This window comes from Cydia splendana, chromosome 24 (genome assembly GCF_910591565.1).
Source record: "Cydia splendana chromosome 24, ilCydSple1.2, whole genome shotgun sequence".
Lineage (NCBI taxonomy): Eukaryota > Metazoa > Arthropoda > Insecta > Lepidoptera > Tortricidae > Cydia > Cydia splendana.
The window spans coordinates 3,869,289-4,013,467 of record NC_085983.1 but is presented as its reverse complement, the minus strand read 5'-3'; the positions used below and the strand labels follow the sequence as shown (position 1 = coordinate 4,013,467).

General features: G+C 39.2%; 6 protein-coding genes and 1 non-coding gene across 8 annotated transcripts; 3 read left to right on the top strand and 4 right to left on the bottom strand.

Annotated features, from left to right (window-relative positions):
* Nucleotides 1-4,112: 4,112 nt before the first annotated feature.
* On the bottom strand, nt 4,113-16,418 carry LOC134802099 (uncharacterized). Its single transcript, XM_063774692.1, has 6 exons — nt 16,349-16,418; nt 15,695-15,831; nt 14,599-14,668; nt 8,813-9,105; nt 7,712-7,846; nt 4,113-4,268 (listed from the first exon to the last, which is right to left on the bottom strand). Exons 1-6 carry the CDS (start codon nt 16,374-16,376, stop codon nt 4,113-4,115), a joined length of 819 nt encoding a protein of 272 aa, XP_063630762.1. The 5' UTR covers nt 16,377-16,418.
* On the bottom strand, nt 11,163-11,235 carry Trnad-guc (transfer RNA aspartic acid (anticodon GUC)). The gene has a single exon. It is a non-coding gene; the product is annotated as a tRNA-Asp (tRNA).
* Nucleotides 16,419-26,485: 10,067 nt separating the features above from the next.
* Nucleotides 26,486-45,856, top strand: LOC134802444 (uncharacterized). The gene is made up of 5 exons (XM_063775110.1): nt 26,486-26,572; nt 27,244-27,376; nt 39,814-39,915; nt 42,554-42,720; nt 45,505-45,856. Exons 1-5 carry the CDS (start codon nt 26,545-26,547, stop codon nt 45,765-45,767), a joined length of 693 nt encoding a protein of 230 aa, XP_063631180.1. The 5' UTR covers nt 26,486-26,544; the 3' UTR covers nt 45,768-45,856.
* A 6,133-nt stretch (nt 45,857-51,989) lies between these two features.
* Nucleotides 51,990-90,357, bottom strand: LOC134802311 (uncharacterized). Of its 2 annotated transcripts, XM_063774899.1 has the most exons (16): nt 90,225-90,357; nt 89,329-89,418; nt 88,858-88,980; nt 86,571-86,667; nt 85,559-85,642; nt 75,683-75,806; nt 72,686-72,812; nt 67,802-67,957; nt 66,155-66,312; nt 64,610-64,763; nt 58,453-58,562; nt 57,101-57,213; nt 56,510-56,641; nt 54,854-55,075; nt 53,261-53,808; nt 51,990-53,135 (listed from the first exon to the last, which is right to left on the bottom strand). In XM_063774899.1, the coding sequence occupies exons 1-16, from the start codon at nt 90,249-90,251 to the stop codon at nt 52,005-52,007; spliced, it is 3,396 nt and encodes a 1,131-aa protein (XP_063630969.1). In that variant the 5' UTR covers nt 90,252-90,357; the 3' UTR covers nt 51,990-52,004. The 2 variants fall into 2 exon arrangements, with proteins under 2 accessions (XP_063630969.1, XP_063630970.1); XM_063774900.1 differs by lacking the exons at nt 72,686-72,812; nt 75,683-75,806; nt 85,559-85,642; ... (2 more) ...; nt 89,329-89,418; nt 90,225-90,357 and adding an exon at nt 68,674-68,764.
* On the top strand, nt 78,303-84,707 carry LOC134802242 (uncharacterized). Its single transcript, XM_063774829.1, has 5 exons — nt 78,303-78,414; nt 80,254-80,353; nt 81,658-81,970; nt 83,054-83,232; nt 84,598-84,707. Exons 1-5 carry the CDS (start codon nt 78,372-78,374, stop codon nt 84,686-84,688), a joined length of 726 nt encoding a protein of 241 aa, XP_063630899.1. The 5' UTR covers nt 78,303-78,371; the 3' UTR covers nt 84,689-84,707.
* A 1,063-nt stretch (nt 90,358-91,420) lies between the features above and the next one.
* LOC134802204 (zinc finger protein 26-like) lies at nt 91,421-104,134 on the top strand. Its single transcript, XM_063774799.1, has 2 exons — nt 91,421-91,697; nt 101,860-104,134. Exons 1-2 carry the CDS (start codon nt 91,479-91,481, stop codon nt 102,613-102,615), a joined length of 975 nt encoding a protein of 324 aa, XP_063630869.1. The 5' UTR covers nt 91,421-91,478; the 3' UTR covers nt 102,616-104,134.
* A 4,626-nt stretch (nt 104,135-108,760) lies between these two features.
* On the bottom strand, nt 108,761-121,840 carry LOC134802504 (4-hydroxybenzoate polyprenyltransferase, mitochondrial). Its single transcript, XM_063775184.1, has 6 exons — nt 121,498-121,840; nt 115,382-115,557; nt 114,648-114,795; nt 113,957-114,150; nt 113,271-113,459; nt 108,761-109,135 (listed from the first exon to the last, which is right to left on the bottom strand). The coding sequence occupies exons 1-6, from the start codon at nt 121,790-121,792 to the stop codon at nt 108,953-108,955; spliced, it is 1,185 nt and encodes a 394-aa protein (XP_063631254.1). The 5' UTR covers nt 121,793-121,840; the 3' UTR covers nt 108,761-108,952.
* Between the last annotated feature and the right edge of the window lie 22,339 nt (nt 121,841-144,179).

Below are 144,179 nucleotides of genomic sequence, written 5' to 3'. Positions count from 1 at the left end.
TAACTCAGCACCATACGCTGTAGATACGGCATACAATTCCCTTTCTTCTGCCAAACTCCGCTTTTAGCTCCTGATAGTTACTTGAGGTTACTAAAAAACCCGCCGTGGGTTCCGTACTTTTTAGTATTTTTTTTGTTAGCCTAGTTTAGTGTCCCTCTGCCTCCGGGATCCTTTTCTCCACTCAACCCTATCGTTTGTACTTTCCCGCCAACCCGGATAAAATGTGTCCAAGTCGTCCCGCCATCTCCTCCGGTCTGCCTGAACCCTGGCCTGCGCCATCAATGAATTAGTATTTAAAGCGGTATCCAGACGGGTCTGATCAAATCGGTCGATTTGATCTGAAATGAAATTGGCTTCAATCTCCAATTTTAGATTTATGGTGATTAAAGCCCTCTAAATTGAATAAAAAATAAGTTCAAAAACTAAAACCCGACTACTGCAAATCGCGCTCTAAAAAGTATGAAACAAGATAGAATTCTTATCTGAAATTATCATATAGGAAAATTATAAGTGTTACCATTTTTTTATATATTTACAGAGATATTCAAAGGATCGCCGTGGACGTATGCCACGATTATAAACTTTAAGGTAAAGTGGCATACGACCACGGCTATCCTCTGAATCTCTGTAAATATATAAAAAAATGATAACTCTTATAATTTTCCTATATGATAATTTCAGATAAGAATTCTATCTTGTTTCATACTTTTTAGAGCGCGATTTGCAGTAGTCGGGTTTTAGTTTTTGAAGTTATTTTTTATTTAATTAATTTTGGGGTCAGGATTTCGTTACTTACAATAATATTTGAAGTCACCTTCGGCGCCTGGCTTTGGAACGCGTACAGCGAGCCTCGTACGTCGGGCTACGCCCGACTCTTTTAGTATGAGGACGCCTTCGGCGCCCGGCTTTGGAAGGCGTACATCGTGCCTCGTACGTCGGGCTACGCCCGACACTTTTAGTATGAGGGCGCCGAAGGCGCCCGGCTTTGGAACGCGTACATCGTGCTTCGTACGGCGGGCTATGCCCGACTCTTTTAGTATGAGGGCGCCGAAGGCGCCCGGCTTTGGAACGCGTACATCGTGCTTCGTACGTCGGGCTACGCCCGACTCTTTTAGTATGAGGGCGCCGAAGGCGCCCGGCTTTGGAACGCGTACATCGTGCTTCGTACGTCGGGCTACGGCCGACTCTTTTAGTATGAGGGCGCCTTCGGCGCCCGGCTTTGGAACGCGTACATCGTGCCTCGTACGTCGGGCTACGCCCGACCCTTTTAGTATGAGGGCGCCGAAGGCGCCCGGCTTTGGAACGCGTACATCGTGCTTCGTACGTCGGGCTACGCCCGACTCTTTTAGTATGAGGGCGCCGAAGGCGCCCGGCTTTGGAACGCGTACAGCGAGCCTCGTACGTCGGGCTACGCCCGACTCGTTTAGTATGAGGGCGCCGAAGGCGCCCGGCTTTGGAACGCGTACATCAGGCCTCGTACGTTGGGCTACGCCTGACTCTTTTAGTATGAGGGTGCCGAAGGCGCTCGGCTTTGGACCGCGTACAACGCGCCACGTACATCGGGCTACGCCTGACCCTTTTAGTGTCGCCTTTTGGACCGAGTCCGGTGCGTCACATAGGTACGTTTCAGTATGCTTCGCCTGACCACTGCGAATTTTAACGAGGTGAATATACTAAGATTACTAAGCAACTTTTACCATGGGACCTAACCTGATCTCGTAAAAAAATTTGCTGATCTGGACTTCTATACCTATTCACGTTATAAAATATTGCAGGTCATTTTAAAAAACACCATGTATATAGCGGCCAAACAAATATCTTTTGAAAAATCCTTCTTGTATCGCCGTAGTCGCGTAACACGCGGATAGATAGAAACCAGAGCGATTGCAGATTCGTAGTTCGAATTACCTACCAGATAAATTAATGTTTTATCGGGTGCATGCAAGCAAAGCCGGGTGCAAAAGCTAACAATATGTATATATTTGAAATGTGCTAATTGAGCTCTTTCAAATGATATACAACACGTCATCATTACTTATTTTTATTTTTTTGGTTCGTGACTTTATGACCTCTAGAGGACGCCGTGTTCATTTTTTGGGACGTCATATAGCCTATAACCAGCGGACGATTAAGACGATTCGAATGACACGTCGTTTGTCAAATTTCAATGAGTACTTTAGAAGTTATGAGGGAACAGATGAACATACATACATACATACATACATACATACATACATACATACATACATACATACATACATACATACATACCCACAAACATACCGGTCAAAATCATAACCCTCCTTTTGCGTTGCCGTAGTCGGGTAAAAAATGCCCAGAACGAAAATACTGTAGGGCTACCGCCAATACCGAAAATCGTCAATTGCGGGCATTTTTCTCTGTCACTCTAATTACGCCGTCATTGGAGTAAAAGAGTAAGATCCCCGCAATTTGCGAATTTCGGTTTTCGCGGTAGCCCCTCTGGCGTCACAAATTGGTATTTTTGCGTCCGCACCTCATTTTATCGGTAATATCGGTCATTATCGGCGGTTGAATTCTGCGAGCCAAATTGGCGTTTGCGTACGCACGTCCTGATTCTATCGGGCAATTTAATCAGATTGGCGAAAAATTGACTAATCTGGATACGCCTTAAATTTTTGGTTTTGTGTGTACAAAATATAGATAAATAATAATAAATAATAATATATATTCATATAAAAATAAAGTACTGGATATCTATGTATATGTATAGCATACACACAAGCACTCCTGTAAAGCCTCCTCCACACTCGTGCGCGAATCGCGGCGCAAAGCCGCGAACGTGAGTGTGGAGTCCTGAACGCAGACCTGCGAAATCGACTCCACACTCGCGTTCGCGGCTTCGCCCGCGATTCACGCGCATAGTCTGGAGGGGGCTTAACAGTCACACCTTTTAGGTACACACACACATACACACACACACACACACACACACACACACACGCACGCACGCACACACACACGCACACACAGTCGCGCCAAACGCCTTCCGACCAGAGGGATCCGGCTGAAAATCAGGGCTGGATAATACCACCAATCTAGCAAAACCTGAGACTGGTGCCCATTGCCTATGTACCAAAAGAAAGGCTGTCCTGCACTTGTAAAACTTGTTAGTATTAATAATTGTCTATTGTAAGCTATAATGTACTTATAGGTGAACCAGGATCTATTGAGGGTGCGCCATGTTACGGAAATTTGTTGGTACTAATTTCTAGCAATGGCAACAATTTTAATAATAGACAACATCTACCCTCTATGATAGTTGTCAATATTGACAATGTAAACATTGCTTTGTCTAGTTTCGTGTGAATTATTATTAGACTGCAATAATCATGCCGAAAGTTTTAGATTTTACAGAGAAAAAAGTTGTATATAGTGTATATAGTTATTTATTAAAAAAAAAAACGTGCGGGAGAGAAATTTCTTCCATTAGAAAACATAACGAAATTACCACCTGAATTGACGGGTAAGTTTCAAACTTATGGACAAATGTCACTATAGTCAGGTCGTCACGATTTGGTTGATGTCTTGTAATAATTTGATTTGTGTATTAGGTGTATCGCATGCATCGGTATCACGGATTGCTAGCGAAGGGCGTAAGGGCGGAATTAAACGACCAAACCTAAAAAAAAGAAAACAAAAAAAGAAAATAGATTTGGATGATTTTGATTTATGTGTCGTACGTCGTAAAATTCACGAATTTTATAGCGTAAAAACCGAAAAAATATCCAAACATCAAACTTCGCACTTATTAAAGTTGTCGGAATAAAATAAAAATCATCTGCCAATTTCCATTGTCCCCACTATACAAATTGTTGCTATATAAAATTCAAAACTAGCGCCCTCTTGACAATACTCCCAAAGTTCTGGTTTACTATATACTGTAAGATTTCGTTTTTTTGGCAATAAACATTTTTTTATTTATTTATTTATTTAAGTTAGAATAAATTTATAAAAATAAATAAATAGGTACGTGCCTATTTCTACCATTTTTTTTACAGTTATAACATTGAACTGTATTGACATCTGTTAAAGTTCAAATTTAAACAAAATATGTTTTATACTAGTACTTTTTAGTCTAGTACTAGACCGTCAGATTTATTTATTATTATTTCGATTCTTTTTATAATACTCCTCCCGCATTTTTGCCTTATACGCTTCTTCTTCGTCGTGTTTTCTGTCTTCTTCATTCTGTCTGGCGTCTTCTGGTCCGTGTCTACGCCCTGGACCTAGAATACCACGGACCATATAATCAAAATCAAAATCAAAAATATACTTTATTCATGTAGGCCTAGCAACAAGCTCTTATGAATCGTAATTAATCTTAATCTAATTATCAGAGCAATTTATTGATGTTAATATTATTCCATAATAAAATTGGATTATTATACATATCAAATTTAACACTAAGAATTTCACAAAAGGATCGTCAAACATTAAAAAGATTGTATAAAAAAAAACTAGTCTAGAATTTCTAGAATAAAATCTAAATGTCAAAAAAAAAGCATAAGTAACAAAAGAAGTAGATAGTATTACATCGGAATATCCATTTCCTCATCAATAATCAAATGTACCTAATAAATAAATAATCATTTCGAATAACAATTAATCCCACGTTGTAATATCATTCATGTAGTCTTGTGTGGTATAATAAGCTTTAGAAATAAGTTTACGCTTTACATAATTCTTAAATTTATTAATAGATAATTCAGTAATATGGTTTGGAAGTTTATTATAAAATCTTACACAATTACCCATGAATGATTTTTTAATTTTATGGAGCCGAGTGAAGGGCACTGCGAGCTTATGTTTATTTCTAGTATTAATATTATGAATTTCACAATTTTTCCTAAAATTTACAATATTTTTATGTACATACAGAATATTCTCATAAATGTATTGACAGTGCACTGTCATTATGTCAATTTCCTTAAATTTATCTCTAAGTGAGTCTCTATGGTTCATTTTGTATATTGCTCGAATAGCCCTCTTCTGCAGAACAAAAATGGTATTTATCTCTGAAGCACCGCCCCACAGTAAAATACCATATGCCATAATGCTATGGAAGTAACTAAAATATACTAATCGAGCTGTTTTCACGTCAGTTAACTGACGGATTTTGCTCACTGCAAAAGCTGCAGAGCTCAGTCTATTCGAAAGAGTAGCAATATGGGGACCCCACTGGAGTTTAGAATCTAAAGTTATACCAAGAAAAACTGTACTATCAACTAATTCCAATTCCTCATCCTTCACAATGACACTTGTTTGCACATGCCTTACGTTACTACTAGTGACAAACTTAATACATTTAGTCTTTTTCTCATTTAACAATAAATTATTAACATTGAACCAATTTACTACTTTTGAAATGGCATTGTTTACATCATTGTAAGCTTGTTGCTGTCGTTTGACTTTGAAAATAAGTGAGGTGTCGTCTGCAAACAATACTATATCATGGTGGGTCTTAACAAGGAATGGCAAGTCATTTATGTAGATAAGGAACAGGAAAGGCCCCAATATTGACCCCTGTGGTACACCCATAGAGACCAATGACCCAGGTGATCGCTGTCCATTCACATCGACCCTTTGTATTCTACCATTTAAGTAGGACTTAAGTAAATTCAGTGCCGATCCTCTAACTCCGTAATAATGAAGTTTCCTGATTAATGTTTCATGACAAACACAGTCGAAGGCCTTAGATAAATCACAGAAGATACCTAAAGCATCTCGTGACTCCTCCCAGGCATCGAAAATATGCTTAATTAGCTCAACACCGGCATCGGTTGTTGAGCGACCCCGTGTAAAACCAAACTGCTTATTATGCATCAAATTATTAACGTTAAAATGTCGTACTAATTGAGAAAGAACTAATTTTTCAAAAATCTTGCTAAATGTTGGTAGCACAGATATCGGTCTAAAGTTAGTGGGGTCAGAGCTGCTACCAGATTTAAATAAAGGAATTACTTTACTATGTTTCATTAGATCAGGAAACTCGCCGCAATCAACACTGTTATAAGTAAGTAAACGACGTTAGATGTCGACTACGAAATAACGCGCGTTTTGGTAAGAGAACATGTATGGAGTTACCACTCCTTCTTTACTTATATTACTCTATGACAACACGCATCGTCAAAATTAAAAGGAAATCGGTCATTACATAAAAAAAAACATATTATTATTATAAGCCAAGACGCGAGTTGGCACAGTGGCTGATAACGTGATAACAGCCACTGGGTAGAAAGCGGCGCACACCTCTCGACACCCCTGAGCCGCTCACACTGATGTTGCTCCTGCTCGTCTTTACGACGACAGTTTCAGGGGCCCATCTAGTCAGCGGCAACGGCAAGTCACCGCCTGCCTCGATAACTTGTGAAAACATTGTCATGGCAGGTGTCCGGACGTCTTTGCAATATCCCAGTCTCATTGTCCACCCAAACTTCAATCTATAGACCTGTATACTGTTCACATTTTCTACAATAGTCCCAATGCCTGCTGAGACCGCTTCATGGGTATCTATTGTTGCGCCTGTGAACGGGTTCCAGCAGGCGTTCTACATGACATTAAAGCTCTCCAAAGGGCCTCTACGTGTTGGATCTATATCCGCACGCAAGCCTATCAAACGACCGGGATTTATAGGCCGTCCCAAAATACCAGCGGCGTTCCCGCGCTGAATAGCCAACGATATACGCTGGGCCCTGGGCCAGATCCGAACCAGACCTAGGATCGCAACTCCTATCCCGCAAGCGTTTACCCAGGACCCTCACAAAACCCTTTGCCTCGGAACACCAAGGTCCAGCCGTCAACAGCGAAAATAATAATCGTTTTGGTACCAAAACTGATGTAAGGAGTGGGCACTTTATGTATATTTTTCTCTATGCTTTAGGAAAAAAGTTATTAGAGCTAGACCAAAAAGCTTAGAGCATTTAGTAACTGGAGATGTCATCGCTGTCATTTTCTTTACGAAACAGTCTGCCGATTTTTGCGGGGGAGGGGACGTCAAATGTATTGCTATTTCTACATGAATTGTAGGTACCTACACACGCATAGTCTGGAGGGGACTTTACGTACAAATAGTCATGTCAGTCTATACAAAAGTTTGCACAATTGTGCAAGTTTTTCGGCAGAGGGGTAAGCTCTCAATGGCCACTCCAGTTATTAAATGCTCTAAGCCAAGAAGAGTCTGCAGATATTTTGACAGGACACGCAGTGCCAGTGTTATTTTAAACGTCATATATAATATCATAGAAGTTTGACGTTTAAAATAACACGTGCACTGCGTGTGCTGTCAAAATCTCTGCAGACTTTTCGTGGTTTAACTCTAGGGATGCGAGGGGGACTCTTTTTACAAGCTTTTATTTAGTTTCACCTGACCGTTGTCTGTCTGTCGGTCTGTAATCAAATCTTGCAAGTTAAATTTGATCCACTTCCCGGTTTCCGATTGAGCTGAAATTTTGCATGCATGTATAAATCAGATGACAATGCAATATTATGGTACCATCGAGCTGATCTGATGATGGAGACAGGAGGTGGCCATAGGAACTCCGTGATGAAACAACACAACCTAATTGTGTTAGGGGTTTTTAGAATTGTCTCGATGAGTATTAGTTGTCTCTCGTACAGTCAGTGATAAAAGCTTGTACCAATAATGAAATTTTTGGCAAAAACTTATTACAGAATACTGGCCTTCTCGTGGCGCCACCCTTTCTGTCGTGTACCCCGTCCACACGGCCCAATGGGCCTGGCCGACCGGCAACATGTGCGGCTTGAATCGCGCCACCTCATTCTCTGCCGTGTAAGTCGTTAGTAACTGAAAGCATACAGAAATATAACGTCGGCCTAAATCGCAAACCTCGTAACTCCTCCGGGGGAGTTACGGGGTTTGCGACTATAAGTAAGTTCTCCAAGGTAGCAATTACTAATTTCCTTGAAATGGAGTTACGAGGTTTGCGACTTAGGCCGACGATAAGCAAAGGAAGAGTGGTAACTGCGTAGTCCATAATACATCAGTGTTCGGTACTTTTGTATATGTACGCACAAATACTACGTATTTACTTTTCATTATTTTTAAATCGGTTAATACTTTAATCGACTAGCATATTCCAAAACGGGATAAGCCTGCAACGAAACGCTTTTATGAAAACGCGCAACACTGGAAGCTCGAGTGTTGCCATATTCACATTCCTAACGATATCAAAATCGAAACGCCGTCGCTGACTGCTCGCTCCGTAAGCTTGAGCCATATAAAACCAAAATCAAAGATCAAAGTGTTCAGCACAAATAGAAGAAGTCTAACGACGCCAGCCTATGAGATTACTACATTCATCATCGAAGGTGCAGGGGCCCTTGGAGCGGTCTCCACGTCATCCACCAGGTCAGTCCCACATTCTGGATTATGCTAGTCTAGATATCAAGTTACTAAACAATCAGTTTTATTACCAAAACGCGAGTTATTTCGTAGTCGACATCTAGCGTCAAGTAGCGGAGTTTATCAGTGCTACTTGACAATAGGTGTCGCGACGAACTGTGCGCTGGTAGCGGTAAGAGCGTGCGACTTTCAAGTTTCAATCCGGAGGTCGCGGGTTCAAACCCCGACTCGTACCAATGAGTTTTTCCGAACAAGTACGAAATATTATTTGATATTTACCAGTCGCTTTTCGGTGAAGGAAAACATCGCGAGGAAAGCGGACTAATCCCAATAAGGCCTAGTTTACCCTCTGGGTTGGAAGGTCAGATGGCAGTCGCTTTCGTAATAAACTAGTGCCAACTTCGTTACCTTTACAAGATGTTCAATTTCGGTCTCCTTCTTCGTAATATATTCCAAAGCAAACATATAAATGTGCGGCTTATAATCTTGGTAAGTTTTCTTTTGGCCCGACGCCCATTTTTGGTCATACAGTTTGGGCTTGAAGGGCGTATTGACCCCCGGCTCCACGACCCCGCTCTGGGGGCCTAGTTGGGGGATGGCGCCCGCCTGCTCTGGACGCAGCCAGGTGAACTGTCCCTCTACTACACGCTTCATCCGCCGGTACATGTCCACCTGATGTCGATGCAACTCGAGAATACGACCTGGACATTGCAAATGTTTCTTTTCATTTCTTTCCCTTCCTAAGTTAGGTAGAGTTGGACCAAGTGCTCGAGTGGTGACCACGGACTAGTAGTATACCCTATAATGGACACGGAACCAGTAATGGGACAAAAAAACACAATTCCTCTAAAATAAGTATATAAAAGTAGTTTATAAACACTGAATATATTTTTATCATAAATAAGAGTCCTAGAGCTGATTATGTTTGAATTTTTATTAAATTCGGTTATTTTTTAAGAAATGTGCGTCAACCCAAAAGTTGTCGTGCCACTGAAAAAAAATATCACTAAAAATTCTTAACAACTTCGCTAAGAGAGGTGAGTTAATTTATTAAATTTTAATTAATTAATACTTGATGAAAACTAGAATGTGTTTTGTTAATTGCATTTACCATGAGATAAGGTATACAACACACTATGTTGTGACTCCACAGATGTAAAAAAATAGTGGTATTTGGCCCAATCCCATTATAGGAGCTGTAAAACTGCATACCTCCTATGATGGGACAATTGACATAATGATGCTTGCCATGCCATAATTTCATGTTTTAAACAATACAGAAGTAAAATGTAGTTACGAAATATGTCAACCAGGAGGTATTCTCGGACTTAGGATAAATTAATATCGTTTTTCCAAACTTTTATTTAACTTGCCTTGTTAGTTAGTGTGGGTCAAATCTTGGTAGCTGAATTTGACCTACTTTTCGATTTCCGATTCAGTTGAAATTTTGTGTAAGTACGTAATTAAGTATGCAAATCGGATGATAATGCAACATTATGATAACATGGACTTGATCTGATGAGACAGGAGGTGGCCATGGGAACTTTATCGCAATAAACCCTAACTAATTGTGTTTGGGTATATTAGAATTGTCTCGATGAATCTAATACAATAATAATTGGCTGTGGAAAGAAAAATACATTCAGCGATAAAAGCTTATACCAAAAATTGATTTTTTTGCCATAACTTATTCCCCATTTCAATATTTTATACTGATAGAGCAATGTCCATTATAGGGGGCCCATTACTGGATCCACGTCCATTACCGGGGGCCCATTACTGGAGCTTTGGTGTCCATGACTGGAGAAAAAAAGCATAGTTTTAATTTGTTAATTATGTGGAAAGTCATTGCAGTATCTTTGATACAACACGCCTAAAACATGAAAGACGGATAGGACTTTCATCTTTTAACACGCTAAGCGGAAGACCATTTACATGTACAAGGGAAATATCATAAATACTCCAAATTTCCTCTTAAATGTCCCATGACTGGTGCTGTTACTATAGTTTATTTTTTTTAGCATTAGAAATAAGGTAAACAATCTTGATGAGTCTTTTAATTGAAAAACACATTTTAAAAATAAGTTACGGCAAATATGTAACAATTATGAATCTAATACGATCATTTATAAATATTTTTCTGCTTTCATAATTAATAAGTAGTTATTGATTTTTAAAAAGCGTTTTTAATTAAAAGACTTGTCAAGATCGCTTACCTTCTTACAAGTTCTTTCTAATGCTAAAAAAACGAAGTATAGCAAGCGCAGCGTAGGACGTCCACCCACAAGATGGACAGACGACCTTGTTAAGGCCGCCGGAGGACGCTGGATGCGGGTCGCTTCCAACCGGTACGAATGGAGGTCCAAGGGGGAGGCCTATGTTCAGCAGTGGACGTCTTATGGCTGAGCTGATGATAATGATGATGATTTCCCTTCCTAAGTTAGGTAGAGTTGGACCAAGAAAAGTCTGCAGCGATTTTGGTGCAAGTGTTATTTATACGTCATAATTTCATAGAAGATTGACGTTTAAAATAACACTTGCACTGCGTGGGCTGTCAAAATCGCTGTAGACTTTTCTTGATCTAACTTCTATTTCATGATATGAATATAAAAACACAAAACAATAAAAAACCTGCCAAGTGCGTGTCGGACTCGCCCACCGAGGGTTCCGTACTTTTTAGTATTTTAATATTTAACAAGCAGAAACGTCTGTGAACGATGCTATTAAGCTTAGAATAAATTTAAAAGTGGAAAATTACTGTCTTGGGTGACACTTGAACTCACGGCCTCTGGATCGACACTCCAGCGCTCTGCCATCTGAGCCACCAAGACCTCATCCATAGCCAGCAAATCTTTACACCATATTATAGGTCAAGGGGACCCTTAACGACATCTACCGCAAGAGTGTTACACTTCTTAAACGACTACCGGAGTTCCAATAAGTCATATTGGAAATTCACCAGTTACGATGTGCTACCCATACTAATTTTAATTAGGGCGAGCGAAGCGAGCCCTATCACTATTCGACAAACTATGCATTCTTGTGGTACACTTTACGGAAAAACTATCGCACTTATAGGTTTGAAATTTAACATAGTAATTTAATTTCATGTCTAAATGTGTTATCAAACATAAAAATATCATTTTATAAACCTTAAAAAATAAAATAAAGGAATAACACTTTGTATTACTACTAGCGCCATCTATTAGAAAAATTAATAATTAAAATTCGTGCTAATGTACTATGGTGCTAACAAAGATGAATACAAAAAACTGGTCAAGTGGGAGTCGGATTCGCGTTTTAAGGGTTCCGTACATCACACAATTTATAACAATTTTTTTTTGTACGTGCAACGACGTGAGTTAAACGTCTTGAAAAACCTGAATTGGTCAGATCAAAAACCAGATGTAACATGAAGTGTTACGGAGCGGTGGGCTATATCTCTGCAACTATGCAAAGTAGCTTGGATAGGAAGATTACATCCCGAACAATAGTACAACTGTCCAAATGCGAAGACTGAAGGCCGAGCTCCGCGTAGAGCTGAAAGCTCGGAGCGTCCGACGGGTTCGCGCTTCCCACAACTTCCGCAAGTGTTTTAAAAGCGAAGGCCGAAGAGAGGTAATACCTATAGTGCTTTCTTAAACACGTAACAATAGTAACCAAACCCATCAGTAGTACAAGTACCATTACGGCTGTGTGCCAGATACAGCCTAGTCGCATTTTTTTTGTCTTCAGTCCGACTCAGGCTCGATCATAAAGGCACGCCTCATCGGGACACTTCGGGCCTTCGTTCTTATGCGGCTATCGGCCTAGTGCCTTCGTAATAGCTGTCTACACCACGTTTCACGTGAGCCATTGCGGCTGTGTCCCTAAAAAAGCCTAATCGCATTTTAGTTCTTAAATCCGACTCACGCTTGACTCTAGATTTTTAATAGGTTTTCCTGTCATCTTTAGGTAAAGAACTATTTTGTGTATTCTTTTCAAAATTTTAGACCCTGTAGTTTCGGAGAGAGAGTAGGGGGAGAATAGTCATTTTTTATCTATTTTCTTGAATAACTTCTAAACTTTTTATCCTAAATTTATAATATATTTGAGATTCTCACAATGAGCCCTTTCGTTTGATATGTAACACGATATAGTTTGCAAAACTTTGTTTTTTAATTTTCTCATTTACCCCCCAAAAGTAGTCCCTATGTTTAAAATTCATTTGTTGACGTTACATGTCCGTCTTTGGGTCACAGACTTACATATGTGTAACAAATTTCAACTTTAATTGATCCTGTAGTTTCGGAGCAAATAGGCTGTGACAGACGGACGGACAGACAGACGCACGAGTGATCCTATAAGGGTTCCGTTTTTTCCTTCTGAGGTACGGAACCCTAAAAAGGGTTAAAATTTTGGATTCTGACCCATCTCGCTTCGGTCGGTTTGATTCCCAATTTTGCAATTAAGTTTCTGTGAATACTGGAACATTCAATCTTGCTGTATATTCACTGCGGAGGTCAATTTACTCGTATGTTCTGTTCTGTGACGCCGATGAATTGATCAGTCATGTTGCGTTTGCAAACTTAAATCGGATATTTTAAGTTCGAGAAAGTTTTAGTGTTACTATTGCTTGAAACTGCCAAAATTATAAATAAAGATAAGCATATTAGGCCGTCTGTATCGGCCCTAAATCACTCAGATTTAGGGCCGATACAGACGGACTACAACCCGACTGCAACTTGTATGGAAGCTGCACGCCGACTGCACACCTATTGCAACGTCGGCGTGCAGTTCAACAAAATGACTCAGAACCCTGGCAGTACCTAGCGGAACTCAGGTTTGGTGCAACACGTTTTTAATGGACAAAGTAAAAGCTGTAACAGACAGGCGTACGGGACAGCGACCGGGGTTCAATTATTAGGTATATTTCTTTCTTGCTCTCACTTATAGCTGCGTCCTTAACGGACTTATTACGTACCCACTCGATCGAACATGGAACAAGCCTCGGACTGGATCAAAGTCGCGGTCCGGTACGTTTAGATAGAAAAACTCCGCGAGCCCTTACAAAGCTCTGCTTTTTGCTAGTTTAATTTTTAATTTTTTAGTATTTGTTGTTAATAGTGGCAACAGAAATACATCATCTGTGAAAATTTCAACTGTCTACATATGGATATAGCCTGCATGGTGACAGACAGACGGACAGTGGAGTCTTAGTAATAGGGTCCCGTTTTTACCCTTCGGGTACGGAACCCTAAAAACATAAAAACACATTATAAAAAATAAAAAACCTAACCTAGGGTGCCGCCGGCAGCGGGGCTTGGCCCCAGCTGCCGGTGGTCAGGGCTGAAGAGTGAGGAACCGACGTACTATACGCGCCGTGTCCAAAATTACCGCCTTCTGCATCTGACACTTGATCCAACCACCCAGCGAGAGTCTCTCTAGGTGTTGGTCGAGACTCTTCGCTATGAGACCGTTCGCTGAAACGACTATCGGAACAATCTTGGGGCCTACCGGGAAACGCGAAAATCTAAATTTGGTTATCTGCGTCTTTATCGCTCGAATATGCAAGAGTGAGATTCTGTTTACGTCTATATATAAATGTGGGGGAGAGGGGTCCCTTTGTTTGACAAAGTTTTAGGTCATAATTTATTGTTTGTCATATTATCCTAAAACTGAAACCGTTATCTTTTCAGGATTTTCTCAAGGTTATCCTATAGACAGGTTAGGTTTGGTTTGTTTTATGGAATTCCTGAAAAGTTACGCGGCTCTGAACAAAAAAATGATTAACTCACATTTATAGACGGGTCTATCGCGAATTTATTTTATTACCTTTATTTACCGACGTTTCGACACAGGTTTCACTGGTCCTGGTCGCAGCTAGCTGATGTCCCAGCAAAATGTCAAAACAGAGATTTGTGCAACTACCCGACGAAAAGTGTATGAAAAAGTTTGATTCTATAAATGTGAGTTAATATGTGATCAACTGATCAAAACGCGAAAGTTTCAAAAAGATTATGACTAACGAAAATGCGGATAAGCAATAGATTATTTATTTATTTAATATACATGTATAACCAACAGCTATAACTATGCTAATAAGAACATCAATAGTGACACAGAGCCAATTATAGGATCTCACATATAGCAATTATGATTTAAAACTTAAACAATGGAGACCTGTGGGGAGACCCTATAAAAGCTGGACTTACCCATAGTCATGCCTATAGAGTGTCGTAGGTCATCTGCGGCTACCCATTGGATTTGCTCGGTCTGATATACCTACAATGGAAATTTATCGTTGAGTATACATACGACTAGGCACCGTTAAATGGGGTGAGTTGGGACAAATCCGAAGTTCAAACCTCAATAAGAGTTTATTTTTATATGTGCCACGTTGATTTATACACTTAAAAAGTGTTCCGGTAGTATGAACTTTAGTTTTTCAATGATAATCTGTCGTTTCATTTCATAGTTTCGACGATAGACACGAAATAGTAGGAAATCCCAGCTCACCCCGTAGTCGGGGTTAGGGGGGATAGGAATTGAGTGAGATGGGACAATTGCTAGAATTGACACAATATTACAATAGCTTGACTTTTCAATAGATTAAAGTATTTACGTAACAATGTGATAATACTCTGGTCTAAAAATACCATCTCATCCCCCCTACCATCCCTCCTCACCCCATTCATACCGCTCGTAAACCCTACTCACCCCAATATAACGCTTTTCTTGAAAACGATGTGCGATGGATACTTTTTGGCACAGAATAAATAATAGTACTGTGCTAGGTACAGAAGGTTCACTCTCTAACAAAACGCGTCTGTTACAACAGATACGACCGTAAGGTGGTGCAAGCGCGAGCAGGTGTCCGTTCCGTAGCGGTGCGCGGCAACTACTACTGCTAGACACCAGAATTGGTGTAGGCCGCATGTACTTTTAGCGACGCGACGAAATCGGGGATTAAGCCACGCCTGCTTTTGGTACGATTTCAACTAGAAATGCAACGGATAGTTGTTTGGCCGGATACCGGATGTTCGGCCTGACCATCGACCGAATATTCGGTATCCGGCCGGCGGAAATACCTACATTTCCGGTGCGTACTTATTGTGCAGGCTTTTTAAAAATCAGTAACTATTACTTATGAAAGCAGAAAAATATAAATGATCGTATTAGATTCATAATTGTTACATATTTGCCGTGACTTATTTTTAAAACGTGTTTTTCAATAAAAAGACACATCAAAGATTGATTACCTTTTTTCTAATGCTAAAAAAACGAACTATAATAACTGTAGGTACATACACTGCCTCTGATTTCGGCTATACATTCCCTCGCCCACATAACTATCTCTTTCTTCCAGTGTGCAGTGAATTGCATATACGTGTCTTCGTCCCCATTTGCTTTCGGGTCCCACTGTTGAGACCACACCGCGCGCACCACTAGAATTAGATTAAAAAACGATTCTGTATGCCGCGGTATGCGATATGTACTTTTAGCTACCTGTATCAAAGCGACGAAATCACGGAGTGAGCCACGCCTGCCTAGGGTGGGATTAGGGCCAATACGTGCCTAATGTCAAAAATTTTAATGGCCATATGTACTAACGTTGTACAATACGCATACGAAATAGTTATACGAAATAGTTACAAGTCCGGGAAAGAGGAAATTCGAGTCCGGAAAAGAGGCCAAAAAACGAGTGGCGAAAAATTAAAACACGACCGAAGGGAGTGTTTTAAATCGACACGAGTTGCGAATTACCTACTCGTATTCGCACGTGTATCGTACAACGTGTTACAGTACATACGGCCCTTGAAACTTTCGACATACGCACGGAAAGTGCTCTTTCCCGCACTAGTGCTAGTAGTGCTACGAGTAGTTAAGGCCAAGCTAATATGTACTAAAGGCGAATTTAGGGTGCGTATTTTGCCAACCGGACTTCAATATTCTAAAACTTACTCAATAATATAAAAACAAGCGTAGTCATTTGGTTGGTGTTATACTACGAATAATGAAAAATCTCTTCATAACATTTCTAAAATAATTACGCATTTAATTACAAATTTATTGTTATAAATCTTAACAAGATCGTAAAACTTTAGGTATATAGGTAACATAGGTACAGTCAGCAGCAGAAGTTGCTAAGCGGGCGAGGTGTTCAAAATTACCTTGACACGCTCTTATTCTCTTAACAATAAAGTCGCGTCAAGATCATGTTGAACACCTCGCCCGCTGAAATGCATTGAACCGCATGAAAACCACTCGTATTTGCATCAGATTAATTTTCCATTCTTGCTTGTGGATAAAGTGCAACTTTCTCATAAATTTTTGAAGTATAAAGAGAGCCTTTCCGAGCTGGTGTGGTGAAAAAAACTTATAGCTGGTTTGTTAGTGCACACCGTTGTATGGGGACCTTGCACTTTGAGTTGAGACTATGCGCTAACACTTGGTACAGTTGATTGTTAGCTGGTCTTGAGCAGATACAGACCGGGAGACGTCGAGAGCCACCTCTCATTTAGTAGGGGGGAGGGGGGAAGTTCGACGCTGCGGCGCTTCACTTGGAGCAACATTTCTCTAAAACTATACCTATTAGGGCATGTATATAGGGCATATATCATTATCGGATAAATTAAGGAGGAGGAATCTATTTTTAGAACAAACACAATGCTCATTCTAACAAAAAAAAAGAATGAAGTAGAAAAGACTAAAAAACGTATTTTTGATTTTTTTATAATCACCAATTTTTTTTTAACTGTAGGAGGTATCTGAAAACAAAAAATACAGTCGTAAAGCTACACTTATTACATTAAAAAAAATATATAGTTTATTATACAAATCTGTTGATAAATGGGAGATAAAAAATAATATTAAGCGTGGGTCAGGGTGATTTCAATGCAAAGTATTATTAAGGTGGGAAAGTTACTTATAATTTGTTCTACAATCGTTTTTTTTTTAAGTTTTTCGTAAATAACTCGTAAACGGTAGCCCACGGCAAAAAAAATCTGTTACGTAAATAATCTGTTTCAGATTTCTTATAAAATAAGTGCTACTGTTTTTTTGGAGAAAATAAATTCTAAGGTCCCCTTTTTTAGTCATTCGTAAATAACTCGTAAACGATGGCCAATATCAAAAAATATTTTATTACATGAATAATCTACATAAAATTTTCTACAAAAAATGTTATTCAAACTTTTTCGATAAGATCAATAATTAAAAAGGGGATTAGAACTTAGAATTTATTTTCTCTCTTTAATATCGTTTTTTAGTTTAATTTCTTTATTAGTAAAAAATATTTTACAGGTCACACAGGTACAATTCTTTTTCTTTTCGTGTCGAGGTTCCTTTTTTTTTATACGATGGATGCCCAGTAGGCAGCGGTGTTGACAGCCCTGGCTGTCGCGTCCCTCAGATCCAGCTCCGAGCAGTGATACGGGCATGCGGGGCACGCCAGTAGATGTGCCATGGTTTGCGTTGCTGTGTCGCAGGTACACTGGGTTGAGGGGCTTCGGAGCAATCCCCATTCGGCCATGTTTTGCCTACAGCGACCAACAGGGACAATTGAAATAAGATAATTATTTTACAATTCTAGATAAAAATAATACATTGGTCAAAGTTTATAAATCTCTAAATAATGAATAATGATCGTGCAATAATTGTTAATACAGTAAAATTTACATATTCTCTTTCATTAAAGTCATCAACAGAATAACATGCTTGGTCTAGAAACTCTAGAAGTAAACATTTGAGTTTTTTATTGAATATTGAGTCGCTTTCTGTAAATTTAATGTCATTAGGAATTGTATTATATAAGTATTTTTGGCCCGATAATACTGAGAGACTTTCGGGCCTTCGCGAGTCGTTGCGTAGGAGCGACTAGCATGGGCAATCTGCGGCTGTCTGCGTCGGTATGTTTCAAGGCTTGCCCTAACGTATTTGCATGCTTCTAATATATAAACGGCTGGTAGTGTTTTTAGAACAAAAACAATGCACTTTCTAACAAAAAAAAAAGAATAAAGTAGAAAAGACTAAAAAAACGTATTTTTGGTTTTTTTTATAATCACCAATTTTTTTTAAAAGTGTAGCAGGAATCTGAATACAAAAAATACAGTCGTAAAGCTACACTTATTACGTTAAAAAAATATATATTTTATTATACAAAACCTGTTGATAAATGGGAGATAAAAAATAATATTAAGCGTGGGTCAGGGTGATTTCAATGCAAAGTATTATTAAGGTGGGAAAGTTACTTATAATTTGTTCTACAATCGTTTTTTTTTTAAGTTTTTCGTAAATAACTCGTAAACGGTAGCCCACGGCAAAAAAAATCTGTTACGTAAATAATCTGTTTCAGATTTCTTATAAAATAAGTGCTACTGTTTTTTTGGAGAAAATAAATTCTAAGGTCCCCTTTTTTAGTCATTCGTAAATAACTCGTAAACGATGGCCAATATCAAAAAATATTTTATTACATGAATAATCTACATAAAATTTTCTACAAAAAATGTTATTCAAACTTTTTCGATAAGATCAATAATTAAAAAGGGGATTAGAACTTAGAATTTATTTTCTCTCTTTAATATCGTTTTTTAGTTTAGTTTCTTTATTAGTAAAAAATATTTTACAGGTCACACAGGTACAATTCTTTTTCTTTTCGTGTCGAGGTTCCTTTTTTTTTATACGATGGATGCCCAGTAGGCAGCGGTGTTGACAGCCCTGGCTGTCGCGTCCCTCAGATCCAGCTCCGAGCAGTGATACGGGCATGCGGGGCACGCCAGTAGATGTGCCATGGTTTGCGTTGCTGTGTCGCAGGTACACTGGGTTGAGGGGCTTCGGAGCAATCCCCATTCGGCCATGTTTTGCCTACAGCGACCAACAGGGACAATTGAAATAAGATAATTATTTTACAATTCTAGATAAAAATAATACATTGGTCAAAGTTTATAAATCTCTAAATAATGAATAATGATCGTGCAATAATTGTTAATACAGTAAAATTTACATATTCTCTTTCATTAAAGTCATCAACAGAATAACATGCTTGGTCTAGAAACTCTAGAAGTAAACATTTGAGTTTTTTATTGAATATTGAGTCGCTTTCTGTAAATTTAATGTCATTAGGAATTGTATTATATAAGTATTTTTGGCCCGATAATACTGAGAGACTTTCGGGCCTTCGCGAGTCGTTGCGTAGGAGCGACTAGCATGGGCAATCTGCGGCTGTCTGCGTCGGTATGTTTCAAGGCTTGCCCTAACGTATTTGCATGCTTCTAATATATAAACGGCTGGTAGTGTTTTTAGAACAAAAACAATGCACTTTCTAACAAAAAAAAAAGAATAAAGTAGAAAAGACTAAAAAAACGTATTTTTGGTTTTTTTTATAATCACCAATTTTTTTTAAAAGTGTAGCAGGAATCTGAATACAAAAAATACAGTCATAAAGCTACACTTATTACGTTAAAAAAATATATATTTTATTATACAAAACCTGTTGATAAATGGGAGATAAAAAATAATATTAAGCGTGGGTCAGAGTGATCTCAATAAAAAATATTATTAAGGTGGGAAAGTTACTTATAATTTGTTCTACAATCGTCCCACGGAAGCTTCCAGTGAAGAGGAAATTGATAATTTTTACAGTAATTTACACAAGGCTATCAATCTAGCGCATCAGAACTACATTATTACAGGAGATATGAATGCAAAAATAGGCCAGCCTAAAAATAACGAACGCTTAATTATGAAATAATACGGGTACGGCGTACGAAACCAAAGAGGGCAAAGACTAATCGACTTTGCTGCTGAAAATAAACTTACCATACTAAATACATGTTTTAAGAAAAAAAATAACCGCAGATGGACCTGGAGATCACCATGCGGCAAACACAAGAACGAAATCGATTATATTCTGTCAAATCAACCAGATTGGTGTGAAAACATCGAGGTTCTGTGTCTTAATTTTTCAACTGACCATAGACCCGTCAGAGCAACACTGAATTTGAAAAAACGAGAAAAAAGTCGGATTGGTTTCAAAAGTCATCAAAATGCCACATTGAAAGACGAACAAGAAGAAGCAAAATACATAGAGCACATAACATCGTATATACCAGACCTGCTTAATTAATATAAAAGCTTTGATGTACAAACTTACTACGACAAAATAATAAACGCTGTCACATCTAGTCTGAAATGTGCACGAGAAGCAGAGAATAATAATAATAAAAAAGCACACAAAATTTTAAGCGACCGTACATTAGCACTCATGAAAAGAAGGCAGAAATTACAACACAAAAAACATAAAACATGAACGGATAAAAACGAATTATCAGCGGTGTACAAGCTAACCAGTAAGTACATTAAAAACGACTACACTATTTATAGAGCAAAAACAATTGAGAAACATTTAAAAAAAGCAGGTAGCTCCAAGAAGGCTTTTAAAGATCTACGGACTAACAAAACATGGATAGACGGACTTCAAAGTACTTCTGGAAAAACCCAAAACAAACGCAACGAAATTGTCAACATAGCAACAGACTTCTACGAAAACCTTTACAGCGCACAGGTTAACGAAAGTGCTCCTCCCCCCGATAACTCAAACTACACAAGTGAACATACGCAGAGGAATATACCACCTTTCACCGAATATGAAGTCAAGCTAGCCATAAAACAATTAAAAAACGACAAAAGCCCTGGCGCAGACAACGTAACGAACGAGGCTCTGAAAACAGCTCAAACTCTACTGACTCCACCATTAACGCACCTATTCAACAGTATCCTAGCAACTGGTAACACACCATCACAGTGGTCAGAGTCTGATATTATTCTGATATATAAAAAAAGAGACCCTAAAAATATCGTAAACTATAGACCGATAAGCTTACTCCCGTGTATATGTCGCAGTCGGATCGTATAATCCGCCGATTACATTACGGCTAGCCGTTTTCAAAAACAGGGGCGTTTTGAAATGCGGCGGTTTAACGATTAGCCGGATTGAATGCGGCTGAATGAGAATCCGCCGGAATGTATTCGGCGCCATACGTTCTTCAACACGGCTAGCCGTAATGTAATACAGCGAGTCATTAGCCGCCGCTTTGACAGTTTTTAGTTCCCATTTTTAACACCCGTGGCGGTGCCTGACAAACGCTGGGGTGTCCATCAAATCTGGAGTTCGTCGGACTGTTTCTTTTCAAAAAACATTTCTTTCGCAACATAACTAGACGGAGCCCCGCTTCGCGGGGCTCCTATTTCTGAGCGGTTTGCCCTTCGGGCATCTGAAGCTACCTAACGAACCTAACCTACCTACCTATTGATTTAGTGAGACGTCCGTGAAAACATTACACTTTGGGGAAAAAAGCGTAGGTAGGTAAGTAGGTTAGGTTCGTTAGGTAGCTTCAGATGCCCGAAGGGCAAACCGCCCAGAAATAGGAGCCCCGCTTGCGGGGCTCCGTCTATTTAAGTTGTGAAGGAAATGTTTTGGAAAAGAAACACATGTAGTGCGGTGGGACCATGGTAAAAATAAATTAAATTGCAAACATTGTCAAACTCCGGTTACGTAGGCGACCGAAAGAACTGGTCACTCTACAATCTAAAATAGTAGTAAGATGCGGCTAAACGTTGGCCGCCTTATTGAAGAACGTATCGCAATGACAATCCGGCTAATCGTCGAACCGCCGCATTTCAAAACGCCCCTGTTTTTGATAACGGCTAGCCGTAATGTAATACGGCGGATTATACGACCTGACTACGACATATATATAAGCTATTTTCCTCTATTTTAAACCAAAGGATCGGTGTTACCCTAGAGACTAGAAAACCTATAGAGCAAGCGGGCTTTCGTAAAGGTTTCTCGACAGTTGACCATATTCACACACTGGAACTTATTATAGAAAAATACAACGAGAGGCAAAGAAACCTTTACGTCGCCTTCATAGACTACAAAAAGGCTTTTGATACCGTGTCTCATCCAAGCATTTGGGAATCTTTGAAAGAACAAGGGGTTGAAGAAACTTATATAAACACCATAAAGTATTCATCACAAGAACACGAGGCGAATAAAGCTTGAAAAAACAGGACCTGCTTTTACCATTCAAAGAGGAGTAAGGCAGGGCGACCCACTGTCCCCCAAGCTCTTCATTGCAATCTTAGAGTCAATCATACAAAAAGTAGATTGGAAAGGAAAGGGAATAATAGTCAACGGGAAATACCTCAGCCACCTACGTTTCGCAGACGATTTAGTCCTTCTGTCAGAATCTAGATTGCAACTTCAACACATGATTCAATCGCTGAACACCATCAGCAAACAAACTGGACTCGAGATGAATTTTACAAAAACAATGGTCATGACAAATAGCGACAAAATAGATATATCAGTTGATAACGAATTACTTGCTTACACGGATTACTACACTTACCTTGGCAAACAAATAGGCTTTTCAAGAGACTACAACGACTTGGAAATCGGTCGACGGATACAAAACACCTGGAATAAGTATTGGAGTCTCAAAGAAATATTCAAAAGCACGTTGCCGATAAATACAAAAACAAGAGTCTTCACGTCATGCCTACTACCTTGTTTAACATATGCTTGCCAAACTTGGAAATTTACCACAAGCTTAAAGAGAAAAGTAATATCTTGTCAAAGGGGAATAGAGCGCAGCATGTTAAACATAAAGAAAATGCAAAAAATACGCCATACAAAAATACGTGACGTAACAAAAGCTACTGACGCTCTAACCTTTGCTCGAAGGCAAAAATGGAAATGGGCGGGGCACGTAGCACGCCTGCAAGACGACAGGTGGACCAGAAGAGTAACTTCTTGGAAGGGCCCAATAGGAAAGCGTCGTAAGGCACGACCTCATACGAGATGGGAAGATGACGTCGTCAGAACCGCTGGACCTTCGTGGCTACAGGTGGCCCAAGACAGAGAGAGATGGAACCGTTTGGAGGAGGCCTATACCCAAACAGGGGTTCTTGCAACAGAACCATAGAAAGAAAAAAAAATAACTTATGTACCAAATACTTAGAATTAGCATTACTTTTAACACTTATCATTATTTTTATAAAGTTAGATTATTAATTATTATGTAGAATATAAAAAAAACATACTAAAAAATTAGGAAATTGTAACACTTAGGTTAAGATGAAAACTGTAATCTTCAAATGCAAGCAAGAAATAAAAGGTTTTTTTTTATTTTTTTATTATTATTTTTATCTAGAATTGTAAAATAATTATCTTATTTCGATTGTACCTGTTGGTCGCTGTAGGCAAAACATGGCCAAATGGGGATTGCTCCGTAGCCCCTCAACCCAGTGTACCTGCGACACAGCAACGCAAACCATGGCACATCTACTGGCGTGCCCCGCATGCCCGCATCACTGCTCGGAGCTGGATCTGAGGGACGCGACAGCCAGGGCTGTCAACACCGCTGCCTACTGGGCATCCATCGTATAAAAAAAAAAGGAACCTCGACACGAAAAGAAGAAGAATTGTACCTGTGTGACCTGTAAAATATTTTTTACCAATAAAGAAACTAAACTAAAAAACGATATTAAAGAGAGAAAATAAATTCTAAGTTCTAATCCCCTTTTTAATTATTGATCCTATCGAAAAAGTTTGAATAACATTTTTTGTAGAAAATTTTATGTAGATTATTCATGTAATAAAATATTTTTTGATATTGGCCATCGTTTACGAGTTATTTACGAATGACTAAAAAAGGGGACCTTAGAATTTATTTTCTCCAAAAAAAAAGTAGCACTTATTTTATAAGAAATCTGAAACAGATTATTTACGTAACAGATTTTTTTTGCTGTGGGCTACCGTTTACGAGTTATTTACGAAAAACTTAAAAAAAACGATTGTAGAACAAATTATAAGTAACTTTCCCACCTTAATAATTTTTTGCATTGAAATCACCCTGACCCACGCTTAGATATGAGCGCCGCGCCGGCGCGCCGCCGCCGCCGACAAAATTTACGCGCCGCCGCCGCCGACGCTGCGCTATCGGCGTGGCATCGGCGTGACCTTGTTAGATGCTACTACTTTCAGAATCAGATAATATATATTTTATCTAGTTTAGATCTTTAACGGCGCCAGTCTGAATAGCTTATAGAAATTCAAAAGGTATTTTAGGTCCATATAATTCTAAAATATCGATGGTAAATTCAAACTTTTCTGTTTGGTAACCGCGCTACTAGTGTTAGAGCAACGAAATGACTAATTTTGCCAGCTGGCTAGCTCATCCGTCATTCACCGCGAATTCAATTATTGCAAGCATGGTTTAAATGTCTTAAAAAGGTGTAAAAGGGGGTTAATTTCAGATATTAAGCGTTTTCACGCCCAAAGGTCCGGCCGTTGGCTTGGCACGGAAGGCATCGGAAACGGAATCAGGTCTCATTTTTAGCTTGGCCATTGTTCAAATTTCAAGCTTTGCTCTCTCGCAGACCAATCTTTGGCCTCGCATCGCTCGCATAGAAGTAAGCCGCTATCTGAACCTCCAAGTTTTCGGCCCTGTTTGGAGCGTAACTTTTGGCCTCGCTTTTAAAATGCTTGGTTCTTCTCCAATCTTAGCTCCACTGCAGCACGGCCTTTGGCCTCGCACGAATGCACCTACAGGAGAGCCCCAGAGGTCTTTAACACTATGGCCACGGTCTTTATCGGCCTTCGGTCTTGCTTACACTGGACCAATTCCAAGCCTTGCCCTCTTGCAGCTTGGCCTTCGGCCTCGCACAGAAGCGCGCCGTAATCGGCACTCCGCGCATTCGGCCGTCAGCCAAGCTCACACTTGGCGTTCGATTCTAAGCTGTATGCTTACCTGCAGCTCAGCCTCTGGCCTCGGATGGGAAGGCGTCGGAATCTGGTCTTCGGTGTTAGGTGGAGCTCGGCCTTGGGCCTCACTTTTTGACATAAACTGGTTTGTTGGGTCGATATTGGTTAATAACGGAGCTTGATTTTCCTCACTTCGATTCTTTGGACAGTCGACCAGATGTTTCCCTGATACAGTCAATCCGCTTCTTTTTACTTAGCACAATAGATAAGGGCCTCGCAAAGATCTTCCGGCCAGGGCCTCGCCAAGATTAAGACCGCCTCTGATGCCGCTCGATACCGTTTATACTATATAAAACTTTTTTCGTACCTTTATTCAATAAATTTTGCTTGCAATTGAAAAATGCACTTATTTTATAACTTTCTTACAGCAAAAACGTGTAAATTCGGTACAATTTTGGTTTGAATTCTTTTTTCATTAATCAAAGGTGTTTCAAGGCCACGCCGCCGATTCGCCGCCGCCGCCGACCGATTTTGACCGGCGCGCCGCCGCCGGCTAAATGCCTATCGGCGCTCATATCTACGGCCACGCTTAATATTATTTTTTATCTCCCATTTATCAACAGATTTGTATAATAAACTATTTTTTTTAATGTAATAAGTGTAGCTTTACGACTGTATTTTTTGTTTTCAGATACCTCCTACAGTTAAAAAAAAAATTGGTGATTATAAAAAAATCAAAAATACGTTTTTTAGTCTTTTCTACTTCATTCTTTTTTTTTGTTAGAATGTGCATTGTGTTTGTTCTACAAATAGATTCCTCATCCTTAATTTATCCGAAAATGATATATTACATGCCCTAATAGGTATAGTTTTAGAGAAATGTTGCTCCAAGTGAAGCGCCGCAGCGTCGGACTTCCCCCCCCCCCCCCCCCCACTAAATGACAGGTGGCTTTCGACGGCTCCCGGTCTGTATCTGCTCATGACCAGCTAAGAATCAACTGTGCCAAGTTTCAGCGCATAGTCACAAAATGCAAGGTGTCGTACACTAACAAACCAGCTATTACATGCCACTATAAGGAACAACTCCAATGGTTTTTCATATTTTACGTTTTTGTAACCCATGTAACGTTATGCCTAATAAATATGTTTTATCTCTATATAAAGAACAATACGCGTTTAAAATAACTAATTTATATTATTACCATTCAAATCGGACGTAAAAAAAACTACTATAAATCGAAAACAAGTACTAAAAAATTCTAATTAATTTGAAATTAAAGTTTTACGATTTTGTTTAAGGTTTGTAACAATAAATTTGTAATTAAATACGTAATTATTTTAGTAATGTTATGGAGAGATTTTTCATTATTCGTAGTATAACACCAACCAAATGACTACGCTTGTTTTTATAATATTGAGTAAGTTTTAGAATATTTAAGTCGGGTTGGTAAAATACGCACCCTAAATTCACATTTAGTACAAAGCCTCGCCTTAACTAGCTTTAAACCATAACAACACTGTAATGTACTTTTTAGGGTTCCGTACCCAAAGGGTAAAAACGGGACCCTATTACTAAGACTCCACTGTCCGTCTGTCTGTCTGTCACCAGGCTGTAACTCATGAACCGTGATAGCTAGACAGTTCAAAATTTTCACAGATGATGTATTTCTGTTACCGCTATAACAACAAATACTAAAAATAGAATAAAATAAATAATAATCCATAAAACAAAGGTAATTTTTTTGCCGTTTTTTTGCGTAATGGTACCATAAAGTAAGTATTACTTTATGACGAGATTCATGATTTATTCAATACACTATAAAGCGACATCTGTTGATTATTCCTAATCGTTGGCAACGACATATGTCTACTAACTTTCAATGAAGATGTATAGATGTCGTTAGGAGTTCTATGATTTGGATGTGACACAGCGCCATCTCGTGTCCATGATAGGCAATAGCGCATTTTCGGTGACGCCATCTGGTAACGATGCGCTTTTAGGCGGTCGCAATTTTAATGTATGGGTTGGCTTACTCTATCTATACCTACTTGTATATGTATTTTTGAAGTCTGTTTTAAATGTTTTTAGTGTTGTTGGTGGTCCGGTGCTCCGCAGTGGATAACGAATGGTGGGTGTACGAACACAACACTATCGAGGATGAGAGGCAAGTTGAACGCCTGGCTAGGCTGATGCGAGGTTACATGGAGCGAGCCGAAATACGGTATGTGGTATACTCATCAGGGCTGTTGCGAACATCCGCATCCGCATCCGCAACCGCGGAACTTCCGCATTATTTTCAACATCCGCATCCTCATAAAATCGATGCGGAGCTTATGCGGATACGGATGTCGAACAAGTCGGTACAGGAACGTCTTAGCGGCGGCGTAATTTCGTCATTACCTATAACGAAATCGTCTACATATGGTCTAGATCCAGAAAAGTCGGCCAAGTTACTGTTTATTAAATATAAGGAACCTATATTCTTGCTCAAATACTAAACGTTTCGTTTTTTTAAATAAAAAATACTAAAAATGTAATATTTGACGTTTTCTAAGTACCTAATCTTGACGTTCGCATCCGCATCCGCGGATGTGAGCCTTTAAACATCCGCATCCGCATTTGCATCCGCGGATGTCAAAAAATCTGCATCCGCAACATCCCTGATACTCATACAGATCTAGTGCATTTTTTTTCTCGACCAACATCTTGAAACGTGCTATTTTTAAAAGGTAAATAAGATTGCAAAGCTCCGGCTTGTTCAATAAAGCATAGCACGTTAGCACAGAAAATAAAATTAACTTAATTAGTAAAAATGTGGTGTCAAAAATTGCTTGCTGGAGGAACCTATTTTGGGAGATAAAAAGCGAACAAATTTATATTTAAGGAACTTTATTTATTACTAAAATCTTGCCTATGCAATGTTAGTGGCTTAATCTAAACTTATGACCTCTGTGTGAACCTCTAACTTGATTTGACGACACCTAATGGTAGAACATAGCTCAGTGGACGGCGGGGCCGCTTAATAGGTCCAGAATAAAGCTTCACACAGAATTCTACTTATTTAAGAACTAAATTATTGTAACTCTAAATTCGATGTACCAGGATTTTCAAAAGTCTTTATGCTACTTTAATGGTTGCTCATAGTTTTAAATTCACTCTACACTTTACAGCTGGTGCTGATGCCCTACAAAATTAAAACATGGAAAGGACCGACCTCAGGATGAAAACCTTCCTCAGACGCTGCGGGGTGTCAGGCTGGTTTCCCCGAGAAGGCTAGAAGCTGAGCGGAGATGTAGAGCTCAGGGGCCGCGCACGTGGTACCAAGACGACGTGGCAGAGGCAGATGGGATGCTTAATACCTCGATCCAGGAGGTCTCCCAAACAATATTCATAAATTGACTTCCAAGCTTTTGAAATGATGAAATAAATTTAATTTAAATTCAATTTAAATTCCCGGCTCCTGTAAACCGAGAAAAGGTTATATTAGCCGATGCCCTTTATGGCCGCTAGAGAAGAAACGAAACAATTGTAAATTTAGCTCACCGCACTGGAAGCTGCTAAGACTTCTGGCGGAGCGCTCCCTTCCCTCGAGCAGGAGTCACTCTGCAAAGAACCAAACCCTGGTTAAGAACAAACCCACAACGTTTCGCGCCATTGTGGAGTTGATCACCACGAAATTTAATTAGTACTCACTCAGTGGAGCTTCCGAAGGACTCAAGCTGTTTCCATCTTTCGGACCACCATGTTGAAAGTGTGGTCTTCCCATGAATTGTGCTCTTGCGAGCGAGTGTCCCCAGAGGGGTTCCCAAATCAAATGTGCAAATCATTCTCGAATGAACTCCTCCAATATGGAGGTCCCTGAGGGCCTAACAAAAGTAGGGTGGCAGGCCCTTGAAGACACAAATCCTTCGAAAATTCTGTCTGAATTGTTTAGACAATTTCACTCCTGAGCCTAAGAAATATATTTTTATCATTAAATCTAATATTGTTTCATTCCAGAGCCACTTTGTAAGTCTGTAATTTCTATGTTTTGTTTTATATTAAAATTATTTTTTACCTGAAAAAACATACCTAAATCATACAAAGTTTTCCTGGAGTGACAATATAAATATCTCAAGTTTTATTTATTTTTACTCGTATGACAACCCCGACAACAGATAAGCATCTAGAGGTGCATCTGAATGCAACAGATTATGCAAAGAAGTGCAATTAATATAGTTCGTTTCGGACACTGTTAAAAACGTTGAAATAAGAAAAAGTATTTTTCTTTTGATTATGAATCATCTCAATAATACTTAATATAAATTTAGAAAAATGTACTACGTTACAATACCCCCCTCCCCGATTTTAAGGTTCAACGTAGATGAACCGCTCGCTGTCCTCAGCGACTTGGATCCTAGAAATAAGTTTATTGGACCAAACCAACAACAAACCAAAGGCAAGAAAACTAACCTACTACACAAGCTATTCAAATTGAACAAAAACTTAACGCGGTTTCGAGATTTTGTCTCCCAGGAGTCTAAGGACTTTAAGATACATATATCATCAAAAAAAATAAATTTAATCTACCGTTTCCACAAACATGGATTAACCGAATCTAAAAACAATCGACCAAAAAGGAAAATCTCGAACCCACGTTAACATACGGAAGGTGAAAAAAAACTATGCGGCCTCTGCGCAACACATAGAAAAAACCTCCGTTATACCTTACAAACCAGTGAACAAACCGTTGGCCTTCTCAGTACAACGCGGTAAAAGCTTGTTGTGCTGAGAAAGCCAAATCCAACCGCCAGGACCGATATTCAGCATTCATCAATATAAACTCTTCTTGACCGGGCAAAATGATGAAGTCTAGGCAATAACCATCACCCGACTCCAACAACCATAAATCCAAACCGGAAAACAATCCAACAAAATCTAAGTTTCAAACCATCAAAGTTGCTAACTTAAGTTTCAATCTCTACCTATAAAAGTTTGTCCCCGACTGACTTGTCGGAGGAAACGAAACATCCAAAATCATGTTGCACAACACCCCCAAAAATATGGTATACCTAAACAAAACCGAGGTACGGCAACATGCGAAATAGTACTACTAAAAAAAATCGTTAGGTCTTACGCCTAACGACACGTGATTAAAAAAAAATACACTAAGTTAAAAACAAAAACAAACAAAGTACTATTTCGATGTTTGTCGGGTATGGTAAGTACCGGACAAAGCGCAACAATGCGTTACCATTTGGTCATATTAAAGATAGCTCCGATGTTGGGGTTGAGAGGTACTTAGCAGGTGAGTGGTTTGTCGTCCTTGGCGGCACGACGACTGGTACAAGACGAGGGATCGTGCGTCCAAGGATAACTCCCCTAAGCTCTAAAACCATACTAATTCCTATATCCCAATATAGCTCTGAGACTGAGCACAGCTTCGATCGCACCGCACATACATCACGCACTAACAGACTTAAACATTCATCGCCCATGCAAAAAATAATAACGAAACAGTTTTTCCCTGTTCGCCACGTTCCGAACAAAATTCGTGAATTAAATATTTACCGAATATTTAACACTACTAACGATCTCAACTGTTTTTTTCTTATGTTATGAGAGGTAGGTGATAGTGGTTGTCAACTCTGGCGGCAAGACGACAAGCCAAAGTGACTCGGGGTCTTGCGTCCAGAGATAACTTCCACCTCGAAACCTAACTTCCATTTCCTACTTAAAATCTTTAATATGCCACGACCCAATTGGGTGACCATCCAGCCTTTCAAGCTCATAAACCAAAGGAAATAAAACCTTTTTAACCCTGCACGGTTCATACTTAGGTGCGAGTTTTGACATAACAAACTTAGAGGCGTCACTTTGCGTGTAAGTACGCTTGTGAACAATATCCCCTACTGAAAACTTCGCCTCTCGGCGTCTCAAATTATAATATTTGGCATTTGTTGCATGTGCTTGCAGCATACGTAACCTAACCTGCTCAAAAATCTCTCTCATACAACCAAACTCGCCTGCATACTCCTCTCTAGGCATACCCACAGCATACTGTTTATCAGTATCTTTATAAAACGAGCCGTTAATGACGGGTTCCCTAGCGTGCACTAAAAAGAAAGGAGAATACCCGGTGGTCTCACTTACTGCACTGTTTATCGCAAACCTGATTTGGTGCAGCTTTTCGTCCCATGTACGGTGATTGTCCTTTACGTAAGACGCTACGGCGGTCATTACTACTTTATTATAACGCTCGACTAAATTTACCTGCGGAGTATAGCGCGGGCCATAAAAAATGTTAGGTACGTTGTAGCGTTTCAATAACTGCTTAAACTCTGATCCCGTGAATTGCGTTCCATTGTCTGCAATCACGGTTTCAGGAACGCCATGCTCCAAAATGACATGGTTTTCAAAATGCTTCGCCACCAAAACGCTAGTAGCGCGGCGAAGTGGAAATAGCAGTGTGTGTTTCGAAAAGCAACACGTAACAACAAATAAAAATGTATAACCTGCGCGAGAGCGCGGCAGTGGACCGACAAGATCTATGCTAACTACCAACCATGGTCGTCGACATACCTTTGGCTGTCCCATGAGGCCTGCAGTCGGTTTTTGCGAATGCTTGTACGCTGCACAGACATCGCACGCTTTTACGAACTCGACTACATCCTTGTACATACCAGGCCAAAAGTAGGTCAACGCCAACCGGCGATGAGTTTTAAAAACACCTAAATGCGCAGCGGTTGCTTCGCAATGATTTTGCTGCAAAACTCTCTTACGATCACACTTCTTCACCACTTCCTTCCAATCGAACTCTCGCAACAGATTGTACTTTGACTTAGAAAGTCTAAAAAGTTTCCCGTCCTTTAAACAAAAATTTGGAAAATTCGCGGGAAAAGATCTACAACCATTGAAGATCTTATCATACCACTCATCTGGCTCAGCGTCATCATTCGTCACGTTTATTGCGTCTACTTGCATAAGTCTTGATAGTGCGTCAGGCACAACGTTAAGCGATCCCTTTCTGTGCTCAATCTCAAAGTCGAATTGAGACAGTCTGCAACCCCAACGAGCTAACCTCCCTGACGGGTTTTCAAGATTCATGAACCATTTGAGTGACGCGTGATCCGTGATCACTTTAAACTTACGTGAGCCTAAATACGCCTGAAATTTCTCCACTGAAAATATAACCGCAAGAGCCTCCCTTTCCGTGGCGCTGTAATTGCGCTCACTTTTGTTTAGGGCGCGGCTAACGTATGCGATCGGATGCTCAACACCCTCGATGGTCTGAGAAAGCATTCCACCAATTCCGTACGAAGAGGCATCACAATGTACAGAAAATTCTTTTTTAAAATCCGGTACCGCCAAAATGGGTGCCGTCACTAGAGCGTTCTTCAAAATTTTAAATGCTTCCTCTGCTTCTGCAGACCATTCGAAAGGTGGCGCCTTCTTGCCCTGTGACGTAAGTTTATTCAAAGGAGCGGCTATAGATGCGAAATTTCGGATAAACCGTCGATACCAAGAACACGTTCCTAAGAATGCCCTTACGTCACGTGCGTTCGTCGGTGTGGGGAAGTTTAGAACGGCAGAAACCTTATCAGGATCAGTACGCAACCCGAACTCGTCCACGACGTAACCGAGGTATTTTATGGACTGCCTGAAAAACTTAGATTTCTCGAAATTAATTGTTAAATTCGCATTTTCTAACTTCGCCAACACACGATTTAACAAAAGCAAGTGCGTCTGAAAATCTGATGAGCAAATAACGATGTCATCGATGTAACAAAATGCTAAACCGGTTTCGATGTCTCCTGTCAAATTGTGATCAATAAGGCTGTCCATCAGCCTCTGCTGACGCGCTGACGCGCCGCAGAGACCAAAAGGCATGACCTTGAACTTAAACATTCCACGACCGGGCACGCAAAAACTTGTTTTCTCCTGTGAGGTTTCAGCTAACGGGATTTGCCAGAAAGAGGAACTTAAATCGATCGATGTCAGGTATTTCGCTTCCTTCAAACTATCCAAAATCTGGGGTATATACGGAATGGAATACGAATCTCCCTTTGTGACCGCATTTAACTTCCTACAATCTAAACAAAATCGCCAATCACCGTTAGGCTTCCTAACTAACAGAGCCGGGTTATTCCACGGACTCTCACAGGGTGTAACTACGTCCAATTTTAACATGCGGTCTAACTCGGAGGCTAAAGCAGCGCGTTTTTCCGGCGACAACGGGTACTGTTTCGTTTTGATGGGCGTGGCATCGCCAGTCTCGATGACATGCTCGGTTAAGCTGGTTCTGCCAAGCCCCTTCTCCTCGAACGAAATGTTTTTAAATTTCCCTACGACGGTATCCGCGAGTTCCCTCTCGGCCGCAGTTAAATGCTCGTAAGACCGAATCGTGTGTACCTGTTCTGCACTTAAACCGTTGCAACTAAAATATTTTTCAGGTGGAGTCATGTGTTCCGCATTTCTTAAACATTCAGGCAATAAATCAAAAGCTTTCCAAAAATCATACCCTAAAATCACGTAATTTACGATCGAGGGTACTACTACAAACTTTATGACTTTCGTAGTATTTTCAAACGTAACCGGGACAAAAATGTACCCAATCGACTCGCAATTTACTCCATTTGCGACCCTACACGAACTAGAGTACGCTTCCTGAAATGTAAAACCAAATTTGACAAAATCTAAATGTGCATTGTTCCCTAAAACTGACAATGCTGAACCGCTATCGGCCAATCCATAAATCTCGAAATCATTCGCCTTAAATTTCAAATACGGCCTAATATCATCTTTATTTGGGGCAAACAGAATCGTAGCAATCGAACTAGCATTTTTATTTTGTTCAATCGATTTAAAGTTTAATCGATTCGATTGACACTTGCTACGATTCAACCTTAGGCGTTTTTTTGACTGTGGTTGCATTGGTTTCTGAACGCTACCCTTTTGACAGATTTCACATTCCGATCGAATTGTATTTGCTTTTCCACAACCAAAACAGCTATACGAATTTAATTTAGGCTTTTCCTTACACAATTTAAAGTTATGATCCGGTTTTCCGCATTTGTAACACACTCCACGATGTGGTTTCGAAAACTTCGCGTCCGAAAACCTTGGTTGCTGTTTCCGCTGTGAAAAGGAACTATCCGACTTGGTCGCGAAGCCTGAGCTTTGTTTTACAGCGACGGCATTCACCTGAGGTTGCTTGGCACTGGAGCCTTTATAAACGTGATCACGACAAAGTGTATGCTCGCTGACCTTGGGCGGTTCTACAAATAACTTCGCCCTTTGCTGTGAAAACTCAACCTTGCGACAATAAACCTTCAGTTCGGCGACCGACTTAATATCCACCAATGCCAACTGCTGAGTAAAATGTGGGCGAATGTTGTGCAACAAGATGTCCAGCTTCGCCTCCTCCGGTAAGTCTGATTTTAATCTTGCAAACATTCCTGACATTACCGCAAAATATAAATGGATGGGTTCGTTTTCCCCCTGTGTTCTAGCTTGAATTTCCTGTCTCAGCCTAAAATCATAGTCACCGGGGACAAACTCATCTAATAAAAGTGACTTTAAATCCTGCCAACTTGAAACTGAACCCTTGACACCTCTGAACCACAACAACGCCGAGTCTACAAATAAATGTGGTGCCGCCCTAAATAGTTTGGCATCTGAAACCCCAACAAGCCGGAGCTTTGCAATCTTATTTACCTTTTAAAAATAGCACGTTTCACATGGCCCCACGTTGGGCGCCATGTGAAACGTGCTATTTTTAAAAGGTAAATAAGATTGCAAAGCTCCGGCTTGTTCAATAAAGCATAGCACGTTAGCACAGAAAATAAAATTAACTTAATTAGTAAAAATGTGGTGTCAAAAATTGCTTGCTGGAGGAACCTATTTTGGGAGATAAAAAGCGAACAAATTTATATTTAAGGAACTTTATTTATTACTAAAATCTTGCCTATGCAATGTTAGTGGCTTAATCTAAACTTATGACCTCTGTGTGAACCTCTAACTTGATTTGACGACACCTAATGGTAGAACATAGCTCAGTGGACGGCGGGGCCGCTTAATAGGTCCAGAATAAAGCTTCACACAGAATTCTACTTATTTAAGAACTAAATTATTGTAACTCTAAATTCGATGTACCAGGATTTTCAAAAGTCTTTATGCTACTTTAATGGTTGCTCATAGTTTTAAATTCACTCTACACTTTACAGCTGGTGCTGATGCCCTACAAAATTAAAACATGGAAAGGACCGACCTCAGGATGAAAACCTTCCTCAGACGCTGCGGGGTGTCAGGCTGGTTTCCCCGAGAAGGCTAGAAGCTGAGCGGAGATGTAGAGCTCAGGGGCCGCGCACGTGGTACCAAGACGACGTGGCAGAGGCAGATGGGATGCTTAATACCTCGATCCAGGAGGTCTCCCAAACAATATTCATAAATTGACTTCCAAGCTTTTGAAATGATGAAATAAATTTAATTTAAATTCAATTTAAATTCCCGGCTCCTGTAAACCGAGAAAAGGTTATATTAGCCGATGCCCTTTATGGCCGCTAGAGAAGAAACGAAACAATTGTAAATTTAGCTCACCGCACTGGAAGCTGCTAAGACTTCTGGCGGAGCGCTCCCTTCCTTCGAGCAGGAGTCACTCTGCAAAGAACCAAACCCTGGTTAAGAACAAACCCACAACGTTTCGCGCCATTGTGGAGTTGATCACCACGAAATTTAATTAGTACTCACTCAGTGGAGCTTCCGAAGGACTCAAGCTGTTTCCATCTTTCGGACCACCATGTTGAAAGTGTGGTCTTCCCATGAATTGTGCTCTTGCGAGCGAGTGTCCCCAGAGGGGTTCCCAAATCAAATGTGCAAATCATTCTCGAATGAACTCCTCCAATATGGAGGTCCCTGAGGGCCTAACAAAAGTAGGGTGGCAGTCCCTTGAAGACACAAATCCTTCGAAAATTCTGTCTGAATTGTTTAGACAATTTCACTCCTGAGCCTAAGAAATATATTTTTATCATTAAATCTAATATTGTTTCATTCCAGAGCCACTTTGTAAGTCTGTAATTTCTATGTTTTGTTTTATATTAAAATTATTTTTTACCTGAAAAAACATACCTAAATCATACAAAGTTTTCCTGGAGTGACAATATAAATATCTCAAGTTTTATTTATTTTTACTCGTATGACAACCCCGACAACAGATAAGCATCTAGAGGTGCATCTGAATGCAACAGATTATGCAAAGAAGTGCAATTAATATAGTTCGTTTCGGACACTGTTAAAAACGTTGAAATAAGAAAAAGTATTTTTCTTTTGATTATGAATCATCTCAATAATACTTAATATAAATTTAGAAAAATGTACTACGTTACAATCTTGAGAGACTCTCGCTAGGTGGTTGGATCAAGGGTCAGATGCAGGCGGTGATCATGGACACGGCGCGGATAGTCCGCCGGTTCCTCTCTCTGCGGCCCTGACCACCGGTAGCTTGGGCCTTGCCCCGCTGCTGGCGGCACCCTAGGTTAGGTTTTTTTATAATGTGTTTATATGTATTTTTTATTGTTTTGTAAGTGTTTTTATATTTTACTTTTATATTCATATTATAAATAACCTAATTTAAGACGAAAAATAAATAAAGAGAATAAGAATAATTTCATTTATTCATGGCCAACTGGAAAATAATTGGCGTCAATCTCATCTAGCGTCCACACGTACACAATTTAATCACCAATTTTAGAACCATAAACAAACGTAAACTGAAATAAAAGGCCTCTAGTGCCTAGTAGTAATAGTAGTGGTCTAGTGTGTAGTAATTAGGGATCGGAAACTCGGGAGCTATTATACCTAAACTCCGGGCTCAGTACCTACGCCGCGTCGATGTTGACTAGTATGGAGGCGGACTCAATTTAATTTTACTAATAAATTGCCCGGGATTTCCCGAAATACCGAAAATTAGAATAACAGCCATACAAATGTATGAAAGTATTTAAATAGACTATTTTAGTTGGTCCTATGATCAAAATTTTATGTAATTCATGTGTTTTTCATTTAACTGACAGTACAGTATTAGTTGACATCAAACTAAAGTTGTATTGTTACTTTTAGTAAAAATAATGGTACAAAGGCTTCGTTTTTAATTTAATTATAATAATTTACGTAATTTTGAAATACTTAATACAAATTGCTATTACGAGATTGGAAAAACAGGATTTGTCCATAATAGAAGCGTTTGAAATTTTTGACGAAGTAAGATTAGCCATAGAATGGACGATGAACAACAAAATTCATTCATGAACTAAACCAGCTTATCAATAGAAATCCAGATTTTGATGTACTCAGAGAAATATGCGAAAAGATGAATCAGGAAAGTGACATTTATATTTATAAATATGCAACACTCACGTCGGTAGATGTAGAAAGATCCTTTTCACCTCAGCAGCTCGAACAAGGGTACTTTGCTTCTTAAAAACAGTGAGCAAAATGCGATTTTGCTCACTAAGTCATTTTGTCTCACTCAGTGAGCAAAATCGCATTTTGCTCACCGAGTGAGGCCAAATGAGTGAGCAAAATCGCATTTTGCTCACTGAGTGAGACAAAATGTCATTCAAGTGATCTTTATAGTCAAATGTCATTTCAACATGCGGGGTCTAATACAAGTTCGATATACTTGGGTTCTATTATCTCTGTCCCTCTAGGTATGTTCTCACTGCTTAGGGTGAAAAATTTTGTGTACTAACACGAGATCAAAGTTATTTACATCTCGTGCGCTTTTGAATCCCTTACTACGCTCAAGATTCTAAATTAGATTCACTCGCTACGCTCGTGAATCTATTATAGAATCTTTCGCTTGCACGGGACTCAAAATAAGCACTCGAAGAAATATCAAACTTTGATCTCTTGTTGTACAAATAACTATTTCCATGTTTAAATGAATACTTACGGAATCTAGAAATAGATTTACTATGGCTAATCTTGAAAAAATAATTATAATTTACTAGAATTCGAAACAAACTTCACATGTGTCAAATGCATTGAATGTTACAGATTCCTTAAATCTTGAGCCCACCCCTGGCCCTAGTAATTAGGTCGCACTTAAAGTGTTTTTCGTTTCTTTACAACTCCTCTGATACTATCGGGATCAAGCAAATTAAAGTCGTAGCTATTATTTCGTGACCTTAACTTAATGTAAAATTTTGCCAAATGTTAGTGCTTAAGAGTGTTAAAAATAGGGCTGGTACCGCGACCATCGTAAATTGTAAATTATTAGCATTTGTCACACTTGTATTCGAATGAATACAGATATTAAAAATTAAATTGAAATCAAAATTACTTAAAATAAACGTCAAACTTAAAATTAAAATTTAAGTTATAATTAATAACGCAGTAGATCTCTACTGCGTTTTTATTTTTTATTTTTTTCGCGGTATCTACGCCCCGAATAGTGGTTTTGGCCCCTCTCTCGGCCGAAGTGCAGAATCTTCGGAATGACTTAAAAACCGGGCAAGTGCGAGTCGGACTCGCGCACGAAGGGTTCCGTACCATAATGAAAAAAAAAATGGAAAAAAATGCAAAAAAAAAAACGGTCACCCATCCAAGTACTGACCACGCCCGACGTTGCTTAACTTTGGTCAAAAATCACGTTTGTTGTATGGGAGCCCCATTTAAATCTTTATTTTATTCTGTTTTTAGTATTTGTTGTTATAGCGGCAACAGAAATACATCATCTGTGAAAATTTTGAACTGTCTAGCTATCACGGTTCGTGAGATACAGCCTGGTGACAGACAGACGGACGGACGGACGGACGGACGGACGGACGGATGGACGGACGGACGGACGGACGGACGGACAGCGAAGTCTTAGTAATAGGGTCCCGTTTTCCTTTTGGGTACGGAACCCTAAAAATGGTATGACTTCTGAGAACTGAGATCTAAGAATACTTCAAAATATATTTATTTCAAGAAATACAGAAATTTCAATAAAAGCTTCTTTAATGATTAACTAATTAATATGGAATTTATATGAAACATTAACACAATGATGACGTCACAGCGGTTTTATATTCCTATCCGATTTATTAAATAGAACTTGTGTTTAAAAATAACTGCTATCTATGTTATTCTATTAATTATTTAGTGCTTTATATCATGCGTGGTGTGAAATAATTTATTTTTCGGAAAGGCTTACTTTGCACTTCAAAAACTGATAGCAAAGTTGCATTTTATGTGAGGCAAAGTAATCAAATGCAAATTTTTAGTTGATTTCTTATGTTTGCTGGTAGAATTTACTTTTAAATGATGATTTTGTATGATAAATATTTAATAACATTCATTTGGATATGATCTGGTTTGATTTTGTTTGATATTTTACGTTTCATATTTGCTTCGGGTTGGTGTGGTGAAAATTGTTGTGTTTCACTCGGGGCACAGAATAAATAATAGTATACTAGGTACAGAAGACACTCTCTAACAAAACGCGTCTGTTACGATCAGGACAGATATGGCCGCTAGGTGGCGACAGCGCCACGCGCGGCTTATGGCTAGCCAACAAAATTGGTGTGGAACGGATGTACTTTCAGCTACCTGTAGCAAAGCGACGAAATCGCGGAGTGAGCCACGCCTGCTCGGGGGCAAATTTTATTTAACCCGTGCTTTGAAAATTTATTACAGATGGACAGAAATACTGCCGATAAAAACGGAAATAGAAGAGACGAGCCAGGACCAGAAGAGAGCGTTCGAGAAAGGGTACATCATGGCGGATATTGTGGAGACGTAAGCAAAGTTGGACCAAGATAACTTTGCAACGATTTTGATAGCACACGCAGTGCAAGTGTTATTTTAAACGTCAACGCATATGATGCATGAAATTAATCCCAAGTTCGAGACCGATAATACAGGTAGGTACGGTACGTGGCACCGGCCGGATCCAGTACATGATGTACGTCCAAAACGCCTACATCAAAGCGTACCATCTGACGCATATGCTGCATGAAGTTGATCTCAAGATCGGGACCGACAATACAGGTAGGTACGGTACCTGATACCAGTGTTGGCCGAAAGTTAATGCAAATTGAAAATGTTGGCCATTGACCATTATAAATTGAATCGTAAACTGTAATCGTCCGTTACGGTTTAAGGTTCAATTTATAATGGTTAATGGCCAACATTTTCAATTTGGATTAACTTTCGGCCAACACTGCCTGATACCGGCCGGATCCAGTAGATGATGTACGTCCAAAACGCCTACATCAAAGCGTACCATCTGACGCATGAGTTATTTTAAACGTCAAACTTCTATGACATTTATAAATAAATAAATAAATAAATATTATAGGACATTTATACACAAATTGACTAAGCCCCACGGTAAGCTCAAGAAGGCTTGTTTTGTGGGTACTCAGACAACGATATATATAATATATAAATACTTAAATACATAGAAAACAACCATGACTCAGGAACAAATATCTGTATCATCATACAAATAAATGCCCTTACCAGGATTCGAACCCGGGATCATCGGCTTCATAGGCAGGGTCACTACCCACTAGGCCAGACCGGTCGTCAAAATAACATTATGACGTATAAATAACACTTGGACTGCGTGTGCTATCAAAATCGTTGCAGACTGATCTTGGTCTAACTCAAAGATATATGTAACTCCGTATAAGATGAATAAAGTCTAAGGAAAAAACCGGGCAAGTGCGAGTCGGACTCGCGCACGAAGGGTTCCGTACCATAATGCAAAAAAAAAAAAAAAAAAAAAAAAACGGTCACCCATCCAAGTACTGACCACTCCCGACGTTGCTTAACTTTGGTCAAAAATCACGTTTGTTGTATGGGAGCCCCATTTAAATCTTTATTTTATTCTGTTTTTAGTATTTGTTGTTATAGCGGCAACAGAAATACATCATCTGTGAAAATTTCAACTGTCTAGCAATCACGGTTCGTGAGATACAGCCTGGTGACAGACGGACGGACGGACGGACGGACGGACGGACGGACGGACGGACGGACGGACGGACGGACGGACGGACGGACGGACAGTGAAGTCTTAGTAATAGGGTCCCGTTTTACCCTTTGGGTACGGAACCCTAAAAAAGCGTATCGGAAATCAATAAAAGTCATTCTCGAATAGATGGCGCCACACCTTTGGCCTATGGCTTGGCTAGATGACGTTGACGACACCGTTTCATATTTAAATGTTTTAACACGTATCAGTGAAAGAGCACGGGTCAAAGTCATATGGCGTTCTCAACAAAAAAAAAACATTTATACATAATTTTTTTTTTATATTTTTATACATTTTAATTTTTAGGTAGTTTTAATACTTTTAATCGTGTGTAAATTTACTGTGACTATAAAGTTTACTATGACAGTAACCCTAGCTCTTTACATTCTCTTTGGCTCTCATGGGGGGGGGGATTGACGAGTCGTAAGTGGCACTTATAATTTCTTCGAGCAACACCGGCTTCCGACACATCGGAAGGGAGGGGCCCAAGCGATATCTCACCGTACAAATTTTTCGCGGGGGGAAAGGTGCACACAGTCGCACTTCTCACACACTTACATACAAAATCCAATCTGTAATGACGACATAAATACATAGAAAATGACACACGTCAAAGACAAATCTTGCAAACCTCGATCTCTTTTTGTGTACGGACGAGTGACAAGTGTCACAACACGCACGCTAACACATTTTCGTTGAAGTATGTTATTGTATTCTGAGAGATGAGAAGTCGGATTTGTCGCTCGACCGATCCGCAATTTGTACAGAGCGAGCAAAATCGATAAATCCAACAATTACATGAGACTAAAATATAATAATTGTGTTTGAATGTAATTAAACGTATGATATGTAAAAAAAAATATTACATGTGAAATGTAACACTTTCTTTTTGTAAATTTGATGTCCCCGACCTGTTTTTATAACAAAAAACCGAGCAAACAGGCATTTTTGTGCAGCAGTGTTCACGCGCGCGTCTGGACTCGGTCTAGTGAAAAATCCAAGTGCAACTAGTTTTATTACCCGCGCTAGATTAGATTGACGCGCTAATCTTGTACCTCGGCAGAGGGGAAATAGTGCGAATGCCGCCTCCCTTCCGTGTTGCTCGAAGTATAATTTAGACGACATCGAAAATCCTTTCTAACCCGAGTTTCTAACACTTCTCGCAGGTGTAAGACATACCTTATTACTATAACTCTATAAGGTCCCGTTTTCGGTCCTCTCTATAAATTGCACGCCTTCAATTGTTTATACATCCCCTTTGCTGCCCAACCCCTGTCACACCCACTGCTGAACAGCTGCCAGGCGCCCGGATTAATTAATAATGACACTAACTAGACTCTAGTTATTTCCGAATTGCGAACCTATTTCCGTAGCTAGCTCTTAGACCATACGCTTTAGTTACAGGAAAGCTTTAGTATTCACCCACAAGCAAATAAAAAAGGGGCGCTATTTAGAAACCGAGCGGATCCGGTACATGATGTACGTCCAAAACGCCTACATCAAATCGTACCATCTGACGCATATGATGCATGAAATTAATCCCAAGTTCGAGACCGATAATACAGGTAGGTACGGTACCTGATACCGGCCGGATCCAGTACATGATAAATAAAATAAAAAATAAATAAATATTATAGGGACATTCTTACACAAATTGACTAAGCTATTAAATAAGTACTTAAATACATAGAAAACAACCATGACTCAGGAACAAATATCTGTATCATCATACAAATAAATGCCCTTACCGGGATTCGAACCCGGGACCATCGGCTTCATTGGCATGTACGTCCAAAACGCCTACATCAAAGCGTACCATCTCACGCATATGCTGCATGAAGTTGATCCCAAGTTCGTGACCGATAATACAGGTAGGTGCGGTACGTGGTACCGGCCGGATCCAGTACACGATGAACGTCCAAAACGCCTACATCAAAGCGTACCATCTCACGCATATGCTGCATGAAGTTGATCCAGTACACGATGAACGTCCAAAACGCCTACATCAAAGCGTACCATCTCACGCATATGCTGCATGAAGTTGATCCAGTACACGATGAACGTCCAAAACGCCTACATCAAAGCGTACCATCTCACGCATATGCTGCATGAAGTTGATCCAGTACACGATGAACGTCCAAAACGCCTACATCAAAGCGTACCATCTCACGCATATGCTGCATGAAGTTGATCCCAAGTTCGTGACCGATAATACAGGTAGGTGCGGTACGTGGTACCGGCCGGATCCTGTCCACGATGAACGTCCAAAACGCCTACATCAAATCGTACCATCTGACGCATGTGATGCATGAAGTTGATCCCAAGTTCGTGACCGATAATACAGGTAGGTGCGGTACGTGGTACTACCGGCCGGATCCAGTACATGACGTACGTCCAAAACGCCTACACCAAATCATACCATCTGACGCATATGCAGCATGAAGTTGATCCCAAGTTCGAGACCGATAATACAGGTAGGTGCGTTACGTGGTACCGGCCGGATCCAGTACACGATGAACGTCCAAAACGCCTACATCAAATCGTACCATCTGACGCATATGCAGCATGAAGTTGATCCCAAGTTCGTGACGGATAATACAGGTAGGTGCGGTACGTGGTACTACCGGCCGGATCCAGTACATGACGTACGTCCAAAACGCCTACACCAAATCGTACCATCTGACGCATATGCTGCATGAAGTTGATCCCAAGTTCGAGACCGATAATACAGGTAGGTGCGTTACGTGGTACCGGCCGGATCCAGTACACGATGAACGTCCAAAACGCCTACATCAAATCGTACCATCTGACGCATATACTGCATGAAGTTGATCCCAAGTTCGTGACCGATAATACAGGTAGGTGCGGTACGTGGTACCGGCCGGATCCTGTACACGATGAACGTCCAAAACGCCTACATCAAATCGTACCATCTGACGCATATGCTGCATGAAGTTGATCCCAAGTTCGAGACCGATAATACAGGTAGGTGTGGTACGTGGTACCGGCCAGATCCTATACATGATGTAAGTACGTACAAAACGCGTACATACGATAACTACTGTGAATAAAAATTCCCAGTAGTTACCACCAAACCGAGTTGGTGGTAACTACTGGGAATTAATTTTCCCAGTAGTTACCAGTGATAAAAGGTGGGGAAAAAAATCCCAGTACTTACCACTGGTAATAACTTGGTGGTAACTAGTGGGAATAACCCTTTACGAGTGAGTGATTTAAATGAACTGTATCATTTGACTGAACTCATTCACTCTTCAACTCAGTGCAGATTCAACTCGCTCATTTCGCTCAGTAACTCATCTATCTCAGTGTTCCTTGCTCGCTCTTTCCCACTCATGATTCGAAATATTCGAATGAGCCGGCCGAGCGTGTGAGACGATGCGAATAGGTTTCGGAGCGGTTCGGAAGAATTCGGAGGGTGTCGGGAAAACATGGCGGGATCGTATCGCGTGATTCTCCATCTTGGTCGCACTTATGGCTGTGTGTATCTGATTGATTGACATCTCTCTCTACTCACTCGTGAACAATATAGCTTAAGCGCCCTCCAGACTATGCGCGTGAATCGCGGGCGAAGCCGCGAACGCGAGTGTGGCGTCGATTTCGCAGATTGTTCACGCCTTCGCGCCTTGTTCACCGTTTTTTGTCGGTATTTCGGCCCGCGTCAAAGGAGACGCGAAGCGCGAACTTGCAAGACTCCACATTACACAATATTTTGGCTCCTCTGTGTCAAGATAAATATTAATTATATTATGATATATTATATTAAGCAGCTATATTTTACGGTTTTACAATAAAACAAAATGGAAAAACTGCTAAATCACGTATGATGCCATAGATAACTAACAGTTAAACTCGATCAGCTGATGCTTTTCCGCCATATTGCCGCAAACCAAACTGCGAAATCGCCGTGAAGCGTGCGAGTGTGGAGTCATACGTCAACTTCGCGATAAGTTCGCTCCGCGACGTCGCGCCGCGATTCACGCACATAGTCTGGAGGGGGCTTTACAGATCCACTGAGCGAAATGAACGACATGAGTGATACATATCACCGCGAGCGAAAGATATGAATCAATTTTTTCAACTCAGTTGTTTTAGTACCTAAAGTACTGATAGCAGTTTTTTCTATCTGATATATCTAATGCAGAAGTTATAATTTTACTTACTTCGGTTAACATAATTTATAATTTATGAACCTCCAGATCTTTTTTGTTGTATCTTTTGTTGCAGTACATCTTTTGTATTGTATTTTTGGTTTGACTGTTTGGTTTTCTAAATAAATTAAAAAAAAGCTCAGTGAAGCGTTTTGCACATCTCTTCCATTTCGTTCCCAGGTCAAATATCCAAATTTAACCTAAACGACGAATTCCACGACAATACGCCATCTCACTACAATACCTCCGGTTTCTACTACACGAAAGAGTTGGAGGACATCAGACAGGCCCGGGTGAGAGAGAGAAGGAAGAAGGTGGTCGATGAGAAGCGAATCCGGCAGGCGGAGATCGAACGGGGGTCTATTAGCACAAGGCGCTTCTCTAAGACCACTACGGATTGGTGGCCTGTAGCCTATGGCTGGGATATTGACTATTACTGGTAACCCTATGGTGGCTAGGTTAACCATGACTTGTGGGTATAAATATATATGTTATTTTAATATATATGTTAATTGTGGGTATAAATATATATTCGGAATGTTTGTTTCATTTGTTATTTTCCCTTTTTATATTTTAACCCCCTTATTCATAAGCGTTTACTAAAGATAATAAACGTTTGTCCCTTTCCGACGAATTGGTATGATGGAGAGGGACAAACGATTATTATCGGCTTGTCAACTTTAGTAAGCGTCTATGAATAAGCCCCCATTCGCACGAGAGCTTTTTCAACGCGCGTTAAAAAAGCGCTTGAATCTGTCAGCACTTTAAATTTGATTTAACGACCAAGTCGAAAATCTAACAACGCTTGATAAAAAGCGCCACCGCTGTCGTGTGAATAAATACACATGTATCCATTTATGTCATTCAAACGCTTTTTTAACGCGCGTTGTAAAAGCGCCCGTGGGAATGGGAGTTAAGGGGGTAAATAAATAAAGTCATTTAATGTCGCAAAAAAAAACTGCTACAGCAACGAACAAAAGACCGGCCAAGTGCGAGTCGGACTCGCGCACCAAGGGTTCCGTACCATTATGCAAAAAACTACAAAAATCACGTTTGTTGTATGGGAGCCCTACTTAAATATTTATTTTGTTTTGTTTTTAGTATTTGTTGTTATAGCGGCAACAGAAATACATCAACTGTGAAAATTTCAACTGTCTAGCTGTCACGGTTCTCGAGTTACAGCCTGGTGATAGACAGATGGACAGCGGAGTCTTAGTAATAGGGTCCAGTTTTTACCCTTTGGGTACGGGACCCTAAAAAAGACAGTAAAAACACTTAGCAACCGCGTTGAGAAAGCATCGCGTGCTTGTGAGGCCTAAAGATCATTAATATCAAATTTCTATGAAAATTTGACTTTTATTATGACCCTCCCTCACTTTAGTCTTTCCAAATCGGAGCAAAGTTCACTTATAGTACGTTTTTTTAGCATTAGAAAAAAGGTAAACAATCTTGACGTGTCTTTTTATTGAAAACACTTTTGAAAAATAAGTCACGGCAAATATGTAACAATTATTAATCATATACGATTATTTACATTATTTTGCTTTCATAATAGTCTTTTTCTAATGCAAAAATACGAACTATAGACGGACTATACAAAAATATTTGCAATAAAACAATTTTTAAGTTAATAAACAATATTTATTTGAAAATTAACAACTTATCTAGTAAACTTCATGTCAAACAGACAGAAGAAAAACTACGAACTACGGTACGCGCTCGGTATTCCGGCGTTCGCTAATCCGGCACACTCAGTAATCCGGCAATGAGTAATAACCCGTAAAATCGGATTACTGTGAACTTTGTAAAAAAGCATTTACTTAATTGAGTGGTTAACAACCACATAAAAGAGAACACACTGGTGAAAAGCCTTACACCTACGAAAGTGTTAGAAAGTATTTTCGACGATTCAAAGAGTTCATATTTTCTATATAAGGATGGTATTCCATCTGTCCAATATCTTGGTCCAATCTGTATTTACGTCTCACATTTTGCTTAATGAGAGAGTGAGACACAATGCACGTAGGACAACTAAATTGGACAGGAATACCACCCTAAAGTTTTTATTTCCTATACAGATATAATAATCCATAGGGAGAAAATTTCAGGTGCCGCGCCTTCTGTACTAGTATTAAAAATAATAATTTCCATATACTTATGTACACCAAAATGCGTGCTGGGGGAAGTAAAGGCGATGATCGCGCTCGACGTTGCACAAATATCAATACACAAATCTTTACTCTTGTTGAGACATCTTCACTTTTTTTATGACTAGCGACTCGCCTCGGCTTCGCACGGGTGACAGTAAACCTTAAAAAATTATAAAAAAGCCTTCCTTAAGAATCGCTCTATTGATAGGTGAAAACCGCATGAAAATCCGTTCGGTAGTTTTCGAGTTTATCGCGAACATACGTCATAAACAGACAGACGCGGCGGGGGACTTTTGTTTTATAAGGTGTAGTGATTTAGAAGGCGAACGAGCAGGCGAATCGCCCGACGGTAAGCAATAACCGTCGGCCATGGCACCTGTGACACCAGGGGGGTTGCAAACACGGGCACAGGCCACGCCATGCGTTGTAGCCGCTTTTTTTTCCCTCACCACACACTTCACGCTTAGCCAGTAGTGTTACAGATGGGCCATTTTATATAAAGTTGTCCCCTACACTTTTTTTTTTCAAAATTGGGATTTTTTATGTTATTTCTACTCAACATCAAGCTCTTTTGATCCTAATAGGAGAAAAAAAGTGTCCCAAGATTTCCATACATTCTTCGATCTTTCCATTCCGAAACCGCGAAAAATGGCAACGGAATGGGAAAAAACCTTGGGACACTTTTTTTCTCCTATTAGGATAGAAAGAGCTCGTTATTCTGAGTAGAAATAACATAAATATCACAATTTTGAAAAAAGTGTAGGGGACAACTTTAAATAAAATGGCTCAGATATGATACAGATCAGCCGGTGTCAAAAGTGACGTTTTCAGGGTTCCGTACCTCAAAAGGAAAAAACGGAACCCTTATAGGATCACTCGTGCGTCTGTCTGTCTGTCCGTCTGTCACAGCCTATTTTCTCGGAAACTACTGGACCAATTAAGTTGAAATTTGGTACACATATGTATATTAGTGACCCAAAGATGGACATGTAACGTAAACATATGAATTTTAAACATGGGGGTCACTTTTGGGGGGTAAATAAGAAAGTTAATCGTGTTATATATCAAATGAAGGAGCTCATTTTGAGAATTTCAAATATATAATTTTTTTTATAATATTAAAATACATAGGTTAGAAGTTATTAAAGAAAATAGCCAAAAAATTACCATTCCCACCCCCCCTATATCTCCGAAACTACTGGGTCTAAATTAAAAAAAATATATACACAAAATAGTTCTTTACCTATAGATGACAGGAAAACCTATTAGAATTGTGCAGTCAAGCGTGAGTCGGACTTAATGTACGGAACCCTCGGAACGCGAGTCCTACTCGCACTTGGCCGGTTTTTTGGTTGAAGTAATATTTTGATACTGACAGATCAATATCATATCGGAAACAGATCGAATAACTAAAACTCGATGAGCCTGTTAAATAAAAAATTTAATACTAAAGAGGCTATTAAACGATCCAAAAAAACAAATAAACTTAACTAATGACTTCTTATACTTTTTTAAATTTAAGGTTAATTAAGGTTTTAAATAAATCAATGGAAAATATTATGCTAGGCAGATATTAAAAAATGACTTACCAATAAAAAAAAACAGAATAAAAAAGGTAAACAATCTTGACGTGTCTTTTTATTGAAAACACTTTTGAAAAATAAGTCACGGCAAATATGTAACAATTATTAATCATATACGATTATTTACATTCTTTTGCTTTCATAAGTAATAGTTACTGATTTTTAAAAAGCGTTTTTTAATTAAAAGACATGTCAAGATCGCTTACCTTCTTTCTAATATATTATAGTTTAATACAACTGTTTAATATAAGTGCAGAATTCAATTACATTGTATATTAGGTAAACAGTTATTGGCAAATTAATACAACTGTTTAATATAAGTGCAGAATTCAATTACATTGTATATTAGGTAAACAGTTATTGGCAAATATTTGCACTACTAACCTAGAATTCGTTATTACATATCAGGGATGTTGCGAATATTCGCATCCGCATCCGCGGAACTTCCGCATTATTTTCAACATCCGCATCTGCATCCGCATCCGCATAAAATAGATGCGGAGCTTATGCGGATGTGGATGTCGAACAAGTCGGTACAGTAACGTCTTAGCGGCGGCGTAAGTGCTAGGTAATTTCGTCATTATCCATAACGAAATCATCTAGATCCAGAAAAGTCGGCCAAGTTACTGTTTATTAAATATAACGCACCTATATTCTTGTTCAAATACTAATCGTTTCTTTTTTTTTAATAAAAATTACTAAAAATGTAATATTTGATGTTTTTTAAGTACCTCATCTTGACATCCGCATCCGCATCCGCGGATGTGAGCCTTTAAATATCCGCATCCGCATCCGCGGGTGTCAAAAAATCTGCATCCGCAACATCCCTATTTATACTATTTTAGCTATTACAATGCCTGATGAAGTCTACGCTCCGACCTACTCGAGCCCAAACAAAGTTTTGTTCAAAACCCCGAAAGCTTTCAACTCGAGCTCTCTAACCGCTTTGCTTGCCTAGAGAACTTGGCTTCAGTGGACGAAATCAACGACGGGCTAGTGGAAACTGTCCACACAGTAGGGTCTAAGTTTTTTAGACCCCGCCGTAAAGATAGACCTCAGAAATTGACCGAGCAAACCTTAAACCTCATGGCTGAACGACGCTCGCTACAGTTGCAGTCTCCCGATGACGCGGAGTCATATAGGCAGCTCAATAGACGTATATCTAAGTCCTTGCGACATGATCTGCGTCTCTTTAATACTAACCGTATTAAAGAGACTATTGAGCGAAACCAAGGCTCCAAAGTGTTCGCAAAGGACAAGTCTATTGGGCAAAGCCAGCTGACAAAGCTGAAATGGGAAGATGGCAGCATAGCGTCGAGCAAAGCGGAGGTTTTAGGTGAGATCGAGAGGTTCTATGGACAGTTATACACTTCGATCGCAAAGCCCGTTGACAGCTTGGTAGGAGATCCAAGAGCCAAGCTGTCCCGACATTATACCGAAGATATCCCGGACATCAGTCTGTACGAGATTAGGATGGCCCTGAAGCAGCTTAAGAACAACAAGGCGCCGGGCAAAGACGGAATCACTTCAGAGCTTCTGAGAGCGGGTGGAACACCGGTACTTAAAGTCCTCCAGAAGCTCTTTAATTCCGTCTTGTCCGAGGGCATAACGCCTGAAACATGGAATAGAGGCGAGGTGGTGCTGTTCTTCAAAAAAGGTGATAACAACCTATTGAAGAACTACAGACCCATCACGCTTCTGAGCCATGTCTATAAGCTGTTTTCAAGGGTCATCACGAACCGTCTCGAACACAGACTTGATGACTTCCAGCCTCCCGAACAAGCCGGTTTCCGAAAAGGCCACCATAAGGGTACCATAGACCACATCCATACGCTGCGGCAAGTTATACAGAAGACCGAAGAGTATAACTTGCCATTATGCTTAGCATTTGTGGACTATGAGAAAGCCTTCGATTCGGTGGAAACATGGGCGGTGCTTGAGTCTCTTCAGCGATGCCATATTGATTATCGGTACATCGAAGTGTTGAAGTGTTTGTATAGTAACGCCACCATGTCGGTCCAAGTACAGGAGCAGAGCACGAGGGCGATTCCATTGCGAAGAGGCGTAAGGCAGGGAGACGTTATCTCTCCGAAACTGTTTACTGCCGTAATGGAAGACGCCTTCAAGCTCCTGGAATGGGAAGGACTTGGCATCAACATCAACGGCGAATACATCACTCACCTTCGGTTTGCCGACGATATCGTAGTCATGGCAAAGTCGATGGAGGAACTCAGCATGATGCTCGATGGCCTCAACCGAGTTTCACAACGGGTGGGCTTGAAAATGAACATGGACAAGACGAAACTTATGTCAAATGCCAATGTTGTGCCCATCCCAGTCTCTGTTGGGAACTCGGTACTCGAAGTTGTTGACTCGTACATCTACCTAGGACAAGTAGTCCAATTAGGTAGGTCCAACTTCGAGAAAGAGGTCAACCGCCGAATCCAACTCGGTTGGGCAGCGTTCGGGAAACTACGTAATGTCTTTTCGTCCGACATACCTCAGTGCCTCAAGACGAAAGTCTTTAATCAATGTGTGTTACCAGTGATGACTTACGGCTCCGAAACGTGGTCTTTCACTATCGGCCTCATCTCAAAACTCAAAGTCGCTCAACGAGCTATGGAGAGGGCTATGCTCGGAGTTTCTCTACGTGATCGAATCAGAAATGAGGAGATCCGTAGACGAACTAAAGTCACCGACATAGCCCACCGGATTAGCAAGCTGAAGTGGCAATGGGCAGACCACATTGCACGCAGAGAAGATGGCCGATGGGGTCGAAAAGTGCTCGAGTGGAGACCACGGACTCGGACCAGCGCAGCGTAGGACGTCCACCCACAAGATGGACAGACGATCTTGTTAAAGTCGCCGGAAGACGCTGGATGCGGGTCGCTTTCAACCGGCACGTATGAAGGTCCAAGGGGGAGGCCTATGTTCAGCAGTGGACGTCTTATGGCTGAGATGATGATGATGATGATGAGCTATTACAATATATTTTCTCTCTCAATCTTCTTCTCGCTTCGTCCCTTTTCATCGCTTCACGTTTGCTTAGTCTTACTACTCTTGTATATGCATTTTTTACTGTCTTTTTGACTGTCTTTTTGACAGTTCTGTTCCTAATATTATTACTATTTTCTTTTGTTAAATCACTATTCAAGGAATCTTTGGGTTCATTGCAATCATTAGTATTTTCTACCGGCTCGTTACAATGTAATCCGAAATGGCTGCTTTTTTGCAAATCTTCAAAATCATTGATATTTTCTCGTTCCATTTTGTTATATATTTTTAAAAACTGCCAAAATTCTACATCGCCACCTTTTATATTTTGTTCATAGAACTCGATGAGTTCTTTATCACATTTATGTTTATTCACTACCGGTTTTGGCTTCGCTGTACGATTATCTAAATTTGTAACTACCTTTACTTTTTTTTTAACAACACTCTTACCTTCAAGTTTATGTTTCCAAACCTTTTTCTTAAACGGTTTCGGATTTTCCTCATGTTTCCTACAGTGTAATTTCAGAGCGGCCAGCGTTTGACAAACTTTGTCACAAGAATCGCATGGGAACACCATTTTATTACCGTTCTTCTTTGCTAGTTTATAAAGCTCTTTCAGTCTATCTGCATAGCTACCTTTAACATTTATAATATCAAGTTTATCAAACTTAGGTAGCAAACAGTCTTTAAAATTAATCTTAATTTTTTCTTTCATAACTATCCATTCCTTACCTTTCTTGACGAGCTTACTCTTCAATACTTCTTTATTCATCTTCTCTCTATTTCTCTTATCGATCTTGCAACTCTCTCTTTTATTAAGTCTCTTTATACTGGGTATTATTTCTAATTTTTTTATTCTTTCATCGTTGACTTCATAATAGTATTTTGTTCCGTTGTTTTGTTTATTATCTTTGAAGGATCCGTACGGTACTTTGACTTTCAGTTTGTGTTTGAGTTTCAAGTGTCTGGTGATGCTGAGATTGGTGGAGTAGTCGCAGAGTGGACATTTCTTTAAGGTTTGCATCTCGCACTGGTCGAAATGTTCCTTGCAGTGGTCTAATAGCTCTTCTTTGGTTTGGTACAACTGTAAAAAAGAAACAATGTACCGTGAGATGCATAAGGAATAGTACAATACGATACAAATGCGAAAAGAGAATATGCATAGTATAATTTAAAGACAATAGTATACAAAGTAACAATACAAGTTACCTTAAAACAAACGTAGCACTGGTGTGTATTGAACTTCAATTTCCTATTTTGGTCCGGTTTACTTCCCATATCTTTTCTTTCTCGTTTGTCTCCTGTATTTGGTCCATTTTCATCGATATACTTGAAATTCAATTTCCTTTTTCTTCCCGATTTTCTCCGCACATCTTTTCCTATTTCGTCTCCTGTGCTAGTTCCATTTTCATCTATACCATTTGTAGACTGTTCTTCAATATTGTCTACACCATTTTCTTCAATGTCTTTTTCATTTTCGTTATGATCTATTTCATTTCCCTTAATATCGTCTATCCGTTCTTCCTTACTTATTTCGTTTTCAATTCCATCTTCTTCTTCTTCATCTAATGAAGAATTCTCTATTCTTTCAATTTCGTTTATATTACTTCTTCGCTCTTCTATATTGTCTCTGACTGGTTCATTTACAATACGATCTGTATTGTCTATGGTCTGTTTTATGAAGAAGTTTGCTTCTAACAAAGAATCCGAATGTTGTTCTACTGCAGAAATTGCGCCGTGTTTTATTTTAATTTTATCTGAAAATTTCATAACACAAAATTCAGCAAGAGATATACATATGTATAACAATAAAACATCATCATCTTCCTCGCGTTATATCGGCTTTTTTTGCCACAGCTCATGGGAGCCTGGGCTCCGATTTGCAACTAATCCCGAGAATTGTCGTATACACTAGTTTTTACTAAAGGACTGCCATCAGACCTTCCAACCCAGAGGGTGAATTAGACCCTATTAGGATTAGTCCGGTTTCCTCAAGATGTTTTCCTTCACCGAAAAGCGACTGATAAATATCAAATAATATTTCGTACATAAGTTCCGAAAAACTCATTGGTACGAGCCGGGGTTTGAACCCGCGACCTCCGGATTGAAAGTCGCACGCTCTTACCGCTAGGCCAACAGCGCTCTTTTATATCAAATATCAATAAAACAAATATACCCACTAAATGACGTTGTCGGTGAATGTAATATTTGCATATTTTTTTACTCTTACACGTCTAAATAATACATAAGTACTCGTAGGTATATAAAAGATTCATTAAGCGTACAAGTTGTGTACAATGAAATAGTCTAATTTCCGTGTTTTGATTGTATGACATTTGTCCTTATTGGTAACGTAAAATAATTCAGATGTAATATTAATATTATTTTCACCTCACCATTTCGGAAAGGCTTACTTTGCACTTCAAAAACTGATAGCAAAGTTGCATTTTATTCACATTTGAGGCAAAGTAATCAAATGCAAATGTTGAGTTGTTTTCTTATGTTTGCTGGTAGAATTGACTGTTAGATGATGATTTTGAATGATAAATATTTAATAACATTCATTTTGAATCGATTTGCTTTGATTTTGTTTGATATGTTACATTTAGTATTTTCCTTTTGTTGGTGTGGTGAAAAATGTTGTTTCACTCGGTGGCAAACTTTGTTTAACCCTCGTGCCTTGAAACCCTCGCAACGCCCAAGATTCCATTTTTGGAATCTTTTGCTTGCTCAGGTATCAATATTAGCATGAGAGGTTAAACAACAACTTTGCCCCCTTGTGAAACAAATAACTAATTTTACCTTTCTTCGTCGAGTTTTTGATGGCATTGCGTATCAGCCTGTTGTATTTCCTTCTCGTTCGCTCCAGCGTTCTGCTGGCCATCTTTCTCGCTCTTTCTTCATACTTCTTACGTATCTCCTTAACTCTCTCTTCTGCCTTTTTGTTTCTTTCCTCCATTAGGACGTCTATTCTTTTCCTAACTCGCTTCTCTAATCTTTTGTCGACGGAAACATGTTCAGTATCTAAAATTACGGTAATTATATTAATTGAAATAACAATTTAATTGGTATAAGTCAAGAAAGAGTGGTAACTCCATACATCCGTTTTCTTACCAAAACTACTATTATTTTCGTAGTCGACATCTAGCATCGAGTAGCGGAATTATCAGTACTGCTACTTGACAATAGATGTTCCGACGACCGAAAAGTATAATGCTCAACAATTTTCAGCTAATATTATAACCAGATTAACCGGAACTCTATTTTCAACTACTTCTGCTTTTAATATTAGTTGTAAATTGTCGTGAGTCGCGACACTCGAGGCATCTAGTATCAAGTAGCGGTACTGATATTTTCGTTACTCGATGCTATATATCTGTCGTAGTCAGATCGTATAATCCGCCGTATTACATTACGGCTAGCCGTTTTCAAAAACAGGGGCGTTTTGAAATGCGGCGGTTCGACGATTAGCCGGATTGTCATTGCGATACGTTCTTCAATAAGGCGGCCTACGTTTAGCCGCATCGTACTACTATTTTAGATTGTAGAGTGACCAGTTCTTTCGGTCGCCTACGTAACCGGAGTTTGACAATGTTTGCAATTTAATTTATTTTTACCATAGTCCCACCGCACTACACGTGTTTCTTTTCCAAAACATTTCCTTCACAACTTAAATAGACGGAGCCCCGCTCGGGGCTCCTATTTCTGGGCGGTTTGCCCTTCGGGCATCTGAAGCTACCTAACGAACCTAACCTACTTACCTACCTACGCTTTTTTCCTCAAAGTGTAATGTTTTCACGGACGTCTCACTAAATCAATAGGTAGGTAGGTTAGGTTCGTTAGGTAGCTTCAGATGCCCGAAGGGCAAACCGCTCAGAAATAGGAGCCCCGCTTCGGGGCTCCGTCTAGTTAAGTTGCGAAGGAAATGTTTTTTGAAAAGAAACAGTCCGACGAACTCCAGATTTGATGGACACCCCAGCGTTTGTCAGGCAGCGCCACAGGTGTTAAAAATGGGAACTAAAAACTGTCAAAGCGGCGGCTAATGACTCGCTGTATTACATTACGGCTAGCCGTGTTGAAGAACGTATGGCGCCGAATACATTCCGGCGGATTCTCATTCAGCCGCATTCAATCCGGCTAATCGTTAAACCGCCGCATTTCAAAACGCCCCTGTTTTTGAAAACGGCTAGCCGTAATGTAATACGGCGGATTATACGATCCGACTGCGACATATCGAACACGAAAATAATAGTCATTTTGGTATCAAAACTGATGTATGGAGTAAGCACTATATGCTTACTATATGTGACATTCCACGGGTAAAGGTATGGCGGTGGGCGCTTACGCTATTATTAACGCCACTCCAATACTATTGCGATGCCATGTGACGTAAGCGCCAGCCGCCATAAGGTACCTTTTCCCGTGGAACGTCACATGTTTCTCTATGCTAGTACTTACATTTCAACCTCCTCTCCTCGGGGCCCTTCTGTACGGGAGTAATGAACTCTTCCAGTACGTCGTTGGGGATATCTTCCAGTTCTATCCGGATATCCGGGTCAACCATATCCGACAGTTCATCTAATGGTTTCTCTGCAATTATTTGGGACATTATCTATGAAAAGGGACCTTATTGTCGATGGCGCTTACGCCGCGCAGCGTCGCGCGGCATTGTATTTATATCGGAGCATCGTTAATAATGGCGTAAGCGCCATCGACAATAAGGTCCCTTTTCATAGATAACGTCACATTTAGGCAACTAAATATTTTAGAACAATTTACAGTAAGCTCAATAAGGCTATACCTAAACTAAGTTAATAACAAGAAAACCCATGAAAGTCCCTTTCTAATGTATGGCACTATACATTTCGGCTATTTAGGGTTGTCAAAATTCAAGTCATTATCTTATCCGTGGTCGTGCACGCAAAGGGACGTCAAGTGGTGCCAACCCTAATAATTGCTCGGAGCAATGCTGAGCCGAACGGAGCCGAGTTTGCCCGAAGTCAGGAGTTCTCCCCACTGTCAATGGGTTTGTGAAATTATAAAACTTACCATCTAAGGGCTCCATTTTGGGGGTGACTGTGAAATAGTTTCCACCCTCGTAATCATTGTCTATTGGTTCCTCTTTCACTTGTACTACAGATTCATTCTTTTTCTTACTCTTTCTGGAATAAACACAATTTTCAAGTTTTCAATACGGAGTATTACTGCAATGTTCTGCCGCCAGATTGCAGCACTAATTTGTTTAGTAAACCATAGAGTAACTTATACATACTAGGCCTTAAACAGTTTTTTGACAAGTTTTCACTACGACATTGATGCATCAAGGCGGTTTGTTTACAGGTGGCCTACCGCGAAACGCGAAAATCGAAATTTCCTTATCTGGCTCTCTATCGATCGAATAGGCAAGAGTGATAGAGAGGCATAAACCGAACCTTCGACGGTAGTAGTGTTTCACGGTAGGCCATGTCATTGGCCTAGTGACGCCCTCTACGCAGAGTTTTGAGTAATATTCCCTATTATCCTGGCAGGGTCGCCATGTGGGGATTGGAGGTAGGTTCGATAACGGGTATACACGTCTTGACAGTTCAAGTTATTTATTGTGACTAACTTCACCTACTTCTTATGCCAACTACACAATAAAGGAGTGTAATGGTTTTATTAACACGCTTGTATGTAATGGAATCTAAGGTAACTAATTTAACCATCTTCCAAGGATCGTAGCGTCATGAAAATTGGCAGCTGTATGTAGTTCTGATGAAAATACAATAATATGGTACTGTCGAACTGATCTGATGATGGAGCCGGAAGATATGAACTGTAACTTCATGATGGATATCATAGCTGTGTTTGGATTTGTTAGAAAAGTCTTGTAATGAACTTTGACCACGATGAGGTTTCAAGGTCTGATGATGAAGCCGGAAGATAGGCACTGGCATTCCATGATGGAATATCGTATCATAGTCGTGTTTGCACTTGTGAGAAAGGTCACGTAATGGACTTTGAACACGATCAGGTTTCAAGGTTATTAGCGTGTTTTTCTAGTGTTTTTAAACTATTCATTTATAGTTCGTGTCATTTACGATATGACGCGCAGATTTATCAAATCTAACATTCAATTCAAATTCAGTTTAGAGCAATTATTTCATGAAACCGATGCTGAGAAAAATACGGGGGTGCGGGGGACGAGGTGAGCGAGTCCCGTGCCGTGATTGGTCCGTTCAAAGACACGGACGTAACACAAAGACACTTTCGACTCGAAAATGGAGTAAAACTACCGTACCTAACAGAGGGGGTAGAGCTACTATGCTCAGTCTGGAGGATGTCTAGTCTGTGTAGTAATAAAACTGATGTATGGAGTTAGCACTCTTTCCTTACTCATATTTCTCTATGGTAGAACTTACTTTTTGAATTTGCGTGGAATCATGTACTCCATTTTGTGTGCTCTCCAATAATGTAGTTTCAAGTTGAAATCGCTCTTGAATGTCTTCTGACAAATGTCGCATATTATCTCCTGGAAAAAAAAATCATTATTTAACTTAAAACTATTGGTCATACTTTTGTATGTACTGAGAGCAGGGAAATTACATGGAGAAATTATGAATGAACTCATTGATAAAGTCGCCATGCACTTTTGTGGATAAAGGTATGGTGTGACAAGAAATTGTACAAAATTATTGAGGGCGCCACTTCCTACTTAAATGACACATTTTTGACGTAAAATGCAACAATTTAGTATGGATTTTTTTAGTTCCATTTTATTTAATTTCTACTATTTTATGTCACATTTTTTTTTAATAAATTTATTGACAGTCCAAGACGTGAAAAGTCTAAAAAACAATCATTAAACGATTCAAAACAACAATTAAAGATGGCGGTGAATGCACATGAATTAATACGAAAATGTGACACTGTCCATTTTCCTCTTTGGATATTAACATTAAGGCGACGGTAGCGGTGGGTAAAATATCAGATTCTGTCAATTTACCCCATTTCACACACAAGCGCACTTCACGCACACTACCTCACTTTACTGGGACAGGTCAGTGACCCATCATGTTTTTTTAAGATTGGACTTTTAGTTTAGTATTGACCACTAGCCTCCTTTGAGGGTAAAAGCATTCCATTTAAAGATGAAAGAGAAACAATGCATTTAATCTTGCTTTCCTTGTCTGTTCATGTCACACGTGACGTACCTATTTAATTCATTTGATTGTTGACTGTTTTACTACCTACTATTGCTTTGTCGAGATACGCGTTTTGTACAATTAAAGCGAATAAAACAAGATGTCATTAAGTCAGATGTAAAATGTTATTTACTACTCTATACGGTTTTTCATAAGGTGCAAAATCCATTCAATAGGAATTTAAATAAATAAAGTTTCAGCAGGGTGGCAATTCCATTTTGGCGGATAAAGCGAAACAGAATAGTTCTATCGAACCTGCTTACAAATTTTCACGAGAATCAGTTGAGAAATGTGATCTGCAAAGGAGAACATACAAAAGCATTTTTGCCCAAGCTGAAACGGAGACCTTTGCTAACGCTCGGCCAATGATGGTTTAGGTACACCTATAAAAAATGATTGTCCCTGCTGTAATTTTAATATCTTTATATTCCTACCCTATTCCTATTTAGTTTTACCTTCAAAAATAATCGGTATCGCTAAACAATAGCGGTACCTTACTACTTATACGTTCACGAAATCGGTATCTGCATAACTTGATTGTTAGTAAACTAACCTGGAAAATAATCTCAAAATCACCGAAACATTTATGTACAGTCACCTGCAATAATATGTTACGTCATTAGCGCCAACTTTGCCTCCAGGGAAACTTTGCCCAAAACGACAATTTTAAACAAATTCGTTCGTCAGTCTTTCCGTGACCACAGCTGGTGCAACTCAGCTGAAACGTCGGAATTAAAGGTAAAAACAATGAAATTATATCGCGGTAGACCCGTTTGTGTAATTAAATATGTGTACAAAACGCGAGAGTTTAAAGTGTTAAATTCGTTAATGTAGAAAAATTGATAATAGTTATGGCCACCCTGCTGTTTTTAGTAGAAAATTGGTTATATTTCTGACAAAGTATATGCCAAACTTGTGCATAACTTGACTTGGGAATTTTGAGTTTGAGCGAGTTGTCTAATATAGGATATATTTCGGCGGGCAAAAAATTGATAAATAATGAATGCAAGTAGAAAAAATTGAGAACCCTTTGACAAATATTTCCGGGTTTCAGTTATAACACATGAAGCATTGATTATGTCTATTGAGATTTAAACTAATAAGGCCTAAATACACAAAAGTTTTAGCGGTGGGCAAAGTAATCCGGTAATTTGGCATCCATACCAACATTACCCACCACCAAAAACGGATTAGGGTTGTCACTTTCATCTAATTTACCCAACTTCGCAAGTAAAAGAAGGTTATGTTTGTACACTAAAATAAGTTTATAAATATATACTGTATTTAATTTGTCTTATTATCCTTTATTTAGATGTTTTATCCCGTTAACGAATGAAAACACAACAAAAATCATATTTTTGGTCATTAAACTATTGTAACAGATTTTCTCAAAAGTGACAACCCTAGCCTTTGTAAAATGCTTAGGCGAGCCTTATTTGGAAATGGCCAAAAACGGGTAGGCAACATTGCCCAGCAAATTTATTTAAAAGTTTTTACACTTATCGCTAAGTTATTAACAGGGAATGGTAGGATTGCCCAAAACCTTTAAGTGATCCTTAGACATCATCATCATATATACGAGGTGTATTTGAATACCAAATTGACGTGGGCAATGTTGGCGAAAACCCCGGATATTTTTTTATTTGCCCGCCCTCTAAAACGCAAAAAAATGGGTAAAAACACGATAAAAAAATGTTTTCTTCACATAAACTGATGCGTTTGATCACAATGGACGTGCTGAGCAAAAAAAAGTCATATGATGTGATTTTTTTTGAGAAATTCGTGTTTAAAAAAAAAGCGGGCAAAGTTGATGATAATGAGTAATGACGGTACCTACTCTTCGAAGGTCGCAAAAATATGTGACATGCTATCATGGTTCTACAAATAAGATCGTGTCAGATATTTTTGCGGCCTTCGTTGTGTAACATAAATTGCAGGTGACTGTACATTTGGAATAATTATTTTATTTAGTTTCAACGAAAGTTTCAAGTTTAGTACGAAAATACTTCAGATATGCAATATGCACAAAATGAAGACCTAATCGAAATAAAACATTGCTTTTTATAGTAAATTTATAAAACATTCGATACATAGGTATACATAACAATAACCAGGCCACAACGCTATTGGCCTGTAAGCTTCATCTCGGTCTCCAAAGCCGCAAAAACTTGCTAGTACTTAGTGCTGGTCTAGCCTTTATTTTTTCTTGAAGATTTTCAGAGAACAGCACGTACACGCATTATACATATAGACGGAACGAACGGCATAATCATAATAATTTATTCGTCGCAATCCATGGTATTACAGATCTAGTTACAAGACTTTCAGGTATTACTTATACGAATTACATAACTCTTCCTGTTAATAGGCAATATTTTAATATAAAAGTTCTATAATATAATACAAGATTACAGTTGTCATCAAAATTCATTGACATACAGAAGTCAAATACGTTTTTAAAATGACGCAAAATGATACCAGCATAATAAAAATTGATCCCAATCAGTAAAGATGAGTCTTTAAACTTTTTTCATTTTAAGCGAGTTTTGAAGGAAGATAATACTTAAATTCGACTGTAATCGTATTTTTTAAGATAGTTTACTGCGGTTTTCAACAATAATGACCCGTAAATAACAGCAAATGAAATTTAAATGAGACTCGAGCTGATATTTATGTACCCTATTTTTTGAAATACATTTTATCTACTGGTATGCTTTCTCGTGTGCGTATATGATTTAATGTCAATATAATTGTCAAAAGCAAGAAAATCAAGCTGTCATTTTCATTTGAAGAAGTACACGTGTGCTCCGGTGTAGCCCCAACGGGCATCTGACTTGAAGAAGAATTTTGAGTGATGTCGTCAATGTATGGAAATTGTTCGAAAGTTTACATTTGAGATTTAATTTCTGTGTTGTCTTTGTGAGTAAAAATATAAATCGATAATAAATTGGTAGCTGAATTATCTAGCTTCCAAAATCATACAATAATTCAATTACTGTCAAAGACAAAATTGTTTTGCTTCTGTCTCAAACGGAACTCCATATTTTGATTTTTTGATACTTTTAGTGTCGATTTGTAGAGAATAACAGCAAATTAAAAATATAATGGCATAAAGAGTCGGTACACGGTTTCTTCGTGAATAAATTTACGTGTAATTTAATGCAATTATCAAACATTTATTGAACAAATTATGGTTACAAAATGAGGTCTAAATCGAAAACGTCATATACCGGCCCCTTAATGAAAATATTTTGGCACAATTTGATGTGTATCACACATAGCTATAGTCTGTCCCCCTTATACATAAACATTCACAATCGTTTGTCCCTTTCCATCATACCAATACGTCGGAAAGGGACAAACGATTATTATCGGCTTGTCAATTTTAGTAAACGTTTATGAATAAGGGGTGTATCTTTAGGTATTTGTCCATTGCCCAGGTAATAAGGGTGACGACATTTTGACTAAAATACCAATCCAGTCGACTTTCGTTAATTCAAACCCGCGATAATTCGAACCTCTCTATAATTCGAAGTTATCACGAGTTCCCTAGAAAATCTCTTTATATTTCGAAATAATTCAATACATTTTTAAGCACTTGGTAATTCGAACAAAAAAATCATAGCTACGTAACAAAACGACGCGTTAATTCGAACTCATAGGCGTCAAACACTCGACAATTCAAAGTTACAGTCGACTCTCGTTAATTCAAACCCGCGATAATTCGAACCTCTCTATAATTCGAAGTTATCACGAGTTCCCTAGAAAATCTCTTTATATATCGAAATAATTCAATTCATTTTTAAGCACTTGGTAATTCGAACAAAAAAATCATAGCTACGTAACAAAACGACGCGTTAATTCGAACTCATAGGCGTTAAACACTCGACAATTCAAAGTTACAGTCGACTCTCGTTAATTCAAACCCGCGATAATTCGAACCTCTCTATAATTCGAAGTTATCACGAGTTCCCTAGAAAATCTCTTTATATTTCGAAATAATTCAATACAGTTTTAAGCACTTGGTAATTCGAACAAAAAAATCATAGCGACGTAACAAAACGACGCGTTAATTCGAACTCACAGGCGTCAAACACTCGACAATTCAAAGTTATCAGATTTCAGAGGTAAGTGTAAGTACCCTACATTTTGAGACAAGTTCAAGTTCATCGTTCCAAGAGCATTTGTTATTGTAAAATCATTTCCGGCACTAGGTATTTCTCTTCTTCTTCTTCTTCCGGCCTTATCCCACTTTTATTTGGGGTCGGCTCTCCTAATCAATTTTCTCCAGTTATATCTGTTCTGGGTCGTCGTTGGATCTATATTCTTATTCTCTAGGTCTTTCCTAACTACAGACATCCATGTAAGTCGGGGTCGTCCACTCTTTTTCGGTCCTTTCATGCACTCTAGCACCTTTCTAGTCATGTGGTCCTCCGGTCTTCTCATGACATGACCGTACCATCGGAGTCGTGTTTCCGTTAGCTTGTCCTGTATGGGTCTTATTTTGAACGAGCCTCTTATGTAACGGTTCGGCACTTTGTCCATGAGTGTCACTCCTGCAGACCACCTAAGCATTCGCATTTCAGCGACGTGAAGTTGGTCGGATTGTTGCTTCTTGAGAGGCCAGCATTCTGCGCCATATAACTAGGCTGCTAACTATACTAGGTATTTCTGTTAAAAAAAAGTTATTGATCAGTCTCAGCAATGTGCTTTGAAGCAAACTAATATTACAGATTTCTTCCCAAAGACTAATAATTAAATTACATTATGTATGTGCATGTAAATTAGCAGTTAATATGGTTATTACTCAATAATTCGAACTTTCATATTTTTTCTCTCAAAAATTTCGAACTATTTGATATTTCAAACTCTCGATAATTCGTAATATTTAGAAAGTCCCTTGAGTTTCGAATTAACGAGAGTCGACTGTATGTCAGTTCTGCAATGGAATTCCGCTTGGTGCCCATAGAAAGAAATGAAGTACATATAAATAACTATCTAACGACCTAATTCTCAACTCTGTTGGTTTTTGGACCAGGCTCCATACAAAGTTGCCCATGGTCCTTTCTTCTTCTTCCTCGGGCATTTTGCCACGGCTCATGGGAGCATGGGGTCCGCTTGACAATTAATCCCATGATTTGACGTAGGCACTAATGTTTACGAAAGCGACTGCCATCTGACCTTCCAACCCAGAGGGGAAACTAGGCCTTATTGGGATTAGTCCGGATTCCCCACGATGTTTTCCTTCACCGAGCGAGCCGGGGTTTGAACCCGCGACCTCCGGATTGAAAGTCGCATGCTCTTACCGCTAGGCCACCAGCGCTTTTTTGACCATGGTCCTTTGTATGCAGCTAATAGATTTGCTAGTATGTACCTTTAGCTTGTCGGCGTCATGGCCGTATTTAATGTGCATGACTATGCTAGGCTTGTTGGTAGTCACCAACCCGCACAGGTCGCACACGTACTTCTGCCCCTTTCTACCGTGCTTACGTTGTATATGGGTGGTCAGGTAGTTTTTGTTGTAGAAACTGAAAACAAAGAAATAAATTAAGTTTTCTGCCAATTTTTTTTAAACCAAAATATTACTTTGCTAATCCGCGAAAAGATAACTTGCTAGTCAATCAGTGCTAACCCGTTATACTTGCAAAAAAAAATTTAAAATCGAATTTATTTAATTTTTTTTTATCGCCTTACTGTACTTTTATGGGGTCGTCCATTAATTACCTCACACAAAATTTCGATTTTTTTTTTTTTAGGTCTTTAATACGTACTTTCAGACTTGGCATGACTTGTAAACCGCCAAGTAGACCTTATATTATGTAGGACGAAAGTTCACTTACGGATGCATATGTAGATGTGCACGCACACATACATAGTTAGTTTCGGGAGCAAATCAGAGATGGTGCTTTCAAACGAGTTTCCATAAAATGCTTCAAGAGGGCTCTCTTTACCTATTACTTTACTCTCTGGTTGTATCTCAAGAAAGTAATCACGGTTCATGATACAGCCTAGTGACAGACCTGGAGTCTTAGTAATAGGGTCCCGTTTTTACCCTTTGGGTTCGGAACGCTAATAAAAGCTTGTAAATGGATGAAAGGCACTCATTTCTGCCGAGGTAGTTTAGCGGTCGAACGCAGTGAGAGCGCTAATAGTCCGAGACTAAAATGATGCCTTTCACCCGAGTTAAACACTCTACTTTTCATTTCGAATACCAGGAAAGTAAAATGCATGTGTTTTTTTAAAACATGAGTAAGTATACATTTTTATACATAGTATTTTTTGAGGGTACTTTCAACTAACAATTTTGGCAAAAGTATCGTTATTTATGGAATGGGGAGTCAAATATCAGAATGGAAATTGTATAACAAATCCATTATACACAAATTTCAATTGTTTATCGTAAAACAAGATCGTACTTGGAACCTTAAATGCTCTAGCGCAGAAACGTAAATTTTCTGCATACCTTTTAGAATAACAATGACCCTCTTTCAGAGCACGAGAAATGAAATAGTAGTTTGTGTTACAAGGGATCAAAATGATAAATTTCCGTCAAGGGCGTACATTGAATCAATGAAGCAATGGATTCTACAATAGAATAGAAGAATAGAATAGTGGGGGATTCTAAAGTAGAATCCTGAGCGTAAAGAGGGATTCAAGTGTTAACGCCCAAGACGAAATAATTTTGATACCGTGTGACACATACTGCTTTTCACATCAACTATGAGGAAATTGTTATGTTCCAAAATATGTATTATTTGACCATAAAAATAGTATGCAAGAAAGATAAAATAGTGTCCTAGAACAGAAAAGTATAACTTTGATTCCTCCTAGCAGGGAAGAAAAGTGCCACTTTGATCCCTCCTAGCGGGGAAGAAAAAGCCCTTTTTCGAATAGGTGATGTGAAAAGAAATATACTCACCGAACACCACAATAATCGCACTCGACTTTCTTAACTTTAGCCATGTGCGTGTTCAGATGTTTATGCATACGGTATTCCCTGGTGAACAGCTTGTCACATATCTTGCAAGGGAACTGGCGCTCCGGGTAGTGCTTTATTTCGTGTTTAACGCGACCACTCTGTGGATATATAATAAAATAGAATAGAATAGCATATTTATTCAGGCAACACATCATTACATTACAAAATGCATAACAAATAAGTTTTTGGCAAAAATTTCATTTTTGGTACAAGCTTTCATCGCTGACTGTACTTTTCTCACGACAGACAACTAATACTCATCGAGACAATTCTAAAAACCCCTAACACAATTAGGTTGCGTTGTTCCATCACAGAGTTCCTATGGCCACCGCCGGTCTCCATCATCAGATCAGCTCGATGGTACCATAATATTGCATTGTCATCCGATTTATACATGCATGCAAAATTTCAGCTCAATCGGAAACCGGGAAGTGGATCAAATTTAACTTGCAAGATTTGATTACAGACCGGCAGACAACGGGACAGGTGAAAGTAAATAAAAGCTTGTAATAAGTTTTTGGCAAAAATTTCATTTTTGGTACAAGTTTTTATCGCTGACTGTACTTTTCTTTCGACAGACAACTAATACTCATCGAGGCAATTCTAAATACCCCAAACACAATTAGGTTGCGTTGTTTCATCACAGAGTTCTTATGGCCACCTCCTGTCTCCATCATCAGATCAGCTCGATGGTACCATAATATTGCATTTTCACCCGACTTACATATGTATACAAATTTTCAGCTTTATCGGCAATCGGTAAGTAGGTCAAAAACTTGCAAGATTTGACCCGTACAAACATAGTTACATACCATAGAGAAAAAAATACATAGAGTGCTCACTCCATACATCAGTATTTTATTACCAAAATGCGGGTTATTTTCGTAGTGGACATCTAGCATCGAGTAGCGGAATTATCAGTTCTGCTACTAGACAATAGATGTTCCCACGACCAAAAAGTCTAATGCTCAACAATTTTCAGCTAATATTATAATCAGATTAACCGGAACTCTATTTTCAACTCCTTCTGCATTTAATATTAGTTGTAAATTGTTATTCAATACAATTTTCGTGAGTAGTGATAATTCCGCTACTCGATGCTAGATGTCGACTACGAAAATAATAGTCGTTTTGGTACCAAAACTGATGTATGGAGTGAGCACTCTATTCTTACTATTTTTCTCTATGCCTTTGACAGAGACTGGTGGGAGACCACCTCCCTGAAAAAGCAACTGTAAGGTCTCTGGTCAACGTGGATCCGCATATGCGAGCGTTTTACCGCATATGTCACATTTGGCCGTATTAGATTAGTTTGCATACTCACAGCATCTTTAAACCTCCTCCCACATCCCCTGAACGTACACTTGTAGGGTCTCTGGTCGACGTGGGTCCGCATATGCGAGCGTTTTACCGCATTGTCACATTTGGCCGTATTAGATTAGTTTGCATACTCACAGCATCTTTAAACCTCCTCCCACATCCCCTGAACGTACACTTGTAGGGTCTCTGGTCGACGTGGGTCCGCATATGCGAGCGTTTTACCGCATATGTCACATTTGGCCGTATTAGATTAGTTTGCATACTCACAGCATCTTTAAACCTCCTTCCACATCCCCTGAACGTACACTTGTAGGGTCTATGCTCAACGTGGGTGCGCATATGCGAGCGCATGTTGCCTCTGTTGCTGAGCGTTTTGCCGCATATGTCACATTTGGCCGATCTCGACTTGTCGTGGACGGTATGCTGCAAAATAGTGGTCGATTAAGAGGGGGAATAATACATGTAAGATTTTATATCATATCAATATCATATAATAGTCCAGGGGCCCATTTTTCGAATGGTATTAGTCTAATATTATTAGTGTGTTGCCATGGTAACCCAAACGACTTGACAGTTCGTGGAGTAATAATATTATTTATTTTATTTTTTCTTCCATTTATATTCGTCTTTGGGTTTGGCTTTATGTCAATGTCAAAATGCTTCGCTTTTTGAATCTTCAGAAGCTTAGTTTTAGCAGAGGCATTTGACACGAAGCCTATATAAAGGAATAGTTTGTACCCTCCCTGAGGTACACCTACTTACAATATGGGTAACCAGCATCTGCCTGCGTCTAAAACGTTGGCCCGCACGCGTCACACTCCATCCTCTTCATATCAATACCTAAATGCTACGCTATGGATATCATCAGAGTAACTTTGTTTTGGCAGAGGCATTTGACACGAATCCTATATAAAGGAATAGTTTGCACTTCCCTGAGGTACACCTACTTACAATATGAGTAACCAGCGTCTGCCTGTGTCTAAAACGTTGGCCCGCACGCGTCACACTCCATCCTCTTCATTACAATGTCAAAATGCTTCGCTTTCTGTATCTTCAGAAGCTTAGTTTTAGCAGAGGCATTTGACACTAAGCCTATATAAAGGAATAGTTTGTACACTCCCTGAGGTACACCTACTTACAATATGGGTAACCAGCGTCTGCCTGCGTCTAAATCGGTGGCCGCACGCGTCACACTCCATCCTCTTCATATCAATACCTAAATGCTACGCTATGGATATCATCAGAGTAACTTTGTTTTGGCAGAGGCATTTGACACGAATCCTATATAAAGGAATAGTTTGCACCTCCCTGAGGTACACCTACTTACAATATGAGTAACCAGCGTCTGCCTGTGTCTAAATCGTTGACCACACGCGTCACACTCCATCCTCTTCATATCAATACCTAAATACTAAAGTCTATTTTTTTATTCGGTAGACTAAAATGACATTTCCTAGTATGAACATAAAATGTCATTTCATAGTATGAAATGTCATTTTAGTCTACCGAATAAAAAAATAGACTTTACGCTATGGATATCATCAGAGTAACTTTGTTTTGGCAGAGGCATTGGACACGAAGCCTATATAAAGGAATAGTTTGTACACTCCCTGAGGTACACCTACTTACAATATGGCTAACCAGCGTCTGTCTCCGTCTAAATCGTTGGCCGCACGCGTCATACTCCATCCTCTTCATGTCAATGTCAAAATGCTTCGCTTTCTGAATCTTCAGAAGCTTAGTTTTAGCAGAGGCATTTGACACGAAGCCTGTATAAAGAAATAGTTTGTACACTCCCTGAGGTACACCTGCTTACAATATGGTTAACCAGCGTCCGCCTGCGTCTAAATCGTTGGCCGCACGCGTCACACTCCATCCTCTTCATGTCAATGTCAAAATGCTTCGCTTTCTGAATCTTCAGAAGCTTAGTTTTAGCAGAGGCATTGGACACGAAGCCTATATAAAGGAATAGTTTGTACACTCCCTGAGGTACACCTACTTACAATATGGGTAACCAGCGTCTGCCTGCGTCTACATCGTTGGCCGCACGCGTCACACTCCATCCTCTTCATATCAATACCTAAATTGCTGCGCTATGGATATCATCAGAGTAACTTTGTTTTGGCAGAGGCATTTTACACGAATCCTATATAAAGGAATAGTTTGCACCTCCCTGAGGTACACCTACTTACAATATGAGTAACCAGCGTCTGCCTGTGTCTAAATCGTTGGCCGCACGCGTCACACTCCATCCTCTTCATATCAATACCTAAATACTAAAGTCTATTTTTTTATTCGGTAGACTAAAATGACATTTCCTAGTATGAACATAAAATGTCATTTCATAGTATGAAATGTCATTTTAGTCTACCGAATAAAAAAATAGACTTCACGCTATGGATATCATCAGAGTAACTTTGTTTTGGCAGAGGCATTTGACACGAAGCCTATATAAAGGAATAGTTTGTACACTCCCTGAGGTACACCTACTTACAATATGGTTAACCAGCGTCTGTCTCCGTCTAAATCGTTGGCCGCACGCATCATACTCTTCATGACAATGTCAAAATGCTTCGCTTTCTGTATCTTCAGAAGCTTAGTTTTGGCAGAGGCATTTGACACGAAGCCTATATAAAGGAATAGTTTGTACACTCCCTGAGGTACACCTACTTACAATATGGGTAACCAGCGTCTGCCTGCGTCTAAATCGTTGGCCGCACGCGTCACACTCTATCCTCTTCATGACAATGTCAAAATGCTTCACTTTCTGAATCTTCAGAAGCTTGGTTTTAGCAGAGGCATTTGACACGAAGCCTATATAAAGGAAGAGTTTGTACACTCCCTGAGGTACACCTACTTACAATATGAGTAACCAGCGTCTGCCTGTGTCTAAAACGTTGGCCCGCACGCGTCACACTCCATCCTCTTCATTACAATGTCAAAATGCTTCGCTTTCTGTATCTTCAGAAGCTTAGTTTTAGCAGAGGCATTTGACACTAAGCCTATATAAAGGAATAGTTTGTACACTCCCTGAGGTACACCTACTTACAATATGGGTAACCAGCGTCTGCCTGCGTCTAAATCGGTGGCCGCACGCGTCACACTCCATCCTCTTCATATCAATACCTAAATGCTACGCTATGGATATCATCAGAGTAACTTTGTTTTGGCAGAGGCATTTGACACGAATCCTATATAAAGGAATAGTTTGCACCTCCCTGAGGTACACCTACTTACAATATGAGTAACCAGCGTCTGCCTGTGTCTAAATCGTTGGCCGCACGCGTCACACTCCATCCTCTTCATATCAATACCTAAATACTAAAGTCTATTTTTTTATTCGGTAGACTAAAATGACATTTCCTAGTATGAACATAAAATGTCATTTCATAGTATGAAATGTCATTTTAGTCTACCGAATAAAAAAATAGACTTTACGCTATGGATATCATCAGAGTAACTTTGTTTTGGCAGAGGCATTGGACACGAAGCCTATATAAAGGAATAGTTTGTACACTCCCTGAGGTACACCTACTTACAATATGGCTAACCAGCGTCTGTCTCCGTCTAAATCGTTGGCCGCACGCGTCATACTCCATCCTCTTCATGTCAATGTCAAAATGCTTCGCTTTCTGAATCTTCAGAAGCTTAGTTTTAGCAGAGGCATTTGACACGAAGCCTGTATAAAGAAATAGTTTGTACACTCCCTGAGGTACACCTGCTTACAATATGGTTAACCAGCGTCCGCCTGCGTCTAAATCGTTGGCCGCACGCGTCACACTCCATCCTCTTCATGTCAATGTCAAAATGCTTCGCTTTCTGAATCTTCAGAAGCTTAGTTTTAGCAGAGGCATTGGACACGAAGCCTATATAAAGGAATAGTTTGTACACTCCCTGAGGTACACCTACTTACAATATGGGTAACCAGCGTCTGCCTGCGTCTACATCGTTGGCCGCACGCGTCACACTCCATCCTCTTCATATCAATACCTAAATTGCTGCGCTATGGATATCATCAGAGTAACTTTGTTTTGGCAGAGGCATTTGACACGAATCCTATATAAAGGAATAGTTTGCACCTCCCTGAGGTACACCTACTTACAATATGAGTAACCAGCGTCTGCCTGTGTCTAAATCGTTGGCCGCACGCGTCACACTCCATCCTCTTCATATCAATACCTAAATACTAAAGTCTATTTTTTTATTCGGTAGACTAAAATGACATTTCCTAGTATGAACATAAAATGTCATTTCATAGTATGGAATGTCATTTTAGTCTACCGAATAAAAAATAGACTTTACGCTATGGATATCATCAGAGTAACTTTGTTTTGGCAGAGGCATTTGACACGAAGCCTATATAAAGGAATAGTTTGTACACTCCCTGAGGTACACCTACTTACAATATGGTTAACCAGCGTCTGTCTCCGTCTAAATCGTTGGCCGCACGCATCATACTCCATCCTCTTCATGTCAATGTCAAAATGCTTCGCTTTCTGAATCTTCAGAAGCTTAGTTTTAGCAGAGTTATTTGACAAGAAACCTATATAAAGGAATAGTTTGTACACTCCCTGAGGTGCACCTACTTACAATATGGGTAACCAGCGTCTGCCTGTGTCTAAATCGTTGGCCGCACGCGTCACACTCCATCCTCTTCATGACAATGTCAAAATGCTTCGCTTTCTGTATCTTCAGAAGCTTAGTTTTGGCAGAGGCATTTGACACGAAGCCTATATAAAGGAATAGTTTGTACACTCCCTGAGGTACACCTACTTACAATATGGGTAACCAGCGTCTGCCTGCGTCTAAATCGTTGGCCGCACGCGTCACACTCTATCCTCTTCATGACAATGTCAAAATGCTTCACTTTCTGAATCTTCAGAAGCTTGGTTTTAGCAGAGGCATTTGACACGAAGCCTATATAAAGGAAGAGTTTGTACACTCCCTGAGGTACACCTACTTACAATATGGGTAACCAGCGTCTGCCTGCGTCTAAATCGTTGACCGCCCGCGTCACACTCCATCCTCTTCATGTAAATGTCAAAATGCTTCGCTTTCTGAATCTTTAGAAGCTTGGTTTTAGCAGAGGCATTTGACGCGAAGCCTATATAAAGGAATAGTTTGTACACTTCCTGAGGTACACCTACTTACAATATGAGTAACCAGCGTCTGCCTGTGTCTAAATCGTTGACCACACGCGTCACACTCCATCCTCTTCATGTCGATGTTGAAATGCTTCTCCGCTATGTGGACTTTTAATGTGACCCTCGTTGAAAAGCTGAAATTAAGTGTTGTATTGTACAGTCTTATACTGAAAACATGAGATCTAGTTACGTTTGTACAAATTAAAATATGGAAAATGCGTTAAAAGTAGTGATGTACCGACTATTGATTTGGCCGACTAGCCGACTAGCCGACTAATCGGCGCTCGAATGGCCGATTAGTCGGCCGACTAGTCGGCTAGTCGGCCTGATCATTAGTTTCGTATAAGTTCAGGTGGAAAACAATAGGTTTGCTCCTTTGGTTGCGCTATTCATCATAATTTAGCTTGGCTAAAAGGTGTTCTCTACAGGTTCAAAGACCTATCACAAGAATCCTCGTTCAATTTCTGTCTTTAGTTCTTTTATTTTGCGATCCTGAGCAGACCGTCAGTACAGCTTGTAGGAGGTATTCCCAAGGCTCTATTTCCTGTACGTAGTCGCCAGTTAAGAACCTATCCCCTGTGGTCAGCGTCTTTACGAGCAACGTGCCCTGACTAAGTCTCTAAATTTTGCAATAACATTAATAGTTCCTCGTGACTCCACCATAAAAAAAAACCAATAATAAAAAAAAAATACTATCGAACTTGCACATGAAATTACACGAGAGTCAGTTGAAATCGACCAGTAGAGGAAAACACCAGCCCACTAACATACGATAACGATCAAACGGTCAATTATATGAACAAAAGTTTTCGTATGCACCCTGAATATGTATTTTAGTAAAATAAACATAAAACATATGGTAAATATTGACAGTTGATTTCTTTTGTTTCTGTTTTTCTTTCACTAATAAAGTGCCGACTAATCGGCCATTTTTGCCGACTAGTCGCCGACTAATCGCCGACTACAAATGTGGCCGGATAGTCGGCTTTCCCGACTAGTCGGTACATCCCTAGTTAAAAGACATAAAAAACCGGCCGGCGAGTCCGTGGGTTCCGTACCATTAAACAAAAAACGACAAAAACATCACGTTTGTTGTACGGGAGCCCCCCGTAAATATTTATTTTATTTTGTTTTTAGTATTTGTTGTTATCAGAGATGGGCAAAATTAATTCGAATAACGAATGAGAATAACCAAATCATTCGCGAATGATGAATATTTTTTGCGAATGATCATTCGTGTTCAATTAATTCCCGAATAATTTGTTCGACGAATAAATTATTCAAATAGGAATAAAAGCAATTTTGGTGTCTAGCAGTAGTAGTTGCCGCGCACCGCTACGGAACGGACGCCTGCTCGCGCTTGCGCCACCTAGCGGTCATATCTGTCGTAATAGACGCGTTTTGTTAGAGAGTGAACCTTCTGTACACATTCATCGTATTTTTTTAGCGCAAAAACAATGTGTAAGAGCAATTGCCAACATTCACATACCAACATCCTGCAAGGAATATTTTGTTAGCTTAAACTTACTAACAGTACACTCAATGTATATTTATGAAGTATGTATATTTGTTAAGCTACACAATGAAATGTTCACAAAGAAAAGAGAGGTAACACACATCAACACACGATATCCGGATAGACTCGTGCTCCCAAAAATGCACACTGCAATGAGGAGAAATTGTTACGCCATGTGCATTAAAATATTTAATCATTTACCAGAGCAATTAAGAGAACTACCCCTCAAAAAATTAAGGTACAAATTATTTACTTGGCTGGTTAACAAATGTTTTTATAGTACCACTGAATATTTTAATAATGTAAGTACTTAACATCTAGGTTATTTTAGCGAGTAATAAAGTAAGATTTGCATGACTTATTTAAGTCTAGATATATGGACCTGTATATCTGTATTAGCCTAAGATCTGTAAAATACTATATCTATTGCAAATAAAGATTTATGATTATGATTATGATTATGTATCTAGTACTATTATTTACGAGTATTCTGTGGCTCTGGTCAGACTTCTATAGCCTCCCAAGGTCCAGCCATACAGATGAAAAATCCAGAATTTGTCACTGAAATTTGAACCTATAGTGCAGGGAATAGAGTTGATTATGGTTTTGTTTGAAAATTGAACGAAACAAACCAAATGCGGCTCTATTCCAATTGAATATGATTTAAATTTAATCGAACTGAATACCTATAAGAACGCTGCCTGCGTCACACCTCGGACACTGGCGATCAAATGTATGAAACAAACTTGTTCCTATGCACACAGTCTAAGCTCGTGTAGGTGAACGCGTACCTTGCTTGTGTGAGTGAGATAAGACGTGCTAGGGTTCCCGCCATTTTGTTGTCAAGTTCGACGACCTCAATGACTCAAAACTCATTGCGCGTATTAGGAAGAAATAAGAATCGTATTATGCTGTAAGGTGGGTATCTAAGCTCGATTTATACAATATTTTCCTATTTTGAATCAGTTTAAACAAAGTAAAAAAAAAAAAATTGTATAGAAATTCAGGCCCAAAAATATTACGTAAGTTAAAAACATGATTTTTTGTTCATATAGATATTTTGTTGTTCTCAGTGTGATCTGATAGGTTTTGTAAATATTTGTTTAATATTTGAATATTTTACGTGGCCTCCGCTCAGCGCACCGCGTCGTCGCGTCCTTGCCAGCCGGTAACTGTGAGGTAACCGAGAGCGGGTGGCACTTTCAACGGGAGGCAGGGAGTGTCCATACTGTACGTTAGTACTATTTACTATACTGTGCCTGCGTGTTTGGCACCCTCCCGAGGGTACCAAATTTTGATAGTAATTTTAAATTTTTAGTTTTAGTTTGTTTTAATTGTAGTTAGTTTTAGTTTTATATTCCTGTTTATGTCTTTTACTAATTTATATTATTAAAACCACTGACGGTTGATAAGTTCTATAGGTAGGAGCTTGGGCCTTAGGAGGATATTTATTCACTGATCAGAAACCATGATATTTGACGTTCTCACCTCACATTACACACGCTGCATGTGTAGTATTTGATTTTCCCCATGTGCCGCTCCTTGTGCTTGCGCAGTGTCGAGGAGTCACGACAGGCGTACGGGCAGTACGTGCATTTGAAGGGTTTGGAATCTGTAAAAAAAAAAAGTTAATATGTCAATGACACTGTGCGTCACAAAAGGGTATTTGACTATACTGCAAAATGTAATTCAAGACCAAAAAAAGTAAGCAATGTTGCCACTTTTTACTAGCGCGTCTTGTATTTGTGTAAAAATAAGTAAATAAAAGTACTTTTTCTAAATCGTAGGAGTAAAATTACTAATAAATAAATTATCTTAGCGTGATTATTTATCTAAAGGAATTTTCTATTTTACAAACAAATAATTGCAGTAAGACCAAAAAAAGTAAGACAATGTTGCTGTCTTACTTTTTTTGGTCTTGAATTACGTTTTGGTTAGTCAAATCAGTTTCTTTTTTCGAACTGTCAAAACGATTTTGCTACTATGGAATTTAATATGAAACACTAGCATGTGACGTCACAGTCAAATTACTTACACTTTATAGTTTTATACGGGTTTTGAAATATAAATTGTGTCTAAAACTGCTGTCTACGTTTCTCTATTCATCTTCTGGTGCTTTATTTCATGCATGGTCAGGCGTGGCTCACTCCGCGATTTCGTCGCTTTGCTACAGGTAGCTAAAAGTACATCCGTTCCACACCAATTTTGGTGGCTAGCCATAAGCCGCGCGTGGCGCTGTCGCCACCTAGCGGCCATATCTGTCCTGATCGTAACAGACGCGTTTTGTTAGAGAGTGAGTCTTCTGTACCTAGTACTATTATTTATTCTGTGGCATGGTGTAAAATAATTTATTTTAAATACAGTCAAATACCCTATTTATAGTCTGCTTTGAACGAGGGCTAGTAGTAAATTTCATGTACATAACAAGGAGAAAGGAGTGCTTTCGCAGCGCTTTGTAAGTCTTTTTACTAAGAAGGGAAGACTTTGCGCTCATCATGTTCGCTATAGATTTCATTTAATCTTTATTAAGCTCTAAATTCACGATTTTTTTTTCATATGTTTGGACCTATGGTTCAAAAGCTAGAGAGGGGCACATTTTTTCTTTCAGAGCAATATATTCAATGTATCTAAAAATGGTTGTTCAAGCCCCCTATTCATTTTGAAAGCCCTATCCAACAGCACCGTAGGGTTGAAGCGAAAAAAATATTTCAACTCCACTTTACTATTACATGTAGGAACTCTATTTTTTTTTACCACTTTTTCAGCATGATTGTTTTAGATATCCATGCCAAATTGCAGATTTCTAGTACTAAGAGAAAAGCGGGAAAAACAGAGACAGATAGACAGACAGGAAGACGGACATTGCAAAACTATAAGGGTTCCTAGTTTTAATTACGGAAGTCTGTATCTTTAGGTACCTACTTAAAAAAAGTTAAAAAAAATATTGTACATTTTCGGGTAGTTATAACATTTACTGATTAACCAACCAAATACATAACCACCTGGATCTGTCACTGAACGACCTGACTTTAACCTACATTATTTGATCATGTAAGTACATTATGTTTTCATCTACCCTCAACTGGCTTGAGAAGTCATTTGAGGGTACATTTTGTTTACTCGTTTTTTAAATACCTAAAGATACAGAGTATAAAAATATAAAATTTAGTGTTATTTATTATACACTTTGTCACAATAAACAATACCTACAATTTCAATCTGAAGCCGAAGTGATGTAACAAAATTTAAAATAGTAACTTTACGACCTCATTAAAAAGTAGTAATTCTTTTACTGTAAGTCATTACACCACTATAATGATGCCACGTGGAATACCCTGTAAAAACACTTCAAAAATGGCACAGTATATTTTTTTCACAATTACTTACTTATTATTATAAGCGCTGGTGGCTTAGCGGTAAGAGCGTGCGACTTTCAATCCGGAGGTCGCGGGTTCAAACCCCGGCTCGTACCAATGAGTTTTTCGGATCTTATGTACGAAATATCATTCGATATTTACCAGTTTCTTTTCGGTGAAGGAAAACATCGTGAGGAAACCGGACTAATCCCATTATAATAAGCATACATCGGGAATTTTTTGTGCGAGAATGCTATACACTAGCCAAAAAAATTGGCAAAAACTGTAAAAACCGACACCATTTTAACATTTCTTAGCACATTTGGAGATTACTACCTGTTTTTAATTCATAGTTTGGTAATTATTTTACAATAAACAAAGTTGTAAATACACGAAATCATTCCCGCACCAAAAACCCCATGTATGGTTAATAAGGGGCCTGGGGCCTAAGGGGCTATTCATAAATTACGTCATTTCAAATTGGGGGGGGTCTGGACATCGGATGATGGTAGCATGACGTAGGAGGAAACGGGGTAATCCAAGCATGATTTTTGGATGATGGGGGATTTGGAAATCGTCAAAAATAGGTGACGTAATTTATGAACAGCCCCTAAGGTGGCCAAAGCTGCAAATCCTCCACTGTCCGTTGTGAAGATAAACACACAAACAGCCTGTCACCCTCCTTCAGCTAAAACGAAACCTTCAAATCCCACCGATAATCCGTACTGCCGAGTAGTGTAAGTATATACGTCCTTGTACTCGTATGTACTGTACCTATAAAATTACGTATCACTAAATGGCTAAATGAGTGACCAGTCGCGATGCTGATATTGATTATGGCAGTAATTTTAAATAATTTCGCAGGTAAAATACAATCGTTGCGCGTCTATTATCCGATCGAGGTTGTTTTCTTAACCTATTATTTATTATAAATTAATAGGAGTGTTTACAACAACATTGGGTGTATATAATTATAAATAAGTGAATATTAATCTCTTTATTTGTGTATGGTTATTTTCCATTCTTTGAATTTATTCTATACCGCAATATAGGTAAGTTATTGACATTTGCTCTTAAGTATTATACAAGGTGGCCAAAAAATAAGTGCATTCCCGTTGCCAGGGAGGTTTTGGGATTACACTGAGCAACTTTTACAATGGGGCCAATCCCAAAATCGAGAAAAAAAATCTTGGCTGTTTCATACATTTTGGCTGGTCTATTTTCTATGGGAGGGTTAATTTTTTTAATTTAATACACTATTTTTAATTTTGGATGCCTTGATGCCTCAAGTCAGATATAGCAGGTCAAACAAGTTTGTCAGTAGAAAAAAGCGCGAAATTCAAATTTTTCTATGGGACGATAACCCTTCGCGCCTACATTTTTTAAATTTGCCGCTTTTTTTCTACTGACGGAAATGGCTTGACAGACTATAATATCGCTTAAAGGGATAAGTCCGCCTTTGTACTGCCTGTTCAGTGCCATTATACTCGTATTATATATACCTCCATGAGGGTTATCAGCTGACACCGGGGTTGCATAATGCAACGCAGCCATAATGTATATTTTATAGTTTCAAGTTATATTTTATGTTAGTATTAAGGTATTTATCTATAGGCCTGCTTGCCTGAAAAACGTAACGATTTTTAATTTCATTAATATCACCTACGTATTCTTTTAACAAGTTTTTAATATTTGATAAAGATATTGACGTCAGATACCTATTCTTCACGATCTCAATTTATATTTATTGAACAGAGGCCCCACGTAAAACCAACGCTGGCTTCATAGCTAAAGTGTCATACTATAGAACACGCTAACTATGTAAACAAACCGCCATATTGAAATTGTCTCTGAATGATGGATTTACTAAGTGACTTTTGTTTACATAGTTAGCAAGTTCCATAGAATGACACTAGCATTATACGTACTGAGTACAGATCTAGTGCATAATTATTTATCATCGTATTTTCATGGAAACGTACGAACGTGTCTTGCTATTTCACTCAGTCTCGGTACAAAAAGTGCTGAGGTTGACTGATGTAGCATGACAAATACTAACGTTTCCGAGAAAATACGATGGAAAACAATTATGCACTACATCTGTAGATCCATCTCGCGTTGCACACTTAAGCCCTATTTAGACGATGCGAGAACTCGCATGCGAGTTTCATTACATTGCGGTTTTTGATCGGTCGGTTGAGTTGGACGTAACCAACAGTCCGCAATGTAACTAAAATCGCATGCGAGTTTCATTACATTGCGGGCTTTGATCGGTCGGTTGAATTGGACGTAACCAACAGTCCGCAATGTAACTAAAATCGCATGCGAGTTTCATTACACTGCTGGCTTTGATCGGTCGGTTGAATTGGACGTAACCAACAGTCCGCAATGTAACTAAAATCGCATGCGAGTTTCATTACATTGCGGGCTTTGATCGGTCGGTTGAATTGGACGTAACCAACAGTCCGCAATGTAACTAAAATCGCATCGAGTTCGCGCGCCGTCTAAATAAGCCCTTATTCATAAAACTCTACGGGCCTGATTTAGTTAATGACAGATAAAGGAAAACGATTCATAGCTAATTCAGGCTTGTAACGCGTTTATGAATACCGTTCAGTTTTTTCTGTTGTCGTCTGTGCTTGTTCGTACATGTTTTGTGATCGTCACGAATAAATGTCTTTTATATTTTTATCTTATCTTCAGAAGCACGCGTCTACTGCCAAGACTCGCACGCCACCGAATTCTTCTACCTAGGCTTCTCCTGCCCGGTCAACTGCAACAACGTCGTGGCAGCCGTCAAAAGGTGAATTTACCTTGTTCGTTATTTATTTATTGGGCAGAAGCGTCCTACTGCTAAGACTCGCACGCCACGGACTTTTTCTCGCACGCCACAGAGTTCTTCTATTTGGGTTTCTCCTGTCCTTTTAAGTGTAACAACGTCGTGGCAGCCGTAAAAAGGTCAGTTTATCTTGTTACATGTTTATTTATATTTATTTGAACAGTAGCGTCTACTGCCAAGACTCGCACGCCACAGAGTTCTTCTATTTGGGTTTCATCCAAAACTGTCCTGTTAACTTCAATAACGTCGTGGCAACCGTCAAAAGGCCAGGCTGCCTAGGCAAGGTGACAATCGCTAACGCTTCGCCATCGTATCGCTTTGTCTCTTTATCACTCTTCCATATTAGTGTGACAGGGACAGTTGCGTTTCGTTCGCTACGGAGCGTTAGCGAGTCGCATGTTGTCGACGGGGCCCGTTTATAAAAAAAAAATATTCAGTAGCTTAAAAAACAAATTACAGTATCTGCACTGGTATCTCTTTTTAAGTGAGAAGACACTTGTGCTAAGAGAACACCGCTCTTCCACGCGGTTAGTTTACAATACGTAGTTAGGAATAATATGTAAGTTCACCTTGTTATATATTTATTTATATTTATTGGACAGTAGCGTTTACTGCCAAGACTCGCATGCCACGGAGTTCATCTATTTGGGCATAGGAAACACCTTATGGAAATATAAAAATATAAACTTTATTACTGAAAGTATACTTTTCAGAGATTTGTGTCCTTCTAAAAAATAATCAGGATACTTAAATCTATATCATACTAAAATATCGTGAGATTCGACTGAAACCACTTTTTCCCTACCTGAAATTTTAACCAACAGTCCCTGAGTAGTGACTAACCCCTTTATTCATAAACGTTTGCTAAAGTTAACAAGCCGATATTAATCGTTTGTCCCTATCCATCATACCAATACGTCGGAAAGGGACAAACGATTATTATCGGCTTGTCAACTTTAGTAAACGTTTATGAATAAGGGGGTTTATCTTTATAGGTCATTCAGAACAACTTTTTATGATAGGACCAATGCCGAAATCACGAAAAAAAATTGTCTGTTTCATACATTTCATTTCTATGGGACAGCCAAATTTTTTTTCACGATTTCGGCATTGGTCCCATAATAAAAGTTGTTCAGTATGACCTATAAAGTCACTACGCAGAATATGACTGGTGGTTCAAGTTTCACCCTGTATTTGCTGCGGGGTCCTTTAAGGTTTCGTCAATTTAACGTCAGACATTTTTCTATTAACATAATTAATATTTACAGATTAAAATTACTAGACGAACAAAGCATCAGAAACAGTTACATACCCCAGAAGGCCCGTCGAGACACACGCACACGAACATTCTACAAAACGTGCGAAAACATATTCACAAACAAAATGGCCGCCGAGGAAATACAAAAAGAAATACGACAGTTCCACGAAAACTGTAAACTGTATTTACAAAATGAATCTATGTATTTTGACGCGAGTAAATGCTTTAGAAGAAGCTACCGAAAGGAATTATTGGGGGTTGTCACAATGATATTGAATAAACACGCGCATGGGACGTATAAATTTACGGAGGAGATGACATCGGTGAGATTTTCATACATATTTTTAGGCCAGCATTTCCCAAACTATGGGTCGCGACCCATTATCAGTACTTTAAGTAGCAGTAGTAGTACTGTCAAGTGACAATAGATGTAGCACCGACCGGAAACTCTAATCTCAACAACATAAGACTTTCCGGTCGGTGCTACATCTATTGTCACATGACAGTACTACTACTACTTAAATTACTGATAATTCCGCTACTCGATGCTAGATGTCGACTATGAAAATACTAATATTTTTGGTACCAAAACTGATGTATGGAGTGAGCACTCTTGTCTTACTATATTTTTCTATGCTTGCGTCGAAATCTCGGGAGCTCGAAAACAATACAAAAAGTATTCACAGTCCATATCCCGGTCGACATAAGTCTAGTGATACTAACCGTGAATCATTCAAAACTGTTATACCTGTCGACTTTTCATTTAGTAATTTTAGTCATTTATTCAATATTGCATTGTCATGTACATAATGAGGTGTTACGATTTAAAAAGCCAGTTCATGACACCCTGTAAAGGGCACACAATAGTAGATACATACTTATTTACAGTTTCTATATGGTAATATAATATAAACCTATCAATTAATTAAGGAAGCGCTGGTGGCCTAGCGGTAAGAGCGTGCGACTTGCAATCCGGAGGTCGCGGGTTCAAACCCCGGCTCGTACCAATGAGTTTTTCGGAACTTATGTACGAATATCATTTGATATTTACCAGTCGCTTTTCGGTGAAGGAAAACATCGTGAGGAAACCGGACTAATCCCATAAGGCCTAGTTTCCCCTCTGGGTTGGAAGGTCAGATGGCAGTCGCTTTCGTAAAAACTAGTGCCTACGTCAATTCTTGGGATTAGTTGTCAAGCGGACCCCAGGCTCCCATGAGCCGTGGCAAAATGCCGAAATAACGCGAGGAAATCTGTCGCTAGACTTACATATATCGACCGGGATATGGACCGTGATTGCATGTAACTGACTAGGAGCTCGAAAACAATACAAAAAGTAGTCACGGTCCATACCCCAGAATCATTCAAAACTGTTATACCCAATAAACCTGTCGACTTTTTCATTTCAGTTCATCCTAGAAAAGGTCGTAGGGGAATCAGCCGACGACAAGTTAGACATATCGAAATTACTGCAATTCCTTAAAAAAGCGTTGAGTAAGCACAAAACGGTGGCGCACGCGGAGATGATCACGCTGCAGTCAAAGCACTGCCTGTCTACGAGTGTGCCGGGTTGTTACTGTCGGTCCGGGTATGTTTACAATATAAAGTCTAGAGATGCCCCGAATAGTGGTTTTGGCCGAATACCGAATATTCGGCCCCTTTCTCGGCCGAAGCCCGAATATTCGGCATGACATGCGAACATTTTCAGTCACAATTAGTATGATAACTGTTCGCCTACAAAGCACAACGTTTGTTAAGATATATTTTTTGTTGAACAGAATTAATTAATGTAGTTTAGAGTCAATCAAATCAGACCCATGATAAAAATAAAATATTTTGTATACAACAAATGCTCAAAAAAAGGTCTTCGTATTTAACAAATTTCCAAGAATACATTTTAAATATTAATCATACCTAGTTTTTGGTTATTTTTTATGTGTAATTTTTCTTTTTAGGTAGTTGCAACAGATATTCGGTATTCGGCCGAGTAGTAGGCAACATTCGGCCGAATACCGAATATGCGGCAAAGTGGCCGAATAGGCCGAATACCGAACAGTTGCCGAATATTCGTGGCATCTCTAATATAAACTGTGTGTGTGATGTCATATACTAAAGAATAAGTTTTTGGCAACGCATCATGTCCACTAGATCAGCCAGCCATGGTGCCAATCCCAAATTTACTGGCACATGTAATCTTTAAGGGCCACTTGCACCATCCCACTAACCCGAGGTTAAGCAGTTAAACCGTTAACTTAGTGTCAAAATGTACTGGTAACCATGGTAGCTCCAGGTTTAACCGGTTAACCCGGGTTTAGTGGAATGGTGCAAGTGGCGCTAACTATTTTACGTTATAAAAACGTCACTGACACGCCAAGGTCCCTGGATGAGCTAATGTAAACCTTACTTGAAAGTGTGTAGGTTACTAAGTAACCTACACAAAAGCAGTGTACAAACAGCGACCTTATTACAAAATGCATAAGGTCCACCGATGTACAGTTAACATTGTGGGCGATGGTACGTCATAACACCTATAGTTGTCCATGGCGCTGTGGACACGACTAGTAACGACGACTATAGGCGTTCTTGGCGTTCAAAAGGTTAAAGTTTACCCTTTAGAGTTGATCAAAGGCGCCTAGCCTTTTAATGATTTATTGGTTAAATAAATACTCTTGAAAATAAATACTTCGATTCCAAAATAATGTTCAAAATTAAATAGAGGCTTCTGGTGACCTGAGGGCTGGCCACTATTTCGCCCAGCGTATTAGTATCGCCATACAGCGGGGAAATACGGCCAGCCCCCTGGGCACCTTGCCCGTTGACGGCGATCTGGGCCAAAATTTTTATCTGTAGGTTTTTATTTTATTTTATTATGTTCATTTGTTTCTTTCTTTGTTTTTATCAATAAATTAATAAATTTAAATAGAACATTAATAATAATGTTATTTTTTTCTAGATTCGTCGAGCACTCCGGCCAGTGTGTGCAGCCTAACGACTGTTTGACGGATGAAGATATAAAATATATATCCCGAGTAAATATATTATAGTATACATAAGACAATTTTACACGAATATTCAATAAAAACTTAAGACTCAACTTGCCTATTCAAATCAATTGATATTTCGTGGCGCGAATGGAATGAGTGAATGAAAATATCTGTGTGTAACACATTAATCAATAAAATGGTGGCTCGGACTTTTGATTCGCATCCGCATCCGCAACCGCGTTATTCCGCATTATTTTCAGCAACGACGAACAAGTCGGTACAGTACAGGAACGTCTTAGCGGCGGCGTAAGTGCTAGATAATTATAACGAAATCATCTAGATCCAGAAAAGTCGGCCAAGTTACTGTTAATTAAATATAACGCACCTATATTCTTGCTCAAGTACTAAACGTATCGTTTTTTTTTAAATAAAAATTACTAAAAGTGTAGTATTTGACGTTTTTTAAGTACCTAATCTTGACATCCGCATCCGCGGATGTGAGCCTTTAAATATCCGCATCTGCATCCGCAACATCCCTGCTGTATACCGATACAGGCGTCACAATGAATGTTACGTTCATTCAATTCGCACCAGCTATCGTGAATCAACCTGTACATAGGTTCCGTAAAGTCACCCCGGTTTGAACCCGCGACCTCCGGATTGAAGGTCGCACGCCCTTACCGCTACCAAAAGATGGCGCCATACTTATGGCCTATACTCGTGTAGATGGCGACACCGTTCGATATTTAACAATTTTAACACATATTAGTGAAATAACCAATGGCGTTTTTAAAGTTTTAATCCTCTGTCGAAAGATGGCAGTAGGTACTGTGACTACAAAATTTACTTTCAATACATCTCTATACTAAATTCTCTTTATCGCTACGCTACCAAAGCATGCCAGTCTCTGATAAAAACATATACACTTACTTGTATGTATGAGTTTGTGTGTGTTGAGAGAGTAGGACGAATTGAATGCCTTCTCGCATATCTCGCACTTGTATGGTTTCTCACCTGCAAATTAAATTCATTTTATTTATTCGTATTATACAATTTATTAGTCCATAGAATAAATATAGTCGAATATGAGCTAATTTGTATGAAAGACGAGTAACAAAAGTAATTTTTTATATGTTTTCCGAGCTAAGCTCGGTCTCCCAGATATTATTTCTCTATGATAGGTTCGTTAACCCTTTACCAGACCAAGGGATATATATTTCCCACATACGGCACTTCAAACATGTGTTCTATTTTCGATGAGTAGGACTGACATTCGATTGTCATTTTTGAAATGTCAGCCTGGTAAAGGGCTTGTGCACAAATCACGCGGGGTTCGATAGGGGGAGGGGGGTCACGAAAAAACCACGATAGATCACGTTGGTGGTATAAGGAAACCTCACGTGTATTTTTCTACAGTGAACGAAACTAAGAAAAAGAAACCTACCACATGAGTAGATACTCTTTCTCGGTTTCGTCAAGTTTCGTTAAACATAAATCTTCACTCTGCACTTCAAAATAGCGAGTCTATTTAACGAAAATAGAAAAATAAACAAGATTTTCTATATACAATACTATTTATCTTAAAATTAGGTCGAATGAAAAAATTTCAAAAAATACACGTGAGGTTGTGTGGGGGGAGGGGGGTAGCCAAAAACCTCTCCAAATATCACCAAGGGGGAGGGGGGATCAAAAAGTAGCCGAAAACACCTCGCGTGATTTGTGCACAACCCCAAAGGGTTAAGGCGCCCACAGATTACCAGTTCGCCGGACAATATCAACCTGTTAGTTAAACGCAAAAGGTGACAGTTCCGAACAACTGACAGGCTCCCCTCCCAGTGGGCCCCTTTAGGTGGCGTCTGATACGCGAAGGCCAAACCGTCCAAAAATAGGAAATTATGTAATTTTTCTAGCCAAAAGGGTCGTAAAACTGTCAAAAACATACCAGTGTGTACCAGCATATGGTGTTTGAGCTTGGACTCGAATTGAAAGGACTTTCCACACACCTCACAGTCAACTTTTCTGTCTCCTATGTGCCTCGCCTGAGGAAAGAGAGGGTTATACGTGACGCAGAGCAAAGTAACCAACATTTGAGTGTTTCTTTAATTTTTTTCCATTTTTATATATTGTGACCTTTTTTGCCACTTTTGTGTTATTTCTACTCAGAATCACGAGCTCTTTCGATCTTAATGGGATAAACAAAAGTCCCAGAGCTTTTTCCTATTGTGTTACCATTTACTTCGTATGGCGGTAACAAAAAGGAAAGTTTGAAAAATGTATGGAAATTTAAGGACACTTTTTTTCTCCTATAAGAATGAAAAGGGCTCGCGATCCTGACTAGAAATAAGACAAAAGTGGCAAAAAAGGTCATAATACCTATATAAAAATGGCAAAAAATAAAAGAAAATGTAATGGATACTTTTATAACTAACACGGGACTTAATTGCGTAAAACTATAGTTCGTTTTTTTAGCATTAGAAAGAACTTGAAAGAAGATAAGCGATCTTCACATGTCTTTTAATTGAAAAACGCTTCTTAAAAACCGGGCAAGTGCGAGTCGGACTCGCGCACGAAGGGTTCCGTACCATAATGCAAAAAAAAAAAAGCAAAAAAAAAACGGTCACCCATCCAAGTACTGACTTCTCCCGACGTTGCTTAACTTTGGTCAAAAATCACGTTTGTTGTATGGGAGCCCCATTTAAATCTTTATTTTATTCTGTTTTTAGTATTTGTTGTTATAGCGGCAACAGAAATACATCATCTGTGAAAATTTCAACTGTCTAGCTATCACGGTTCGTGAGATACAGCCTGGTGACAGACGGACGGACGGACGGACGGACGGACGGACGGACGGACGGACGGACGGACAGCGAAGTCTTAGTAATAGGGTCCCGTTTTACCCTTTGGGTACGGAACCCTAAAAATCAATAACTATTACTTATGAAAGCAGAAGAATATAAATGGTCGTATTAGATTCATAATTGTTACATATTTGCCGTAACTTATTTTTAAAATGTGTTTTTCAATTAAAAGACATATCAAGATTGTTTTAGTGCTAAAAAAACGAAGTATAAGACCCGTGCCGTCTTGATTAAATCCCGTGTTAGGGGCTGTCCATAAATTACGTCATCGATTTTTGACGATTTTGGACCCCCCCCCCCTATAATCATCCAAAAATCATGCATCAAATGACCCCATTTCCTCCTACTTCATGCTACCGTCATCCGATGTCCAGACCCCCCCCCCTAATTTGAAATGACGTAATTTATGAATAGCCCCTTAGTTATAAAAAAAGTATGAGTGAAAATCGTGTTAGTTTCAATCAATATATGTAATGGATACACTCATGATCAGAGATCGGCGGGGGTGACCTATTTGCCTTATAATATGACGTAAGCCATGTAAAAAAAAAAAAAAGAGCAATATTAGCTTGAAATAAATGTTTTTTTTTATAAGGTAAATAGCTAATCCCCGCCGATGATTTTCCTCGCGTTGTCCCGGCATTTTGCCACGGCTCATGGGCGCCTGGGGTCCGCTTGGCGACGAATCTCAAGAATTGAGGTAGGCACTAGTTTTTACCAGCGCTTCAATTCAATTCAATTCAATTCATTTATTTGTCGAAAAGCAGGTAATGTTACAAACAGGTGTTACATACATATAATTAAGTGCTCCACTTTTGGCCATATGAGGCATACAAATATTTAACGTGAGTGGCGGTGTAGCTCGTGAGTTACAAATTAATTGTCATCATCCTTAAATAATAATAAAAGTCAACTATTTACATACTGCGTGCTCATCAAATATTGTCCATCCTTCCATCACGTAATGGATAATTCTCTCTCTCTGGTAACTTACTCAAATGTCAGTTACCCAAATTGCGTTTAACGCTGTGTTTATCGCATAAAACAACCGCGCGCTTAATTAAAAAAGTTGTTAACACAAAAAATCTACTCTTGTCACAGAATAAATAATAGTGCTACCGTACATAAAGGAAACTTCCTACAAAACTGAAGTTTGACAGCTGTTGACATCATGCTCTCCCTTTCTAATATATAGCACTATCCCTTTCGGCTATTTAGGGTTGTCAAAATTCAAGCCATTATCCTATCTGTGGTCGTGCACCCAAAGGGACGTCAAGTTGTGCCAACTATAATAATTCGGAGCAATGCTGAGCCGAACGGAGCCGAGTTTGCCCAAAGGTAGTTTCACACTCCTGTCTTTGTCAATTTTACCTTGACATGGCGACTGAGGTACTTCTTTGTCTTGCCCGCATAATCACACAGTGTGCACTGGAATGGAGTCTCATCGGTGTGAGAGTAGCCGTGGCTAACTAAAGCCATCTTGTTGGAGAATCTCTGTAACAAAAAAATTTGAGCATAAATAAATAAATGTTATAGGACATTATTACACAAATTGACTAGGCCCTCAGTAAACTCAATAAATCTTGTGTTGTGGATTTCTTGCATGTTTCATGAATGTTACTAAATTATGTATAGGGGCTACTAATTCCCCAAATTCCTGTAGAAACATAATCTAACCAGGGACCATTACCGGTATAACTAAAGGTACTAACATTACCGGTATAACTTATATACATAAATATCCGTGATACGGAAATTGAATACTGGTTAATTTGTATGAAAAATATACCAGTATTCAGTCCCTGAATCTTACATATATCCCAACTATACAATTGTACATACCTTCGGACACAAATCACACTTGTATGCCAAGTTTTTAACTTTTGTAGTTTTTTTGGCATTATCAATCTTCTTGACCGAACTCATGTTCAACTGAAAAAGTAAAAATAAAACAGTTATATCATAATAAAAAAAAAACCGGGCAAGTGCGAGGAACGCACGAAGGGTTCCGTACCATAATGAAAAAAAAACAGAAAAAAATGCAAAAAAAAAACGGTCACCCATCCAAGTCAGTACCACACCCGACGTTGCTTAACTTTGGTCAAAAATCACGTTTGTTGTATGGGAGCCCCATTTAAATCTTTATTTTCTTCTGTTTTTAGTATTTGTTGTTATAGCGGCAACAGAAATACATCATCTGTGAAAATTTCAACTGTCTAGCTATCACGGTTCGTGAGATACAGCCTGGTGACAGACAGACGGACGGACGGACGGATGGACAGACGGACGGACAGCGAAGTCTTAGTAATAGGGTCCCGTTTTACCTTTTGGGTACGGAACCCTAATTATAACTATCAAATCTCCAAGTACTATTCCAAAGGAATCAACTAAGTAATAATATTTTACGTGACTTGGCATGTTGCTGACTGCTTCTATGATACAATAGCCTTAGTTTCAGAAGTATTTAAGGTATAAGGGTTAATTTCTTAACTAGTTATGTCAAAAAAAACAAAATTACGATAAAATAAGCAATCTTCAGAACAATATTACCTATTTTTGCATACAATATTGAGGGTAGGATGTTTGTTCATCATGTAAAAATTGCAAAATGCAGTTTACCTACATATAGTAACATAATATACGAGTTTACTTGCAGATAATAACCGTAATGGAATATTAAGATTTATTATAAAAAATAGTTGCGATATGAAACACGAAACTAAAAATCAATTTCTTACCAGATTACATCGATTTTGTGTTAACATTTAACTTTTGTAGTTTACAAGACGTGGCATGGTGTAGTTTTACAATATTTAACCTTATATTAATTAAATAATCGCGTGCATAGCAAAAAGCAACGCTGAATATTTATAGAATATTTGTTTTTGTTTTGACTGATTGATTTTTGATTGAAAATGAAACGAATGAAATATTGAATGGAATGAATCATAGACTTATAATATATAGAGACGGTGTCTCAGCGAGCTGTCACTGTTGCCACTTTTGTTTAGTGTACGATTAACAATGAGGCCCACGTTGCTGTAGCCATGTCGATAAAGTCATATCGATAAACTATCGACATTTCTTGCAATTTTAATTTTACTTCAAAGGCTTAACGATACCTAAAATTACCAAAAACGCTTTTATTCTTTATTGTGGTTATCAGATCACAATTTTATAGTCACGCCCCAGCAGGGAACCAAGGGAAAGTTCAGATATTTAATTAAAATACATGAATACGTCCTAAAATAGGTGTTCCGCAATAATTGAATTATATTATTATATTATAATATATTCATTATCCATTAGCATTTCAATTATGTTTATGTTTAACGAAGATATTGAAGCTTCAATTAATCGCTATTTCGTTCCGCTGTGTAGCGTTTATCGATATATAACATGATTAAAATCGACTTTTCACATCCCTAAAAGAGCACACATATACGCTTTTACGCACACATACACAGCCTGGGCGCATCAAGAAAGGCAACACTTGATTTTAAGTCCACCTTGTTAACAGTATGGTTGTCCTTTTTTGACAAACGGCATTTTTAAAAGAGCGAGGAGAGAGAAATGATACTAGTTGCTGCGACGTGAAAGAGAACAGAAAACGTTGGGCCCTTGGAATGAATATTGATTTTGACAGTTTGAACCTGTGTTTTTGGAGGTATTTTCGTGCCACATGCTTGATTGTCCAATGATCAAACCAATTTATCAGTCAGTAAGAACCTGGAAAACTATACTCATCCTTTTCTTTTGGGTGCTAGTCCTAGTGTAAGACAAAGATAGTATGATTATCTCTGTGTATGATTAAAATGAGACAGTCTTTGACAAACATACATTGTATACGAGCGTTTATTTATCAAACTCGTATAGTGTTTTAAAGGTATAGCAACCCTAGTTTTGACATTTAATTTTTTAATGTGGTTCTCCTCTGCGGTGTCGCTTAGCGTCAATATAATTTCCAATAATAATTAGAGTTACTACAAGCTATGTCGTTATTTTACACAAACCGAGAGGTGCGAATGATAAATGATAGAAAGCGGAAGAAAGAAATGTCCGACGCAGGCGTTGAAGAAGAGTTAGGTCAGATGTATTCCTGCGATTTCTGCTCGGACGAATACGACAGTGAGACGGAACTCCACGTTCACAGGAAGGTCAAACATCGCGAGCAGGTGGCTAAAATACTAACAGAAGATGCAAGCTGTAAGGTAGGTAACGCATATTACTATAAAACTCGCACCAGAGGGGCTACCGCGAAAACCGAAATTCGCAAATTGCGGGGATCTTACTCTTTTACTCCAATGAAGGCGTAATTAGAGTGACAGAGAAAAATGCCCGCAATTGACGATTTTCGGTATTGGCGGTAGCCCTACAGTATAGCACGGCAAAGATCTACTATTGACAGCTTTCAAACTATATACCTAATTCAGTGGTGGGCATTTGGGCAAAATACGGCACGCGAAAGGATTTTATCTTAAAAAAGACTACTTATACGGCCCGCGAAATAATAAGGTAAAAATCTTAAAATAAGTCGCCTTAATAGAAAGGTGGGAAGGAGGGGGAGTTGGGGGAACCCCCCCTCCAACTTTCCCCCCGCGGAAATGGTTGGTTTCTGAATTATTCATAATTTCATAGGTATAATTTGAGGTTATGACAGTGCCAAAGATTGGGTTATTCGCAGATGGTCTAGAACGCAAAATGACTAGTGTAATATTTTGCCTATATCACTTTTAGTCTACATTGCGAACGGTCCAGAACGCAAAATGCCTACATCATTTTCGTTGTTTAATCTTTACGTTAGCGATGTCGACGGAGCCCCGCTGTCGTGGGACTCCTATTCTGTGCTGTTTGGCCTTCGGCCGTTTGAAGATAACTAACGAACCTAACCTACCCTAGTGGTAATTTTGCGTTCTAGACCGTTCGCGATGTAGACTATAAGGGATAGGGGCTATTCATAAATTACGTCATTTCAAATTAGGGGGGGGGGGTCTGGACATCGGATGACGGTAGCATGAAGTAGGAGGAAATGGGGTCATTTGAAGCATGATTTTTGGATGATTATAGGGGGGGGGGTCCAAAATCGTCAAAAATCGATGACGTAATTTATGGACAGCCCCATATAGGCAAAATATTCACTAGTCATTTTGCATTCTAGACCGTCTTAATATTCAATGATCACCCAAAAAAAATCTTTTTTGCGGCAGCTAAAATTGCTTTAAATCAATTTAAAACAACCCCTCCCAGTGTCAGTTATCCTCAAATAAGGCGACTTATTTTAAGATCCAACCTGTGGTTTTCTATCTGCTCCGGCTCTTTACCTACTTCCTCTGTTTCCATAAACATTAATATATTCACGATGAGAATGTATGCTTTATACCAGTCTTGTGTTAGTTTTATACTTCTACGCAATAAAATATTACTGTTTGGTTTTATGATGAAAAATATATTATAATTATAACCAAACCTGTGATAACTCGGGACACATTCTAGAGATTTGATATCAATAAAAAAGATGTCAATATTTAAGACAAGGTAAATTTCATTTTTTATGTACTTTTAGCAATAAATGAAGATGGAGTAATGTTTAGAAATAATAAATAACGATATAAAATGATTAAAATAGAACCGTTTTTCCCCCGAAGGGTAAAAAACGGATATTTAGGTTCCTGCCGAAGCTTGAACCACATTATGAGATAACACCCTTGTAACTCAGCCCTAATCAAGCGAATTCATCAACTAGTAGCGCCATCTATCGCGCTACCTAAGTACTAATGTCGCCCGGTTGCCAGCGCTCGGCTGCTTTCTCTTCAGTACCACATAAGCCGGCAAGGCCCTTAGGTGTGGTTCAAGCTTCGGCAGGAACCTAAATATCCGTTTTTTACCCTTCGGGGGAAAAACGGTTCTATTTAGGTGTCCATGCCTTCGCTTGAACCACATTATGAGACGTGTTTAAACCTCTGCCGGCGCTGGCCCGGGCGTACTGTGACTGATAATATTTAAATTTATGCAAAAATCACATGATAAGAATATGGGCTTGAAATTTATTCCGTATTGATATACTAAAGGATTGTTTACGTCAAACCTTACTAGATTTTCCTTATTTGTAATTACCGATAGATGAGACAATTGTTAGCACTGACTGGCAACATAAGTTATCCATTGTGACTATAAAACTTTTTATATAAAACAAAACTGTGTGACTATTAGTTGAAAGACTGTCCCTAATATCATAATTAAAGACATAAGTAGGTATTTGTAGGTCGTACAAATTTAAGTGTAACCACTATCTGAAGTAGTAGCTCTGATGCGTGTAACGTGAACCTCATCGAGTGAGTTTTACCTTTAACCCGTCCAAACTACCTGATGCTTTCCTTACAATAGCCACTAGGTGATAAAAAGGTTTTGTTGTATGATGTAATGATATTACTACTACCTATCTACTGCTTAACACAAATATAGCACTGCCGGCCCATCCACTGTTTAAAATTTTGTAACTAATTGGAAAAGCTTGGGTCCTCTCTGATTTATTGTATTTTCCAACAATTTAATGTAAATTGGTAAGTTGCATTATAGACCAGATGTAATGTAATATGACTTTTAATGTGGACAACTAACCAAATGTTTGTATATGTACCCACTAGAATACGATATTAACATTATTTAGATATTAATACATAGTTATTGACTACTAGGTATACCAGGTTTATTTGTTAATGGGCTATCATTACATAAGGACAACATATTCCGTAAATGTGTTAGAAATTATAAACATGATGTTCTTATTTCTTAGTTTTGGAAGCAATTGAGATTTATTTCGAATCAAGTACTCCTCTGCCTGAAAGTAGCGTCAGAAAGTGAAGAAGAAAATACAACACTTCATGATTTAATGTATGCGTTACTAACTAGTAACAACTCTCAACAACCTAGCAGTAGTTTCAACTGAGGCGATAATACATTCTTCCTTACTGATTAGTTTTAGGTGAGGGTTGCTTTAAAAACAACCATATTAATAGTAAGCCATAAAAAAGATATTAATTCTTATATGAAATGGTAGGCTCCTACTTATTTTAAGTGTCAATTATGCTGCTAAATTTACTACTCCCCACAGATAACTGAAAACTTGCCAATTAGGCTGGTGCCGGGTCAACCAATCTTTAAATGATGTGCTTGTCAGTCATGCAAGCAAATAAACGAATGAACAGAATCACTGACACCCAGGTGACAATCGTATGGAGGCGATGATTATGAATTTAAAGTGATGCTGACAACTCTAGTTCTTGTGGATGGCATCTCACCATGATGTTGTGCGTAGACTGAAGATCCGTTTACCAAGTAGGATATTTTAGAAGATTTTTTAATCTTTGAATAATTCCAATGCCTTCACCTATAATTTTTAGGCTAATTATAATAAAGGCTTGTAATTGTAGGTTGTTTAATGTTCACTCTTTCTGGTGGCAAGCTGATTCCCAAACTGAAGATTATATGGTTCGCGCGCTGGTAATGGATTGTGCTTTATTGTTAGACTTAGCACGATTTGTGAGTTTTTTCGTATACATACGATCTTCTTATAAGAGTGTAAAAACCTCTTGACTGACGATGAAAGACTCTTTGAGTAAGAGTAGAGGAGGTGGACCTATCCACTTTAAATTGTAGTGCAACCTTTTCAAACCAATTGCGGAACTTTCGTAACACCCAGACAAATTAAAACATTATTATTATTTATATATGGTCCGTACCAGTAAGTTCTTGGCACTATACCATTGCAGTGGCATAAACCACGGGTGTCTCATGATGTCATGATGTCATCTAATCTCAAGTGCTGCCAGCACCGGCACGCGCGGGCGATGCTGTGGCACAATTCCTGTCAAACCTTAACACGTGTAGACGCGTTCATTACCAAATATTAATTTGATTACTTAATTTGTATTTTGAAGCCCCAATCCCCATTAGGCCAGCGTGGGCTATAGCCCAAGCCCTCTCGCGAGTGAGAAGAGGCCTGTGCCCAGTAGTGGGACGTATATAGGCTGAACACAGACCAACCCCTATAGACCGAGCTTATAGGACGACTCGCGGCCACCGCCCGTATGGTGTATAGGTCAAATATAAGATTGTTCGCGCGCCGCTCCGATCAGTTGCGCCCAAGGTTACGACCTGTTAGCAGTGTGCACGAGTCTAAGAAAATAAATCGTAAACTATTGAATTCATTGGGTAATCATGGGATATTGCAGCGTAAAATGGTGTGGCAAGTCATCTAAGACATCTACTTACGAAACAGATGGAATAACATCCCACAGGAAAGTCAAATTCATTATTTCATTGAATAATGTTTCTTGTCCGCGGGGTTCATTTTATACTGGTCGTAAGCAGAGGCGAAGTATGTCCGTCCCTTTTCGTCAACTTGAAAATGCAATGCGCTATCCCTTTCCCTTTCGACTAGTGATGTGACGATGATGGTTTTTCAGTTACGGAAACTTCGTGCTTCGTCATACCGTATTGTACCATTTTAGACATAATATATAGGTAATATGTTGTGTAAATTTTTTAGAATTCTCTAGGCCAGCGGAGCAGTTAGGCCGCATGTCACGAGATGGACCTGATGATGAACTTCAAAGAAGTGCGAGGGCACTCGGTGTTGGTTTGTGATAGACATATGTTGTATGGGTTTTTTAGAATCCTCTAGGTGAGCAGTTAGGTCTCATGTCACGAGATGGACCTGATGATGAACTCCAAAGAAGTGCGAGGGAACTCGGTGTTGGTTTGTGATAGACATATGTTGTATGGATTTTTTAGAATCCTCTAGGTGAGCAGTTAGGTCTCATGTCACGAGATGGACCTGATGATGAACTCCAAAGAAGTGCGAGGGAACTCGGTGTTGGTTTGTGATAGACATATGTTGTATGGGTTTTTTAGAATCCTCTAGGTGAGCAGTTAGGCCGCATGTCACGAGATGGACCTGATGATGAACTTCAAAGAAGTGCGAGGGAACTCGGTGTTGGTTTGTGATAGACATATGTTGTATGGGTTTTTTAGAATCCTCTAGGTGAGCAGTTAGGTCTCATGTCACGAGATGGACCTGATGATGAACTCCAAAGAAGTGCGAGGGATCTCGGTGTTGGTATGTCTTAGACATATGTTGTATGGGTTTTTTAGAATCCTCTAGGTGAGCAGTTAGGTCTCATGTCACGAAATGGACCTAATGATGAACTTCAAAGAAGTGCGAGAGAACTCGGAGTTGATTTGTAATAGGCATATGTTATTGGTCCATTTGAATATGTTTTCAATACAACCTTCTATGACCTTAATAAAACGGACAAAAGAAAATAATTGTATGAGATTTTGGCGACACTTTTTTCTCGTATCGAAAGAGATTGCGATTCTGAGTGGAAATAATATAAAAATTCTAAACTTTAAAATTCATGTTCTGGGTACTTTAAACAGAAATGCCCTAATATGTTAAGTAAACATTTCAGGTACATTGTTAAATTACTTAATGAAATATTAAATTACTTAATGAAATATTAAATTAATCAATATAATGATTTATTAAGTAAGTTTACTCTAAGTATTCTAAATTGGTAACAATTTTACCACAATAAATTTCGGTATCACTGGTAGCAGTACCCACTACCTGTAATGAACATGTCCCATCCCTACGCTTACACGTGTCAGCGCGCCATGTTTGAAACGACCAATCGCAACGCCGTGAGGACCCCTCCCGCACCTCACAGTTTGGTGATTTGCGTCGGGAACAAAATGGCCAATATTAGGTTTCTAGAGGCGGTGTTCTGTGAGGCTGAATTATTATTATTATTAATTTGTAGGTACTTTTGATTAGAAATTTAGCAATACAAGGACGTTGTATGTTGTTTATTGGCTTTCGTGCAATTAAGTTGTGTATCATTTGATTATCTTGAGGGAACCCTAGGGTTAATTAGGCATCATGATGCCCACAAATAAACAATTATTTGATGATCTAGGCCTTTCTGCGACATATTATATTTATGTCACTACCTTGACGTAATCATAGTATAAATAATAGTATGTACTATTACGACAGATTTTGACCGAGCGAAGCGCGAGCAGGCGTCCGTTCCATAGCGGTGCGCGGCAACTACTAGTGCTAGACACCAAAATTGGTGTGCGCCGCATGTACTTGTAGCGACGCGATGAAATCGCGGAGTGAGCTACGCCTGACGTAACGTTGATATATGTCTACTGACATCTCATATTTACTGTATTTAATGATATAAGCATATTATCATGAATATATAAATATATGAATTGTAGTTGTCTTCACAACTAATGCTGTAATTCGATTAGCAGCGCATCTGCCCTATAACCAAGACACGATGATTTTGTAGGGTACTACACCTGGAATTGATTGCATTGACGATGACGTTTCCAATTACATGCTCTACGAGACCTGTTACAACAGTATGCTGTAAACCCTGGACTACAACCTTTCAGCTAAGCTTATAGTACTTAGATCTGGCAATGACAGCAGAACTAGTGTTGATTTTCAGAGTAAATTGCAGGGTCTATTTAACCGGCGAACATATTTGTAGTCATGTCACTACTGGGATCATATTTCGCTTAGATCGTGCATTTTGCCTGAACCACCGTATGTTGTTATTCTTTTATAAAATCACGCGAGTACTTCCTTATCTGCAAAGGGAAGCTCTCATCTGGAAATCGAAAGAAGGATATTTCTGATCCGTGTTCTTTCAGAATCCGGTATCTGCTATCGGTGACTGCCTGCAAATATTTTCTACATATTACGCATGTGTGTACGTTTACGTACGTTGTACGTTTTTCTGTACGTTGGCTTGCCCCGCAGTCCACATGGTTTCAAAGTTTCTGAAGTGACTTCATTTTAATTTGTCTATTTGGAAAAATTAAACAATCATCGTTTAGATTTAAAGCCGTGGACCGTGGCTGTTGGTTCGACAGCTTAGTTCCCTTAGTCGGCTTCACCTCTAATTCAATTCGCGATTTTTCGAAACAGAATCAGTAACTCCACTCTAACTACCGAAAAATCTTTTCATAAATTCTTTATTTATTTACATAACTTGAAGGGGCGCTTCATCTTCTACATAGACATAGCATTTACTACTAAAGAAACCGATGTTTCACCTATTGAACAATCATGGGTAACTATGCGGATTGCCATACTAAATTAATATTTTACTAGTTGGTCCTTTTAGACATATACCGCCTGTTTCCGATAGTTATATTACCAGTAAGAGTTCATTTCCTTTGAAATTGAACTATATAACGTTTATGGTCAACGTTTTATGATGCATGATTGTTATACCAACGGCAGGTCGATAACACAACCGGCTGCTTAGATAATCTTCCGAAGTGGAGCTTGTTACTTACAGCATTTGAACCTAATTTCACAAGTTTCTACCTGACTGATGTGAATGGAGCACTAATTGCATTATAAATGCCTTTGTCAGTTCGGTCTATTGGACGGAATGCGATAGAAGGTACTTGCTGTTTTCTACGTGTTTCTCTTAGTTCAGTGGTCTCTGTTTCATAGCTACATAGTAGACGATTTAAAGTAAGTAAAAGATTTCTCTTCGTAACAGGCCGCAATTTGTTATGTAATGGTCAATATTTAGAGAGTATACAGGAGATGCTTCAGTATTCCCAAAGACACTATCAACCTGACTAGTCATTCATCATTCAAAAGAGGGATTTAGTGCGATGATTTTTCACTAATATATACGAGTATCATAAACGCTATTCTTTTCAGGTTAAGAGCCGCAATAAAGAGATATCTCTTGTTAGCCTATGACAGAGCCGTAAATGAATTGGCATTATACTTGTATTGGTATTCCTATTCGGAAGAGAGAGTTTTAGTTTTCTTTCCTTCTTTAAGGCTAACGTCAATTTTCTTGCCTCCCCCTCTCTCTTTTTGGTATAGGATCTAGTTGGGCAAAGTATAACACAAGGATTTCACTTTGTACTTTTCCCTTTTCACCTTTTCACCTTTTTTCCTTTTTTGTAGTTTCTTAACTGCTATTTTTCATGGCCAGTTAGTCATACAGTTTAGGATCCTCAGAATGTATATTTTTGGTTTGTTTGGTATCTCACGGCAACTGTTTGTTATCGACCTAGACCAACATTTGTACACGACCAAGACGGAACCCTTCCTTTTTCCTGGCAGGTTGAGACAATTACTGTAACTGCATTTCGTTATCAATTTCACGCCAAACCCGCTAATAGCAATTCTGCTGCTCGTCGTTCTAAAAGGTGACACACCATTTGGTCGGCTACAATGATGATAACGCCGACTAAGTCGTGCATTGGTTCATGACCATGCAGATCTTAAATGCGAGGCCGACTGTGCAGACATCGAACGATAAAGCGACCAATAAGACGTCCGCTACCGTATTAATGGTAGACCATGAGACAACGGTTTTTGTTTAACAAGACAACATCATTTCAATGTCATTTCAGAGGACGATGCGATATCATCTCATAGGACGACGTATTAATGTCTCACGATACGACAAAATGTAGTCTTATGGAACAATGCAATGTAGTCCTATGGGACGCAATATCCTCTCACGGGACCATACCACAGGATGGCGCAATGTCTTCTCACATGATGACGTAACTCATCGCGATGCCTGTCGTATCACAGGATGACGCCTTATTGTTTTACAGGACGAAGCTTGATGTCCCACACGACGATGTCATGTCATCTCACGGGACTACGCTATGTCGTCTCACGCAACGACGCTTGTCGTCCAACGGGACGACGCTGTGTGCCATTTATACCCGTAGGTATTCTTTTTATGATGATGGCTATAAGAGCTCACTTAGTCTCATTGCTGGGCCACGGGCACTGAGCGGAATGTCACAAGGTCTTTTAACGAGACGATGCTCGTCGTCTTACAAGACGCTGCCAAGTCGTCTGTCAGGACAATACCATGTCGTGTGTCAGGACGATACCACGGGACGACGCCTTGTCGTCTCACGGGACGATGTCTTGTCGTCTCACGGTATGACGCCTTGTCGTCTCACGGGACGACGCCTTGTCGTCTCACGGGTTGACGCCATGTCGTCTCACGGAACGACGCCTTGTTGTCCCACAGGACGAGGCCATAAGGCGTAAGTACCCGTGTACTTTTTATGACGGTGCCTGTAGGAAGGTCACTGCGTCTCGTCGCTGGGCCATGGGCACCGAGCGGAATGGCACGAAGTCGGAGGTTTTCAGAATATTTTTACGATTTAAATTTCTTGATCTTTTTAAAACTTGCTTTGTAAACGTGTTGCTCGGCTGAGTTACAAAAGCGTACTGAAGAGAAAGCAGCCGAGCGCTGGCAACCGGGCGACATTAGTACTTAGGTAGCGCGATAGATGGCGCTACTAGTTGATGAATTCGCTTGATTAGGGCTGAGTTACAAGGGTGTTATCTCATAATGTGGTTCAAGCGAAGGCATGGACACCTAAATAAAACATTTAGTGCCAATATGGAAATACTGACCTGGATTAAAAATTTAATAAATTCTTCGAAAATACACCTTTTTAGAATTTACGAAGCAGTATACAAAGCGATTTTGTATAAATATATATTTTGTAGAACATTTAGATATTGACAGTAATATTTCATTGTTGATAGAATATTTTGCTACGTCACTTTAGTATAAGTGCATTGCGTTATCCCAGGTTTGATTATAACCCTTACACAAGTCTTCATTTATCAATAGAACAGTGTGTACAATCAGCTAAAGTGAAATGTAACCATTACAATATGTGTTGTAATTTTCTTTATGCAGAGATGTGTACAATACTTTTACATGTTGCAACCAAATTTACAACACAAATAATTATGAAAAATTAACACACCACTGTTAAGTGGGCCACTAGAGATGGGCCGAATAAGGACTTTGCCGAATACAATATTTACAATATTCGGTTGGGCTCAAACTGCCTAAAACGCTGAAAAAAACAAGTTCATGCGGGTCTGCAATCTGCACTCATGTTTTTGACCTTTCCCTTCTGGACCGGCTGGGAATGTTTAAGAAAAGTAACGGAACCGTCTCATGCTGGACCGCAAAGTGCACCTGCGCCAGCTAGCAGACGCCCTTAAAAAATAATTTGTTTATTCGGTAAATATTATACCGAATATTCGGCCCATCTCTAAGTACACACTTCATACACCTTACTTGATTCATTAACTCATTACATGGATGCAGCAATATGTAGAAGTGTGATGCTGATATCTCAACCGTGTCTCACATATGCTGCATTCATGTCGTCTGTTACTGAATTAAGTAAGGTGTGTGAGGCGTCATTTACAGTAAATGTGAACTGTTTCATGTTTTTAACATAAATATTGTCTCCCTATTTTCCCAGATATGCATCAGGGAACACAAAGACTTTGAGGAACTATTGAAACACACAAAATCTACACATCTCTTGAGCTCAGAAGACGCTGAGCACATTCACCGCGAAATCTTCATCTGTGACGTCTGCAACCTGATGTATTTCAACAAAAAGATGCTCGAGATCCACATGCAATACATGCACGATCCCGAACACAAGTACAAACTCTCCGGAACATGCCCAAAGTGCAATAAACAAATCCAGATCAAACAGGTCTGGTTCCATTTTCAACGTCACCTGATCCAAAGTGTCGCTTGCTGCCAGATATGTTTTAAAAAGTGCAGAAACCGGGCAGAGTTACGGGACCATCTCAGAATACATCCAAGTTACTACCACTGTACGCTCTGCGGTTACGAAAGTAAAGTCAAGGACAGTTTTACGGCGCATATGCAAGCGCATAACAGCAATTTGCATGAAAGCGGGAACATTGCGATAGATGAGAGAATGTTGTGGAAATGCTTCGCTCCGAGGAAGAATGCGAAAAAGAGCTCTAGTAATATCGGGATTAAAGGTCTATGTTTGAAAGATTTGTTTGTGTGTGTGTTGTGTAGAGGGCTGTGTAAGGAAGACGAGAGAGCGGCACACATAGCCAAGTATCATTTGGTGGATATAGTGGCTACAAAGAAACAGTACATGTGTGTGTGTGGCGAACAGTTTTTTAACAATGTGTTGTTGAAGCATCATGTGTTCAAGTTGAAAGGAGAGCACAGATCATGTGACTCGTAGTATAGGTATCCTCTAGTCGTCCACCATATAAGAATTAACCTTTTGGACGCCAATGACCGACATATCCGCACCGCAGGTTCAATGCCAAAGACCGATTAATCGTGGCGTCTGAGTGACAGCTTTTGTGTTTGACACAGCGTCGAAAAGGTTAATATTGGCAGTTAATGTAAATCAAAATGTTAGAAAATTGAATTGAATTTTCGATTTAAATTCAAATTACTTAACCTTTTGAACGCCAAGCGGCGCATCCATTTGCCGTGCCACTGACGCCACGGGGGTAAAATTTCGTTTTGTGAATAAATAATGCCAACCTAAAAGTGGGGTGTTTTTCAGTAGATTTTCATCAAAAAACGATCAACGTCAAATGCCGTCTTTGGCGTCGTTGTCACGATTTTGCGTTGACGTAAATTGTCGTCTGTGGCGTTTAAAACTAATGCATGTTTGTTCCTATTCAAAATGCGTAAAATGATACAAGTTAATTTCATAAATCAACTTCTTTAGTGCACCTGGCGGTCTAGCATAAGTGGCGTTCACGCGCGCTAGTTCATATACTTGAAAGCTCGCTAGATATATGGAGTCGCGCATAGTGGTAATTATACAACTGTGTCCCCTGACTCACTGGTTAATTATAAACGCGTTACTGACCTGAATTAGCTACGAATCGTTTGTCTTTATATTTATTTATTTAAACTTTATTGCACAAAGTATATACAAAAATGTACAAATGGCGGACTTAATGCCAAATGGCATTCTCTACCAGTCAACCATAGGGCCAAACAGACATCTACAATTGGTGCAGAGAGAGAAATATACCTATTCAGTGAATATAAAAAAAAGCAAACTATACATATAAACTACATAAATAAATAAAATATATATAAACTACTACATATTTATACAATACATACTATAAATATAAAAATGATGGATATTATTCGAACTCTTGTTTTAGCAAATGCTTACGCAACAACCGCTTAAAAGAAAACTTACTTGGAGCTTGTCTAATATTTAGAGGGAGTGAATTCCAAAGACGACTAGCCTGGACGGCGAAAGAATTAGTCATAAAACCAGTACGGTGAGAAGGTATGGTCAGTTTGAGAACGCGGGAGGTACGCAGCTCACATCCTGGACGAGGAGTATCGAAGACGAATTTACTTTTGAGATATCCAGGAGCAGAAGGCTCAAACAGGATCGAAAATAGGATACAAAGGATCCGAAAGGACCTACGACGACGGATGGAGAGCCAGTTGAGCTGCCGGCGGTAAAAGGAGACATGATCGTATTTACGAAGTCCAAATATAAATCTAATACAGTTATATCTGTCATTTTGACTTATGTATTTGTAAGAAAGGGATAAATCATAATTTAACTAAATCAGGCTCAAAGTTTTATGAATGAGGGGGTCTTTACAACAATCAACTCCTTGATATATTATGTAGCAAGGACCGCTTGATGTATATAAAATGTATTATGGAGTTGCAGGCGTCCATAGGCTACGGTGACTGCTTACCATCAGGCGGGCCGTATGTTTGTATGCCACCGATGTGGTAAAAAAAAAAAGCGGTCCTTGCCCGGCATTTTTTATTAGTACTAGATATAATATATTTTATTATACATTAAATATTAGTTGACAATCATGTCAATCATATACAGGTTTTTATTTTTCTCACACTTTCAGTATTTACCTGTACCTTCTTCTTCCTCGCGTTGTCCCGTTATTTTGCCACGGCTCATGGGAGCCTGGGGTCCGCTTGACAACTAATCCCAAGTATTGACGTAGGCACTAGTTTTTACGAAAGCGACTGCCATCTGACCTTCTAACCCAGAGAGGAAACTAGGCCTTATTGGGATTAGCCCGGTTTCCTCACGATGTTTTCCTTCACCGAAAAGCAACTGGTTAATATCAAATGATATTTCGCACATAAGTTCCGAACAGCTCCTTGGTACGAGCCGGGGTTTGAACCCGCGACCTCCGGATTGAAAGTCGCACACTCCTACCGCTAGGCCACCAGCGCTTCTCTTTCAGTATGTACCTAGTAGACGCGAAGAGCTTAACCTTTTGGACGCCAATGACGGATATATCCGCACCGCAGGTCCAACGCCAAAGACGGATTAATCCGTCACAGACCACAAAAACATAGACCTACGTGCATATGCATTAAGTTTAATTTCATTCCTTGTTTCCCTAACTTTTAATACCTTCACAACTTGACATTGGCTAACCTTCCAAAAGCCATAATAGAAAAAAAAATTCAATTTCAGTTTTGACACTTCGGTGACGTGGCGTCCGAGTGACAGCTTTTGTGTTTGACACGGCGTCGAAAAGGTTAAAACAGTGGTTTTCAAATAAACAACTGTAAACTATTGGCAAGATAGTTTATTCCAACAACAACAACGTCCAATCATGAATACACAACAATACACCTATTAATCCAGTGAAATTGTAGAATTTTGTAACGTGGCTCTTCTGCGTCAAATCCGGTAGCTCTGATTTTTTGCAGACTTATTTATGGTGTTGGCCCAATTCATAATCCAAGTTTGTGACTTTGAGCGCCGAACGCAACTTTGTCAACATTTTGAAAGCCTTTATCTCGGAAACTATTCAATCTACAGAGACAGTTCTAATCTCGTATTGTAGCAAATCTATTCTTTAAAAACGTCTAAGGAAGGTACTATCAAAAACTAGTCCTTTAGGGTTAGAATCGCCCAAAACTAAACAAAAACCGAAATTTTCGCAGGTTTTTCGATTTTTGACAAAGTTGCGTTCGGCGCTCGAGGTCACCAACTTGGATTATTCATTGGACCAACATCATAAATAAGTCTGCAAAAAATCAGAACTACCGGATTTGACGCAAACGCTAAATGTATAATTTTACTGTATTATATATTTTTACACACAATAATGCCAAACCATATTCAATTTTACTCCTTTTACAAAAGGTCTAAATTCCACTGAGTCGGTTCTATAAAAGTTGAAAGTCAAATTTCGACTCTATTCCAATGTTGTTAAGGTTCACTGATAAACCTATGCTTTACACAGTCAAGGTATTAAATATCGACACGGACATAGTGCCATGGGGCTATTCACAAATTACGTCATTTCAAATTTGGGGGGGGGGGGTCTGGACATCGGATGATGGTAGCATGAAGTAGGAGGAAACGGGGTCATTCGAAGCATGATTTTTGGATGATTTTAGGGGGGGGGGGGTGTCAAAAATCGTCAAAAATAGATGACGTAATTTATGAACAGTCCCCATACAGTAAGGTACTGTTAATATTTTGGCACTTTGTGCGTGTCGATATTTATACCTAGACTACAAGTTAGGTAACAGGAACGCATTTAACTAACCAAGAGTAGACCTTATACAGTCGCGATAAGGTCTAATCTCAGTTCAATATCGACTACGGTCAGTGGTCAACAAGATGGAACCATGTCAAATTGTAATTTTTAATACAATTCGATTTTTATCGTCATTTTGACATAGTTCTGTGCCAAGTTCAGCGGGCGCAGCATGGTTCCATTTTTATCGTCTGTCACTATCGCACTTACATACTTGTCAGAACGTGACAAGCGATAAAAATGGAACCATGCTGCGTCCGCAGGTTTCAAATATGCTAAATGTTCTTGTATATTGTGTTCTTACGAAGCTATTAAAAATACATTGACCAGAAGTTTTCAAAAATGCACCATAACTGTAATCGAATAAAGTATAATTTACTAAAACTAAACATGTTTTTATTCTAAATAGGAAACTTACTTTTGAACTTTAGTTTATTAATACCATTAGTTATAACCTCCTAAGTCCCTGCGTACAATTTTTTGTACATATTCCAAAATTTATTTTGAACTTTTATTGTGTAACTAAGGGTTCCAGTTTCAAAAACAAAACAATTGCTTCTGGGTCTCAGGAGGATAAATAATAAAGACATTTACTCAAACATTTCTACATCTACATAAATACAGGGTGTCCCATAAGTGACACGTCACAGTGACACTGGAGGTAGACCAAGCCAAGAGGACCCAAACCAACTTAACATGACCCCAGTAAAAGTGGCACGGTTTTAGAGTTATTGCCAAATTAAGGTTTTCATGAATTTTGTCCGTTTTTAACATTGTTAGTGCCAGTGTGCACTCGGAAAGGTCTCGAAGTTAGTTTTTTTTTATGTGTACGGCATCATGAATAGTTAATTAAGATAACAGAATAGGTATTTTATCGATAAACAATGTAAAATGCAAAAAAGTACTGGTTTAATCTTGAATTAAATTCACAGCGAAACATTAATTTCGACTTTGACCACCTGTCGTGAAAAAAAATTACTAGAAAAGTAATGAGCAAATAACAAAATTGGACTTCTCTGGATGGTTATGTCTATATGACGCAACATGCAATTGTTCTTAACGAACAATTGAATGTTGCGTCATCGCCGTTATTACGAATTTTTCCATCTCACTCACACTTGCACGGTAGGGGGAGTGGTCAAGGTATAAATATGGCCGACCATTCTAGACAGGTCATTCCGTTGCCGGGCGTCAGACCGTCAACAACTCCTGAGGATGCCTCGTAGAGAGGCGAAACACGTGTCGAGGTTTATTCTTTTGGTGGTGGTTTGTTATATTTATTTTTGCGGTGGGAGGGTGGGAATATTAATTGCATATAAAAATACGCAAGTAAGTATAACGGGTTAGCACTGATTGTCTAGCACGTTATCTTTTTGCGGATTAGCAAAGTAATATTTTGGTTTTAATTAGTATGGATTTCCGCAAAGTAACGCCTGATTCTATTCACTATTTTTTTATACATACTGTGCCTTAAACTGTTTTTTGACAAGTTTTCACAGACAATAAAGTCTGACATTGATGCATCAAGGCGGTTTGTTAACAAGGGCCTACCGGTAAACGCGAAAATCGAAATTTAGTTATCTGCCTCTTTATCGCTCGAATATGCAATGTGATAGAGAGGTTAGATAACGAAATTTCGATTTTCTTGTTTCGCGGTAGACCCCCATTGTGACAGATAGTGGTAGTGGCGCCCCCTGCGCAGAGTTTCGCGTAATATTCCCTATTGAAATAAGGGTATTTAAATTACATTAAAGTAATTAGTACCTACTACCAGTGGGGAGACACTCCTGACTTCGGGCAAACTCGGCTCCGTTCGGCTCGCATTGCTCCGAGTAATTATTAGGGTTGACAGAACTTGACGTCCCTTTGCGTGCACGACCACAGATAAGATAATGACTTGAATTTTGACAACCCTAAATAGCCGAAAGGGATAGTGCCATAAGTTAGAAAGGGATATCATGATTCGACCCTGAATCGCTGTCAAACTTCGGTTTTGTAGGAAGTGTCCTTTCTTTACGGTAGTACTATTACTTATTCTGTGGTACGTACTACCTAGGCTTTAGTTGGTAGACTATTGGTTCATATAGTCCGACAAGAAATTGTAGAAAATTACTTCCTACGTAACTGTCACATTTTGACGTAAAATGCTTAAACATGGCAACAATTTATAGTCTGTATCTTTAGATATTTAAAAAAAAGTAAACAAAATCTACCCTCAAATGGCTCTTAAAGCCAGTTGAGGGTAGGTAAAAACATTACATGATCAAATAATGTGGGTTAAAGCACGTTAAAGTCAGGTCGTTCAGTGACAGATCCAGGTGGTTTTGTATTTGGTTGGTTAACCTATAAATATTATAACTACCCGAAAATGTACAAATTATTTGTTTACTTTTATTTAAATACCTACAGATACAGAGTATAGTATGGAATTTTTTTACTTAAATTTTATTTAATTTCTACTATTTTATGTCGCACTATAAGTTGTGTGGAAATGTCTATATCTGTACCTACTTATAAATCCCTTTTCAAGTTAACTTAACATTATATTTTAAGAAGTTTATAAACTTATTATATTAGTCTTTGGCATCAATTCCGACACCTATGTTTCTAAACCTAAACCAGTGGGGCGACACTCCTCCTTTTGGGCATTCTCGGCTCCGTTCGGCTCAGCATTGCTCCGAGCAATTATTAGGGTTGGCACAACTTGACGTCCCTTTGCGTGCACGACCACAGATAAGATAATGACTTGAATTTTGACAAACAACTGCTGGCAACACTCAGATCCTTCTTTATGCCTCGCTCTGTTGTCGATGTACTGCGAGTAGCCCCCACACATAATTATGATTATGATTAATTATAGCCGGTCAAACAACTTTGTCAGTAAAAAAAGGCGGCAGATTCAATTTTTCTATAGGACGGTAACCCTTCGCGCCTTCATTTTTTAAATTTGCTGTTTATTCTACTGACCGAAATGGCTTGACAGACTATATTTACAATTTACCCAAATAAACAACTGCTGGCAACACTGAGATCCTCCTTGCCTCTATGCCTCGCTCTGTTGTCTATGTACTGAGTATAACCCCCTCCTAAGATGCCTAGGAGGATTATTAGACCAATGAGGGTGTTAGACTTGAATTTAGACGCGCAGTCGGCGGGGTTGTCCGGGTTGAGGGTGTATATCTGAAATTTGAGAGAAAACATATTGAGATACAGATGAAAAGTGTCATTCTATGGAATTTGCTAACCATGTAAACAAAAGTCACTAGTAAATTCATCATTCAGAGACAATTTCAATATGGCGGTTTGTTTACATAGTTAGCAATTAGTTCCATAAAATGACACTTTAGTGCATAATTGTTTTCCATCGTACTTTCTCGGAAACGTTCGTATTTGTCATGCTACTTCAGTCAACTTCAGTACTTTGTGTACCGAGACTGACTGAAATAGTAAGACACGTTCGTACATTCAAGTGTAAAAATATGGGTGCACACATCATACTCAAAAATATGTCCCATAGCTCTTATGTCAGCGAATTAAGAACTATTGGACATATTTTTGAGTAAGTTATATGCACCCATATTATTACACTTGACTGTACGTTTCCGTGAAAATACGATGGAAAAAAAATATGCACTACATATGTACGGAGATTGATAGAAGTGGGCTTCAAAGGGTTAAGCACTGTACCTAATAGGGTATTTGACGGGTGCATTACATTTGTTATAATTACTTTTCATATATTATAGTTTGCTATATCGTTATTTTGAATAACGTAATAAATGACATACTACCATAATACCTAATTAACGGTATATATAATGTTATTATTGGTATAATGGTCATAAGGTATATTTACACTTCGTCTAATATACATTGCCATAATTATTACATGCTCTAAAGTATATTATTTGTTATAACAAGTGACATAACATAATTATTTGTGTGGCATAATAGTTGCATGACATAAATGGGTTAGGTTAGGTTGGAACTGCGACTCCGCACAAACTAATAACTACCTAACAAAAGGAGGGTTAGGTTAGGTTAGAACTTTGACCCTCCGTAGAATCAAATACTCTAGCATAAAAGTGGTTTAGGTTAGGTTTGAACTGCGGCCCCCGCAGAACGAAAACAGTGAAAAAATTGGTTAGGTTAGGTTAGAACTGCGACCTCCCTAGAATAAAATAGCTAACAAAAGCAGTAGGCCTGCGTACTAGTTATAAAAAGTATGTAAAACTTTACGTTATCAGTAAATGAAATATGCCAAAAAAATTTATACAGTATATGTATTTATACTTGATAAAATTGTATGAAGTATTACGTTATACAAAAATATAATATAATAAATGTCATTATAAAACATGTCTCTATACTATTTGAAAATTATATTACATTAGGCATTATATAAATGACAGTTTAGATGAAATCACAATATAATAAAGGAAACGTATAATAAAAATTACATTATAACATACAATAATATATCAAATGGTTTTATAACAAATGTATGATAGTTTTTTTATAATTATATTAAGCATTACACACCCGTATTTGACTACTAGTCAAATACCTAATAGGGTATTTGACTACTAGTCAAATCAGTTTCTTTTTTCTAATTGTCAAAACGATGTTGCTACTATGGAATTTATATGAAACACTAGCATGTGACGTCACAATCAAATTAACTACTCTTTATAGTTTTACACGGGTTTTAAAATAGAAATTGTGTCTAAAAATAACTGCTGTATACGTTTCTCTAATAATCTTCTGGTGCTTTATTTCTTGCATGGTGTAATAGTTATTTGTTTTACAAGGGGGCAACGTTGTTGTTTAACCGCTCGTGCTAATATTGATACCCGAGCAGGCGAAAGATTCTGAAATTCTAAAAATGGAATCTTGAGCGTTGCGAGGGTGTCAAAGCACGAGGGCTAAACAAAATTTGCCCCCAAGTGAAAGACAAAATTTTTCACCACACCAACCCGAAGCAAATATTAAATGTAGAATATCAAACAAAATCAAATCCAAATGTATACTTACCCATCCTCCTTTCTATTGAAAAAATTTAGTTCCGAAATTGCTGGCCAGTGAGCTTAAAATTGTAGCGTTAATTGTTTAAAATTCGAATAGAAATTGTAAAGTTACCTTGCAGACTTCGCATCTAAATATATTTGGTCATGATATATTATTTTGAGTTTTATTCACCAGTACTAGAGTTCACTTTTATTAGCGATTTCATCAAGATGTAGCTTTATTGAATTATATTGGAGTGATATAAAGTTATGTAACTGTGAGATCCTCGTATTTCAGCCCGTACAAGATTAGAACATTGAGCTTTATTGCTTAATATAATCGAGTTTATCATTTTTTTCCCACCTCAAAAAGTGCTCAGCGCCGCTAAAGAAGTTTTCACGTCAATAAATTATTTTTCACCACACCAGCTCGGAAAGGCTTACTTGGCACTTCAAAAACTGATAGCAAAAATACCTAATAGGGTATTTGACTACTAGTCAAACCAGTTTCTTTTTTCTAATTGTCAAAACGATGTTGCTACTATGGAATTTATATGAAACACTAGCATGTGACGTCACAATCAAATTAACTACTCTTTATAGTTTTACACGGGTTTTAAAATAGAAATTGTGTCTAAAAATAACTGCTGTATACGTTTCTCTATTAATCTTCTGGTGCTTTATTTCTTGCATGGTGTAACAGTTATTTGTTTTACAAGGGGGCAAAGTTGTTGTTTAACCGCTCGTGCTAATATTGATACCCGAGCAGGCGAAAGATTCTGAAATTCTAAAAATGGAATCTTGAGCGTTGCGAGGGTGTCAAAGCACGAGGGCTAAACAAAATTTGCCCCCAAGTGAAAGACAAAATTTTTCACCACACCAACCCGAAGCAAATATTAAATGTAGAATATCAAACAAAATCAAATCCAAATGAATGTTATTAAATATTTATCATCCAAAATCATCATTTAAAAGTCAATTCTACCAGCAAACATAAGAAAACAACTCAAAATTTGCATTTGATTACTTTGCCTCACATGTGAATAAAATGCAACTTTGCTATCAGTTTTTGAAGTGCCAAGTAAGCCTTTCCGAGCTGGTGTGGTGAAAAATAATTTATTGACGTGAAAACTTCTTTAGCGGCGCTGAGCACTTTTTGAGGTGGGAAAAAAATGATAAACTCGATTCAGGTAACGTAACGGTGACGTCATGTGTCACGGACAATGTTATTCACCAAAGAACTTTAGTCATAACGTATCATAATCAGGTCAATTATTTAAAACTGGACTTTTATATTAAGCAATAAAGCTCAATGTTCTAATCTTGTACGGGCTGAAATACGAGGATCTCACAGTTACATAACTTTATATCACTCCAATATAATTCAATAAAGCTACATCTTGATGAAATCGCTAATAAAAGTGAACTCTAGTACTGGTGAATAAAACTCAAAATATCATGACCAAATATATTTTTCTCAAAAATGGACGGCAAAGTCGACTTTGCCGTTTAAAAAATAGGTTGCGAAGCGCGTAGTTTATGGTCAGTCAAAAATTAAAAAGTTAAAAACATTGCAGTCTCGATTTTGGGACTGCAATGTTGCATACAAATTCCATTATTTGTTGAGTTCCAAACTTTTTAAAAGTTGAAATGGCCATATCAAATGAAGGCACAGGCCCTTTAAACAGCCAAACAGATGATTAGTACCGCGACTATTTAGCTGTCTCAAATAGGTTGGCGTATTTTCGGCAGAAAAATACACTTCTATTTTTTTATTAAAAAATAAAAAGGCGGCAAAGCTAATTTTTACAATTGTTTCTACTTTTTTCTGTGAAAATATATACGTAAGAAAGTTGCTTTTGTAAAATATTTCTATGATATTTATATTTCTTGCACCATTTTTGAGAAAAGCACTATATATGACTCGGCTGGAAGGCTACTTGCTGGCTTCGGATTCAATTAAACGGACTCCCAAGGTCGTCCGTTTAAAACGAATCCTCAGCCTGCAAGTAGCTACTTCCGAGCCTCGACAATAATGTACTATAGATGCGAGGTCTGCAAGGTAACTTTACAATTTCTATTCGAATTTTAAACAATTAACGCTACAATTTTAAGCTCACTGGCCAGCAATTTCGGAACTAAATTTTTTCAATAGAAAGGAGGATGGGTCAATTATACATAGTGCTGCAGTCATTTTGGACTAGTCATTTAGTTTTCACTTCTGTCGGCACTCCCGGAGTGCAACCCGTTTTTTTTTTAATACAGTCAAATACCCTATTGTTCAATTGTCATTTCAGAATCGTACACACCTGTCTGGCCGCATGGAGCGTGGCGGCCCCCACAGCGACGTGGTAGGGCCACTGGAGCCCCGCGCCAGCGCCCGCCAGCAGCAGGCCGCCCGTGCTGAGCGCCAGGGCTCCGCTGAGGGCCGGCTTGGTGGCCGAACCGAACGTGAGCGCGGTGGACTTCATGCCTATGCGGGCGTCATCCATTTTGTCCTAAGGGCGAATTATTATAGCATTATTTTAATATCGGATAGATCTTTTGAATGCCTGAGAACTATAGTTCTATATGTCTATAGACAATGATATTAATAGGACCAAAGATCTATGAAGTGTATAAGATAAATAGTCTAAGAGAATAACGTGCCGTACCGTTTGGTATTTAACAATTTTAACACATCAGTGAAAGAACACGGGTCAAAGTCATATGGTGTTCTAAACATTTTTTTTTCGTATTTTTATTCAATTTTAGTTTTAATCCTGTGTCGAAAATGGCAGTAAATTTACTGTGAGTACAATATTTACTATGACAATAAGCCTCTATACAGACACCGCCGGGTCGATGGCACCCTGTAGGGCGCTGTAGCCCAGTACCAACCTGGTGCGCATAGATGGTGTCGTACACCACCGTCCACGCTAGAGCGCCGCAGTAGAGCGGCAAGCAGACCGCCGGGTCGATGGCACCCTGTAGGGCGCTGTAGCCCAGTACCAACCTGGTGCGCATAGATGGTGTCGTACACCACCGTCCACGCTAGAGCGCCGCAGTAGAGCGGCAAGCAGACCGCCGGATCTATGGCACCCTGTAGGGCGCTGTAGCCCAGTAAAGCGCCCCAGTTGAATGTGGCGCCCAGAAAGATTTGCGGGTAGTTCGTGAAGCGCTTCGCTAGCGGGTACGTTATTACCAACACTGTAATAAATCAAAGGAAACCGTAATGTGTAATGTGAGAGTTGTATTTTAATCTTTTTTGTACTCAACACAATAAACTATTTCTATAATTGTATTTGTCTTGGACTGTTTTGATTCTTGAGTGGTTAAAGTTTGTACAATAGAATTTAAATCCTCCTTCTTTTTGTAAAGGTTCATAAAAAGGCTTTTTGTAGGTAAGGACTGTGAGGCTTACTGTTTACTGTAAGGCTTATTTTTAACCCGTCGAACGCCAACCATACAACAAATTGATGCAAAGCAATTTGACCCATATTGATCTGTAGTAACACGTCTGATACTAAGTCGCTACGACCCAAATTAAGTTAACATCACACGTGTGACAGTAGGGCGCTCCATGGGTTAAATATAATTAAGTAATCTAAAATAACACCGTTTTTTTATGAAGCTGAATCTGAGTACAGGGACCGTGCGCGTTGGCGTCTGCCACATGTGTCTTAAAAAAGTTATATTTTACTTACACATGCTGCTAGCGCCCAGCGCCACGCTGTAGCAGTTCAGCTGCAGCAGCACTCCTAGAGCCAACGAGAGCTGAACAGCCAGGAAACCCACAGCTTGCTTTGTGGATATCACGCCAGACACCAGCGGGCGATCTTTGGTTCGCTCCACCTTTCAAATAAACAAAATATAGATCGTGTCATTCACGAAGACGCGTGCCTTGACTATACTCTGTATCTTTAGGTAGTGTAGGTACATAAATAAAATAAAATAGCCTTTTATTTCTTGCAATTATGACATTTTAAAATAGTTTTTAAATGAATTAATATTTAGCAAGAACCCCGTCTTCGCAGGTGAAGGCCTCCTCCAGAGGTACTTAAATAAAAGTAAATAAAGAATTTGTACATTTTCGGGTACTTCTAACATCTATTGATTAACCAACCAAATACAAAACCACCTGGATCTGTCACTGTACGACCTGACTTTAACCTACATTATTTGATCATGTAATGTTTTCATCTACCCTCAACTGGCTTAAGAAGCCATTTGAGGGTAGATTTAGTTTACTCTTTTTTAAATGCCTAAAGATACAAACTATAGTATTCCCAAAAAAATCGAAATATATTCCAATTAATCTAGCCGTGCGTGCGTTCGTGCGTGCGTGCGTGTGTGTGTGTGTGTTTGGTGTGCGTGCGTGCGTACTGTGTACTGTGTATCCTGTGTGTGTGTGTGTGTGTTTATAATATAAAGAACTGACCTGAGCATCAATGTCCCTGTCCCACATGTCGTTGATGGTGCACCCCGCGCCCCGCATCAGCCCCGCACCCACCAGGAACAGCCCCGCCATCTTGAGGGAGGTCTCCAAGGGCACCGTCCCGGGGAGAGACCCCAGCGCTATGGACCAGGAGCACGGCCAGTAGAGGAGGTGGACACCTGCGGATTCATTTGATTCCTTTGTTTAACCTTCGGATCGCCAAATAATACTAAACTAACAAACTAACTATTTTGGCTCAGTGAACCAAAGAGAATCTTGGCCTCCGAAACGAGAGCGTGCCACCTGTCCCGATCCTGCGCAACTTCCTGCCAGTTACTGACGCGAAGCTGAAGCAGATCCGCAATCATACTGTCTTCCCAGCGATACCGCCGATACCTGGGGCCTTACCATGATGTCCTTACTGCGATTCTGTTTAGGACCTAAACTGAATCGCTAAAGGACCGAGCTATATAAGTCGCATAACTCCGTCCCTTAGCAATTCAGTTTAGGCCCTAAACAGATTCGCAATAAGAACATCATGGTAAGGCCCCTGGGCCGACCCACCGGACGGCTATACCAAATGCAAATGTGATCAAAAGACGCGCGCGGCTACAGCCCAATATCAAACTTAGTGCATTCCAACAAGGTCCACAATGACCGGCCGCTTATGATAGGCGTGGCGTTCTAAGGGTTAATGAACAGCCAATAGGGAGTATTACTGCAATGTTCTGCCGCCAGAGTGCAGCACTAATTTGTTTAGTAAAACCATAGAGTAACTCATACATACTAGGCCTTAAATACATACTAGGTTTTAAGAAACAGCCTCAAAGCAAAGGAAGTGGACATGGCAAAGCCCCGACACTGTGACTAAAAATGAGATCGACTTCATCATGACGGATAGCAGGTACATATTCAGAGATGTCTCAGTGATCAATAGGTTTAATACCGGATCTGATCACCGACTTCTCCGAGGCTCTCTGAATATCAAGTTAGCTTGAAAGAAACCGATTGATGAAGTCCACGCTCGGACCTAATCCAATCCAAATCACGGCAGGTACCGAGAAGTTTCAGCAGCTTCTCAGGCATAGGTTTGTTGCCTTGGAACCCACTGATGACGCTGACGAGACCCTACGCAATCTGGTCGAAACTCTGAGGGACGAGGGCATAAAATTCTGCAGAACGCAGCGGACTGGCAGAAAATCCAAACTCTCGGCTGAGACTCTCGGTCTGATGACAAAAAGACGGGAAACCACCCAAGCGACTTCATCTGAGAGGTCAGACCTGAACAAGCAAATTGCGAAGATGGTACGGCGTGACCTTCGGAGCTTCAACACACGCCTCATTGAAGAGGCGATAGAGCGAAACCGAGGGTCCAAAGTATTCACTCAGCAGCTTGGCAGGAGCCACCTGCCGAAGCTTAAAACGCACGACGGGAGGACCGTATTGTCGAAGGCGGAGATCTTAGCCGAGATTGAGGATTTCTATGGTCGATTATAAGCTGCACATGCCCCTTATTCCCGACGAGACGACCATGATTCCAGAGCCACCCTGACACGCCACTACACTGACGACCTGCCAGACATTAGTCAAGACGAGATCGTGCTAGCTCTGAGGCAGCTTAAAAATGGAAAAGCCCCCGGTGAGGACGGAATAACATCAGAGCTTTTGAAAGCTGCAGGAGCCCCTGTTATACAGGAATTGCAGAATCTCTTCAACGCCGTCCTTCACAGTGGGAGAACTCCAAAGGCGTGGAGCGGGAGTTTGGTGGTGCTGTTTTTTAAAAAGGGGGACAAAACTCTCCTTAAAAATTACAGACCCATCTCGCTCCTGAGCCACGTCTATAAGCTGTTCTCACGACTGGTCACGAATCGTCTCGCCAGGAGACTCGACGAGTTTCAGCCGCCAGAGCAGGCAGGGTTTCGCGGAGGATATGGCACCACAGACCACATTCACCCAGTGAGGCAGATTATACAGAAGTCCGAAGAATATAATCAGCCCCTGTGTCTAGCTTTTGTGGACTGTCGAGACCTGGGCTGTTCTGGAATCCCTACAGCGATGCCAAATATACTATCGTTATATCGAGGTGCTGAGATGTCTATACGAAGCCGCCACTATAAGTATTCAAGTACTTACAGGGCCAGCAGTCTAAACCCATCCAATTGCGCAGAGGAGTGAGGCAGGGGGATGTTATATCCCCGAAACTGTTCACAAGCGCGTTGGAAGATGTGTTTAAGACGCTGGACTGGAAAGGTAAGGGCATCAACATAAACGGCGACTACATATCACACCTACGATTTGCAGATGACATATAGTCTTAATGGCGGAGTCGCTGGAGGAGCTGAACCGGTTGCTGGACGACCTAGCTTCAGCCTCGCGACGCATCGGTCTTGGCATGAATTTGGATAAAACCAAAGTCATGATCAATGGCTCAATGTGGCCATTGATCATGACTACCCAATACCGATAGTCGTACATGGTCACCTTCTCGAAATCGTTTCCGAATACACTTACCTTGGGCAGATTCTGCAGTTAGGTAGAAACAATTTCGAGAAGGAGGCCAAGAGGAGGATCCAGCTGGGCTGGGCAGCGTTCGGGAAACTTCGCCGAGTCTTCTCGTCATCCATACCGCAATGCTTGAAAACAAAAGTTTTCAATCAGTGCGTCCTACCCGTCATGACCTACGGAGCCGAGACATGGACACTCACGGTAGGGTTGGTCCACCAGTTCAAAGTCGCTCAGCGAGCTATGGAGAGAGCTATGCTCGGGGTTTCTCTGAAGGATAGGATTCGTAACGAATACATCCGACAGAGAACCAAAGTTACCGACATAGCTCAAAGAATAGGCCTGTTGCAAGTAACAAAGAATCATGGAAATAATGGTTTCAACGAAACATATATGTTAATATGATTCTAAAAAATGGCCCAATCTCAGTATAAACTGAAGGATTATTAATATATTCAATAAAATAAAAGTGCAAAATTCTCCAATCGGCCATTTTTACTGAAACGCCAATCAGAAACGTTCCAAACAGTGACGTCATCAATCCATAACATATTTCTTAGAGCAACATAGACAACCTCTTGACCGAAATCTATACGTGGGCACCAAAGAGTTCGAAAGGTGCAAAAAAAATGTTATTTCGCCACTAAACATTTATTACGTCCAAAAAATATTATTACACGATATAAACTAGATATCTATTTGTTATTATTTAAATAAAATGCTAAATAATACGATATTTCAACAACAAACTTTTTTTAATTATTTGGCTGAATGGAACTATCATTGCCATGTTGGCTGTCGTAACTAGAAAAAATGAAAAATTAAAAAGTAAAAGCGGCGTTCGGTGATTTTCACTCAAAATTTACATGTATCTAAATAATTCATCTTAAACTGCAACCGTGTGAGAGTTTTTGTGTAAAATGAGTTATTGTGATAAATTTTTGTAATGTATTTATCATCCCTAATCGTAATATATGGTGCTGAATTAACAATATCATTCGGATTCAAGGGAAATTCGTAACTGTAAGTATGTAAACAATATCTACCACCCTACCACCAACTAAATGATGACGTCACAAATGGCATGCGAGGCGTTTTCGCGCGAAGTTTAAACTAGCTATAATAAAATGCAATTATCTATGTTAAATCTTATGAGTATAACTGAAATATAGTGTTTTTCGGAACTAATACAAGTGTACCGACGATATTAAAAGGGTTTTCAAAATTTGTCATCAGGCCTATTAGCAAGCTGAAGTGGCAGTGGGCTGGCCATATCTCAAGAAGAACCGACAACCGCTGGGGTAAACGTGTTCTTGAGTGGAGACCGCGACTCGGCAAACGTAGTGAAGGACGCCCTCCGACCAGGTGGGATGACGATCTGCGAAAGACTGCAGGCAGATGCTGGACGCGGCAAGCTGAAGACAGGGCGCTTTGGCGCTCTTTAGGGGAGGGCTATGTCCAGCAGTGGACTAATATAGCCTGATGATGATGATGATGATGATGATGACTAGGCCTTAAACAGTTTTTTGACAAGTTTTCACTATGACATTGATGCACCAAGGCGGTTTGTTTACAGGTGGCCTACCGCGAAATGCGAAAATCGAAATTTATTTATCTGCCTCTCTATCGATCGAATAAGCAAGAGTGATAGAGAGGCAGAAACCGAACTTTCGATTGTCGTGTTTCACCTTGTTTCACGGTAGGCCATGTGATTGACCTAGTGACGCATGATGTGTCATTGATGATGTCAATGAGGTTTGTTTACTGTATATGCTAGTAGTGCCACCTATGCAGAGCTTTGCCTAATATTCCCTATTTATTCCACTTTTGGGCACAGGCCATCTCTTCCAAAAGGGTTTGGACTAAGTGGGTGGGGTGTTCAAAATTACCTACACATGCTCTAATTCTCTTAGGCATAAAGAAAGCTGTTTATCTAGAACACCTTACCCACTTAATAACTGCTGCCATACCAGTTTCAATCACCAAAAATTATAAATGCAAAAGTACTCTGTCTGTCACCTCTTTCTGCTCAATCTTCTGAACCAATTTAGTTGAAATTTTGTACCAAGTAAGTAAGTATAGCTTGGCAAAAAAGAGTAGACATTAAAAAGTGGCAACACTGTAGTGTCATCCCTTTCAAACCAATTTATATAAGAAAACGGGACAACACGACAGTGTTGCCACTTTTTAATTTCTACTCTTTTTTGCCAAGCTGTAAGTAAATATAGTCAGACCGTAAAAAGTCTGCAGAGATTTTGATAGCCCACGCAGTGCAAGTGTCATTTTAAACGTCAAACTTCTATGAAATTATGACATATTCATAACACTTACACAGCGTGGGCTATCAAATCCGCTGCAGACTTTGTTTGGTGCGACTCTATCCTTTATGGCACCATAAAGTAAAAAAAATACAAAAAGTGAAATACAAGCTTAAGACTCGGTAACAACAGGCGGTCTTATCGCTAAAAAGCCACCTCTTCCAGACAACCAAGACAAGTTTGACAAGTCTGATTGTCTTTCAGACAAGTTTGAGTTCCAGGAAATCAATAATCTACACAGAAGAAATTGTAGGCATAAATTAGTATTAATTATTACATTAGCAATATTAATTATTGTATAATAATAAGTATTGGTATATACTTGTGTTGGACCCTAAAGGTGACGGATGAAAAGAGATTGCATGTAGCGGAGATGAAAATGTTAAGATGGATGTGTGGCGTGACAAGAATGAATAGGATAAGGAATGAGTATATACGATGAAGCTTTTTTTTTAAGGCAAGATTATAAACACTTCCATAACACCATGTATGTCTTATGGATGCCAAACCTGGGCCCTTACAAGCAAAAACATGAGAAAATTAGAAGTAAGCCAAAACTCCATGCAGAGGAGCCTATTAGACATAAAATTAAAAAACAGAAAAAGACTAACAGATATTAGACAAAAAACAAAGGTGATCCCCATAACAAAAACTGTCAAAAAACTTAAGTGGAGATGGACGGGTCATATGATCAGAGGCCCAAACAAATGGTCACAGAAACTAGCCCATTGGTACCCCAGAGATGCTAAAAGAAAGAGAGGCAGACAGATACTAAGGTGGGAAGATGATATAAAGAAGGTTGCTGGACCAGCTTGGAGGAGGGAAGCGCGGAAGAGAGAGTGTTGGAAGGTTTTAGAGGAGGCCTATGTCATTGCACAAGCTAGAAATAATTAATAAAAATAGAGGAAATAAAATAAAACATGTAACTAGACATAATATCTAGCAATAAAGGCTATTTTTATCTTTATCTTTTATATAAGAGGAAGCCTGAAAGTTGCACCCATAACAGAAAAAGTAAGGGCAAATCACCTAGCGTGGTACGGGCATGTGATGCGGGGGGATGAAAGTCATGCGATGAGAAAGGTATTACGAATGAATGTGGAGGGAAGTATGATGAAAGGAAAACCGAGGAAAAGGTGGATGGACTGTGTGAGAGATGATATGAAATGAACGCAAGTGTATGATGAGATACGGGCGAGAGAGAGGTGTGGAAGAGAAAGACATGCTGCCCCGACCCCAAGTGTATGAGAAAAGGGCAAGAGAATGATGATTAGCAATATTTATACTGAAAAAACTTACCTATAGGTCTGTCCCATCTTGCTAGCTTCACATATGGGTCTATCTTCGCCCTCCACAACTCTACTCCTCTCTTGTCTATACTTAACTTGTCTATCACATTAGTACTCTCTATCACAGCCTTTTGTCTATGGTCACTCTGTGTGGAGTGTACCCGCACTTGCTTTATATCATATTTGTACTTATTTAAATAAATATTCCCGCATAAACAGTATTTTTGTATATTTGCTTGGAGGTTTTGTATTTGTGTTAATGGTATACGTAGTCTGTGGTAGTTTCGGAGCGACATGATTAGCATTTGGCCGTTTTGTGCTCAGTACTCAAACATTATAATCTGAAAATTATAACATTATACAATTAGATATTTATCATGAGTAATTTATAATGGATATGCAAAGCAAATGCTAACTAACAATCTATCTTTAATAGTTAAAATGTACTTATAACTATGCTACTATAGTGTCCTTAATTTTTAGATTTAGTCTATAAGTTTGTAAATTTCTGTAATATTACTTTTTTATATATGTTATATAAATAAATGCCCATTATTTATATCTTAAAAGATATGATATAGGTGTTATAGTTAGAATATTGTCAACAAAGATGACATAATTCTAACCTATAAGTAAAAACAAACCAAAATAGTATTGTTTTTATACTTACCACGGCCAAAATAAGTTTCATGCTAAGTAGTTAGTTGAATACTCATAAAAAACCCTCCGCATAACAAGTTTTCTAACCTTATTCAAGGATAACTACAATATATAAAGAAAGACTATAAGATACAATTGTATCTCTAATATTTTTGGTTTCTGTAAGACGGTATATACTTGGAAAATATCTTTAACATGTGCGGACTCTATTTAAGACTATTTAGGTATATCCTAAATACAAAATACAAATAAATATTTATTTTTAATTATGAAATTAAACAAGGAAAATATGGGAAAATATTACCGCACATGACATAAGAATGAGGTAAGACATGTGACATTACATTAATGACATTGACAGTTGGAGTCTGTTCAATCAAAAACTTAATATTTCTCTCCTAGGGTTGCAGTATAGTTGCGTCTTTTTTATTTAATTAAAGTATGTCCTTTGGATTATACAATTTAATGTATAATTAAGTTGATTATCTCATTCAAAAGAAAAATAATAACTGTTTTTTTTTTTTTTTTATGGCTTTCCCCTCTTGTGTGTATTGGCAGGAGGGATTTTGCCAATGACGACGTTTTAAGACGTACTACGCACGATAAGAATGTTCGGTGAATAATTTTGATTTGGTGATAGGAATTGTGCTGGGAACCTAAAACAAAAACATTTATTGTTATGGACATCACAGACAACACATGACATATGTACAGTTTATTAGAAAAAGAGCGGGAAAGGCGATAGTTTTGACAGTTAGGCAGCATGCCAACATAAGGAGAAAAATAAGAGATGGACAATAGATATAAGATGACAAGTATTATAGAAAGAGTAGAGCAAGTAAAGCCGTTAAAGTTTTATATTATTTTCTTGTATGTGTTTAAGAATAATAATAACTGTTATTATTAAGTGAATATAAATTCGCTTTCTACTAACTTCAACAGCGCCCTCAAGCGACAGTTGTTGGAAACTATTATATTGCCCTCTAGTGCCGAATAGTAGCAGTTGCTAGCTCGCATGGTCGGCGTCGGCCCTAATGTTTTTACATCTAACATAGATGGCGCTGTTTTCAACTCTTTTTAAAATTATTGTTTTTATTCTAACCTTCTTCTAAATAGTTCTTCCATCGCCAAATCTGGCCACGTTAGCCACTGACATGACGAAAAAATCATAATTAAACTTTCAATCAATACCTACTCTGACGTGTGTATCTATTTTGGCATAATAAAGATGTAAATTATATCGTGTAATTATCAGATAACTCGAAAAATATATTATGTTTTGGAGAAAAAACAAGCTAGCTAGAGGGCAGTGGCGCAGTCCCGGAGCTCAATCTAAATTAATAACATTCCAAGACTGAAACTACACAAAATTCAAAATGACTCTGCTCGATAAAATACCGGATAGTACATGGTTTTTTTGTTTTCCTATGTCATTAGCAGTTTTCTGCATAACAGCGCTTGGTATCGTAAGTATCTCGTTGTATTGCCAATTTTCTCAAGGGTAGGGGCTCATGCTAACGAGCGCTTTTTCAACGCGCGTTAAGAGCCAACGGGAGTGGTCATTTCTCCATACAAACGTAGTCCTCGTTTTCCTCCGTGGTTTTTGAAGCTAGAGCAATGATTTTTTCAACACAGATTAATATTGTCAATATCTGTGTCGGACCGTTTTGCTTTTTTTGATATTTTTGTTTTTTAAGGCGCTAGAGCCCTTCAAAAATGACCAAAATGGCCTAATTGACTATGCCGCAATGAGAGGCGTGGCATTCAAAACTGATATCAATTACCCAAAAAAGCAAAACGGTCCGACACAGATAATTTCATAATCATTTAGATTTCCAAATTTGGTTACGATTGGTTAAGTTTTGGAGGAGGAAACAGAGGAGTACGAAACCTCGATTTTTGAGATTTTTACGCAGGATTTTTCGCCTTGTCCTTATCGCACTACTTTTAGGTGCCGCTTCCGTTAGCGAGACGGGTATATTTACCTAAAATATTTAAAACTCAGCTCCTGTTTCGTCTTAAAAAAGCGCTTGTATCCGTCCGCACGCTAAATTAGATTTAACGACCAACGCTTAAAGTCGAAATTCCAACAACGCTTAATAAAAAGCGCCACCGCCATCGTGTGAATAAATACACGTGTATCCATTTGTGTCATTCAAACACTTTTTTAACGCGCGTAGATATCTTAAGCCCCCTGTACACAATGGGCCAGCGTGGGCCAGTCTGGGGGACGCATTTATTCGTTAGAGGGAGCAAGTGATATTGCTATCTCATTCTACCGCATGGCTGCGTCCCTTGGACTGGCCGGCGCTGGTCCATTGTGTACAGTTACTTTGTCCAAAGTCATTGCGTTTCACTCACTCATTAAACAATAGGTGAGACGCAATACAATTACGTACCTAGAAGCCAAGGGACAAATATAGTCTGGCAAACCATATCCTCACATCATTAGAAAAACGTGCGTAATACAAAATATTGTTAAAATTATCCGCCTTTTTCTACTAATAAAATTGGCCTGCCAGACTATAATATAAAATATGTAGTCTGGCAGTATATAAAAAGCTGTGTTGTTGCAGATTCACCCGTTTCTATGGATCAAGATTATGAAGGTGTACCGCAGTGAGCTGTTCGTGTTTATTTACGTGATCATCGTATTCTGGGCCGTGCTGAGTGTGGCGCTGCTCTACGCCATATACGGGGTGTGTATTAAAGCCATAACACACTATTGCACCGCACCGTGACCTTGGCGCGTCGCACCCATAAGTGAGAGCGAGAAACAGATCTCTTCCTCGATCTCACTTATGGGTGCGACCAAGGCCCCACAACGTTTTCTGTTCTCTTTGACGGCGTAGCAACTAGTATCATTTCTCTCTCCTCGCTCTTTTAAAAATGCCGTTTGTCAAAAAAGGACAACCACACTGTTGACAAGATGGACTTTAAATCAAAGTGTTGCCTTTTTTGGTAGAACCAGGTTGTGTATGTGTGCGTAAAAGCGTATATGTGTGCTCTTTTAGGGATGTAAAAAGTCGATTTTAATCATGTTATATATCGATAGCCCAAGCCCTCTCGCGTATGAGAGGAGGCCTGTGCCCAGCAGTGGGACGTATATAGGCTGGAATGATGATGATGATGATGATGATATATCGATAAACGCTACACAGCGGAACGAAATAGCGATTAATTGAAGCTTCAATAGCTTCGTTAAACATAAACATAATTGAAATGCTAATCGATAATGAATATATTATAATGTAATAAAATAATTCAATTATTGCGGAACACATATTTTAGTAGGTATTTATGTATTTTAATTAAATATCTGAACGTTCCCTTGGTTCCCTGCTGGGGCGTGACGATAAAATTGTGATCTGATAATCACAATAAAGAATAAAAGCGTTTTCGTTCATTTTAGGTATCGTTAAACCTTTGAAGTAAAAATAAAATTGCAAGAAATGTCGATAGTTTATCGATATGACTTTATCGACATGGCTACAGCAAGGTGGGCCTCATTGTTAATCGTACACTAAACAAAAGTGGCAACAGTGACAGCTCGCTGAGGCGTCATCTAAGTATATTATTATATTTTATTACATTATAGTATATTAATTATCCATTAGCATTTCAATTATGTTTATGTTTAACGAAGATATTGAAGCTTCAATTAATCGCTATTTCGTTCCGCTGTGTAGCGTTTATCGATATATAACATGATTAAAATCGACTTTTCACATCCCTAAAAGAGCACACATATACGCTTTTACGCACACATACACAACCTGGTTCTACCAAAAAAGGCAACACTTTGATTTGAAGTCCATCTTGTCAACAGTATGGTTGTCCTTTTTTGACAAACGGCATTTCTAAAAGAGCGAGGAGAGAGAAATGATACTAGTTGCTGCGCCGTCAAAGAGAACAGAAAACGTTGGGGCCTTGATGTAACTCCACCTTGCTGTAACCATGTCGATAATGTCATATCGATAAACTATCGACATTTCTTAAGGACTTAAAAGATAATTGTGACGTGGAGAGGGAGCGCAGGTCGCTGTCTGTCCATTGTAATATGTTGGCTCGCAGGTTCGCAAGATGCTCACAGCCTGTGAAAATTACATTGTTCAAGGCATATTGCCAATCTTTTTATACATGCGGTCTGTGGGTCAACTTTACGCAGCGGGCATATAGTGACTTGCGAGTCCAATATAACAACGCGTTTAGGGTTCTGTTGGGGTTGCCGCGGCACTGTAGTGCGTCGGGCATGTTTGCGGAGGCGCGGATCGACGATTTTGCTGCCATAATGCGCAAGCGGTGCGCCTCCCTGCTAGCCCGAGTTCGCTGCAGCACCAACGGGATCCTGAGCGCGTTCGCGGCCCGCTGGGATTCCGCGCTGATGCGGAGATGGACACAGCTCCATGTATCGCGCTCCACGTAGGTAGGTTATAAGTTTTATTTGTTACATTTTATTTATGTTGTTTTGCACTAACACTAAATTTAAGTAGTATAAACTTGTTACTAACATAATATGGGACTAGTCCTGAAATAAATATTATTCATTCATTCATTTCTTGCAATTTTAATTTTACTTCAAAGTTTTAACGATATCTAAAATGAACAAAAACGCTTTTATTCTTTATTGTGGTTATCAGATCACAATTTTATCGTCACGCCCCAGCAGGGAACGAAGGGAAAGTACAGATATTTAATTAAAATACATAAATACTTAAATATGTGTTCCGCAGTAATTGAATTATTTTATTATATTCTAATATATTCATTATCCATTAGCATTTCAATTATGTTTATGTTTAACGAAGATATTGAAGCTTCAATTAATAGCTATTTCGTTCCGCTGTGTAGCGTTTATCGATATATAACATGATTATAATCGACTTTTCACATCCCTAAAAGCCGTAACACACTATCGCACCGCACCAAGGTCATTGTGCGACGCACCCATAAGTAAGAGCGAGAAAGAGATATCGCTTTCTCGCTCTTACTTATGGGTGCATCGCACAATGACCTTGGTGCGGTGCGATAGTCTGTTACCACTATAAAAGAGCACACATACACGTTTATACGCACACATACACAACCTGGATGCACCAAAAAAGGCAACACTTTGATTTGAAGTTCATCATGTCAACAGTATGGTTGTCCTTTTTTGACAAATGGCATTTTTAAAAGAGCGAGGAGAGAGAAGTGATACTAGTTGTTGCGCCGTCAAAGAGAACAGATAACGTTGGGGCCTTGGCTGCGATATTGTGTTACCACTATATAGGTTGGAGAGATGATATATAGAAAAAACTGTATTTACACTGTTTTATGGGTTTTATTGGTTAAAATTATTAAAGACTTAGCCCCCATTCCCACGGGCGCTTTTACAACGCGCGTTAATAAAGCGTTTGATTTGAATGACACAAATGGATACATGTGTATTTATTCACACGACAGCGGTGGCGCTTTTTATCAAGCGTTGTTGGATTTTCGACTTTAAGGCCCCGTTCGCACGGCAGCTTTTTCAACGCGCGTTAAAAAAGAGTTTGAATGACACAAATGGATAACCATCTATGTATTTACAAGTGGAAGTCCCTTTCTAAAGCCTCCTCCACACTCGTGCGCGAATCGCGGCTTCGCCCGTGATTCGCGCGCATAGTCTGGAGGGGGCTTAACAAAAGCTGGCAAAAAGGGACTTCCACTTGTATTACAAGATACAAGCTTTTGATAAACAGGGCACTGGTGTTTCAGGAATCGCACTGCATCTACGCGTTCTGGATCTGGTACACGATAGTATTCTCAGTTGTGATGGCGGCCCTGATGTTCCTCCTGTTCTGCGGGTTCTGCGTGCTGGCCATGCGTCGCAAGTCCATGGTGGCGTTGCTGGGTGTCCTCTATTATTCAGGTGACTATTCCATAGGCACATCGGGATAAATAAAACTTGGGAGTTTTATTAATATTTTACGATAAGCAATTGAAAATAGGGTATAAATGGATTTGTTATACAATTTCCATTCTGATATTTGACTCCCCATTCCATAAATAACGATACTTTTGCCTAAATTGTTAATTGATAGTACCCTCAAAAAATACTATAAAAATGTATACTTAGTCATGTTTTTAAAAAATACATGCATTTTACTTTTCTCGTATTCGAAATGAAAAGTAGAGTGCTTAACTCGGGTGAAAGGCATCATTTCAGCCTCGGACTATTGGCGCTCGAACGCAGTGAGACGAACTACCTCGGCAGGAATGACTGCCTTTCATCCCTTGGTTAACAATCTACTATTTCATCACACTCGCTCAGTAAATGTGGAATTGCACGCAGGTTTAGCGGGAGTTATAGAAAAAGCATTTTCCCTAGGCAGTTATGAAGTTTCTAGTGTCATAATTAACAGTTTTTTGTCTTTATACTTAATTTTTTTATAGCAAATGTGTTGTAAAACATTGTGTGTAACTCGGGGCGTAATAATATTGCAAACTCGAGTCTAAAAATCGCTCTGGCAAGCCGTCGCGATTTAACTTACTCTCGTTTGCAATATTTAACTTACGCCCCATGTTGCACAATGTACTATTGTCCCTATGCATTTATTACAGTGACCCTTTACTTCGTGATAGTAGTTAACAAGCAACGTAAGGAGGTGTTCGGGCTGGAGGCGACGTGTGGCTCGTGTGCCATAAAGCACGTGTTTCCAATCTATGGAGAAAGCACGCTCGATCCAAATATGACTTATATGTCAAGCACGGTGTATACGGCTTATCCAATAAGCACCGACAATAAAGGACAAGGTGAGCAATATCCCGAAATATAAAGCCCGCTCCACATTCGTGCGCGAATCGCGGCGCGAACATTGACATAGATATCTAGGGACTGGCTTAACGGGCAATAATAATGAAGCATGACAGGGGCCAGTACAGCGGTGTGAAACCGCTACAACGCGATTGGTTGATGAGTTCGCATCACGCGCGCGATTGGTTGACGAGTTCGCATTACGCGCGCTATTGGTAGCAACTAGTTGCGTTAGACTGCACGATTGGCTGGCTTTCGTGAGTAACACCGCTGAACTAGTACCATTTTTAGTGCCCCATTAGCCTGTTCTTAGAAATTAGAAGTCAATGGGCGCGAAGCAGCGAACGCGAGTGTGGAGCTGTGGAGTCGAGGTCGCAGATCTGCGAAATCTGCAGAAATCTGCGGCTTCGCGCCGCGATTCGCGCACGAATGTGGAGCGGGCTTAGCAATTTACAACGGAATATAGAGTCTGTGCGGAAAGAGAAGAGTATAATGTAGGCCTTGCATTCCACGACTCTTCTCTTTCCGCATAGACTCTATCACCATTAACTATACTTTGTATCTTTAGGTATTATAAAAGTAAACAAAATCTACCCTCAAATGGCTCCTTAAGCCAGTTGAGGGTAGAAGAAAACATTACACGACTATAGTTCGTTTTTTTAGCATTAGAAATAAGGTAAACAATCTTGATGTGTCTTTTAATTGAAAAACACATTTTAAAAATAAGTTACGGCAAATATGTAACAATTATGAATCTAATACGATCATTTATATTCTTCTGCTTTCATAAGTAATAGTAACTGATTTTTAAAAAGCGTTTTTAATTAAATTAAAAGACATGTTAAGATCACTTACCTTCTTTCAAGTTCTTTCTAATGCTAAAAAAAACGAACTATAACTTACTTAAAAGTTTCATTAATATTAGCCCCTACAGAAACAACGACAACGCCCACGACAATCACGACCACGACAACTGCATTGACAACCACCACGGTTTCAACTGCCACGAGTGTACCAAGGAGGGCGATGGGTCCAGCCATAGAGGCGCTGTTGGCTGAAGAGGGACATGGCGGAGGTAAGACCATGAATCTAGTATATCCTCCTAAGGCCCAAGGTCCTACCTATTGTACCTACTTCTTCAGTTCGATGAAATTTAAATCATATTCGATTGGAACAGAATCGCTTTTGCTTTGTTTCGTTCCATTATCAAACAACGCAAAATGAACTCTATTTCCTACACTATAGGTTCAAATTTCAGTGCCAAATTTTGGATTGTATGGCTGGGCCTTAGCCCCCATTCCCACGGGCGCTTTTACAACGCGCGTTAAAAAAGCGTTTTATGACACAAATGGATACATGTGTATTTATTCACACGACAGCGGTGGCGCTTTTTATCAAGCGTTGTTGGATTTTCGACTTTAAGCCTTGCATGGTCGTTAAATCGAATTTAGAGTGCGAACAGGTTCCAGCGCTTTTTTTACCCCCTTTGAAAAAGCGCTCGTGCGAATGGGGGCTTAGTGTAAGGCCTGAGTGGACGCTCGAATTGAGCGTGCAGCGAGCGGGGCGTGCTGCGTGCATGTTAAACAAATGCAAACGTATAGGAGCGGCCTTAGTGCACGCTGCTCAAATCACTTGTGAGCCCGACGCCACGCTGCACGCCCCGCCGATTCAGTAGGAGTAGCAGCGAAAACGCTAATATTGTTTGTCCTTGTCACAGTCTTACATTTTTTTTATTCCCCACCGTAAATTTATTATGTATTATGGTGGGCAACAAATAAATTCGACCAATCATAGTGTCGCATTGCGTATGTTTTGTCCCTCACGGAGGCACGCGCATACCACTTCTATTATACCACTCCTATAATAGGATCTATAGATTTGGGTAAGACACTGGATCTTTCGGGCGCTCGCTCTCGGCTCCGTTCGGCCATAGACCACAGTTACTTATATTTCAGTAAAGGAAGAGTGTGGTAACTCTATACATCAGTTTTTAGGGTTCCGTACCCAAAAGGGTAAAATTGGGACCCTATTACTAAGACTCCGCTGTCCGTCTGTCTGTCACAAGGCTGTATCTCAACCGTTAAGGCTCCGTCACACAGGCGCGTTTTGCGGGCGGCGCGTGAGCGGGGCGCGCCGCTTTTACATATAAAACGCTCACGTCCCGCCCGGAAAACGCGCCTGTGTGGCGGAACCTTTATAGCTAGGCAGTTGAAATTTTCACAGATTATGTATTTCTGTTGCCGCTATAACCGCAAATATTAAAAACAGAATATAACTAGCAAAAAGCAGAGCTTTATAAGGGCTCGCGGAGTTTTTCTACCTATATAGTTATAATTACTAAGGTAGTTTAATAAGAGATACATCTTAAAAAAACCGGACAAGTATATTTTTTTCCGATAACTTAGAAGTTTGAATTTTTCACAGCTTTTAGGACCTTATGCTTTAATTTCAACTCGATACATCCACGCGTTCCCGAGATAAAAGGTCTTAGTAGACAGACGGACGGACGGACAACAAAGTGATCCTATAAGGGTTCCGTTTTTTTCCTTTTGAGGTACTCTAAAAAGGATATGATGTGATATAAGGGCTTCTGTCCGTCGCTACCTTCTGGTCCCGCTTAATATGAAATACGAAACCATCGACACGAGAAGAAGAATCATTTTCAGACTGTTTGTATTATATTATATCAATAGGTACCTACTTACATTAAATTCCTCGTACAAATATATTCTTGTTTCCTACATTTCAATAAATACATGAGTGTTTAACATTACGTAATCTATTATACCATATCTATATCTCGATGTATCCAAAATATCTCATATTTTAATGCCGTTTAGTACAGATTTTATGTCTACCGTTCTCTCCTCTCTTTCTCTTCAATTGCTCAAAGGTTAACTGGAAGAGATCCCTGAAAGAGATACATTCGCCTTTGTACTATAAAACTTTGTGTGTTTTTTCATGTTTTATGTTTCTTTTTGTACAATAAAGTGTTTTACTACTACTACTACGAGTACTACATCTCATTAAAATGTCAAAAGGGCCCCACGTGTTGGCTTAAACTCCGCGCACGCCTTACAAATGTCCGGAGCACCTATAGGTTCTTGATGGGTAGACATGAATATGGGCGTAGCGATGTGACGACACTGACGACCCCATCGCCTGCTGATAGACCAGTACAATCAGTCAACGCAGGGCAGTTTGTGGAAAGCTGTTGGGAAGAAACATTCCCACTGCTCCTGGGAAGTGAGAAGTTCTGCCACCCCATATGTATAAAAAGGGCCCTCTGCCTCTGTCTTGCTTTAGCCGGTCGTCCAGAGTGGAAAGCGACATCCATTTTGACATTTAAAACAGTAAGGCAGTAATATCGCACTGCAATACTGCTGCCGACTGCAATATTACTGCCGACTATATTACTGCAAAATTGCAAATGTAAATAATATTAATTAAAAACTCCTGGCAGTGATATCGATTTCGACATTTGCGCGCTGCAATACTACTGCCGAGTGTGCCGACTGCATTACTACCGCAAATGCCAAAAACCCTGTCAGCGACATCGATTTTGGCATTTGAAACAGTAATATCGCCCTGCAATACTGCTGCCAACTGCAGTATTACTGCCGACTGCATTACTACCGCAAATATCAAAAATCCTGGCAGCGATATCGATTTCGACATTTGCGCGCTACAGTACTGCTAGCTGCTGACTGCAATATTACTGCCGACTACATTATTGCCTCAAATGTCAAACCCCTGGCAGCGATATCGATTTTGGCATTTGAAACAGTAAGGAAGTAATAATATCACGCTGCAATACTGCTGCCGACTGCGATATTACTGCCAACTGCATTGTGCATTATTGCCGCAATATCGAAAGCAGTCACGTGTGATTTTAACCGACATAGTAGTAAAAACGATTATAGATTTAATAAAAAAAAACCGGCCAAGTGCGAGTCTGACTCGCGTTTCTAGGGTTCCGTACATAAGTCCGACTCACGCTTGACTGCACATTTCTAATAGGTTTTCCTGTCATCTATAGGTAAAGAACTATTTTGTGTATTTTTTTTCAAAATTTTAGACCCAGTAGTTTCGGAGATAAAAGGGGGTGAATGGTCATTTTTTGGCTGTTTTCTTAAATAACTTCGAACCTATGTATTTTAAAATGATAATAAAAACATGTCCATCTTTAGGTCACTAATTTACATATGTGTACTAAATTTCAACTTAATTGGTCCAGTAGTTTCCGAGAAAATAGGCTGTGACAGACGGACAGACAGACGCACGAGTGATCCTATAAGGGTTCCGTTTTTTCCTTTTGAGGTACGGAACCCTAAAAATAGTCACGTATTCACTCATAATTAATTATTATTACTAATAGGGTATTTGACTGTATTTAAAATAAATTATTTTACACCATGCATGAAATAAAGCACCAGAAGATTAATAAACGTAGATAGCAGTTATTTTTAGTCACATTTCTATTTTAAATCCCGTATAAAACTATAAAGAGTAGGTAATTTGATTGTGACCTCTCATGCTAGTGTTTCATGTAAATTCCTTAGTAGCAAATCGTTTTGACAGTTCGAAAAAAGAAACTCATTTGACTAGTAGTCAATTACCCAATTATACTGAGCCAAAAACGCAGCGCATTTTTAACGGAACAACCTTTAACCTTGTTACTACTAACGCCATCTGTTAGGAAAATAAATAACCAACATTAGGTCAACAGATGGCGTTAGTAGTAATACACATTATTGACCCTTTTATTTATTTTTTATGTTTATAAAATGATATTTTTATGTTTGATAACACATCTAGACATGAATTTAAATGACTATGTTAAATTTCAATCCTAACAGTGCAGTAGTTTTTCCGTAAAGTGTACCACAAGAATGCATAGTTCGTCGAATAGTGATAGGGCTCGCTTCGCTCGCCCTAATAAATAGTTAAGTGGGGCTCCCATACAACAAACGTGAGTTTTTGCCGTTTTTTGCGTAATGGTACGGAACCCTTCGTGCGCGAGTCCGACTCGCACTTGGCTGGTTTTATACCTTAAGGCCGTAACACACTATCGCACCGCACCAAGGTCATTGTGCGACGCACCGATAAGTAAGAGCGAGAGATATCGCTTTCTCGCTCTTACTTATGGGTGCGTCGCACAATGACCTTGGTGCGGTGCGATAGTCTGTTACTACTATTATTCTACATGTACGCAGATCTAGAGAGCCCACACGCGGTCCGTCCGAACCGACGCACGTACCCGCCGCAGGCCCGGACCACGGAGACCCCGAACGAACGAGCCGAGGCTATCGCTAGGTATGTAGTATGTGCTGTCAATAATACAGTAATATCAGGGAGACATATAAAAACTCAAAAACGCGCGTTTTACCAGAGATAAGATCAAGCTAGATCGATTTTTCGCCCCCGAAAACCCCCATAATACAGCAAATTTCATCAATCGTTAGAACCGTTTCCGAGATCTCCGAAATATATATATAGCTACCTATACACGATGATTTTTAATCGGTGATCAGGAACCAATTTTTCTAATTCAGTCAGCGATGGCGATCACATTTAACTATGAAACCAACCGCGAAATCGCGAAAAAAAAATTAACTCTCTCATAGAAAATATCAACATCGGACCAACCCAAATGTATGAAACAGGCAAATTTTTTTTTGTTATTTCGAGGTTGGTCCCATAGTTAAATGTGATCGCCATCGATGACTGAATTAGAAAAATCGGTTCCTGATCACCGATTACATTTCTTGGTGTATATACAGGGTGATTTCGGGGTCGTGATCCAGAACCACTTTTTCTGACTCTGTAAATGATCCACGTTATCATATGGTATGGACAATAGTATTTGATTAAAAGATAATTACTTGAATTATTCTTATTTTTCAAGTAAAATTAATGTTATACTAAGTCCTCAAGTAAGTTAAGTAAGTGTGTTCTTTTCGCGGATTAGCAAAGTAATATTTTGGTTTTAATTATACTAAGTAATTATGGTCACCCTATGACTTTTGACATACGCTGTATGGAAAGCGACAAGACGTCACATTGAGTAGGGTCACCAAATTGTATGCAAAAATGTTTTTTCCTACTTGTCATCTGGAAAATAATCATCATTATTGGTGATAAACAATAATTAACAACATCATTAGGCTCATCTTTGGATTCTGTATGATGTCTGGCTCTCTTGCTCCACGACCCCGAAATCACCCTGTATATACGTACAAGAATTGCTCGTTTAAAGGTATAAAGCCCGCTCCACACTCGTGCGCGAATCGCGGCGCGAAGCCGCGAACGCGAGTGGGAAGTCGATTTCGCAGATCAGCCAATTCGACTCCACACTCGCGTTCGCGGCTTCGCAACGCGATTCGCGCACGAGTGTGGAGCGGGCTTAAGATATAGAGATAACCACAGATTACTAAGCATTGACCTATATATCTCAGGACTGGCCTTACGGGCAATAGGAAGGGGGCATGAATGGGGCCAGTACAGCGGTGTCCCATACAACCATTTCCAGTCGCCGTTACGACGCGGTGTTGACACATCTTGTGTCGACACCGTCTGTTTCGGTCACAATTCCAGTCGCAGAGTCGTCGCCGTGTCGACACAGTTACTAGAAATGGGGAAGGGTCGACACATGACACAAAGTGACATAAAGTGTGGTCGCCGTGTGCACACATTGTTTCGGGTTTGCGACTACTTTATGCCAAAATCATTCGTTCATTTTGTTCCTGTCAAATGGAAACTGTCAGATGGAAAAATACTTAAATAAAAATAAGTGACATTAATACGCCATCTCTAAAACGGATTACAAGACGTAATTATATATTGTTTGCATTTATATTACAATAGGACTTAAATTATTATGGGGAATTAAACTGCTCGAGTGATTTGATAAACTAAGTGTAATATAATCAACGCGCCACCACATTGTTTTAGTTTAGCCGGAAATGAAATTGTTTACTTCTCAGTGCCTGTGTTCATAACTATATTATTTGAAGCATTTTTAGTACTTCGATGCGTATACTATACTTAAATAACAGAAATAACGCTTTACATACTACGAAACTTGTTAATTATGATGTATAAATATGGTTTAAGGCTGAGAAATATTGCAGTCACAAAGTAGTTGCAATGTTTCGACTTTGTGTCGACTCTGTGTTGACACATGACACGCGCTGTCAAAAGTAATAACAAAGTTACTGGATTTGCAAAATGGCTCCTTGTGTTGATTTGTTTTCAGATATTCTCAAAGTGTAAAAATGCCGTGGTCAGAGATGGGCATTAATCGATTAACTGTTTATTCGACTAATTAATGGAATAAAAAAAGTTAGAAGCGCTGGTGGCCTAGCGGTAAGAGCCTGCGACTTTCAATCCGGAGGTCGCGGGTTCGAACCCCGGCTCGTACCAATGAGTTTTTCGGAACTTATGTACGAAATGTCATTTGATATTTGCCAGTCGCTTTTCGGTGAAGGAAAACATCGTGAGGAAACCGGACTAATCCCAATAAGGCCTAGTTTCCCCTCTGGGTTGGAAGGTCAGATGGCAGTCGCTTTCGTAAAAGCTAGTGCCTACGTCAAATCATGGGATTAGTTGTCAAGCGGACCCCAGGCTCCCATGAGCCGTGGCAAAATGCCGGGATAACGCGAGGAAGAAGAAGAATGGAATAAAAAAAGTTAATTCTCAAATTTTAATCGCGATTAGTTTAGTCGACCTAACATAGATTGAAATTGAATTAATCTGAATATTAATCGAATAAATTATCGATTAAATCTCGATTGAAAGTTGACAGGGGGCCATTTTTGTACGTAAAAATAATTGAAATGTCTTGCATGCAGATGGTAGCAAAACACTTTGTCATAAAAGTCGAGATGGGTGTCGATATATAGGTTTTAGGGAGTGCCGATTTCGAAAATAATGACCATTTTGGAATCCGAAATGGCGGCCATGCACTGTGTCATAAAAGTCGTCATGGATGTCGTTTTATACGTTTTAGGGGGCCCCAATTTTGAAAATGATGACCATTTTGGAATCCAAAATGGCGGCCATGCACTATGTCATAAAAGTCGTCATGGGTGTCGTTTTATAGGTTTTAGGGGGCGCAGATTTCGAAAATGATGACCATTTTGGATTCCAAGATGGCGGCCATGCACTATGTCATAAAAGTCGTCATGTATGTCGTTTTATAGGTTTTAGGGGGCCGCGCTTTCGAAAATGATGACCATTTTGGAATCCAAAATGGCGGCCATGCACTATGTCATAAAAGTCGTCATGGGTGACGTTTTATAGGTTTTGGGGGGCGCAGATTTCGAAAATGATAACATTTTCAATTTAAAAATGGCGGCAATGCACTATGTCATAAAAGTCGTCATGGATATCGTTTTATAGGTTTTAGGGGGCGCAGATTTCGAAAATGATGACTATTTTGGATTCCAAGATGGCGGCCATGCACTATGTCATAAAAGTCGTCATGGATGTCGTTTTATAGGTTTTAGGGGGCGCAGATTTCGAAAATAATAACATTTTCAATTTCAAAATGGCGGCAATGCACTATGTCATAAAAGTCGTCATGGATATCGTTTTATAGGTTTTAGGGGGCGCAGATTTCGAAAATGATGACTATTTTGGATTCCACTTTTATGACAAAATACGTAGCCGCCATCTTGGATTATAAAATGATCATCGTTTTCGAATTCTGCACTCCCTAAAACCTATAAATCGACATCCGTGACGACGCAAGTTATCTTTATTTTCAGATCTAACAAATTTCTACAGAATACAAAGGACAAAAAAGAAGCGAGGAGGTAATGAAACAAGCAAAAATACAGATGATTCCTCGACGCAATTGGGTGATTCTTAAATTGTGTCCAGATTTTTTTTGTCATAAAAGTTTATATTTTTCACATATTACTCTCACAAGTTCCGTGACATTTCGACCTTGTAATTTTTTAAGTAAATGTTTTTGTTTATCTATGAGGATCTCACTAGAATAGTATAATCAAGGTATGTTTATATTTGATGAATGAAATAGTAACGCAAAAAAAATATATATTTGTGTCTTATATTCCTGCCGAAGACTTTTATTTTACCTTTTCCTTCTACACAAGTTTGGCCAAGTAATAAGAATTTAGGGCTCTCAATTTTATTTTGACTTCTACAACAGTAAAGCTACGAGGCCATGTTTGGTATCGTTTTCGTATAAATTCGCAGTACCAAATTTAGTTAAGGTATCACATTGACACCATTCCGAAGTAAAAACATATAAACTTATTAAAATACTTTCTTTTAAACTCCTCTTCACGCTTAAACTGCTGAACAGTTTTAATTTAAATTTGGTACACATATATTTTGAGTCCCGAGACAGGATATAATAAGTTATCTCAAAAATCATCCTTTAAAGGTGTGAAATGAGGTGTAGGGGGGAATTCAGAATTGACTTCTTGAAGTTAAAACTGTTTAAGTTTAGGTTTGAAGTCATGTTTTTTCATCATTTTTAACTAAATCAAAGATGTAGACCATCCCAAATTTCATATAAATCGGTTCAGCGGTTATTGATTTCCCGTACAAATTTCCACGCCACTTTTCACACCTTCAAAAGATGATTTTGGTTATAAGATCTATCCTATGTCCTGTTCCGGGACGCAAACTATTTCTATACCAAATTTCAACGAAATCGGTTCAGCGGTTAAGCGTCAAGAAGAGTTTCAAAAAAACCGGCCAAGTGCGAGTCGGACTCGCGTATTAAGGGTTCCGTACATTAAGTCCGACTCGAGCTTGACTGCACATTTCTAATAGGTTTTCCTGTCATCTATAGGTAAAGAACTATTTTGTGTATTCAGACGGACATACATACAGACGCACGAGTGATCCTATAAGGGTTCCGTTTTTTCCTTTTGAGGTACGGAACCCTAAAAAGATTTATTTTTATTTTGTGGAATGGTGTCAATGTGATATATTAAATGGATTCAGCACCCCAGATTTATACGAAAACGATACCAAACACGGCCTAGCACCTTCACTGATATAGATATATCAAGATAAAATTGAGAGCCCTAAATAAACTTTCAAGAGCGGATATCTCAAAAACTATTCAACATATCGAAAAAATTGACTGAATAAACTTGTAACAAATTAAATTAACTTTCATTTTGTATAAGTGGCCATGTCGCTGAGATGCATAGTTTCCGAGATATAATCGAAAAACGGGAAAATGGGACCTTCAGAGCCCCCTCTCTCCCCCCCGCTCAAGGGCTACGGCCGGGGACTTTTGATATGTTCACCTCCTAACTTGTCAAACCGAGTTACGGAGTCAAAAATTGTGTTCCGAGCATTTCCCTCTACAACTTTTGGAGCATTCGTTGCCTGACCTAAGTAGCTTATTGAATTTCTTTAAAAACTTTTCTGTAAAAGGTTGACGGGTGTTGGGTGTTTATATGGTTTCGGTCGATTATTATCATTTGCATTGCCCATGATGACTTACTAGAATTACGAGCACACGAGACACTAATAGTAGTTTGACAAACCTTGGTTTTCAAGAGGTATTTTATATTGACATTTGCTGTCACAAATTTGCTGTCAGATTTAGTCGCAAACCGCACGCAAAGTGCACACAAATGTGTCGACACCTTGTTACGGAAAAGTGTAGACACGGCGACGACACTTTGTTTCGAAACAATTCTAGACACATTGTGTGGACTCTGTTACGACACATCTGACATTTAGTTACCACTTTGTGATTCTGCGACTGGAATGGTTATATGGATTAAAACCAAAATATTACTTTGCTAATCCGCGAAAAGATAACGTGCTAGTCAATCAGTGCTAACCCGTTATACTTACTTGCGTATTTTTACATGCAATTAATATTCCCACCCTCCCACCGCAAAAATAAATACGCAAATAAATATAACAAACCACCACCAAAAGAATAAACCTCGACACGTGTTTCGCCTCTCTACGAGGCATCCTCAGGAGTTGTTGACGGTCTGACGCCCGGCAACGGAATGACCTGTCTAGAATGGTCGGCCATATTTATACCTTGACCACTCCCCCTACCGTGCAAGTGTGAGTGAGATGGAAAAATTCGTAATAACGGCGATGACGCAACATTCAATTGTTCGTTAAGAATCATGCCCCTATTGTTGTACCTAATTATTTCCAGTTGTTCCAGAACACCCAAACGCAATCCCTTTTCGCAAACATGTAAAATATCAAAAGAATGATTCTCAGATAAAGTGTGACCTGTATCTAATAAGTGCTTTGCAAAATTTGACTTCTCTGGATGGTTATGTCTATATGACGCAACATGCTCTTTATACCTAGTAGTGAAACTACGGCCCGTTTGCCCCACATACACTTTATTGCAATCGTCACAGGTAAGCTTATAAACTCCAGACTTTTTCCCATTCTCGATCTTATCTTTGCCATTGCAAAGCTTCGAGTGCAAAGTATTATTTGTCTTAAAGGCCACAGGAATGTCGTTAGACTTCAAAATTTTGTAAATTGCATCAGACAACTTGCCAACATAAGTTATGCTCGCTTTATATTTCTTAATCGGTTCAGAGGATCGTGCCGCATACAACATAGTGTTGACCATACTATTCCGCTTTTTCCTGATGATACCATCCACAACAGACTTATCGTAACCATTCGAAACTGCTAAGTGATAAATATTATTCAATTCAATCTGATAGTGTTCATCAGAAAGAGGCACAGTCAACATTCTATGCACATAACAATGAAAAGCAGCCAACTTATGCTGCCACGGATGCGTGGAAGAAGCCGGGATAACTGTATCGGTATGTGTAGGCTTACGGTAAATTTTGAACTGATGCCTGTTGTTTACTTTAGTGATTGTTAAATCTAGAAAATTCAATGAGTTGTCTTGCTCTAGTTCCTTTTTAAACTTAATTTTTGGATGCTTACCATTAATTTCAGCAATAAATGCATCCAGCAGGCCCATACTACCCGTCCAACAAATAATCAAATCATCCACGTATCTAAAATAGTATAATATATTATTGTTGCCCGCAATATGCTGGTTCTCAAAATGGTCCATAAAAATATCAGCCATTAAAGGACTTAGTGGTGAACCCATAGCCAAACCATCACTTTGCAAATAATACTGTCCCCCAAATCTGAAAAAATTTTGTTTCATACAAATCGCTGTTAGATCTATCAATTCATCTACTTCCCCTGGATGTAAACGTTGCCTTTCAAAAAGACCCTTAATAATCTCCAAAGTCTCTCCATATGGCACATTTGTAAACAAACTGTCTACATCCAATGAAAGAAGAACAGCATTATCTGGTATGTTAATGTCCTGGATCTTTTCTATTAACTGCAAGCTATTTTTCAAGCAATATTTCGGCTGGAACTGGGACTTGTCTCTTATAATGGAATTCAACCTTTTTGCCAGATTATAAGTTGGCGCACCCAAATATGAGACCACTGGACGAACTGGGATATTATCCTTATGAATTTTGGGAAGTCCATAAAGAATAGGAGCTCGTGGATTCATAGGCACAACCATACTCTTCTGATGTTCGGTTTCAAAAACAAATGAAGAATTCTTAACTGCTTGTCTAAGATCTTTCTGGAACCCTGGAGTTGGGTCTCTTTGCAATCTCGAAAATCCGTCACCTTGAATAAGGTCTAGTACTTTCTGATTATACTGTCCCTTCTCCATAATCACAATGCAGTTGCCTTTATCTGCCTTTGAAACCACCAAATCACTGTCTTGCACTTTCTGTTGTATAGATCTTAGCAGCAAAACATCAGAATCAACACACGCACTCTGTGCTGGACTAGTACTCTTAATAACATTAGCCACCATGGTCTTTGTATCTACATCACCACGGCCCCGCACTATTGCAACCTCAGAATCCACTGCCAAATTTTCTAATGTTCTATGAGTAATTTTTGTCTGGAAATTATACTTCAAACCTTTATCTAAAAGCCCAATTTCATTTTCTGAGAACTCCACATTAGTTAAATTCTTGACTCGAGGATGGAAAACATGGTGAGTTGTTACTTGCACATCCCTTCTCCTTAAAAATGAACCAGAACTCGACTCTGTTAACCTATGCAATTTGTTAAGCTGGGTAGTATACATCTGGTGTGCAAGTTCAGAAGCAAAGTATCTCGCCTTCTGGTCCAGAATATCGAATTCGAGATTATGCAACTTAAATGAAAGTTCTGAATATAACACCTTAAGATGCAATTTCAAATTATCCCTTACTGAAAACCAGTGGCGAGATTCTTCGTTCAACCATATTTTCTGAGCCCTATTAATAGCCAATTTAGCAGCCCTGGAAGTACTACTACAGCGGAAATGGATGTAATTAGGAACAACATTCAAACGCTTGCACTGTTGGTTAAACCAAACATTCTGGACAGCTGCACGATGTTGTTTGGTTAGTTTGACATAAAGTCGTGCCTGTTCGGCCACGCAAGCCGTTTTCAAATAGTGAATAGAATCAGGCGTTATTTTGCGGAAATCCATACTAATTAAAACCAAAATATTACTTTGCTAATCCGCGAAAAGATAACGTGCTAGTCAATCAGTGCTAACCCGTTATACTTACTTGCGTATTTTTACATGCAATTAATATTCCCACCCTCCCACCGCAAAAATAAATACGCAAATAAATATAACAAACCACCACCAAAAGAATAAACCTCGACACGTGTTTCGCCTCTCTACGAGGCATCCTCAGGAGTTGTTGACGGTCTGACGCCCGGCAACGGAATGACCTGTCTAGAATGGTCGGCCATATTTATACCTTGACCACTCCCCCTACCGTGCAAGTGTGAGTGAGATGGAAAAATTCGTAATAACGGCGATGACGCAACATTCAATTGTTCGTTAAGAATCATGCCCCTATTGTTGTACCTAATTATTTCCAGTTGTTCCAGAACACCCAAACGCAATCCCTTTTCGCAAACATGTAAAATATCAAAAGAATGATTCTCAGATAAAGTGTGACCTGTATCTAATAAGTGCTTTGCAAAATTTGACTTCTCTGGATGGTTATGTCTATATGACGCAACATGCTCTTTATACCTAGTAGTGAAACTACGGCCCGTTTGCCCCACATACACTTTATTGCAATCGTCACAGGTAAGCTTATAAACTCCAGACTTTTTCCCATTCTCGATCTTATCTTTGCCATTGCAAAGCTTCGAGTGCAAAGTATTATTTGTCTTAAAGGCCACAGGAATGTCGTTAGACTTCAAAATTTTGTAAATTGCATCAGACAACTTGCCAACATAAGTTATGCTCGCTTTATATTTCTTAATCGGTTCAGAGGATCGTGCCGCATACAACATAGTGTTGACCATACTATTCCGCTTTTTCCTGATGATACCATCCACAACAGACTTATCGTAACCATTCGAAACTGCTAAGTGATAAATATTATTCAATTCAATCTGATAGTGTTCATCAGAAAGAGGCACAGTCAACATTCTATGCACATAACAATGAAAAGCAGCCAACTTATGCTGCCACGGATGCGTGGAAGAAGCCGGGATAACTGTATCGGTATGTGTAGGCTTACGGTAAATTTTGAACTGATGCCTGTTGTTTACTTTAGTGATTGTTAAATCTAGAAAATTCAATGAGTTGTCTTGCTCTAGTTCCTTTTTAAACTTAATTTTTGGATGCTTACCATTAATTTCAGCAATAAATGCATCCAGCAGGCCCATACTACCCGTCCAACAAATAATCAAATCATCCACGTATCTAAAATAGTATAATATATTATTGTTGCCCGCAATATGCTGGTTCTCAAAATGGTCCATAAAAATATCAGCCATTAAAGGACTTAGTGGTGAACCCATAGCCAAACCATCACTTTGCAAATAATACTGTCCCCCAAATCTGAAAAAATTTTGTTTCATACAAATCGCTGTTAGATCTATCAATTCATCTACTTCCCCTGGATGTAAACGTTGCCTTTCAAAAAGACCCTTAATAATCTCCAAAGTCTCTCCATATGGCACATTTGTAAACAAACTGTCTACATCCAATGAAAGAAGAACAGCATTATCTGGTATGTTAATGTCCTGGATCTTTTCTATTAACTGCAAGCTATTTTTCAAGCAATATTTCGGCTGGAACTGGGACTTGTCTCTTATAATGGAATTCAACCTTTTTGCCAGATTATAAGTTGGCGCACCCAAATATGAGACCACTGGACGAACTGGGATATTATCCTTATGAATTTTGGGAAGTC

Bases quoted from the DNA above. Each gene is read 5' to 3' on its own strand.
- LOC134802099 (XM_063774692.1), bottom strand. From the start codon at position 16,376: ATGACTACGCTTGTTTTTATATTATTGA. The intron at 9,106-14,598 runs GTAAGTCCAGCT...TGCAATGTCCAG, and splicing joins CTCTATAGGCATGACTATGG to GTCGTATTCTCGAGTTGCAT. The intron at 7,847-8,812 runs GTAACGAAGTTG...GTATGCTTTCAG, and splicing joins AAATTGAACATCTTGTAAAG to TTACTAACGACTTACACGGC.
- LOC134802444 (XM_063775110.1), top strand. From the start codon at position 26,545: ATGACTACGCTTGTTTTTATAATATTGA. The intron at 26,573-27,243 runs GTAAGTTTTAGA...AAATGTTTTTAG, and splicing joins GCTTGTTTTTATAATATTGA to TGTTGTTGGTGGTCCGGTGC. The intron at 39,916-42,553 runs GTAAGCAAAGTT...CATACGCTTTAG, and splicing joins ATGGCGGATATTGTGGAGAC to TTACAGGAAAGCTTTAGTAT.
- LOC134802242 (XM_063774829.1), top strand. From the start codon at position 78,372: ATGCTGATATTGATTATGGCAGTAATTTTAAATAATTTCGCAG. The intron at 78,415-80,253 runs GTAAAATACAAT...TCTTATCTTCAG, and splicing joins AATTTTAAATAATTTCGCAG to AAGCACGCGTCTACTGCCAA. The intron at 80,354-81,657 runs GTGAATTTACCT...TAATATTTACAG, and splicing joins GTCGTGGCAGCCGTCAAAAG to ATTAAAATTACTAGACGAAC.
- LOC134802311 (XM_063774899.1), bottom strand. From the start codon at position 90,251: ATGTTAACACAAAATCGATGTAATCTG. The intron at 88,981-89,328 runs GTATGTACAATT...TTTTTGTTACAG, and splicing joins AGTGTGATTTGTGTCCGAAG to AGATTCTCCAACAAGATGGC. The intron at 64,764-66,154 runs GTGAGTATATTT...CTTTGTTTTCAG, and splicing joins TGCGATTATTGTGGTGTTCG to TTTCTACAACAAAAACTACC.
- LOC134802204 (XM_063774799.1), top strand. From the start codon at position 91,479: ATGTCGTTATTTTACACAAACCGAGAGGTGCGAATGATAAATGATAGA. The intron at 91,698-101,859 runs GTAGGTAACGCA...CTATTTTCCCAG, and splicing joins CAGAAGATGCAAGCTGTAAG to ATATGCATCAGGGAACACAA.
- LOC134802504 (XM_063775184.1), bottom strand. From the start codon at position 121,792: ATGCTAATCATGTCGCTCCGAAACTACCACAGACTACGTATACCATTA. The intron at 114,151-114,647 runs GTAAGTAAAATA...GATTTATTACAG, and splicing joins GCTGGGCGCTAGCAGCATGT to TGTTGGTAATAACGTACCCG. The intron at 113,460-113,956 runs GTTGGTACTGGG...ATTCGCCCTTAG, and splicing joins ACACCATCTATGCGCACCAG to GACAAAATGGATGACGCCCG.